Source organism: Oncorhynchus clarkii, chromosome 28, assembly GCF_045791955.1.
Source record: "Oncorhynchus clarkii lewisi isolate Uvic-CL-2024 chromosome 28, UVic_Ocla_1.0, whole genome shotgun sequence".
In the NCBI taxonomy this organism is placed as follows: domain Eukaryota; kingdom Metazoa; phylum Chordata; class Actinopteri; order Salmoniformes; family Salmonidae; genus Oncorhynchus; species Oncorhynchus clarkii.
In genome coordinates, this window is record NC_092174.1 from 23280982 (window position 1) to 23401457 (window position 120476).

General features: G+C 41.5%; 4 protein-coding genes across 6 annotated transcripts; 3 read left to right on the forward strand and 1 right to left on the reverse strand.

Moving 5' to 3' along the window:
• Positions 1 to 26904: 26904 nt before the first annotated feature.
• LOC139387063 (dnaJ homolog subfamily B member 6-like) lies at positions 26905 to 36467 on the forward strand. Its single transcript, XM_071133045.1, has 10 exons — positions 26905 to 27066; positions 27987 to 28075; positions 28245 to 28354; positions 28779 to 28844; positions 29005 to 29115; positions 30132 to 30275; positions 31713 to 31941; positions 32148 to 32218; positions 34761 to 34943; positions 35303 to 36467. The coding sequence occupies exons 2-10, from the start codon at positions 28011 to 28013 to the stop codon at positions 35371 to 35373; spliced, it is 1050 nt and encodes a 349-aa protein (XP_070989146.1). The 5' UTR covers positions 26905 to 27066; positions 27987 to 28010; the 3' UTR covers positions 35374 to 36467.
• On the reverse strand, positions 35747 to 62175 carry LOC139386730 (transient receptor potential cation channel subfamily A member 1-like). Its single transcript, XM_071132557.1, has 28 exons — positions 62077 to 62175; positions 59497 to 59647; positions 57495 to 57670; positions 52444 to 52551; positions 52182 to 52290; positions 51942 to 52087; positions 49728 to 49864; positions 49580 to 49628; positions 49389 to 49488; positions 49198 to 49298; positions 48604 to 48773; positions 48011 to 48175; positions 46781 to 46895; positions 45936 to 46102; positions 45695 to 45785; positions 45518 to 45577; positions 45290 to 45388; positions 42795 to 42865; positions 40969 to 41137; positions 40771 to 40860; positions 40329 to 40498; positions 40047 to 40176; positions 39192 to 39196; positions 36968 to 37145; positions 36800 to 36868; positions 36572 to 36676; positions 36152 to 36261; positions 35747 to 35965 (listed from the first exon to the last, which is right to left on the reverse strand). Exons 1-28 carry the CDS (start codon positions 62173 to 62175, stop codon positions 35773 to 35775), a joined length of 3333 nt encoding a protein of 1110 aa, XP_070988658.1. The 3' UTR covers positions 35747 to 35772.
• An 11620-nt stretch (positions 62176 to 73795) lies between these two features.
• LOC139387321 (potassium voltage-gated channel subfamily B member 2-like) lies at positions 73796 to 101288 on the forward strand. Of its 3 annotated transcripts, XM_071133446.1 has the most exons (4): positions 73796 to 74102; positions 74492 to 74596; positions 75123 to 75832; positions 97148 to 101288. In XM_071133446.1, exons 3-4 carry the CDS (start codon positions 75254 to 75256, stop codon positions 99029 to 99031), a joined length of 2463 nt encoding a protein of 820 aa, XP_070989547.1. In that variant the 5' UTR covers positions 73796 to 74102; positions 74492 to 74596; positions 75123 to 75253; the 3' UTR covers positions 99032 to 101288. The 3 variants fall into 3 exon arrangements, with proteins under 3 accessions (XP_070989547.1, XP_070989546.1, XP_070989545.1); XM_071133445.1 differs by lacking the exon at positions 74492 to 74596; XM_071133444.1 differs by lacking the exon at positions 74492 to 74596 and having other exon boundaries at positions 73796 to 74084.
• A 9557-nt stretch (positions 101289 to 110845) lies between these two features.
• LOC139387054 (transmembrane protein 70, mitochondrial-like) lies at positions 110846 to 113622 on the forward strand. Its single transcript, XM_071133034.1, has 3 exons — positions 110846 to 111123; positions 112750 to 112861; positions 112976 to 113622. The coding sequence occupies exons 1-3, from the start codon at positions 110941 to 110943 to the stop codon at positions 113422 to 113424; spliced, it is 744 nt and encodes a 247-aa protein (XP_070989135.1). The 5' UTR covers positions 110846 to 110940; the 3' UTR covers positions 113425 to 113622.
• The last annotated feature ends 6854 nt before the right edge of the window (positions 113623 to 120476 follow it).

Consider the following 120476-nt stretch of genomic DNA (forward strand, 5'->3'; position numbering starts at 1 on the left):
TCACCATTGGCCTCATGGTGGAATCCCTGTGTGATTTTCTTTCTCTTCAGGCAAAGTGAGTTAGGAAGAAAAAGGCGCCTGTATCTTTGTGGTGACTGGGTGTATTGATACACCATCCAAAGTGTAATTAATAACTGCACCATGCTCAAAGGGATATTCAATGTCTGCTTTTTTCTACCAAGATGCCTTTCTTTGCCAACCATTGGAAAACCTCCCTGGTCTTTGTGGTTGAAGCTGTGCTTGAAATTCACTGCTGACTAAGGGACCTTACAGAAAATTGTATGTGTGGGGTACAGAGATGAGGTAGTCATTTAAAACTCATGTTAAACACTGTTATTGCACACATAGTGAGTCCATGTAATTTATTATGTGACTTGTTAAGCACATTTTTACTCTGAACTTATTTAGGCTTAACAAAAGGGCTGAATACTAATTGCTTTTAGTTTTTTATTAATTTGTAAACATTCCTAAAAACATAATTCCACTTTGACATTATAGGGTATTGTGTGTAGATCAGTGACACAAAATCTAAATTTAATCCATGTTCAATTCAGGCTGTAACACAACAAAATGTGGGAAAAGTCAAGGTTTGTGAATACTTTCTGAAATATTAGGATGCTGCCATGTAGGCTGTTTCATATGTAAGGCTCCTTGCAGACAGCCTACTGTACAAGGCAGAATCCCGATTTCTAAGCATCTGGCTGTTTTTGGATCTGATCAGCCTGCCAGGAATAAAGGATCAGATATGCATCTGCCTATAAAGCACGTTGACAGCTAATCTGCCTACAAGGAGCCTTACCTATATAATACAGCCTACAAGGCAGCACCCTGACTTATCAGCAACTGAGGCTGAAATTGAATCTGATCAGCCTTTCAGAAATGGAGCTCACCCACAGTAAATGTAAATATTATCTACAAAACATGGTGTCCCTTATAATTACACACATTTCAGTTATGCAAGCTAACAAGACTACAGAGCTACCTAGCTAGCTCACAAGACTAACCAAGTTAGCTGCGTTGTTCCTTGCATGTGATTGGCTGTGGTCTTGGGGGCAGCCTGGGAGACAGGGTTGACTCTCGGGCTTCGTTCAGGGCTTATATGCCCAAGAGAACATTGCAACGCAGCCACAGGGCTCCTTAATGAGGTGGTTATTGTGCAGCTGAACAAATTAATGAAATGTGTGGTACTTTTGATTATCTCGTGATCTCGATAAAACAACTTTTATAATGTCGTGGTCACAAGAAAATGATCTTGGGATCTCGACAAAATAACTTTTGTTATGCAGTGATCATGAGATAAATAAGTTGTGATCTCAACATAACAAGGGAATGTATTTATTTATTCATATGTCCGTCTGGACCTCCGTACAAACCAACCCAGGGTCACAGAGAATTACGTCACAGTTGGTTGCATAGTGTAACGGTGTCATCGGCCTGATTATAATCCAATCTGGAGCCAGTCAGTCTACATCTGTAAAGCCTAGAATTAACTTCCAGATGAGATTACCTTATTTCTCGAGCTATGTTAATAATTGAGGGACGATGACAATTGTTGACCCTGTTTTTCTGTTCGACCAAGTGCACAGTTGGGTGCCAGACTGATCCCCTGATCATGAAGGGATGCCGGGAACTACCAGAAGGAGCAAAGGTGGGCAACATAACATGTCCAGAAATGTGATTGCAATGGTTTAGCGACCTCCAAAAATAATTTTGTTCAGTGTTCACTTGCTATTTTCACAGCTTGTCAGACAAGACCTCAGAATAAAAGTGTGTCATGCGACACAAGTACAGTTGTGAACCCTCCTCTGTTGTTGCCATTCTCCCTCGACTCCTATGAAAGGACATACCATCATAGGAGTTGAGGGAGACTGGCACCAGTTATCCTGAGCTAACCACGAGCTAGGCCCATATACAGTGCCTTGCGAAAGTATTCGGCCCCCTTGAACTTTGTGACCTTTTGCCACATTTCAGGCTTCAAACAGTTTTGTAGTTGTATTTATTATGGATCCACATTAGCTAAGGCAGCAGCTACTTTTCCTGGGTCTAGAAACATTAAGGCAGTTATACAATTTTAAAAACGTTATAATACATTCACAGATTTCACAACACATTGTGTGCTCTCAGGCCCCTACACCACCACTAACTCATACAATACAAAACCCATGTGTATGTGTGTGTAGAGTGCGTATGTTATCATGTGTGTGTATGCATGTGTCTGTGCTTATGTTTGTGTTGCTTTAAGGTCCCCGTAGTTCCATAAGGTGTATTTTTATCTGTTTAATAATCTAATGTATTACTTTGGTCAGTTACTTGATGTGGAATAGAGTTCCATGTAACAAATAGTTAAAGATTAGCAGTAAAATAACAGTAGCGAGGCTACATACAGGGGGTACCGTTACAGAGTCAATGTGTGGGGGCACAGGTTAGTCGAGGTAATTGAGGTAATATGTACATGTAGGTAGAGTTAAAGTGACTATGCATAGATAATAGCCAGAGAGTAGCAGCAGCATAAAAGAGGGGGTGAGGTGAGGGGGAGGGGGGGACAATGCAAATAGTCTGGATAGCCAATTGATTAGCTGTTCAGGAGTCTTATGCCTTGGGGTTAGAAGCTGTTAAGAAGCCTTCTGGACCTAGACTTGGTGCTCCGGTACCGCTTGCTGTGAGGTAGCAGAGAGAACAGTCTATGACTAGGGTGGCTGGAGTCTTTGACAATTTTTAGGACCTTCCTTGACATCGCCTGGTATAGAGGTCCAGGATGCCAGGAAGCTTGGCCCCAGTGATGTACTGGGCCATACGCACTACCCTCTGTAATGCCTTGCGGTCGGAACTTGAAGCTCTCAACCTGCTCCACTACAGACCCAGCGATCAGAATGAGGGCGTGCTCGGTCCTCCTTTTCCTGTAGTCCACTATCATCTCATTTGTCTTGATCATGTTGAGGGAGAGGCTGTTATACTGGCACCACACGGCCAGGTCTCTGACCGCCTCCCTATAGGCTGTCTCATCATTGTCAGTGATCAGGCCTACCATTGTTGTGTCATCTGCAAACTTAATGATGATGTTGGAGTCTTGCCTGGCAGTGCTGTCATGGGTGAACAGGGAGTACAGGAGAGTACTGAGCATGCACAACTGATGGGCTCCCTTTTTGAGGATCAATGTGGCAGATGTGTTGTTACCTACCCATACCACCTGGGGGGCGGCCCGTCAGGAAGTCCAGGATCCAGTTGCAGAGGGAGGCTCCATAGCTAAGTGATGAGCTTGGAGGTCACTATGGTGTTGAACTCTGAGTTGTAGTCAATGGATAGCATTCTCACATAGGTGTTCCTTTTGTCCAGGTGGGAAAGGACAGTGTGGAGTGCAATAGAGATTGCATCATCTGTGGATCTGTTGGGGCGGTATGCAAATTGGAGTGGGTCTAGGGTTTCTGGGATAACGTGCGTGCTACGGGTCAGAAGTCATTTAGGCAGGTTATCTTTGTGTTCTTGGGCTATGGTGGTCTGCTTGAAACATGTTGATATTACAGACTCAGTTAGGGAAGAAGGTCAAATAAAATAAATGTAAGAATTGAGTGCAAGGATCTCAAGCATTCTAGGTTGGATTCTGCCTATGGAATCAATATAATGGTTGGGGACATTTCCCTTATACCATGACATCCTACAGACACATACAGTTCCTTGGTCATTCAAACTCAAGTCTACCTTATAAAAGTCTTTTAGCATGAGGTAAGTCATACTACATTCTTGTCGCCACTGTTGGCACTAAAAACACAGATGAAATCAATCTCGATAAAAGATTAAAGAGGACAGCCTCAATTTGTCATGGAGCATGGACTCTACACGGTGTCGAAAGCAGTCCACAGGGATACTGGCCCATGTTGACTCCAATGATTCCCATGGTTGTGTCAAATTGGCTGGATGTCCTTTGGGTGGTGGACTAGTCTTGATACACACAGGAAACTGTACCATATCCTGGTCAAAGGCACTTCAATATTTTGTCTTACCCATTCACCCTCTAAAGGGCACACATACACAATCCATATCTCAAATGTCTCAAGACTTAAAAATCCTTCTTTAACCCGTCTCCTCCCCATAATCCAAACTGATTGAAGTGGATTTAACAAGTGACATCAATAAGGGATCATAGCTTTCACCTGGATTCACCTGGAGTTTATGTCATGGAGAGAGCAGGTGTTCATAATGTTTTGTACACTCAGTGTATAATCCCTTATGTACATTGCTCTAAAGACTGGATTGCATTTAAATGTAACCATGGGCCCAAAAATTGAAATATGAAAGACTGGGATTGTCATACTGTAGGTCTACAACAGTAGGTTGGTCTGTATCGTAGTTGGTTTGTTGGCAGATGAGACATACAAGACCCACTTAGATGTGGGTTCTTCAAAGCTGCACCAACTGGGTGAAAATACAATTTAGGAACAGACTACAACCCAAATGGAACTACTACAGATGTCGGATTTTAAATTGAGCCAGTTTGATACAGCAGGAAAATAATCCTGCAGCAACACAAAATGTGAAATATGATGTGGATAATAATTCATGGACATTTTGTAGGGTTGATACATTTTTCGTAAGGGAAAATCAAGTCTGAAATATCAAAGTGAAAAGTACAACATCAGAATGCTTTTTAAAACTCAAATAAGTTACTGCATTGCAATAAAGTTATCCTGCAACAAGGTGATCAAATTAAGATCCTACAACCTTATATAATAGTCCAGTCCTTTAAAAAGCATCAACGCGGAATATGCAGCGCTCCTTTCCATTGCTACTGGTCACATGTATCCATCATGGACCAGGATGAAAATGAACACATCCATTTTAACAGAATGAGTGCACACCATGCAACACCACCAACAGAACAATGATGTTTAACAGCCACAGCAAATTGTGAAATTACAAAAGTATCCTTAAAATATCCTGGCAATTTATCAGTAATCAACTGATCATGTTTTGAAACTACTTCATCCTTTCTTTTAGTTAAGTGTAGAATTCCACAGTGTCTGTAACCCTTATTAACAGGTCAAAAATGTTAAGCTGTTTCCATGTTGTTTTTTCCTTCCTTCACCATAATCCTGTATCCAAATGAAAGTGCAAGTGCTTGAATATGCTCAATAACCAAAATACATTCTTCTGCATTGGTAGATTGACACTAGCATCTCCAGCTTCGAACATCTAATTAACAATTTCTCCCTATCTAGTTGACTAATATCTCAAATTTTTCACTTCAGTGCTAAATTGCCCACTGGGAGAGAGAAAGGTTGAGCTGCTGCAAACATGTAGTATTTTTGTTAGGCAATAAAAAAGGCTTAGAGACCATTTGTGTCACCAGGAAATCCGAGTCGTTCTTTTCAATTAGCAGAACAACATGTGAGTGAATGGTCTTCCTGAGGTCAGTCTACATCTGTCCTGGGGGTGAGTCCAAAATGGCACCTTATTCCCCAGTAGTGCACTATAAAGGGAATAGGGTGCCATTTGGGATGTAACCCGGGTCACATGTGATGTGGCCCTTGGTGGAAAAACATCCTTCTCTTGTCCATTATTTTACAATCTCATTACTTAGCAGGATAATAAGAATTGTTCCAAATTAATGGTAACCTCTTTGAGTGACACAGCATTGTGCTTTTTTTAGGCCTTTTTGACTTACAGGTGGGTCATTTGAACATTTTTTTGTATTGTAGTATTTGTAAAGAAATCCTTCTCACTCAGGTCTCAACCCACTGGGCATAGACTCAACATCCATTCCACGTTGGTTCAACTTAATTTAATTGAAATGACGTGGAAACAATGTTAGTTCAACCAGTGTGTGCCCAGTGGCAATAGTCCTGAGTGGTTCTGGATGCATATCAAATGCTTCGATACCCTTTCTGGCTGTTCCTTTCTCATTTCATCCTCATGTTGTCCTTTTCCAAGCAAATTAATGTTCAGAACCATTCATCCAAGCCAACTGCAATTAAGAGAGGAGACATTGAAGTACTATTTTCATCAATCAGAACTTGGATCTGTGGTTAGATCGAACAGTCTATTGCTATAGCAACCACTCTTTGCCATGGAGGAAAGTGGCAGGCAATTCCGCAAGGTGAAGGAAAAGACCATTGTGAGGTGGGTAGGATAGACAGAATCAATAAGGCAAAGGATAATGAAGATTAACTGTGACTTCAGCCTTCCTCTGAGATATGTCTCCACCTGAACCACAGATAAGGCAAATAGAAAGTGTATGTTCAGTTGGCTTTTAGTCTAGGTAAGTTGTTCCCAACCGGGGTACTAGGACACCTAGGGGTACTTGACCTATTCATAGGGGGTACTGCAGAAGACTCATGAGACAATAGACCTACTGGTAAAGTGCACATGATGGGGTACTTCAAGGGTGCTCCGGGAAGAGCGAAATTCAGTTGGTGGTACAGTAACCGAAAAGGTTGGGAACTACTGATCTAGGTGATATGTGAAAATTATGCCAAAGAGCCTATTACAACAACTAATCCCTTTGAAATCGGCCTATGTGACATTGATAAGTCAGAAACACTTATTTTAATGTCAAAATTGACACAAAGTAGTCAGAGTGTAATGTCAAAGTGGGACAAAAATATAAATATTTAAAAAAGGAAAATAAAACACTAATATACAGTGGGGCAAAAAAGTATTTAGTCAGCCACCAATTGTGCAAGTTCTCCCACTTAAAAAGATGAGAGAGGCCTGCAATTTTCATCATAGGTACACTTCAACTATGACAGACAAAATTATTTTAAAAAATCCAGAAAATCACATTGTAGGATTTTTAATGAATTTATTTGCAAATTATGGTGGAAAATGAATATTTGGTCAATAACAAAAGTTTTATTGCAAACAGGATGCACGTTTTGGAATATTTTTGTTCTGTACAAGGCTTCCTCCGTATTTTCACTCCGTCATTTACGTTAGTATTGTGAAGTAACTAAAATGTTGTTAATCCATCCTCAGTTATCTCCTATTACAGCCATTAAACTCTGTAATGGTTTTAAAATCACCATTGGCCTCATGGTGGAATCCCTGTGTGATTTTCTTTCTCTTCAGGCAAAGTGAGTTAGGAAGAAAAAGGCGCCTGTATCTTTGTGGTGACTGGGTGTATTGATACACCATCCAAAGTGTAATTAATAACTGCACCATGCTCAAAGGGATATTCAATGTCTGCTTTTTTCTACCAAGATGCCTTTCTTTGCCAACCATTGGAAAACCTCCCTGGTCTTTGTGGTTGAAGCTGTGCTTGAAATTCACTGCTGACTAAGGGACCTTACAGAAAATTGTATGTGTGGGGTACAGAGATGAGGTAGTCATTTAAAACTCATGTTAAACACTGTTATTGCACACATAGTGAGTCCATGTAATTTATTATGTGACTTGTTAAGCACATTTTTACTCTGAACTTATTTAGGCTTAACAAAAGGGCTGAATACTAATTGCTTTTAGTTTTTTATTAATTTGTAAACATTCCTAAAAACATAATTCCACTTTGACATTATAGGGTATTGTGTGTAGATCAGTGACACAAAATCTAAATTTAATCCATGTTCAATTCAGGCTGTAACACAACAAAATGTGGGAAAAGTCAAGGTTTGTGAATACTTTCTGAAATATTAGGATGCTGCCATGTAGGCTGTTTCATATGTAAGGCTCCTTGCAGACAGCCTACTGTACAAGGCAGAATCCCGATTTCTAAGCATCTGGCTGTTTTTGGATCTGATCAGCCTGCCAGGAATAAAGGATCAGATATGCATCTGCCTATAAAGCACGTTGACAGCTAATCTGCCTACAAGGAGCCTTACCTATATAATACAGCCTACAAGGCAGCACCCTGACTTATCAGCAACTGAGGCTGAAATTGAATCTGATCAGCCTTTCAGAAATGGAGCTCACCCACAGTAAATGTAAATATTATCTACAAAACATGGTGTCCCTTATAATTACACACATTTCAGTTATGCAAGCTAACAAGACTACAGAGCTACCTAGCTAGCTCACAAGACTAACCAAGTTAGCTGCGTTGTTCCTTGCATGTGATTGGCTGTGGTCTTGGGGGCAGCCTGGGAGACAGGGTTGACTCTCGGGCTTCGTTCAGGGCTTATATGCCCAAGAGAACATTGCAACGCAGCCACAGGGCTCCTTAATGAGGTGGTTATTGTGCAGCTGAACAAATTAATGAAATGTGTGGTACTTTTGATTATCTCGTGATCTCGATAAAACAACTTTTATAATGTCGTGGTCACAAGAAAATGATCTTGGGATCTCGACAAAATAACTTTTGTTATGCAGTGATCATGAGATAAATAAGTTGTGATCTCAACATAACAAGGGAATGTATTTATTTATTCATGTGTCCGTCTGGACCTCCGTACAAACCAACCCAGGGTCACAGAGAATTACGTCACAGTTGGTTGCATAGTGTAACGGTGTCATCGGCCTGATTATAATCCAATCTGGAGCCAGTCAGTCTACATCTGTAAAGCCTAGAATTAACTTCCAGATGAGATTACCTTATTTCTCGAGCTATGTTAATAATTGAGGGACGATGACAATTGTTGACCCTGTTTTTCTGTTCGACCAAGTGCACAGTTGGGTGCCAGACTGATCCCCTGATCATGAAGGGATGCCGGGAACTACCAGAAGGAGCAAAGGTGGGCAACATAACATGTCCAGAAATGTGATTGCAATGGTTTAGCGACCTCCAAAAATAATTTTGTTCAGTGTTCACTTGCTATTTTCACAGCTTGTCAGACAAGACCTCAGAATAAAAGTGTGTCATGCGACACAAGTACAGTTGTGAACCCTCCTCTGTTGTTGCCATTCTCCCTCGACTCCTATGAAAGGACATACCATCATAGGAGTTGAGGGAGACTGGCACCAGTTATCCTGAGCTAACCACGAGCTAGGCCCATATACAGTGCCTTGCGAAAGTATTCGGCCCCCTTGAACTTTGTGACCTTTTGCCACATTTCAGGCTTCAAACAGTTTTGTAGTTGTATTTATTATGGATCCACATTAGCTAAGGCAGCAGCTACTTTTCCTGGGTCTAGAAACATTAAGGCAGTTATACAATTTTAAAAACGTTATAATACATTCACAGATTTCACAACACATTGTGTGCTCTCAGGCCCCTACACCACCACTAACTCATACAATACAAAACCCATGTGTATGTGTGTGTAGAGTGCGTATGTTATCATGTGTGTGTATGCATGTGTCTGTGCTTATGTTTGTGTTGCTTTAAGGTCCCCGTAGTTCCATAAGGTGTATTTTTATCTGTTTAATAATCTAATGTATTACTTTGGTCAGTTACTTGATGTGGAATAGAGTTCCATGTAACAAATAGTTAAAGATTAGCAGTAAAATAACAGTAGCGAGGCTACATACAGGGGGTACCGTTACAGAGTCAATGTGTGGGGGCACAGGTTAGTCGAGGTAATTGAGGTAATATGTACATGTAGGTAGAGTTAAAGTGACTATGCATAGATAATAGCCAGAGAGTAGCAGCAGCATAAAAGAGGGGGTGAGGTGAGGGGGAGGGGGGGACAATGCAAATAGTCTGGATAGCCAATTGATTAGCTGTTCAGGAGTCTTATGCCTTGGGGTTAGAAGCTGTTAAGAAGCCTTCTGGACCTAGACTTGGTGCTCCGGTACCGCTTGCTGTGAGGTAGCAGAGAGAACAGTCTATGACTAGGGTGGCTGGAGTCTTTGACAATTTTTAGGACCTTCCTTGACATCGCCTGGTATAGAGGTCCAGGATGCCAGGAAGCTTGGCCCCAGTGATGTACTGGGCCATACGCACTACCCTCTGTAATGCCTTGCGGTCGGAACTTGAAGCTCTCAACCTGCTCCACTACAGACCCAGCGATCAGAATGAGGGCGTGCTCGGTCCTCCTTTTCCTGTAGTCCACTATCATCTCATTTGTCTTGATCATGTTGAGGGAGAGGCTGTTATACTGGCACCACACGGCCAGGTCTCTGACCGCCTCCCTATAGGCTGTCTCATCATTGTCAGTGATCAGGCCTACCATTGTTGTGTCATCTGCAAACTTAATGATGATGTTGGAGTCTTGCCTGGCAGTGCTGTCATGGGTGAACAGGGAGTACAGGAGAGTACTGAGCATGCACAACTGATGGGCTCCCTTTTTGAGGATCAATGTGGCAGATGTGTTGTTACCTACCCATACCACCTGGGGGGCGGCCCGTCAGGAAGTCCAGGATCCAGTTGCAGAGGGAGGCTCCATAGCTAAGTGATGAGCTTGGAGGTCACTATGGTGTTGAACTCTGAGTTGTAGTCAATGGATAGCATTCTCACATAGGTGTTCCTTTTGTCCAGGTGGGAAAGGACAGTGTGGAGTGCAATAGAGATTGCATCATCTGTGGATCTGTTGGGGCGGTATGCAAATTGGAGTGGGTCTAGGGTTTCTGGGATAACGTGCGTGCTACGGGTCAGAAGTCATTTAGGCAGGTTATCTTTGTGTTCTTGGGCTATGGTGGTCTGCTTGAAACATGTTGATATTACAGACTCAGTTAGGGAGAGGTTGAAAATATCAGTAAAGACACTTGCCAGTTGGTCAGCGCATGCTCGGAGTACACGTCCTGGTAATCCATCTGGCCCTGCAACCTTGTGAATGTTGACCTGTTTAAAGGTCTTACTCACATTGGCTACGGAGACATCCGGAACAGCTGACGCTCTCATGCATGCTTCAGTGTTGCTTGCCTTGAAGCGAGCATAGAAGTAATTTAGCTCGTCTGGTAGGCTCATGTCACTGGGCAGCTTGCGGCTATGCTTGCCTTTGTAGTCTGTAATAGTTTGCAAGCCCTGCCACATCCAACTAGCATCTGAGACGGTGTAATACGATTCAATCTTAGTCCTGTACTGAGGCTTTGCCTGTTTGATGGTTTGTCTGAGGGCATAATGAGATTTCTTTTAAGCGGCCAGGTTAGAGTCCTACTACTTGAAAGCGGCAGCTCTACCCTTTAGCTCAGTGCGGATGTTGCGTGTAATCCATGGCTTCTGGTTGGGGTATGGACATACGTTCACTGTGGGCATGACGTCATCGATGCACTTATTGATGAAGCCAGAGACTGATGTGATGTACTCCTCAATGCCATCGGAAGAATCCCAGAACATATTCCAGTCTGTGCTAGCAAAACAGTCCTGTAGCTTAGTATCTGCGTCATCTGACCACTTCTTTATTAATAGTGTTATGCACGTGAGTGAGGACGCAAAAGCGGTTTAACAAAAACAGAGTCCTTTAATGTCAAAACACAGGGAAGACATAGATCCTCTTCAGATGTATATAATGGCAAAATAGACAACCCGCAGAGAGGGCGATAAATTAATCATAAAGTCCTTCTGATATTTACAGAAGAGTCCCCCTTCTAGCAGCAGAGGAGAATAGCTGGGTAGTCCCCTTCTTAGCAGCAGAGGAGAATAGCTGGGTTAGCGGCGACAGACTGCTGGTCTCTCTGGGTAGGCGCGGGTCGTAGAGGACAGAGGTACCTGATCACACGTAGCATCAGATGAACAGACAGATTCCGACAGGACGGGACAAAGGTGAAGCAAACGAGACGATAGTTTGGTTCTGGCATGAGAAACTCAAACGAGAATCTGACAAAGACAGAAGCAGGAACAGAGAGAGAAATAGAGACATAATCAGAGGGAAAAAAGGAACAGGTGGGAAAAGGGTGAACGAGGTAGTTTAGAGAAGATGAGGAACAGCTGGGAGAAGGAGAGGAAGAGAAGGTAACCTAATACGACCAGCAGAGGGAGACGAAGTGAAGAGAAAGAACAGTAACAAGACATAATATGACAATACATGACAGTACCCCCCCACTCACCGAGCGCCTCCTGGCGCACTCGAGGAGGAAACCTGGCGGCAACGGAGGAAATCATCGATCAGCGAACGGTCCAGCACGTCCCGAGAGGGAACCCAACTCCTTTCCTCAGGACCGTACCCCTCCCAATCCACTAGGTACTGATGACCACGGCCCCGAGGACGCATGTCCAAAATCTTACGGACCCTGTAGATAGGTGCGCCCTCGACAAGGATGGGGGGGGGGAAGACGAGCGGGGGCGCGAAGAACGGGCTTAACACAGGAGACATGGAAGACCGGGTGGACGCGACGAAGATATCGCGGAAGAAGAAGTCGCACTGCGACAGGATTAATGATCTGAGAAATACGAAACGGACCAATGAACCGCGGGGTCAACTTGCGAGAAGCTGTCTTAAGGGGAAGGTTCTGAGTGGAGAGCCAAACTCTCTGACCGCGACAATATCTAGGACTCTTAGTTCTATGCTTATTAGCGGCTCTCACAGTCTGCGCCCTATAACGACAAAGTGCAGACCTGACCCTCTTCCAGGTTCGCTCGCAACGTTGGACAAAAGCCTGAGCGGAGGGGACGCTGGACTCGGCGAACTGAGACGAGAACAGCGGAGGCTGGTACCCGAGGCTACTCTGAAAAGGAGATAGCCCGGTCGCAGACGAAGGAAGCGAGTTGTGGGCGTATTCTGCCCAGGGGAGCTGTTCTGACCAAGACGCAGGGTTACGAAAAGAAAGACTGCGTAAGATGCGACCAATAGTCTGATTGGCCCGTTCTGCTTGACCGTTAGACTGGGGGTGAAAGCCGGAAGAGAGACTGACGGAAGCCCCAATCAAACGGCAAAACTCCCTCCAAAATTGAGACGTGAATTGCGGACCCCTGTCCGAAACGACGTCTGACGGAAGGCCATGAATTCTGAAAACATTCTCGATGATGATTTGTGCCGTCTCTTTAGCAGAAGGGAGCTTAGCGAGGGGAATAAAATGAGCCGCCTTAGAGAACCTATCGACAACCGTAAGAATAACAGTCTTCCCCGCTGACGAAGGCAGTCCGGTGATAAAATCTAAGGCGATGTGAGACCACGGTCGAGAGGGAATGGGAAGCGGTCTGAGACGGCCGGCAGGAGGGGAGTTACCGGACTTAGTCTGCGCGCAGACCGAACAAGCAGCCACGAAACGACGCGTGTCATGCTCCCGAGTGGGCCACCAAAAACGCTGGCGAATGGAAGCAAGCGTACCTCGAACGCCGGGGTGGCCGGCTAACTTGGCAGAGTGAGCCCACTGAAGAACGGCCAGACGAGTAGGAACGGGAACGAAAAGAAGGTTCCTAGGACAAGTGCGCGGCGACGGAGTGTGAGTGAGTGCTTGCTTTACCTGCCTCTCAATTCCCCAGACAGTCAACCCGACAACACGCCCCTCAGGGAGAATCCCCTCGGGGTCAGTGGAGGCTACTGAAGAACTGAAGAGACGAGATAAAGCATCAGGCTTGGTGTTCTTAGAGCCCGGACGATAAGAAATGACGAACTCGAAACGAGCGAAAAACAGCGCCCAACGAGCCTGACGCGCATTAAGTCGTTTGGCAGAACGGATGTACTCAAGGTTCCTATGGTCAGTCCAAACGACAAAAGGAACGGTCGCCCCCTCCAACCACTGTCGCCATTCGCCTAGGGCTAAGCGGATGGCGAGCAGTTCGCGGTTTCCCACATCATAGTTACGTTCCGACGGCGACAGGCGATGAGAAAAATACGCGCAAGGGTGGATCTTGTCGTCAGAGAGGGAGCGCTGAGAAAGAATGGCTCCCACGCCCACCTCTGACGCGTCAACCTCGACAACGAACTGTCTAGAGACGTCAGGTGTAACAAGGATAGGAGCGGATATAAAACGATTCTTGAGGAGATCAAAAGCTCCCTGGGCGGAAACGGACCACTTAAAGCACGTCTTGACAGAAGTAAGGGCTGTGAGAGGAGCTGCCACCTGACCGAAATTACGGATGAAACGACGATAGAAATTTGCGAAGCCGAGAAAGCGCTGCAGCTCGACGCGTGACTTAGGAACGGGCCAATCAATGACAGCTTGGACCTTAGCGGGATCCATCTTATTGCCTTCAGCGGAAATAACAGAACCGAGAAATGTGACGGAGGAGGCATAAAAAGTGCACTTCTCAGCCTTCACAAAAAGACAATTCTCTAAAAGGCGCTAGAGGACACGTCGAACGTGCTGAACATGAATCTGGAGTGACGGTGAAAAAAATCAGGATATCGTCAAGGTAAACGAAAACAAAGATGTTCAGCACGTCTCTCAGGACGTCATTGACTAATGCCTGAAAGACAGCTGGAACGTTAGCGAGGCCGAAAGGAAGAACCCGGTATTCAAAGTGTCCTAACGGAGTGTTAAACGCCGTTTTCCACTCGTCCCCCTCCCTGATGCGCACGAGATGGTAAGCGTTACAAAGGTCCAACTTAGTGAAAAACCTGGCTCCCTGCAGGATCTCGAAGGCTGAAGACATAAGAGGGAGCGGATAACGATTCTTCACTGTTATGTCATTCAGCCCTCGATAATCTATGCAGGGGCGCAGGGACCCGTCCTTCTTCTTAACAAAAAAAAACCCCGCTCCGGCGGGAGAGGAGGAGGGGACTATGGTACCGGCGTCAAGAGCTACAGACAAATAATCTTCGAGAGCCTTACGTTCGGGAGCCGACAGAGAGTATAGTCTACCCCGGGGGGGAGTGGTTCCCGGAAGGAGATCAATACTACAATCATACGACCAGTGCGGAGGAAGAGAGGTGGCCCTGGACCGACTGAACACCGTGCGCAGATCGTGATATTCCTCCGGCACCCCCGTCAAATCACCAGGCTCCTCCTGTGAAGAAGAGACAGAGGAAACAGGAGGGATAGCAGACATTAAACATTTCACATGACAAGAGACGTTCCAGGAGAGGATAGAATTACTAGACCAATTAATAGAAGGATTATGACAAACTAGCCAGGGATGGCCCAAAACAACAGGTGTAAAAGGTGAACGAAAAATTAAAAAAGAAAGGGTTTCGCTATGATTACCAGAGACAGTGAGGGTTAAAGGTAGCGTCTCACGCTGAATCCTGGGGAGAGAACTACCATCCAAAGCGAACAAGGCCGTGGGCTCCCTTAACTGTCTGAGAGGAATGTCATGTTCCCGAGCCCAGGTCTCGTCCATAAAACAGCCCTCCGCCCCAGAGTCTATCAAGGCACTGCAGGAAGCTGACGAACCGGTCCAGCGTAGATGGACCGACAAGGTAGTGCAGGATCTTGAAGGAGAGACCAGAGTAGTAGCGCTCACCAGTAGCCCTCCGCTTACTGATGAGCTCTGGCTTTTACTGGACATGAAGTGACAAAATGACCAGCGGAACCGCAATAGAGACAGAGGCGGTTGGTGATTCTCCGTTCCCTCTCCTTAGTCGAGATGCGGATACCCCCCAGCTGCATAGGCTCAGCACCCGAGCCGGCGGAGGAAGATGGTAGTGATGCGGAGAGGGGGGCAACGGAGAACGCGAGCTCCTTTCCACGAGCTCGGTGACGAAGATCAACCCGTCGCTCTATGCGAATAGCGAGTTCAATCAAGGAATCCACGCTGGAAGGAACCTCCCGGGAGAGAATCTCATCCTTTACCTCCGCGCGGAGACCCTCCAGAAAACGAGCGAGCAAAGCCGGCTCGTTCCAGTCACTGGAGGCAGCAAGAGTGCGAAACTCAATAGAGTAATCTGTTATGGATCGATTACCTTGACATAGGGAAGACAGGACCCTGGAAGCTTCCTCCCCAAAAACAGAACGATCAAAAACCCGTATCATCTCCTCCTTAAAGTCCTGATACTGGTTAGTACACTCAGCCCTCGCCTCCCAGATTGCCGTGCCCCACTCACGAGCCCGTCCAGTAAGGAGAGATATGACGTAGGCGATACGAGCTGTGCTCCTGGAGTAAGTGTTGGGCTGGAGAGAAAACACAATATCACACTGGGTGAGGAACGAGCGGCATTCAGTGGGCTCCCCAGAGTAACACGGCGGGTTATTGATTCTGGGCTCCGGAGATTCGAAAGCCCTGGAAGTGGCCGGTGGATCGAGGCGGAGATGGTGAATCTGTTCTGTGAGGTCGGAGACTTGGGCGGCCAGGGTCTCAACGGCATGTCGAGCAGCAGACAATTCCTGCTCGTGTCTGCCTAGCATCGCTCCCTGGATCTCGACGGCTGAGTGGAGAGGATCCGAAGTCGCTGGGTCCATTCTTGGTCAGATTCTTCTGTTATGCACGTGAGTGAGGACCCAAAAGCGGTTTAACAAAAACAGAGTCCTTTAATGTCAAAACACAGGGAAGACATAGATCCTCTTCAGATGTATATAATGGCAAAATAGACAACCCGCAGAGAGGGCGATAAATGAATCATAAAGTCCTTCTGATATTTACAGAAGAGTCCCCCTTCTAGCAGCAGAGGAGAATAGCTGGGTAGAGTCCCCTTCTTAGCAGCAGAGGAGAATAGCTGGGTTAGCGGCGACAGACTGCTGGTCTCTCTGGGTAGGCGCGGGTCGTAGAGGACAGAGGTACCTGATCACACGTAGCATCAGATGAACAGACAGATTCCGACAGGACGGGACAAGGGTGAAGCAAACGAGACGATAGTTTGATTCTGGCATGAGAAACTCAAACGAGAATCTGACAAAGACAGAAGCAGGAACAGAGAGAGAAATAGAGACCTAATCAGAGGGAAAAAAGGAACAGGTGGGAAAAGGGTGAACGAGGTAGTTTAGAGAAGATGAGGAACAGCTGGGAGAAGGAGAGGAAGAGAAGGTAACCTAATACGACCAGCAGAGGGAGACGAAGTGAAGAGAAAGAACAGGAACAAGACATAATATGACAATACATGACAAATAGACTCACTGGTGCTTCCTGCTTTAGTGTTTGCTTGTAAGCAGGAATCAGGATGATAGAATTGTGGTCCGATTTGCCAAATGGAAGGCGAGGGAGAGTTTTTTACATTTCTCTGTGTGTAGAGTAAAGGTGGTCTAGAGATTGTTCCCTCTGGTTGCGCATTTAACATGCTGGTAGAAATGAGGTAAGACAGATTTAAGTTTCCCTGCATTAAAGTCCCCGGCCACTAGGAGCGCCACCACTGGATAAGCTTTTTCCTGTTTGCTTATGGCCTTATACAGCTCATTGAGTGCTGACTTAGTGCCTGCATTGGTTTGTGGTGGTAAATAGACAGTTACGAAAAATATAGATGAAAACTCTCTTGGTAATAGTGTGGTCTACAGCTTATCATGAGATACTCTACCACAGGCGAGCAAAACCTTGAGACTTCCTTAATATTAGATTTCGTGCACCAGCTGTTGTTTACAAATATACACAGACAGCCTCCCTTGACTTACCGGAGGCAGTTGTATTTTATCCATGTCGTCGTTCAGCCATGACTCAGTGAAACATAAGATATTACAGTTGTTGATATAAATACAAGTAGTGATGAAGTCAATCTCTTCTCCACTTTGAGCCAAGAGAGAATGACATGCATATTATTAATGTTAGCTCTCCTCTCTGTGTACAGCCAAGGGCCAGCCGGGCTGCCCTGTTCTGAGCCAATTGCCATTTTCCCAAGTCCCTTTTTGTGGCACCTGACCACACGACTGAATAGTAGTCCAGGTGCGACAAAACTAGGGCCGGTAGGACCATGTCTTGTTGATAGTGCTGTTAAGAAGGTAGAGCAGCGCTTTATTATGGACAGACTTCTCCCCATCTTAGTTGAGGTTTAGGGTTTAGTGAATGATTTGTCCCAAATACAGTGCTTTTAGTTTTTAAATATTTAGGACTAACTTATTCCTTGCCACCCACTCTGAAACTAACTGCAGCAGTCCTTCTTGCAGCAAAGCAACCCCACAACATGATGCTGCCACACCGTGCTTCACGGTTGGGATGGTATTCCTCGGCTTACTTTTTCCTCCAAACATAACAATGGTCATTATAGCCAAACAGGCTATTTTTGTTCATCAGACCAGAGGACATTTCTCCAAAAAGTATGATCTTTGTCCCCATGTGGAGTTGTAAACCGTAGTCTGGCTTTTTATGGTGGTTTTGGAGAAGTGGCTTCTTCCTTGCTGAGCAGCCTGTCAGGTTACGTCGATATAGGACACGTTTTACTGTGAATATAGATACTTTGGTACCTGTTTCCTTCAGCATCTTCACAAGGTCCTTTGTTGTTGTTCTGGGATTGATTTGCACTTTTCGCACCAAAGTACATTCATCTCTAGGGGACAGAACGCGTCTCCTTCCTGATCGGTATGACGGCTGCGTGGTCCCATGGTGTTTATACTTGCGTACTATTGTTTGTACAGATGAACATGGCACCTTCAGGCGTTTGGAAATTGCTCCCAAGGATGTACCAGACTTGCGGAGGTCTACAATCTTGGCTGATTTCTTTTGATTTTCCCATGATGTCAAGCAAATAGGCACTGAGATAGAAGATGAGCCTTGAAATACATCCACAGGTACACCTCAAATTAACTCAAATGATGTCAATTTGCCTATCAGAAGCTTCTAAAACCATGACATAATCTTCTGGAACTTTCCAAGCTGTTTAAAGGCACAGTCAACGTAGTGTATGTACACTTCTGACCCACTGGAATTATGATACAGTGAATTATAAGTGAAACAATCTGTCTGTAAACAATTTTTGGAAAAATGATTTGTGTCAAGCACATAGTAGATGTCCTAACTGACTTGCCAAAACTATAGTTTGTTAACAAGAAATTTGTGGAGTGGTTGAAAAACTAGTTTTAATGACTCCAACCTAAGTGTACGTAAACTTCCGATATCAACTTTATACTCAGTTTGTCACTCCAACCTCCTACTCTGTACACCTAAAGAAGGCTCCTTCCATCTTCACCTTGCCACATAACTGCTGCTTGCTCGTTGGGGTCTGGGCCGAGTTGTTGTAAAGCACTCTGTGACAATCGTTGTTGTTAAAAGTGCTATATAAATAACATTTGTGTTCATTGATTTTGGTGTGATGCATATTGAGCTTGTTCGGTGTTATATCGACTTCTCGTGCAATCACGCTATACAAATGTATGTGTATGTGTTTTCACTGTCAACACAAAAATATCAATAGTTCAGATTTACCACCACTTAGACCTACTTCCCCCATCCAAAAGTATACAAAATCATGGAAATGACGCTAATAAGCTTGACAAGAACCATAATGATGAGCAACCTATTCAAATGTGCCAACGTTGACACAAGTTCCTCACACTCACACACACACAAAACTCACAACCACAGGATTTTTACTCAGCTATAGTATAGCAAGTATTCCACACCTCATTCCTCTGTTGAGTCTTGTCTCATGTTCTAGAGCAGGAAATATAATGCTTTCACCAAAGTAAAACAATTTAGACAGAAAAAACTTTCAGCAAACCTTTTCTCCTTTCTGACTGACACCTGTGGTCATGGCCCTTCCATGATGTAATGGTATATGTATTGTATGAGAAAACATATTGTGCTAACGACTTTACTGTTGCGGTTCTCTTTAACAAGAGATGTATTATGCTCAGATCCTTGTATTTTAGGGAGAATAGAAATAGGAGGAAAGTGAAGATTGTTATAATAAATAAATCCTCCACACAAAGCTCATTCATGGGGTAATTTTATTTCCCCTTTACTGTAGATATCTAGTTGAGTCAGTCACATTCTCTACTGCTGAAGGGGAAAAAAGGTCACCATAGGTTCCAGATTGTTCTCGATAAGCCTTTTGCAACAGTTACAAGGCAACCCGAGGCAATAATTTTGCAAATCCACAACAAGGTTTGTTGGATAATCAGTGTATTTACATTTGAAAAAAATATTTGTCTTTACTGGTAAATGTGATAACCCAGCCCAACAACCACATAAGTTGTTGATCTATTTAGTCTAGATGCTAACGTTGAGTTAACTGTTGGAAATTGGATATCACTAGAAATGTGGTTGAAATTGTGTTTGTGTGGAGTTCTAACATGGAGCTGCAGGATAAAATTACTCTCATCCTCTTTTACAATGCAAGCAACTACTAGACAATGTCATTACAAAAAAACAAAAATAACGCAATTTTACAAACATTCAAATAAATTATGTAATTCTGTTTCGGTCAAAACCACTCTCTCATCGGGGGAATTTAGGGCCCTTTAAATGGCCCATTAGAGAGAACAACATGGAGTGTCAGCACTGAACAACTAACAAAAGAGGATTTTATGGGAAATGTGTACAGGAATTAGCAATAATTCTTGCCACTAATCTTTTTCCCAGCCACCACTCAAAGGATCAGCTTATGAACCTCATAACCTTTCACGTTGACATCATCAAACCAGTGTTAAATCGATCAGTTCTACCAACAAATTGACAATTCAATCATATTTGAATAGATTGACATGCTTTTGTCAATCGTAAGTGGATTCTGGTGTTTGTTACAAGTAAGGATATGTGGTGTGAGGTACCTTTGCTACACTTCAGCAGCAAACATGCCTCACTAGACATGTGCATAATGATTGTTTGGTTTGAAAGTAGTATTTGGCTAGTCTGGCTAACACCTACCTAGTCTGGAATGGCTCTGTGATGTTGTCGGCACAATGCGTTGATAATGATGGGGTTTTTGCTTTTGGCTATCCTCTGTATCTTTCTCACTCAAACACCCACAGCCACACACAGCACCCGAGCACCGCCCCCTTCCATTACAAAGGTTGGATTTTAAAATCTCAACCCCCGAGGAGGAAAAAAACGAACATTTGAGAGAACCAATCAAACCTATTGCACAATTTCTGAGCGAATTCTGCGTTAACAAATGGCCTCCTTTCCAGACCAGTTTGTCACAGCTATCCCTGCGCTGTGATCACATGGGCCGCATCAGCCAGGCTTGTATTGGGCATCTTTCAGGGCATGAGTGCCATAAGGAACTGTGAAATATCAAACAAAATGGCAGATCGATAACTCCTCAGGCTGTAATAAGCTCTGCCACATATTGTGATATGTGGAGCTTTCTGTCATCTTAACCACATACAGATTTATTGAAAATCCATCTTTAAGACGAGAGTTTGACATAACGTAGCACTTAGTAAATTAAGTAAAACCTAAATGTAGGATTTGTATTTAATTCTGTTTTTTTTCTCTAGCTATGTTCCTCTTGAGATAAAAAAAAAAAAAAAACATGGCAACATCATCTCCAAGAATGAATGAAGGGCACTTTAGATCTTCTCACTGAACCAAATGATCTAACTCAGTTTAACATCAAGATCGAGATCCAATCTATTACTGGTAATCACTTTTGCTTTGTTTGTTTACTTTGCCGACTGAATGTGGCACCATGGGAGGATGTGACTTGTGTGTGATAAAACATAGAGCGCAATAATATTGAAAAATCTGAGAAGTATGAAAACATATACCTTCTTATTACTGGTGAAACAAAAAGCAAAGGATAATACTTTAATGTTATATCCATTACAGTATAAGACCCCATCAAATGGAACAAAGCAGCTGACTCAACTTGACTGCTTTATAATCAAATAAGTGATTGGCACTGAAGGCCCAAGTCTCTCTGTTAGAATACACTGACTGCACTAATGATAAATCTGCTGAGGTGTACAGAAATTGTGATAAGCAATAACTACATACAGCCTGTAGGGAATACAGCGTAGAACTGAGGGCTCTTACATGACATTGATTTTCCTACAGACTACAGATTACAACTACAGGTAAATAATCATGTATGTTTTGATATGGTTTCCTTTTAGGATACTGAAACCAAATCATGGGTATTACAACAAAATCTTACAATATTGTGAAAACGTTTTGTGAATCACTTTTCCTCAATTGTAAAACTCTTTCTCTTAGGAGCCCTTGGTGTCCTTGGTAGACCATAAAGAAGCTAAGGTCAGCAATTATTTAAATATACATACCATGGCATTTTTTACAACAAAAAAGACCACTTGGAATAGAGAGCAGCAAGGTACACCTTAAAGTATGAATGGACCTATGGTTTTTCTTGATGTTTTTTCATTTTAATTGCAAGAGAGAACCAGACATAGAATGTCCATTAAGACATCGTATTTCCTTTTTATGAGTGGTAATGATTACCCACCATAAGCAGCTCAAGGACATCACAGACAACTGACGTGATCTATCTTTCATGTGAAGTACCTCATAACGTTACCCATAGTCGACCATCAAACTCGCACAACCGTGTATGTCTCTCTGCAATTAGCTGGTCTGAGACAGAGGGTCGCTCAACAGTCACCTTGCTATATGACAGGTAATCCAAATGAACTCGTAGGAAAAATAGTCGTTTTAAGAGTGACTATAAATCTGACATGTGCCAGTAGACTATGTTCCCAGTACTGCACCAAGATACTTGTACTATTCAATTGAGACATGTTGAAAAGGAGATGCTATAATCCTTATCTTGACGATTGGAGCTTTTCAGCATTTCAGGTTTTTCCAGATTACCTTGCTTGATTTACTATTGACAATGAGCTGAAACACACTTGCAAACAACAAGTGTGTGAAGTGTGAAAGCCTGACAGGGTGGTACTGTAGACACAACGTAAGAAGATAATGTAGGCACAACGTGAGAAGATCATGTAGACACAACGTAAGAAGATAATGTAGGCACAACATGAGAAGATAATGTAGACACCACGTGAGAAGATAATGTAGGCACAACATGAGAAGATCATGTAGACACAACGTAAGAAGATAATGTAGGCACAACATGAGAAGATAATGTAGGCACAACGTGAGAAGATCATGTAGGCACAACGTGAGAAGATACGTAAGGAAGTGTGCAAGTGTGCCCATGAAGCCATTGGAGTAAACCGAGTAATTGAGTCCACTGTACAGAATTAAAAACAAATCCTTCAGGTTCATACAGGGATTTTAGTCATTCGTCATACATCAGGAATATAGTACCTCACATTCTCCAATGTCAGAAATATATTTCGCTAACATGGAGGACAATATATGGAAAATCCATTATAAAATGATACAGTGACAAACAACCTTATTTAATTGTAAAATATTGATCTAGGTTTTATGACAAGTTAACCTCCCGTGGATGGGTGTTAATAGATTTTGAAACAGCCATTAATAGCACATAAAACATGTTTGGTTCTGAGCATTTCGTGTTTTCAAATAAATTCTTTATTTTTTCAATGGCAGAAACTACATTTATTTTTTCATAGGTTTAGACAAATACGGTTGCTATTGGCTGCTGTAATGGCAGAAACTATGATTGAATGTCTCAGATACTATGTTCCTTGGAGCTATATTGATTGTTCATTGTCTTGGAGAAGGAGCAGGTTCCAGTTTCTATTACTTTGAGGGAAATGATCATACAGTATATTGAAAATGTTATTTATATTACTACACTCAGTAAAAATGTTGGTAAAAATTCTGGTTGGTATGCCACACAACACGTTATTTTTCATGTCCTTCAAGCCGAATAGGGATAATTATCATTTTAACATGATACCCCCAGGCAATATCCATGCCTACATTTGATGTAAGATACAGTATGTTAGTGTGATTCTGGAGTGGCTTTTGCTATGGAGCTCAAAGGCAGGAAAAGTCTTTGGGAAGGAAGTGATGTATAGATTTCCCAGTGTATTCATGAGCTGGTGAAAGTTTATGGCCAAATGTGAAAACTTTGTTTGTGTACTCCAGTAGAATGAATACTCAATTCTCTAAAAATGTATTTTTTTATTTTTTATTTCACCTTTATTTAACCAGGTAGGCCAGTTGAGAACAAGTTCTCACTTACAACTGCGACCTGGCCAAGATAGAACAAAGCAGTGCGAAGCAACACAGAGTTACACATGGGATAAGCAAACGTACAGTCACTAACACAATAGAAGAATCTATATACAGTGTGTGCAAATGTAGTAAGATTAGGGAGGTAAGGCAATAAATAGGCCACAGTGGCAACATAATTACAATTTAGCAAATAAACACTGGAGTGATAGATGTGCAGAAGATGAATATGCTAGTAGAGATACTGGGGTGCAAAGGAGCAAAAAAATAAATAACAATATGGGGATGAGGTAGTTAGATGGGCTATTAACAGATGGGCTATGTAGGTGCAAAGATCGGTAAGCTGCTCTGACAACTGATGCTTAAAGTTAGTGAGGGAGATATAAGACTCCAGCTTCAGTGATTTTTCCAATTCGTTCCAGTCATTTGCAGCAGAGAACTGGAAGGAAAGGTGGCCAGAGGAGTTGGCTTTGGGGGTGACCAGTGAAATATACCTGCTGGAGCGCGTGCTTTCGGGTGGGTGCTGCTATGGTAACCAGTGAGCTGAGATAAGGTGTGGCTTTACCTAGAAAATACTTATATATGACCTGGAGCCAGTGGGTTTGGCGACGAATATGAAGCGAGGGCCAGCCAAGGAGAGTATACAGTTCGCAGTGGTGAGTAGTATATGGGGCTTTGGTGACAAAACGGATGGCACTGTGATAGACTGCATCCAATTTGCTGAGTAGAGTGTTGGAGGCGATTTTGTAAATGACATTAAGGATCGGTAGGATAGTCCGTTTTACGAGGGTATGTTTGGCAGCATGAGTGAAGGATGCTTTGTTGCAAAATAGGAAGCCGATTCTAGATTTAATTTTGGATTGAAGATGCTTATTGTGAGTCTGGAAGGAGAGTTTACAGTCTAACCAGACACCTAAATATTTGTAGATATCCACATATTCTAAGTCAGAACCGTCCAGAGTAGTGATGCTGGATGGGCGGGCAGGTGCTGGTAGCGATCGGTTGAAGAGCATGCATTTAGTTTTGCTTGCGTTTAAGAGCAGTTGGAGGCCATATAAGGTGTGTTGTATGGCATTGAAGCCCGTCTGGAGGTTTGCTAACACAGAGTCCAAAGAAGGGCTAGAAGTATACAGAATGGTGTCGTCTGCGTAGAGGTGGATCAGAGAATCACCAGCAGCAAGAGCAACATCATTGATGTATACAGAGAAAAGAGTTGGCCCAAGAACTGAACACTGTGGCACCCCCATAGAGACTGCCAGAGGTCCGGACAACAGGCCCTCCGATTTGACACACTGAACTCCATCTGAGAAGTAGTTGGTGAACCAGGCGAGGCAGTCATTTGAGAAACCATGGCTTTTGAGTCTGTTGTTAAGAATGCAGGGATTGACAGTCGAAAGCCTTGGTCAGGTCGATGAATACGGCTGGACCTCAATAATTGGACCTCATGCTATTGAAAATACTGTCAAGGTCAACAGTAATGGAGTATTTTGAGAAAAACTCTCATGACAAGTTTGCTCCTATGGGAATATAATGTTAATGCCATTGCATCATTCATTGGCTCTAGTTTTTCTCTGAAAGTGAACCTGCCAGGCTACCCTGCATGCCCACGCTGTCTGCCTCAGCTGCCAGACAGTGCCCATGTACACAATGCCAGTTTAATTAATGGCATCACTAAAAGGTTTAGCCCACTAAAGTTCACATCTTGTTTAATATCCTAAGTGCCTCTGTACCTCTCGCAATCTCCCAAAGGTACAATATGAAGGAAGTCAATCAATACTAGCTAGGCCTAAAGCGCCATGCCACCACCAACAGCATTAGCAGCAGCTCCTCCCCTCTCCCAAATAAGTTGAAAGCGAATCACCTAGTTCTTACCCAAAATTACAATGCCAGCACCAGCTTGATAGAATGACAATGTGCATCAATTTGGTTTGGGTTATTCATGAAGTCGCTGATACAATGTTCACGCTTATGATCACCATGCTTCACCATTCTATATCTGGAATATAACAATGTATGCTAGTGGGCTAAACTCTTTCTACATGGCCTGCAGTGTAATACAATGCAGTGTCACAATGTGAAATTCAGTTTAATCACATTTGCTTTCCCCAGTGCAGTCTGTCAGGCTTAATTGGAAGTACTGTCACAAGACTCTAATCTGACTCCATTGCTCATTGGATGCAATTAATTCAAGGCATTGTCTTTAAAAAGCCTATGACTCTCACTCCAGTCTCATCTTCTCCTTCATGCCCTCTCTCTCTCTTCCCAAACCACTGAATGAATAAGGAATTATGAATTAGTTAACACAAACCTTCATTCACAAATTGTTGAATGGGAAAAACACTGACAAATCATTTGTTTTATAATAAACCTACCATTTTCACTTGGTCTATGTAAGATCCAGGCCTAGACAATATTTTCAGATAAGTGTGTTGCTGAGTTACTTATATCTCTTTAGATTCATAGAGGGGTTCTTTCCTGTGAACTATTTCGAAGGTGTAATCATCAGACAGGTAATGTGTAAGTCTTTGTTTAGTTGCATGCAGCCCAGTGTTTTAGCAAACCAAGGTAATCAGGAGTAGTTATTTTTACAGAAGGTCTAAGAACCTTATTCACACAGCAAATTCATTCTAATCAGTCCCTCTCCTACTAATGCAGCACCAGGCCTGGCTCTATTTATAGGACTGCGAGCTACTGAGGATAGCAGAAACAATTATTCAGACTGACTCTGACTCTACATACTTGTGAGCTGTTATTTAATGACTAGAGATATAAATAGAGATAGAACCTTACTTGAGGAGCTGAGGGAGGGAAGGAAGGAAGGGATACACTTTTGAATGTTGGAGAGGGTTATAATTTGCTTGGTTCATCTATAATTGGTCTTCAAGAAGAAAATGATGCTGAGTGTGGGTAACAAGGAGAGTTATAGAGACAGTAAATATTGTTGAGAAGCAATGATCATTTGGCAAGGATGTATTTGGCCTAAACGGTTTTCTCGTGGCAAAATACTCCCCCCCCTTCCTGTTCACTTCTGTTAATCAGACATGGTAGACAAATAAATACATGTAAATAAAAATAAGGCAAATTAAGGTTGTGCAAATAATTTATATTGAAGTTAAGAATGAACAAATACGCTTTCATCTTCTGTTATTTTACACAGTTATTTCACAGAATTTGCCGTTTTTACATTGGTTACACCCCCAGCTTACTTAAAAAAAAAATAGGGGGCGATGTTGCGCCGACTGATAGTCTGGTCGTCGTCAAAAAACACCAAAGAAGAAGAGAATTAGCTAACCGGATGTTACGTAAAACTACAAACAACCCAAGGCTGTTGAATTGTCTGGGGCAAAGCAGCATTTTCTTGAATAACCATAACTGGAAAACGATAATAAATCACTACTGGAAACTTATCAGGCTATAGAAGAAAACTGGGACGGCTGAAGAGCTAGGTAATTTGACCAAGTCTTTGTTTTACCAGTGACACATTCCTTTGATGCTGGGCTTCATCACAAAAACATTAGCTAGCTAGTTAGCTTGCTAGCCTGTTGGTTGGCATTAGTTAGCTAGCCAGAATGATAATTTTGACAGCAACGCAAGTTACTGCAAAATGTTGATGTTGGCTAGAACACTCAGTATGGTCTTTAGCTTTGGTATGATTAGTTTTGAGTTGCCAGGTGATGTGTAATGCTAGGAGGCACAGGACGGCGAACAAAACTGGATATGCTATTGAGTTAGCAATCTTCTAGCTAACGTTAACATAGTGAGCATTATACACGCATTAGCTAGTAGAATGCAGAGTGACATTTCAAAGATATGGCGGAAAGAGAAAAAGATGAGACTCTGCGAAATTGTATACAATTATTTCCAACTGATAAAATCGATAGTTAAACAGTAGCTAGCTAACGTTGTATACCTGACTAACGCAGCCGTATCACAAGGATTAATGTCCCCACTAGTACATGTTAGTTACCTAGATCAGGAGCTTCAACATACGGACAATTGTGGCATTGCCCCTGTGGTTGACCCAGGGTTGTCAATCAGGCCTGGTTATTGTGAAATTGCACCAGGGGGTATGTTCTACACTGAGCCAGAATGTGACCTCTTTGGACGATAAAGCGTTGACCTTTATGGGACGTAAGCCCCCATCCTCCAGCTGTCACTCATGCATGCCAATTAGTTACCAGGCAACTGCCAGTCCAGTCTGGGGAGGATAAAGTAATTTAAGACATAGATTATCCCATATTCAAGGTGCTGCTGTACTTGCATTTTTTGTTCCCTGAGGCCTGGGAAATAATTGTCCATTTACACAATAGTTTGTATAAGATGTGCACTCCTGCAAATTTTACATTACTGTTTCCTATTCACACAGGTTGGAAAAAGTTTATACAAAACCATGGTGGAATATTATCACATTTTAGGAGTCCTAAGAAATGCATCTCAAGAAGACATAAAAAAAGCGTAAGTAGTCTTGTCAAGTTTAGCATATGTATTCCAATAGATAGACTGGCACTAGATGTAGATTAATGGATTTTCAGAAGTTTTAAATGTTTGATATACTGGGATAATAAGCTAGGCTTACATTTCAAGTCCCCTTGAGTTGCTGTTTAATGCATTTCTCTGCTTTCAGGTACAGAAAATTGGCACTAAAATGGCATCCTGACAAAAACCCAGAAAATAAGGAAGAAGCAGAGAAAAAGTTCAAAGAACTTTCTGAGGCCTATGAGGTTCTGTCAGATGGTAAGTCATACATTTTGAAAGGCGTTTGAAGCCAAGAGAACACAGTATTTATAATAGATGAACAATAAATAATGCACTGATATCTGCATCCATGACACGTAAAATACATCTAACCAAAATAAGTTATTTTCAAGGAAGCTGTTTGTTCACATACAATAGCAGCATCCACAACTGTTATGCAATTGTTAAATGGTGTGTTAATGCGATGTGAGTAGTTGAGGTTGCGAAAGATTATATTTGATTCCTTCTGAAATTCGCCTTAATAATCCCATAAAGGCTGTATATGCTGATCTGTATGTACTTACCCAGTGTCATGTCCCTCTGAACCCTTGACAAGCATCCAGTGTATCTCACCTGTTATCATCCTGTTTATCATTTTACTGTTTGTTTTGATGTGAGTTTACGTTTTTATATTCTGTTGTAGCCAACAAGAGGAACATGTATGATCGCTATGGTAAAGCAGGCCTAACAACAAACAGTGGAGGAGGTGGTAAGTCCTTTCTTTATTAGGCTCTTGGCGGATTTCAGAAATGTATACAATTATTTTGTGGACGATTTAATTGTTAGTTACTCTATTCATCTGTAATTAACAATCATAACACTTATTATTATTTCCACTGACCATATTCATCATTTTTGTTTTCATTTAGTTGGACATTACCACAATGGTGATCATTTCAACGAAGGGTTCACGTTCCGCAATCCTGAAGATGTCTTCAGAGAGTTCTTTGGCGGTCGAGATCCTTTTGCGGATTTCTTTGGTGAGCATTTTGTAGCTCAATTGCCCTCAGCAATGTTTAGACTGTTGTTGTTCATGTTTGCTGTGTTCTAGTGTACTATGGAATATATTGCTTTCTTGTTTTTGACACTTCTCCCAGTCGTATTTAAGGTTAGAACTACAGTTCTAGGCGTTCTGATACTTCTAGCTTGGAGTTTACATTTTTGATAACATAGCTACAGTATTTCACTTTGTGTGTATAGTATTGCTTACTAGGTGTGTCCAATCAATTTTGTAACCACTCCCTCTTTAAATTAGGGCTAATTGGAAAAGCTGTTTTAAAAGAGGACATTGTATTATTTCTTTGTACTCCCTGACGAAGGCCATGCAGCCGAAATGCGTCAGTTAAAAAAAACTTTGTTTCTATTGAACATAGAAATAGAAATAAAGGCATTTTAATTAATTATATGAAGAGTGCCTTGGTCCTCCTTTCTTTTTGATGACCAATTCACCCCGTTTACCAAAGGGCACCTTCTGTCTACCAAAATGTACTATTGTGTACCTTAGTAGCACTTCCTTTCCTCCTCTTTCTGCGAGCATTGTTTTTTGACTATTAGTAATACATTGTCAACAGTATATATATATTTTAAAGCTTTTACAGAGAGCGCTGCAGACGGAAGAGGGGGACAATCAGTAGGAGATAGGAGAGCACAGAGATGAGAGACAGGCAGAGATGAAATGGGCAACCAGAGAAGGAAAGTCAGTGATGAATGAGGGGGCCCAGTCGTCCTTTATGAGGATCATGTTGGGTTGGTTACAATAGGCTCAGTATGCTTATCCCAGAAACTAATAATATAAATCATTTAGTTCATAGCATCTACTAGATTGGAGATTTACAGTCAGTAAATTGCATTACATTCACTTTCTGTGCGTAGGTGGCGTAGGTCTATTTATCTGAAAGCATGCAGGCTATTTCTCGTTGTTTATAACTTTAGCTGTCACCCAGAAACTGAACACAGTCTCTCTTCTCTTCACACTGTTTCTTCTCTTCTCCTGCAGGAGGGGATCCGTTTGGGGATGAGTTCTTTGGTGGAGGGAGGAGGCACCACAGGGGAGTGAGCAGGAGTCGAACGGGGGGACCCTTCTTCGGGGGATTTGGTGGCTTCCCACCGTTTGGTGCAGGCTTCACAGCGTTTGACCCAGGTCAGGAAACACAGGTCCCAGATATACAGTACCAGTCAAAAGTTAGGACACATCTACTCATTCAAGGCTTTTTCTTTATTTTTTTTACTATTTTCTACATTGTAGAATTATAGGGAATACATCAAAACAATGAAATAACAGATATGGAATCATGTCACCAAAAAAGTGTTAAACAAATTAAAATAGATTTTATATTTCAGGTTCTTCAAAATAGCCACCCTTTGCCTTGGCAGATTTGCACACTCTTGGCATTCTCTCAACCATCTTCACCTGGAATGCTTTTCCAACAGTCTTAAAGGAGTTCCCACATATGCTGAGCATATTGGCTGCTTTTCCTTCACTCTGTGGTCCAACTCATCCCAAACCATCTCAATTGGGTTGTCTGGTGATTGTGGAGACCAGGTCATCTGATGCAGCACTCCATCACTCTCCTTGGTCAAATAGCCCTTACATGGCCTGGAGGTGTGTCTTGGGTAATTGTCCTGTTGAAAAACAAGTGATAGTCCCACTAAGCGCATACCAGATGGGATGGTGTATCGCTGCATATTGCTGTGGTAGCCATTCTGTTTAAGTGTTCCTTGAATTCTAAATAAACCACCTACAGTGTCACCAGTAAAGCACCATCCCTCCTCCTCCATGCTTCACGGTGAGAACCACAGAGATCATCCATTCACCTGATCTGTGTCTCACAAAGACACGGCGGTTGGAACCAAAAATCTAAAATTTGGACTCATCAGACCTAAGAATAGATTTCCACCAGTCTAATGTCCATTGTTTGTGTTTCTTGGCCCAAGCAAGTGTCTTCTTCTTACTGGTGTCCTTTTAGTAGTGGTTTCTTTGCAGCAATTCAACCATGAAGGCCTGATTTACGTGGTCTCCTCTGAACAGTTGATGTTGAGATGTGTCTGTTACTTGAACTCTGTGAAGCATTCATTTGGGCTGCAATTTCTGAGGTGCAGTTAACTTTAATGACCTTATCCTCTGCAGCATAGGTAACTATGGGTCTTCCTTTCCTGTGGTGGTCCTCATGAGAGACATTTTCATCATAGCGCTTGATGGTTTTTGCAACTGCACTTGAATGAACTTTCAAAGTTCTTGAAATGTTCCGCATTGACTGACCTTCGTGTCTTAAAGTAATGTACAATGTAAAAATAAAGAAAACCCTTGAATGAGTAGGTGTGTCCAAACGTTTGACTGGTACTGTTCATGTTTAATCAAAACATTATCCCAAAGAAACAAACATGTATGTTATTTATCAGTTCACCTTCTAATTTCTTAGGAAACCCTTGGTCCTGTCGGTACTGTGAAATAAAGTGTAAAGCTATCAATCCAGAATCACTTTTCCTTAAAGCAGTTAGAGGATGTATTTGTTGATGCGTTTAGAGATGGGATTGTTATGGATCTATAAGTGAATGTCATCTCTCTGTTCCCTGATAGGCTTTACCTCTTTCGGACACATGGGTCACATGGGCCATATGGGTCCTATGGGCCATATGAGTCACATGGGTCATCTGGGAGGAGGAGGAGGAGGCCATGGTGGCTTCACTGCCTTCTCCTCCACCTCTTTTGGCGGCGGGGGTGGAGGTGGAGGAGGCGGGATGGGCAACTTCCGCTCCGTATCAACCTCCACGAAATTCATCAACGGCAGGAAAATCACAACAAAACGGTAGATTAGTAGCTCTCTAACCACACAGTGAAGTTGATATTGTTTTGTTTAGTCTTTAATTGTTATGCTGTCAAGCGGAAAATGCAACTAGTTAACTACTTTTCTATTAGGCCAGATAGCCTCTGATGATAGTGTATCCTTTAACATGGGTTCTTATTGAAGTGCATTGATTTAGAAAATGATTTGAATCCCCCTCCATACTTTAGAATTGTGGAGAATGGACAGGAACGCGTAGAGGTGGAAGAAGACGGACAGTTAAGATCACTAACCGTCAATGGTAAGGAACAACTACTGCGACTGGATAACAAGTAATCTCCTGGAGCATTACCAGCACAAACTTGAGCTCAAAAAAACAATGTTATGTCATTGTTTGGATGTTTGTACTTATGTTTGGTTTTCCCTTGTTAGAGTTTGTAGGTCAGTGTCCATTGAGTAAATTCAATTTTCTATGCATTTTGTTAATGTATTTATGAATTTGAGCTGTCAACAATTTGGCTCAGGATGGAGTGTTATACTTGCGTTTGGGACCATGGTGTAAGTAAGTTAGGATCAGAGAACTTCTGTTTGTACTGTCTTTCTGTATGCACTTCTTCGCTCTATTGCAGTCTCTCTCTGATAGTGTTTTGGACAAGGAACACTTTGTGCATTTGGATAAAGCATGACTTTGCTTTTTCATCTGGATATTAATATGAGTGTTAACTGGAAAACGTAACCCTGGCTTTAAAACCCTGTTTACGACCTGATTGCTTATCTAACCTTTGTTAGTAACATTTCTTTTATAAATGCTGGTAGAAAGTGTTAATATGCTATTTTATTTGTTCTAATACTAGTGTTTTTAGTTGTTTTGTTCATTTCAGCATGTATGCCAATAAATGTTGTTCAGTCTTAATGTTATGATTGCATAACCATGCACAAATTAACGATTCATTATATAAATGATACATGAATATACAAGGAATTTTGTGTACTTTGTAAAACAATTTAAAAACAATAAATATGAATTTCATCCTTTTTTGGGGATTGGACGGACAGTCTTGAGTGGCGTGGTGTGCTGTTTCTTCTAGCAGAACAAGCAGTTCATCGTTCTAAACTGCTGCTTTGCTTACAGAGGATTGATCCCTTTGTGTGAGTGCATGCTACTGTACTAACTGCACGAACAGGCTTTCTATCTCCTAGATATCTTTCTATGTGCATTCTATTGTCCTATTTTGCATGACATTTCTGTCTTGTCATGTACTATCTTTTCATGGTGTGAAAGCATAATCAATGGAGGATATTCTTGCTATGTACATTATGTCAACTGGTCAGCTGAGTCCATAATAAAGTAGCATGGGAGCTACTTTTACCATAAGAATCACTTTATTGTAGTTTTAGGTATAGTTGACTTGACAAAGTTGCATGCATCTTGATTAGCCTCATTCACATTTATCTCTGCTCATCTACAGTGTATTTGAAAAGTATTCAGACCCCTTGATTTTTTCCCCACATTTTGTTACGTGACAGCCTTGTTCTAAAATGTATTAAATTGTTCCCCCCATCAATCTACACACAATACCCCATAATGACAAACCCAAAATTGTTTTTAGAATTTTTTTATGGGTGTATTAAAAAAAACACAAAAAAAACATAATTTACATATTTAAATATTCAGACCATTTTACTCAGTACATTGTTAAAGCACCTTTGGCAGCGATTACAGCCTTGAGTCTTCTTGGGCATGACGCTACAAGCTTGGCACACCTGTATTTGGGGAGTTTCTCCCATTCTTCCATGCAGATCTTCTCAAGCTCTGTCAGGTTGGATGGGGATCACCGCTGCAGACATGTTCGATTGGGTTCTAGTCCGGCATCTGGCTTGGCCACTCTAGGACATTCAGAGACTTCTCCCGAAGCAACTGTCTGTTTAAGGTCGTTGTCCTGTTGGAAGTTTAACCTTCGCCCCAGTCTGAGGTCCTGAGTGCTCGAGCAGGTTTCTATCAAGGTTCTCTCTACTTTGCTCCGTTCCTCTTTCCCTTAATCCTGACTAGTCTCCCAGTCCCTGAAAAAAATCCCCACAGTATGATGCTGCCACCACAATCCATCACCGTAGGGATGGTGCCAGGTTTCCTCCAGACGTTACGCTTGGCATTCAGGTCAAAGAATCTTGGTTTCATCAGACCAGAGAATCTTATAGAAACATCTCAAGGATGATCAATGGAAACAGGATGCACCTGAGCTCAATTTCGAAGTCTCATAGCAAAGGGTCTGAATACTAATGTAAATATGGTATTTCTGATGGATGAGGGAAGAAAATAATTTAATAAATTTTAGAGTAAGGTTGTATATCAAAATGTGGAAAAAGTCAAGGGGCTTGAATACTTTCCGAATGCACTATATGTGAGATTATTAAATCCTCATTTTCTATATTTCACTCCACGCCTCCTCTTTACTGGAAAATGTTTAGAGTTATTGCAGATAGAAAGATGCGATATAGAACAGACTGTGTTCTCTCTCTCACACACACACTGTCTCACTCCTTTGCTTATATGACCCAAAATAATACACCCTATTGAAAAAGCATCAACTTTCACTCATAATATGGCATTTTTGAGATTTCACAGCATTTTTCCTTTGTCCCTTTTATGTATTTAGCAATTAACTGTTCAGTTCAACATGATCCATCTGATGGTTACACCTGTTTAGGTTCAGTCATTTACCTACTGTACGTCTGTTCTGATGCATGGAAATCCAATGGAGCGTTTCCTATTGAAGACCGTATGTATTGTAAGGGGTAACTGGTGTCACCCCTCTCTTCTTACAACACCGCATTCCTCTCCCCAGGGGTAAAGCCTATTGCCACAGTTCAAGCAGTCCAACAGGAGGAGTGCAGACAAACTGTTACTGCACACTCTTCCAGTGCACATGCCTCCCGGTCCTCTGTTCCCCGTCCTCCTTGTCATCATGTAAAGACTTCCCCCCACAGGCCCACTCCAGACAGAGAGGAGGGAAGGAGCCCAGCTTCAGGTTAGAACCACTTTCAATACATGATCCCTAACATTCCCATGATAGTACAGTGGGCAATATTTTTTTAAAGATTTGTATAAGGTACTTGGAAACATCATGGAGAAGGTGTGCAGGGATTCAATTCTCAATCAAAGTGGAATAATGTGTTTTTTGTTTTCATACTGTAGTTTTGGGCCTATCAAAAGAGTAGGAGTTGTGATCTAGTATCAATTTAGCCTTTTAAATCATAATGAATAAGACAAGGAGAGATCTCATCCTAGATCAGGTTTCCTGCTCTGAGACGCAATGTGAATATGGGCCCTGGACTCATTGGATCCACAATCAAATAAGCTGTCTTTTTCTTATGCATCTCTCTCCAGTACACAGTGAAAACAAGAGGAAGAAACCCATGCCTGAGCCCACAGAGGATGCCAAAAAGAGAAAAACATGATCCAGTACACACAGATCCTTGTCCTCCTAGTCAGCTACGGAAACAATATGTTATTGATACACCTTTAACAATGAATATTGTTTTAAAGGACACTTTAATATGGGGTCCTCAAAGCGCTTTAGCAAGAATGCACAGATACTGTAAATGTATAATCCTGACTCGTTTTCTATCATATATCCTATCTTACGCCCATAGGAAAATGTGGGGTGCATCCGACTAAATGATTCAGAAAACCATGCAAAATACAATTGAAATGAGTTTAAATCATGACACTTGTCTTCCCTTACATCCAGTAATATACATTACTAAAGGAACACTGTCGATTAGTTTAGCTGAAATATTGAATGGGTGATGTGCAGGGGTTGACTTGTCAGTCCATTATAATATATGTGATGGATGTTACTTCCTAGCTCCCAGTGCCCTCAGCAGAGGGTTCCATTTGCTCTGGGAGGGGAGGGGCTTGTCCCTGTAGCCCTGGAACAGCTGTGGACCATCATGCTCCTCCTCCACCTCCGAACTGATCTCCATCTTCTGAACGATCAGCTTCAGCAGGTTGTGCTGCTTCTCGATAACATTAGACATCTCCTTCAGCCTGGGTAAATAATAGATCATCTATTTTAATAGTCTAAAAATGTGTGTAGTATTGAAGCGCTTAAAACAAAATCGATAGAATGCACTTTAAATACTGATAAACAATATCATGTTAATACTTGTGCATTGCTCTGCTGTTGTATTTGAATAAGGTCAAACAAACCACTGGTGTGAGCTAAGTTCTCACCTGTACTTCTGTTTACTGATTTCCTGTTCCATAGGTGTAGATGGAGGGGAAGTGGGGCTGAGACGGGTTCTCTCATGCCCCATACCCAGCATTGCATAGAACATTTCTCTCTGTTAAAGGAGATTCAGACTATTCATTATTACTATGTTGTTTACAAAACATCTATACCAAAAACTAACAGTGTCCTGTGGTGGACTTCCATGCAGAGTATTAGTTGATTAAACAATCCTTTAAACTAACTGATTCTCAATTTTTATAGATCAATAGATAAACTGAAGAAAGTACCTTATTAAACGCCTTCGAAAGGACCTCAAAATATTTGTTCTGTTTTTCAATTTGAAAGCCCTTCCATTTTACGCAAACATTCAAAGGGCAGTTAACATATTATTTTAAATACGACCACTTGTAGAAAGGACACACCTTTCTGCCGTAGGCTCTGTTAGGGTACTCAGTGAGAGAGGCCTGGTCAACCCTCTTCATTAACCAGTACGGCATCTTCTCCTCTAGACTAGTGTGAAGCTCAATCTGTAGAATAATGGTTTATAATACATGCAGATGTTTTTTTTTATCCTGGCCGTCAAACACTAGTAAAGAGTTTGAAAATTCTTAATGAGTTTGAAAAAGCATGACAAAGAAATCAAAACACACCTGCATTCCCATTTGCTTCAGCTCAGCATTCGCCTGTACTTCTGCTATGTCACCAACAGCCAAGCCAATCTATGTCACACAAAAGGTAGTCATGTAGATGCAATGAAGCATCCGTAGTTGATAATGGGAATGTAAGAAAATTGCTTCCTGTAGGATTTTAGGACTTACCATTAGGTTCATGAGGAGAATGGGCACAGCGAAGGTGAACATAACAAAAATGGCATAGGTCAAAGAAGGGAATGGCAGAATCCCGTTCAGAAATGGCTTCAGGATATTTTCTTGGTAGTTGAGTTCTCCAACCATCATGACAAATACTTGCATGATTGCTAGCAGCATGCTAGATCCACTGTCAACAACGTTCTGGGAACAACGATGCATGAAGTCATATACAGTGAACTCCAAAAGTGTTGGGACAGTGGCACATTAGTTTGTTGTTGCTTTCGCTCTGTACTCCAGCATTTTGGATTTGAAGTGCAGACGGTTAGCTTTAATTTGAGGGTATTTTCATCCATATCGGGTGAACCATTAAGAAATTACAGCACTTTATGCGCATAATCCCCCCATATTAGGGAACCAAAAGTATTGAAACAAATTCACTTACAGTTGAAGTCGGAAGTTTACATACAACTTAGCAAAATACATTTCAACTCAGTTTTTCACAATTCCTGACATTTAATCCTTGTAAAAATTCCCTGTCTTAGGTCAGTTAGAATCACCACTTTATTTAAAGAATGTGAAATGTCAGAATAATAGTAGAGAGAATGATTTATTTCAGCTTTTATTTATTTCATCACATTCCCAGTGAGTCAGAAGTTTACATACACTCAATTACTATTTGGTAGCATTGCCTTTAAATTATTTAACTTGGGTCAAACGTTTCGGGAAGCCTTCCACAAGCTTCCCACATAAGTTGGGGGAATTTTGGCCCATTCCTCCTGACAGAGCTGGTGTAACTGAGTCAGGTTTGTAGGCCTCTTTGCTTGCACACTCTTTTTCAGTTCTACCCACACATTTTCTATGGGATTGAGGTCAGGGCTTTGTGATGGTCACTCCAACACCTTGACTTTGTTGTCCTTAAGCCATTTTGCAGCAACTTTGGAAGTATGCTTGGGGTCATTGTCCATTTGGAAGACCCATTTGCGACCAAGCTTTAACTTCCTGAGTGATGTCTTGAGATGTTGCTTCAATATATCCACATAATTTCCCTTCCTCATGATGCCATCTATTTGGTGAAGAGCACCAGTCCCTCCTGCAGCAAAGCATCCCCACAACATGAGGCTGCCACCCCCGTGCTTCATGGTTGGGATGGTGTTCTTCAGCTTGCAAGCCTCCCCCTTTTTCCTCCAAACATAACGATGGTCATAATGGTCAAACAGTACTATTTTTGTTCATCAGACCAGAGGACATTTCTCCAAAAAGTACAATCTTTGTCCCCATGTGCAGTTTCAAAACAGTTTTGGAGCAGTGGCTTCTTCCTTGCAGGTTATGTCGATATAGGACTCATTTTACTGTGAATATAGATACTTGTGTACCTGTTTCCTCCAGCATCTTCACAGGGTCCTTTGCTGTTGTTCTGGGATTGATTTGCACTTTTCGCACCAAAGTACGTTCATCTCTAGGAGACAGAACGCGTCTCCTTCCTGAGCGGTATGACGGCTGCGTGGTCCCATGGTGTTTATTCTTGCGTACTATTGTTTGTACAGATTAATGTGGTACCTTCAAGAGTTTGGAAATTGCTCCCAATGATGAACCAGACTTGTGGAGGTCTACAATATTTTTTCTGAGGTCTTGTCTGTTTTATTTAGATTTTCCCATGATGTCAAGCAAAGAGGCACTGAGTTTGAAGGCAGGCATTGAAATACATCCACAGGTACACCTCCAATTGACTTAAATGATGTCAATTAGCCTTTCAGAAGCTTCTAAAGCCATGACATCATTTTCTGGAATTTTCCAAGCTGTTTAAAGGTACAGTCAACTTAGTGAATGTAAACTTCTGCCCCACTGGAATTGTGATACAGTGAATTATAAGTGAAATAATCTGTCTGTAAACAATTGTTGGAAAAATTACTTGTGTCATGCACAAAGTAGATGTCCTAACCGTCTTGCCAAAACTATAGTTTGTTTACAAGAAATTTGTGGAGGGGTTGAAAAATGAGTTTGAATAACTCCAACCTAAGTGTATGTAAATTTCTGACTTCAACTGTATATGTGTATTAAAGAAGTCAAAAGTGAAGTATTTGGTTCCATATTCCTAGCACGCAATGATTACATCCAGTTTGCGACTCTACACATTTGTTGGATGCATTTGCTGTTTGTTTTGGTTACGTTTCAAATTATTTTGCACCCAATAGAAATTAATGGTAAATAATGTGTTGTGTCATTTTGGAGTCACTGTTTCTACCATGATTATGGATAACCCTGAATAAATTGTGAATTATGGTGAGTGAGAAAGTTAGGCACACAAATATCACCCCCCCCCCCCCCAAAAAAAAAATGCCTACCTCTCCTATTATTGTAATGGTGAAAGGTTAGCATGTCTTGGGGGTATGACATTTGTGCGCTTTGTAACTTTCTCACTCATCATTATTCACGATTCATTCAGGATTATCCGTAATCATGATAGCATCCTCATTATTGTAGTAGTGTTAGAAATATATTATATTCTTATTTACAATAAAAGAGACTCCAAAATGACACAATACATTTTTTACCATTATTTTCTAATGAGCACAAAATAATCTGAAACCACCAAAAATGCATCCAACAAATTTGTAGAGTCACAAGCTTGCTGTAGTCATTGCGTGCTATGAATATGGGACCAAATACTTCACTTTTGACTACTTTAAAATACATTAGTTCATTTGTCCCAGTATTTTTGGTCCCCTAAAATGGGAGGACTACAGTATGTACAAAAAGTGCTGTAATTTCTAAAAGGTTCACCCCATATGAATGAAAATACCCTCATATTAAAGCTGACAGTCTGCACTTTGACCTCATAGTCATTGCATCATTTAAAATCCAAAGCGCTGGAGTACAGAGCCAAAACAACAACAAATGTGTCCCTCTCACCAATGCTTTCGGAGCTCACTGCAACTGTGGAAATGCATTATACAAATACAGGTACAAGTTATTGGTCATTTCTAACAGATGTTCACAGACAAAACATTCAGCTACATACATTACACAATACAATGTTCTTCACATAGAGATAAAACATTGTTACATCTCTATGGTCCTGTAAACATACCTGGTCTTGTATCAGGGCATAGAAAGCCAATGCAAATGCAAGCAGCAAGAAGAAGAACAGTACAATGATGCTTAAAAGAGTTTTTGCAATCTCTAAAAACATCACCACGTAGATCCCAACACGTTCAAACCTGTGGACCAATAGTGATTTCATTTCTTAAAATTGCTTTTGTTGATAAAAATACATTTGATCAGTTAATATAAATAAATGTTTCTTCAAAGAGGAATCTCAGTAAACCTACACTATTTTAGGTAATAAAAAAAAAACATTCAGTCGCCATACCGTTGGAAATAGAGGAGAAAGTTGATCCAGGATAGAAGAACTGCCACTACCCCAGCCTCCCAATGCCATGTCTCCTTGAAGTCCATCAGTAAAGGGATCACAAACAACAGAGAACTGACGGCAGCACCCCAGTCTAATGCATTGGTCACATCACGGAAGTACTTTGAACCCTTGAATAGAAACACATCAAATTAACGTCTATTTCAAAATTGTAACGAATTCGGGAGGTAGCCCCGAATGGGTCTCGAACCCGGGTTCAGCGACTGTCAACCAACCACCTTAAACTTTATACCAAGTTATCCAAACTCTTTGACAAGGTTGCTAGGTGTTGGGTTAACTTCGCTACAATATATTTAAAATGATCAATTCACACTACCAGATAAATCACATACCATGGATTGAGGCTACAGTATTTAGAACAGATGTATATTTCCATGATTACCTGCTGAACTATCTGCACCAGCTCCTTGCCAACTGTGTACAGATTCATGGCAAGAATCAGGAACATGCAGGTGGTGATAAGATAGCATTGCTGTGAAGATGGAGGAGTTGTTATTGAATTGAGTTTCTGAGACAAACAAATACACTAGGAAAGAAGTCTAATGTCTTGCTGTGGATGTAATCGGATCTCATACGGCACCTTGTCAAGGGAGGTGGTCACCATGCTTACTGATGATGATGGTGATGTAGTGCGGGTGACATTGGTGTTGAGGATGGGCTTCAGAGTATGAATGATGTGTGTCAGAGGCCCCAGACCAAGTGAGTAGACAGCCAGATTGAGCAGATGCACTTTGATACCATAGGCGTTCCTAAATAGATATAAGAAACCATTTGGTGAGTATTCGCAGGTGACTGTTCACTAATATATTTTGTATGTAGCTTACTATATACTGTAGTTTGGCATGACTTTTAATTTGATGTTGTCAATATTTACAGTGTTGGAGACAGTAGTGTCATGTTAATATTTACAGTGTTGGAGACAGTAGTATCATGTTAATATTTACAGGGTTGGAGACAGTAGTATCATGTTAATATTTACAGTGTGGAAGACAGTAGTATCATGTTAATATTTACAGTGTGGAAGACAGTAGTATCATGTTAATATTTACAGTGTGGAAGACAGTAGTATCATGTTGATATTTACAGGGTTGGAGACAGTAGTATCATGTTAATATTTACAGGGTTGGAGACAGTAGTATCATGTTAATATTTACAGTGTTGGAGACAGTAGTATCATGTTGATATTTACAGTGTGGAAGACAGTAGTATCATGTTAATATTTACAGTGTGGAAGACAGTAGTATCATGGTGATATTTACAGTGTTGGAGACGGTAGTATCATGTTGATATTTACAGGGTTGGAGACAGTAGTATCATGTTAATATTTACAGGGTTGGAGACAGTAGTATCATGTTAATATTTACAGTGTGGAAGACAGTAGTATCATGTTGATATTTACAGTGTTGGAGACGGTAGTATCATGTTGATATTTACAGGGTTGAAGACAGTAGTATCATGTTGATATTTACAGTGTGGAAGACAGTAGTATCATGTTAATATTTACAGGGTTGAAGACAGTAGTATCATGTTGATATTTACAGTGTGGAAGACAGTAGTATCATGGTGATATTTACAGTGTTGGAGACGGTAGTATCATGTTGATATTTACAGGGTTGAAGACAGTAGTATCATGTTGATATTTACAGTGTTGGAGACAGTAGTATCATGGTGATATTTACAGTGTGGAAGACAGTAGTATCATGTTAATATTTACAGGGTTGGAGACAGTAGTATCATGTTGATATTTACAGTGTGGAAGACAGTAGTATCATGTTAATATTTACAGGGTTGGAGACAGTAGTATCATGTTGATATTTACAGTGTTGGAGACAGTAGTATCATGTTGATATTTACAGTGTGGAAGACAGTAGTATCATGTTAATATTTACAGGGTTGGAGACAGTAGTATCATGTTGATATTTACAGTGTGGAAGACAGTAGTATCATGTTAATATTTACAGTGTGGAAGACAGTAGTATCATGTTAATATTTACAGTGTTGGAGACAGTAGTATCATGGTGATATTTACAGTGTGGAAGACAGTAGTATCATGTTGATATTTACAGTGTTGGAGACGGTAGTATCATGTTGATATTTACAGTGTTGGAGACGGTAGTATCATGTTGATATTTACAGTGTTGGAGACAGTAGTATGATGTTGATATTTACAGTGTTAGAGACAGTAGTATCATGTTAATATTTACAGTGTTGGAGACAGTAGTATCATGTTAATATTTACAGTGTTGGAGACAGTAGTATCATGTTAATATTTACAGGGTTGGAGACAGTAGTATCATGTTAATATTTACAGTGTTGGAGACAGTAGTATCATGTTAATATTTACAGTGTTGGAGACAGTAGTATGACGATAACGTATTATGATAAAGGTCATGCAGTGTCACTCACCATTTCATTTCTAGATACTTCTTGCAGACAGGATGGGTCAGAAGCTCTCTGCAATTAAATTGCACCATGGACTAGTAAAAAAATAACAATATAAACACTTTGAATACATTTCAGATAATTATGTTTTCCTTTTCACTATCCAACAATGTTGTGTTGTGGGAATGACAAATACATGCAGTGCCTTCAGAAAGTATTCCGACCTCTAGATTTTTTCCACATTTTGTTACGTTACAGCTTCATTCTAAAATGAATTAAATATTTTTTTCCCCTCGTCAATGTACCCAAAATACTCCATAATTACAAAGCAAAAACAGGTTTTTAGAAATGTTTGCTAATTTACACAAAAAAAAAAATGAAATATCACATTTGCATAAATATTCAGACCCTTTAAGCAATACATTGTTGAAGCACCTTTGGCAGCGATTACAGCCTTAAGTCTTCTTGGGTATAATGCTACAAGCTTGGCACACCTGTATTTGGGGAGTTTCTCCCATTCTTCTCTGCAGATCCTCTCAAGCTCTGTCAGGTTGGATGGGGAGCGTCGATGCACAGCTATTTTCAGGTCTCTCCAGAGATGTTCGATCGGGTTCAAGTCCGGGCTCTGGCTGGGCCACTCAAGGACATTCAGAGACTTGTCCAGGAGCCACTCCTGTGTTGTCTTGGCTGTGTGTTTAGGTTCACCTTCCTGTTGGAAGGTGAACTTTCACCCCAGTCTGAGGTCCTGAGCTCTCTGGAGCAGGTTTTCATCAAGGATCTCTCTATACTTTGCTTCGTTCATCTTACCCTCAATCCTGACTAGTCTACCAGTCCCTGCCTCTGAAAAACATCCCCACAGCATGAAGCTGCCACCACCATGCTTCAACGTAGGGATGGTGCCAGGTTTTCTCCAGACGTGACACTTGGCATTCAGGCCAAAGAGTTCAATCTTGGTTTCATCAGACCAGAGAATCTTGTTTCTCATAGTCTGAGAGTCTTTAAGTGCCTTTTGGCAAACTCCAAGTAGGCCGTCATGTGCCTTTTACTGAGGAGTAGCTTCCGTCTGGCCACTCTACCATAAGGGCCTTATTGGTGGAGTGCTGCAGAGATGGTTGTTCTTTTGGAAGGTTCTCTCATCTCCACAGAGGAACTCTGGAGCTCTGTCAGAGTGATTGCTCAGATTGCTCAGTTTGGTGGTCTTGGTGGTTCCAAACTTCTTCCATTTAAGAATGATGGAGGCCACTGTGTTTTGGGAGAACTTCAATGCTGCAGACATTGTTTGGTACCCTTCCCCAGATCTGTGCCTCGACACAATCTTGTCTCGGAGCTCTATGGACAATTCCTTCGACCTCATGGCTTGGTTTTTACTCTGACATACACTGTCAACTGTGGGACCTTATCTATACAGGCGTGTGCCTTTCCAATCATGTCCAATCAATTGAATTTACCACAGGTGGACTCCAATCAAGTTGTAGAAACATCTCAAGGATTATCAATGGAAACAGGATGCACCTGAGCTCAATTTTGATTATGTAAGAATATTCAAAGGTAAATACACAACGCAGAGGACTAAAGGTCAAGAGGGGAACTGAAGATTAATGGTTTAGGGACACGGGAGGAATGTCAGTCCAGGACTCATAGCTACATGTGGCAAGTTCTCATTGGTCCAAATTGTCTATACATTGAGCCTGAAACGGGATACTTGTTATTTGGCCATTGGCCCAATTTTGCTGCAAGGAATTCTAATTTGTCAACCGCAGGCTAGGGTTGGGGTATAAACTACATCCTGTCTATTTGTTCAGTGGAGAAATCATTGAGGACAGGGTAGAATGAACATCTGTCATCTACTTTCCAGCATAACAACTATGATTTGCTCTCTTTGTATAAATATATTTTTCTCCCCCTGATTTGCTTTGGGGTCTGTGTTATTAAAGAATAACATCAACTGCTCACAATTCTCATAGCAAAGGGACTGAATACTTATGTAAATTTGGTGTTTCTGTTTTTATATTTAATACATTTGCAGAAATGTCTAAAAACCTATTTTCAATTTGTCATTATGGGATATTGTGTGTAGATTGCTGGAAGTAAAAAAAAAAAAATCAATTTAAGAATAATATTGTAATGTAACAAAATGTGGGAAAAGTCAAGGGGTCAAATTACATTCCGAAGTCACTGTATATGACCTGTTTCTGATATTGCACTGTTTTGCTTTAAAGTGTAAGTTGGGGAAACTTCATGGCCCTTAACCCTAGAGAAAAATTCCATGTTTGAAAACAGTGCAGTTCAGTTTACAGTAGTGTTTCACAACCCTGGTCCTGCAGTACCCTCAACAGTACACATTTTCTTTGTAGCCCTGAACAAACACACCTCATTCAACTCATTGAGGGCTTGATGATTAGTTGGCAAGTTGAATCAGGTGTGCTTGTCCAGGGTTACAATAAAAATATGTACTGTTTGGGGTACTGTAGGATCAGAGTTGGGAAACACTGCTCTACAGTATTGCAGTGGGTACTAACGTTTAGAGCAGTGAGAGGCTGGAAGTAGTAGCTTTTGTCTGTTTTTCCAAGCTTAATGATATGAATGGGAGCTTGGAGCCATTTGAAAGTGTACTCGATCTGTTGATAAAATACATATTCGTTTACAACACACCCTAACTGGAATGTTTTTGTGAATTTGATTAAGCAATAATGAATCTGAGTTTTAAGAAGGTAATACCGAATACAGAATAGAGAGAACAGACGTACAGAGTAGTTGTAACTATTTACGTCATCATCTGACTCCTTCACACAAGTGTCCAAAAGATGCTGTGGAGAAACACTGCACCATTAATGTTTTCTAATATGCTGACTGAGAAATGGGAGATTTGTATCCATTTCCTTTATGATAGTTTCCTTTATGCATAGTTCAAAAAGAAAACTAACTTTGAATGACTCAGGCAGGAATTCTATCATGTCCATGACAACACATCGCTTAGTTGACTTCACTTCGAACAATAGCATAGCCTCAGCGCATCTGAAACAAACAGGTTATATTGTACATGTCAATATGGCATTGTCATGCAATCCAACTGAATACCAATAATCAAACACATCACTGTACTGTCAAAGCATCGTAACAGCACATAGATAAAGTATCCACTGTATCTTGCAACAGTGGCCCAACCTCTCATTGTCGATGACAGCGAAGGCAACGTCTTTCCTGCCGTTGAGAACAGCTTCGTGGAGGAAGGAGGCATCACTCTTGTTGAGCGTCATCTGGGCCCCTCTGCCCAGGAGCAGTGTCACTGCAGCCGCATGGCCCTCCCTGGCAGCCAGATGTAACGCTGTGTTCTGCACCAACAGTAAAACATAGCACTTCAAAATTAGAACAGAGGATTGTATATAACGGCAACAATAACCTTTGGATTTCCTTATTCAGAAAGAGGAATGATATCTATTTGTGGAAGACTTTCTCAGTATTTCAACATAGACATCTTACTCCCTCAAGCTAAACAGAAAGGAAACAGATCAAATGAGCCCACCTCAGGGTAAGGGAATGTGAAGATGAGCCCACCTCAGGGTAAGGGAATGTGAAGATGAGCCCACCTCAGGGTAAGGGAATGTGAAGATGAGCCCACCTCAGGGTAAGGGAATGTGAAGATGAGCCCACCTCAGGGTAAGGAAATGTGAAGATGAGCTCACCTCAGGGTAAGGAAATGTGAAGATGAGCCCACCTCAGGGTAAGGGAATGTGAAGATGAGCCCACCTCAGGGTAAGGAAATGTGAAGATGAGCCCACCTCAGGGTAAGGGAATGTGAAGATGAGCCCACCTCAGGGTAAGGGAATGTGAAGATGAGCCCACCTCAGGGTAAGGGAATGTGAAGATGAGCCCACCTCAGGGTAAGGAAATGTGAAGATGAGCTCACCTCAGGGTAAGGAAATGTGAAGATGAGCCCACCTCAGGGTAAGGGAATGTGAAGATGAGCCCACCTCAGGGTAAGGGAATGTGGAAAAAGAGAGGACCCAAACCATGTCTTCATCTGTTTTGTCCAGCAGTTTGATATTTGATTGCAGGAGTATGATCATGGTCTGGGTATATCCCTCTGCAGCAGCGTGATGTAGACAGGTCCAACCTTTAAAATCACTGCAATGGCATATAGTAAACATTCATTAGTACTGCAGCTGATTCAAAATGAAAAAATCTAGTAAAAATATAGACATTGTTTTCCACTGGTTTGGGCAATAATGGTTCACCTCACTTGGATTAACATTGAGTTTGAGTGAGTGTGTGCGTAGCAGGTCTGAAATACTGTCAGTGGTGTAAAGTAATTAAGTAAAAATACTTGAAAGTACTACTTAAGTAGTGTTTTTGGGTATCTGTACTTAACCACTTTACTTTAACTTTAACTTTTACTTCAGTACATTCCTAAAGAAAATAATGTACTTTTTACTCCATACATTTTCCCTGACACCCAAAAGTACTTGTTACATTTTGAATACTTAGCAAGACAGGAAATGTTTCTAATTCACACACTTATCAAGAGAACATCCCTACTGCCTCTGATCTGGCAGACTCACTAAACACATGCTTTGAATGTAAATTATGTCTGAGTGTTGGAGCATGCCTCTGTCTATCTGTAAAAAAAGAAAGAAAGAAAATGATGCCATCTGGTTTGCTTTATATAAGGAATAAAAAAATATTTATTTGTTATAATTAAGTATATTTTAGCAATTACATTTTCCTTTAATACTTAATGTTATTTAAAACCAAATACTTTTGGACTTTTACTCAAGTAGTATTGTCACGACTTCCGCTGAAGTCGGTCCCTCTCCTTGTCCCTCTCCTTGTTCGGGCGGCGTTCGGTGGGCGTTCGGCTGTCGACGTCACCGGCTTTCTAGCCACCACCGATCCACTTTTCATTTTCCATTTGTTCTGTCTTTGTCTTATCACACCTGGCTTTGCTTAATCAATTACTTGCTTGTTATTTAACCCCCTGTTCTACATGTTGTATTTGTGAGTGATTGTTTGTTGTATTGTGTGTGTATATTACGTGTTATGTTAGAATTTTTGACTAAAGTATTTTATTACTCATATCTGCTGTCCTGCGCCTGACTCATCTCACCAGCTACACACAGACGCCTTTACAAGTATTTTACTGGGTGACTTTCACTTTTACTTGAGTCATTTTCTATTAAGGTATCTTTACTTTTACTCAAGTAGGAAAATGTGGGTACTTTTTCCACCACTGAGTACTGTACCTGTGGAACAGAGCTCCTTTCCGCAGCAGTAGCTCCAGCACTTTAATATGGCCGCCTCGGGATGCCAGGTGGAGGGGAGTCATCCCCCTCTCATCTCCCTCGTTCAGCAGCCTGGTGCAGGTCATCCACTCCAGGAGTCTGTGGCAGGTGTTTATCCTCCCATACCTGGAATAGAAAATATTGATCATAAAAAGTAAGTTATCAAATACAACGAATGCTAAACTGAAAACCAGCCAAAATAGCAAACAGTGAAATTGTTCATGTTTATGGGGTATAATGAGTCTATTAACAACTCAATGAGTCAATAATGTAGAGATTTATTCAGAATTATAAACTGGGTGGGTCGAGCCCTGAATGCTGATTGGCTGACAGCCGTGGTATATCAGACCTTATACACTGGGTATGACACGACGTTTACTGCACTAATTACGTTGGTAAGCAGTTTATAATAGCAATAAAGCACCTCGGGGGTAAGTGATATATGGCCAATATACCATGGCTACGGGCTGTGTCCGCATTGCGTCATGCCTAAGAACAGCCCTTAGCCGTTGTATATTGGCCATATACCACGTCTTGCTCCTTAAGTTACTCACTCGGCTGCGAAATGCAATGCAGATTTCTTCTGCTTAGACTTCTGATCTAGCGAGACGTTGAGTCCGAGCATGTCCGTCACTGACTCTGGGATTCCCAGTCTGCAGGCGTAATGCAGGGGAGTACAACCCTCCTTGTCCTCCGCACCCAGGAGCTCTCTCACATTGCTGCACTGTGTGGCAAAAGACAATATGATAACATTGGGGTCTCAAGAGTCAAACTAAGTGTTTACTGCAAACTTTATTCAAAATGATTGTACATGTCAATCCTACTGAGACAGTCACAAGAAGATATATGGGTTTAATAATGAACCTTGTTTAATACAAAGGCTAACACTTATGATCCTGTGATCCTACTTCTTCTTCGTGTGTTGGATTTGCTTCAAGTTCTCAACGCTAGGTGGCAGTAATGCACTACGTGTTCGTTCTTACAAGATCCCCCCACTAGAGTTCATTAAAACATACTGTATGAGCTCATTGCAATATTTAGAACGTATGACGTTGCCTTAAAATTTTAACATGGATCTCAGCGTAATTTTGGAAGCTTCATCATTGCTATTGAAACTTCTAGCAGGTACGTTCATTATAGAATATTACCTGTAAGACTTCTGGAGGAAGGTTTTTCAGACCTTTAGGCTGCAAGATGGTAAGGTGAAGGAAATTGCAGTCATATTTGTCTTTTATTTTCAAATTAGCCCCTAAAATAGGAGAGGATGAACAGGATCATGACAAACCACACAATAGTGTAAACTACATGTGAGACATATGCTTCTCTTTGAGAAACTTACCATGTGTAAGAAGAAGGCCCACTGTTTTCCATGCACTGCAGCTTGTTGCCAGAAGCAGTGGCGTATGACCCTTACAGTCAATGGAATTAATGTCTGCACCCTGTCAAAGAATAAATATGAATATGATAAGATCGGGAAACACTGGAAATATTCAGATTTTTCTCTTGGTACTTTTCTTGTTTTGTGTTCACCTTTGAAATGAGGTACTCAGCCAATCCAACATGGTCAAATATTGTTGCCCTGTTGGTGAAAAATATGATAAAAGAGTAAGAGAGTAGGATATCATTTTTACCTAAATGTCTTGTCCAATGAAAATGCATACAGTAAACAGTGTACTACTTATGCAGTGGAGTTTGGCTAGCTCCATCTGGGATATTGATGACATCACAGACTCTATCATATGCCGATAGCATGAGTTTGACGGCCTCGGATGCTCCCTGGGTGCAGGCAAAGTGGAGGGCTGTGGATTTGTCACACTGTAAAGAGAAGCACAAAGACATGACAGAGGTCACAATGACAGACCAGTTTGAAATGATGTCAGGATATTACAGACACTGGTCCGTTCCCCTTGATTAGATTTAGAGTGGATTTGGTTCTTCCGATGTCTTCCGATGTCTCTTGGGTGTAACATGAACTGACAATGTACCCATTATGAGTGGATGCATAATAACTCATTGTTGCTTACTGTAACACATTGTAAAAACCTCAGTTCTAAGAACCTTTCAAATGAATGCCTGTAACGGGAACTGTTTTATATTAGAAGAAAAGGATAATTAAGGTTCATAATTGGTCTTTCCTATTACTCAGAAGCCTTCTAAATACAGTGGGGCAAAAAAGTATTTAGTCAGCCAATTGTGCAAGTTGTCTCACTTTTAAAGATGAGAGAGGCCTGTAATTTTCATCATATGTACACTTCAACCATGACAGACAAAATGAGGGGAAAAAATCCAGAAAATCACATTGTAGGATTTTTAATGAATTTATTTGCAAATTATGGTGGAAAATAAGTATTTGGTCACCTACAAACAAGCAAGATTTCTTGCTCTCACAGACCTCTAACTTCTTCTTTAAGAGGCCCCTCTGTCCTCCACTCGTTACCTGTATTAATGGCACCTGTTTGAACTTGTTATCAGTATAAAAGACACCTGTCCACAACCTCAAACAGTCACACTCCAAACTCCACTATGGCCAAGACCAAAGAGCTGTCAAAGGACACCAGAAACAAAATTGTAGACCTGCACCAGGCTGGGAAGACTGAATCTGCAATAGGTAAGCATCTTGGTTTGTGGGAGCAATTATTAGGAAATGGAAGACATACAAGACCACTGATAATCTCCATCGATCTGGGGCTCCACGCAATATTTCATCCCGTGGGGGGGTCAAAATGATCACACGAACGGTGAGCAAAAATCCCAGAACCACACGGGGGGACCTAGTGAATGGCCTGCAGAGAGCTGGGACCAAATTAACAAAGCCTACCACCAAATCCTGCAGTGCCAGACGTGTCCCCCTGCTTAAACCAGTACATGTCCAGGCCCATCTGAAGTTTGCTAGAGAGCATTTGGATGATCCAGAAGAAGATTGGGAGAATGTCATATGGTCAGATGAAACCAAAATATAACTTTTTGGTAAAAACTCAACTGGTCGTGTTTGGAGGACAAAGAATGCTGAGTTGCATCCAAAGAACACCATACCTACTGTGAAGCATGGGGGTGGAAACATCATGCTTTGGGGCTGTTTTTCTGCAAAGGGACCAGGACGACTGATCCGTGTAAAGGAAAGAATGAATGGGGTCATGTATCGTGAGATTTTGAGTGAAAACCTCCTTCCATCAGCAAGGGCATTGAAGATGAAACGTGGCTGGGTCTTTCAGCATGACAATGATCCCAAACACACCGCCCGGGCAATGAAGGAGTGGCTTCGTAAGAAGCATTTCAAGGTCCTGGAGTGGCCTAGCCAGTCTCCAGATCTCAACCCCATAGAAAATCTTTGGAGGGAGTTGAAAGTCCGTGTTGCCCAGCAACAGCCCCAAAACATCACTGTTCTAGAGGAGATCTGCATGGAGGAATGGGCCAAAATATCAGCAACAGTGTGTGAAAACCTTGTGAAGACTTACAGAAAACGTTTGACCTCTGTTATTGCCAACAAAGGGTATATAACAAAATATTGAGATAAACTTTTGTTATTGACCAAATACTTATTTTCCACCATAATTTGCAAATAAATTCATAACAAATCCTACAATGTGATTTTCTAGATTTTATTTCTCATTTTGTCTGTCATAGTTGAAGTGTACCTATGATGAAAATTACAGGCCTATCTCATATTTTTAAGTGGGAGAACTTGCACAATTGGTGGCTGACTAAATACTTTTTTGCCCCACTGTATATGTGCTTTTGTCTATGGTTCTGAGAAAGAATCAAAGTTATTTTTGTGTTAGATTTTGAAATCCATATATGTGAATATACGGTATATGATATTTGTAGGTGCAGTTTGAATGAATATTTACATATCCACAGAAAAAGCTTCTTAGCGTCATCATATCCAGCTGACCTGTTTTTGGTCAATTTTTGCTCCCTGTTCTATGCAGAGTTTGATTGCCTCCAGGTTTCCTCCATGGACGGCCAGATGAAGAGGAGTGCTGAATGATTTGTCCACGTAGTTGATGTGCATTTCAGTTGAGAAACCCATCTCCTCACCTTCAGCAGAGAAAATTAGTGAGTAAGAATTGTTTGAGTACCAAAATGAGTATTTGATTACTGTAATAAGAAAGCAAATGTTTCTTTTACTTACCTTTCTGAAGAACCACCAGCATAGATTTCTTAGCCCCCGCAAACGCTGCTGCGTGAATTGGATAATGTCCCAGCTTGTTCTGTTGACATAGTCTGGCTCTGTATTTAAACTGAGAACAGCAGGTGAAATTAGTGTAGTTACATTACAAAAACCTCATAGGACATCACTAACGATCAATGAATCACACACGTCTCCTCGTTCAAACATCAAGAACACACAATTTGACAATTATACAGTGGCCATATAATTAATATTCACACACAAGTAGACGAACAGCTTCATGGTTATCAACCGAGCAGGCCAACATTAGAGGTGTGTTCCCCTGGCCTCCCATCAGGTTGGCATCCGTGTTGCTGTGAGACAGTAACAGCTGTGGAAAAACATAATTATTTATAATATCATATCATACTGAATGATATCATATCTTATTATATCATATATCATCATATAATATCATAGTATATCATATAATATAAACTCAGCAAAAAAAAAAACTTTTTCAGGACCCTGTCTTTCAAAGATCATTTGTAAAAATCCAAATAACTTCACAGATCTTCATTGTAAAGGGTTTTACACACCGTTTCCCATGCTTGTTCAATGAACCTTAAACAATGAATGAACATACACCTGTGGAACGGTCGTTAAGACACTAACAGCTTACAGACGGTATGCAATTAAGGTCACAGTTATGAAAACTTAGGACACTAAAGAGGCCTTTTTACTGACTCTGAAAACACACGAAAAAAGATGCCCAGGGTCCCTGCACATCTGCGTGAACGTGCCTTAGGCATGCTGTAAGGAGGCATGAGGACTGCAGATGTGTCAGGGAAATAAATTGCAATGTCCTTACTGTGAGATGCCTAAGACAGCGCTACAGTTAGACAGGGCGGACAGCTGATCGTGCTCACAGTTGCAGACCACGTGTAACAACACATGCACAGGATCGGCACATCCGAACATCACACCTGCGGGACAGGTACAGGATGGCAACAACAACTGCCCGAGTTACACCAGGAACGCACAATCCCTCCATCAGTGCTCAGACTGTCCGCAATAGGCTGAGAGAGGCTGGGCTGAGGGCTTGTAAGCCTGTTGTATAAGGCAGGTCCTCACCAGACATCACTGGCAACAATGTCGTCTATGGGCACAAACCCGTCATTGCTGGACCAGTTTATCGTCTAAGGAATGAGTGTTACACCGAGGCCTGTACTCTGGAGCGGGATCGATTTGGAGGTGGAAGGTCCGTCATGGTCTGGGGCGGTGTGTCACAGCATAATCGGACTGAGCTTGTTGTCATTGCAGGCAATCTCAACACTGTGCGTTATAGGGAAGACATCCTCCTCCCTCATGTGGTACCCTTCCTGCAGGCTCACCCTGACATGACCCTCCAGCATGACAATGTCACCAGCCATACTGCTCATTCTGTGTGTGATTTCCTGCAAGACAGGAATGTCAGTGTTCTGCCACGGCCAGCGAAGAGCCCGGATCTCAATCCCATTGAGCACGTCTGGGACCTGTTGGATAAGAGGGTGAGGACTAGGGCCATTCCCCCCAGAAATGTCTGGGAACTTGCAGGTGCCTTGGTGGAAGAGTGGGGTAACATCTCACAGCAAGGACTGGTGCAGTCAATGAGGAGGAGATGCACTGCAGTACCAGATACTGACTGTTACTTTGGATTTTGACCCCCCCCCCACCCCCCCTCTTTGTTCAGGGACACATTATTCAATTTCTGTTAGTCACACACATTTGGAACTTGTTCAATGTATGTCTCAGTTGTTGAATCTTATGTTCATACAAATATTTACGCATGAAAATAAACGCAGTTGACAGTGAGAGGACGTTTCTTTTTTTGCTGAGTTTATGTTATTAGACTGAATGAATAATAGTACATGGAGGTGCACTAGCTAGAAGTGTAGAAGTATAATATAGGTGTATTAGACCAGGGTTTCTCAAACTTAGTCCTGGGTGCATGTTTTGCGAGAGAGAGACGAGAGACCGCAACCAACCAAGCCATCTCGCACTATAGCAAACTAATAGCTGCCATAGCTAGGTTCTTTATCATGGAGCTCTGCCCCATAGGGGAGCTCTGCTCCTAGTGGTTTACCCCGCTACCTAGGCAGTGAATAGCCTGAGAGAAAAATATGCACACCTGCAGCCAATGGGAGTACAGGTGTCCCTAAAGAAGGGGATTCTTCCCCTCAATCAGTCTCCCATTATCTTCAGCGACTGGACTGGACTGACTGGCCAAGTAGAGAAGAGAGAAGATAAGTCTCAGGACGAACCAGCTGTCGATCTCCAAGTCTCGACGTTGTCCTTATAAAATGAGCACGTTTTTTCCACCCAATCCAAAAGCTCTTTTAAGAGCTCAGTGTCGCTGCTCCACCATGGCGTGGACTCACATATCCTATGTTTCGTGTGCTTAGGATCACAGCACACTAGGGGAGGCCTCACAGATCCCCGGAATGACCTAGCTGCGCCCTCCTTTCATTAAAGGCGAGGAAGCAGCGGTGGGCATTTTTCAGGGAGGAGATCCCTCTAGCAGACGCCATGTCTGTGCTAGCCTCAGGTTCTGAGGCGTCATATGATGATGCCACCTCTAGAGAAGACGAGGATATCGGGAAGTTTGTGAATTTTTCTCCGCAACGATCCACTCCATAGACCTAGGTTGAACCCCCCCCCCCCCCAGGCTCTGAGTTCTCTGCAGTCCCCTCCTACGCAACGGCCTCTCTGCCCTCTGATTTTCCAGGGCTCATTGAGCGGGCTGCGAGCCGGCTGTATATCACGCTGCCCCCCACTCCCTCCAACCCGGAAGTGGATATGAAGGTGGACGACCCATACTCTAAACCAAGAAAGACGGCTCTGCCGTTGGCACCAGCTATGCCCTCGCTCGGTAAGTTTGTGGAGGGTGAATGGGGGTCGCCTTTAACGGCCAGAGAGCCGGCAAAGGCGTACACCCCATTCAGCAGAGTGGACGACAGAAGGCCCCAGGAAATCCCCAGGCTCGCGGACGCCTTGGCTGCATACCTCGTCTCGGGTTTGAGCTCCTGGCCGTCGTCCAGAAAACCCACTCTACCTACGACCAATGACAGGCTCACAGCTCAGCTGATAGAGAAGTCCTTTGCTCTGGGTGTCCAGGCTGTAGCAGCAGCAAATAATATTGCCCTCCTAGCAGCCTCTCTTTCCCGTCTCACCACGGGTAGGACTGAGCTGTCAGGAGAGGAGATAGAGGAGGCGTGGAGGATTTTCAGCGCCATACTCCATCTCACACAGGCGTAGGCCATGTCCATGGCCACTTCAGTGGTCGCGGATCGACACCTCTGGCAGTGTTTGATGGCCAAAAAGGAGACCTATAAAGCCGCACTGTTAAACTCCCCCATCTCTGACAGTGGTCTCTTTGGAGCCGCCGTCAAAAATGCGACTGAGCGTTTTGGGAAGCTAGAGGAGGAGAGGAAGCAGCTATCTAGGCAACTGCCTTTAGCAGGAGGGGCTAGAGCATCTTCCAGAGAGCCTCCCAGCTTCACCTTCTCTAGTAGACCTGGGTCCACTCCACCGACGAGAGAGGTGGTCGTGACGTCACCCTGGCGACACCCTAGGGGCGGCCAGAAGAGACGGCAACCATGATGGAACGAGGGGGAGAGGACGGGAGAGAGCGCAGCGCCTTGTGCCATGACGCCCACTGTTCCCCCCCCACCCTTGCAAAGGGGGCGGGGCAGAGTGATGAGGGAAATAGTACTGAAACTAGTCTTGCTTTACTATTGGACCGGTCACAAATTCTGATAGAATTTTGATGTATCATCTATCTGCTGAGACAGTATGGCCGATATTCTGTTATCTGCCCACAAATCATTGGTCTATGGATTGAGTGTTGCGGGTTACGCTGAGGAATCAGTGAGTATGTCTTCCAAATTGGTTCAGCCTGCACTCAGAATTGCTGATGGGAGGACTAGAACTAAGGGGAGAAATGCAGGACCAATGGACGGGGTCCCATCAGGTCCGCTTTTTTCCTATTAGAATGACTACATGGCATGAGGGTACATTAGAATACATTAGAGTCATGTATTCTAACCTGCCCACAAGTCTATGACTGTGTTTGGGTGGAAGGATGAGGGATATAGATTCTGTAACTGGTATTACAGTACTATCAGACTAATCTTTTAATATTGACAGAATATTGAAGTATAATTTATCTGGTTGTACAGATTAGTACAGATCTGCCCAATAGTCATTGGCGATGCCTCTAGACTGAGTAGGGTGGATTGGACCGAGGACCTAGTATATTGTGACACAGTGTGTTACAGTACTGCAGGATTTGGTCGCAGCCATGGCTGAGCCCGGCCTTTTCATTAAGTGGGATGTGTTAGGCTCTGCCTTAAACCACTAGGAGCAGAGCTCCCCTATGGGGCGGAGCTCCACGATATAGTTGCCAGAGTTGTAACTCCAGTTCTATGAGTGGAGTGGAGCCCCATAGGACTTAAGGCCCTGCCAGTCTACAGGATCAGGGAAAACCTCTAGTTGCAACAGAATACCATCATGGATACCATTTTTATGTCTTCATCCAGTATGAAGTTAGAGGTAGTTTCACGAGCCAAAGCTCGCTGGTGTTAGCACAATGACTCAAAGTCTACAAGAACAATTACCATGCTAGCTGTTCCTGTTCATCAGACTCTGGGGAAGTAGATAAATAGCTTTATTGCTAAAATATCTCAACTTAGATAAAAATTAAAATTAAAGTCATTGGAGCTAATTACAGTTTTTTTTTCTGTATAGAAAATTATTGTGGTCAATTCTAGAATATGAACATTCAAGGCACATGCCCATTGTTATTATTAAAATGTTTGAGCAGAGAAACAGAGCATTACCTCTACAAAATGCCTAGAAATGCAGGAAATTAGCTTGAAAACTGCTAAATTGTCTCTCAGCTCCATGCCAAAATATGTACAATTGCTGGAAATTAGCTTCAAAACTTTAGAATTCTCTCAGCTCAATGGAACAATTGCAGAATATTTGCTTTAGAACAACAACATTTTCTCCATGACACCAAGATACCTTTCTAGCTAATTGACTATGTTACAGTGTACACTTCCTCTTCCAATGAACTGTTGGGAGGTCTATATAATGAAACTGTCCACCAAAATCTATTACATTTCAAATGTTGATTACTTGTACTTGCTATTATCATTCACCTGATGATAAGACAAGACATTACTTTTTTTGTTTGTTAACCTATGATGGGGCAGGGATCCTTGGGCAAGAAACATGTGAAAACACCTGTACTAGAGTAGAGCTGAATGGGGGGTCAGGTAGGGGACGGACCTCAACGAGAGGGTTGTGTCCGAGACTGACAGCCAGGTGTAGGGGAGACATGAGGCAGAGGTTGAGGATGTTCGAGTCTGCCCCCAGGTCCAGCAGGCAAGCACAGCTCTCTCTCTGGGTCCTCTGCACAGCCCAGTGCAATGGAGTGTTGCCCTCCTCATCACGGGCATTCAGTTCTTCACAAAGGTCACAGATAGAGATTTTTGTTTTCTCAATACATTTAAATATATACATCAATATCACATGACTGATAAAACAAACAAAAAATGATTTTGGCGAAAATATAAAATGGCAAACAATAATGATGTTTCAAGGAAGATACAGTGCCTTGCGAAATTATTCGGCTCCCTTGAACTTTGCGACCTTTTGCCACATTTCAGGCTTCAAACATAAAGATATAAAACTGTATTTTTTTGTGAAGAATCAACAACAAGTGGGACACAATCATGAAGTGGAACGACATTTATTGGATATTTCAAACTTTTTTAACAAATAAAAAACTGAAAAATTAGGCGTGCAAAATTATTCAGCCCCCTTAAGTTAATACTTTGTAGCGCCACCTTTTGCTGCGATTACAGCTGTAAGTCGCTTGGGGTATGTCTCTATCAGTTTTGCACATTGAGAGACTGAAATGTTTTCCCATTCCTCCTTGCAAAACAGCTCGAGCTCAGTGAGGTTGGATGGAGAGCATTTGTGAACAGCAGTTTTCAGTTCTTTCCACAGATTCTCGATTGGATTCAGGTCTGGACTTTGACTTGGCCATTCTAACACCTGGATATGTTTATTTTTGAACCATTCCATTGTAGATTTTGCTTTATGTTTTGGATCATTGTCTTGTTGGAAGACAAATCTCCGTCCCAGTCTCAGGTCTTTTGCAGACTCCATCAGGTTTTCTTCCAGAATGGTCCTGTATTTGGCTCCATCCATCTTCCCATCAATTTTAACCATCTTCCCTGTCCCTGCTGAAGAAAATCAGGCCCAAACCATGATGCTGCCACCACCATGTTTGACAGTGGGGATGGTGTGTTCAGGGTGATGAGCTGTGTTGCTTTTACGCCAAACATAACGTTTTGCATTGTTGCCAAAAAGTTCAATTTTGGTTTCATCTGACCAGAGCACCTTCTTCCACATGTTTGGTGTGTCTCCCAGGTGGCTTGTGGCAAACTTTAAACAACACTTTTTATGGATATCTTTAAGAAATGGCTTTCTTCTTGCCACTCTTCCATAAAGGCCAGATTTGTGCAATATACGACTGATTGTTGTCTTATGGACAGAGTCTCCCACCTCAGCTGTAGATCTCTGCAGTTCATCCAGACTGATCATGGGCCTCTTGGCTGCATCTCTGATCAGTCTTCTCCTTGTATGAGCTGAAAGTTTAGAGGGACGGCCAGGTCTTGGTAGATTTGCAGTGGTCTGATACTCCTTCCATTTCAATATTATCGCTTGCACAGTGCTCCTTGGGATGTTTAAAGTTTGGGAAATCTTTTTGTATCCAAATCCGGCTTTAAACTTCTTCACAACAGTATCTCGGACCTGCCTGGTGTGTTCCTTGTTCTTCATGATGCTCTCTGCGCTTTTAACGGACCTCTGAGACTATCACAGTGCAGGTGCATTTATACGGAGACTTGATTACACACAGGTGGATTGTATTTATCATCATTAGTCATTTAGGTCAACATTGGATCATTCAGAGATCCTCACTGAACTTCTGGAGAGAGTTTGCTGCACTGAAAGTAAAGGGGCTAAATAATTTTGCACGCCCAATTGTTCAGTTTTTGATTTGTTAAAAAAGTTTGAAATATCCAATAAATGTCGTTCCACTTCATGATTGTGTCCCACTTGTTGTTGATTCTTCACAAAAAAATACAGTTTTATATATCTTTATGTTTGAAGCCTGAAATGTGGCAAAAGGTCGCAAAGTTCAAGGGGGCCGAATACTTTCGCAAGGCACTGTATATACCACAGCATACAGTAAATAAATACCTAAGTAAATACGTCTTACCATCTGGACCAGTCAACTGCACAATGAGCTGTATGGTGCTGATGTGCCCGTGTGAGGTGGCGTAATGCAGAGGGCTGGCATTGGCTTGGTCACGGACTCCCAGGAGGGCTGAGTGCTCTCCCAACGCTACAGTGTCACCTTGCAGAGCCCACTATTATCATAGTGTGGAAAGACCATATCAATCCTGCATTATGTTCTGGTTTACAGTAGCACATCTGTTCAAAATACTATTATTAAACATACTGGATTCTGTTACTGTTCAGTTGACAGTTAGGTAAAACATCTTAACTAAAACCACAGAAAAATGGCCAAAGACTCCAGCCACCCAAGCCATAGACTGTTCACTCTGCTACCGTCCGGCAAACGCTACCAGAGCATCGGCTCTCGGACCAACAGGCTCCGAGACAGCAAAGGCTACCGGAGCATCGGCTCTCGGACCAACAGGCTCCGAGACAGCAAAGGCTACCAGAGCATCGGCTCTCGGACCAACAGGCTCCGAGACAGCAAAGGCTACCAGAGCATCGGCTCTCGGACCAACAGGCTCCTCCAGAGCATCGGCTCTCGGACCAACAGGCTCCTAGACAGCTTCTACCCCCAAGCCATAAGACTGTTAAATAGCCAGACTACTAAATAGTAAATTAATGGTACTCAAACTATTTGCACGGACCCTACGCACCCTCACTAGACTATATACATATACACACCATACACACCCTACATTGACACTCCAACACATAACGCTCACACATTCACATACACTACATAGGCACACACACACATAACACACACACGGATATCGACACCACACAAACACACATACATACCCATTACACACGCAAGCACACATACACACACACTTTTACACTCATCATTTGCTGCTGATACTCAGTTCTTTATTTGACTTATTATTATCTATTCTGATGCCCACTTTACCTGCCTTCATTGAGATTGTTCTGTTGTCACTGGCCTACACACAATACCCCATAATGTCAAAGCGGACTTATGTTTTCCAAATTTTTTCCAAATGAATTCAAAATGAAAAGCTGAAATGTATTCAACCACTCTGTTATGGCAAGCCTAAATAAGTTCATGAGTAAAAATTTGCCAAACATGAATCCTGTTTGCAACAAGGCACTAAAGTAATACTGCAAATAATGTGTCAAATGAATTTACTTTTTGTCCAGAATACAGTTTTATGTTTGGTGCAAATGCAATACAACACATTATTGAGTACCACTCTCTAGATTTTCAAGCGTAGTGGTGGCTGCATCATGTTATGTGTATGCTTCTAATTGTTAAGGACTGGGGAGTTTTTCAAGATGAAAAGAAACGGGGTGGAGCTAAGCATAGGCAAAATCCTAGAGGAAAACCTGGTTCAGTCTGCTTTCCACCAGACACTGGGAGATTAATTCACCTTTGAGCAGGACAATAACCAAAAACACAAGGCCAAATCTACACTGGAGTTGCTAACCAAGAAGACAGTGACTGTTCCTGAGTGGCCGAGTTACAGTTACATTAAAAAACAAAACAATGAATGGGCATCCAGGGCACATGCCCATTCATTTTATTTTAATGTTTGAGCAGAGGAAGACAACATTAGCCATGGCAAAATTAATAGAATTGCAGGAAATGAGCTTTAATACTGCCAAATTGTCTCTCAGCTCCATGCCAAAACATGTACAATTGCTGGAAATTGGCTTCAAAACTGCAAAATTCTCTCAACTCAATGGAAAAATGTGTAGAATTTAAGAAAATTTGCTTTACAACAGCAACATTTTCTATACGCTGCCAAGATATCTTTCTAGCTAATAGACTATGTTAGAGTTAAGATTTCTTCTTCCAATGAACTCTGGGGAGGTCAATATAATAAAACTGTCTACAAAACCTATTCATTTTCAAATGTTGATTACTTCTACTTGCTATTATCATTCACCTGATGATAAGACAAGACATACATTTTTTTTAATGAATTCACCTTTCAGCAGGACAATAACCTAAAACACAATCCCAGTGTGGAAAGCTCTTAAAGACTTACCCAGAAAGACTCACAGCTGTAATTGCTGCCAAAGGTGCTTCTACAAAGTATTGACTCAGGGTTGTCAATACTTATGTAAATGCAATATTTCTGTATTTCACATTCAATAAATGTGCAATAATTTCTAAAAACATGTTTTCATTTTGTCATTATGGGGTGTTGTGTGTAGATGAGTGAGAGAACATATATTTGAACCATTTTGAGTTCAGGCTGTAACACAACAATTGAGGAATAAGTCAAGGGGTATGAATACTTTCTGAAGGCACTGTAGCTCCATTTTTGTGTATTTGATTTTATTCCTCTTGTGTTGCTATTTTTATTTGTATTATTATTTTTAAACTCTCCATCATTGGGAAGCAAGAATTTCACGGTTGTATTCGGCGCATGTGACCAATGTATTTTTTACTAATCACAAAATCATATTCAAATAGTTTATCATATTTGCTAATAATAAGTAAGGATTGAGAAGCAAAAAACTGTACATGCAATAATAACATTAAAAAAGGAATTGAATATCTGCAAGATCTGTTTTCCACATGACTTACCTCAAATATTTTGGCAGAAATCTCTGTAGCATTATCTCCATGAATCATAGACAGGTGGTATGTCTTGTTCTGCATCAGGTCGGTCTTTGAAGAGCTCATCAGGCTTTTCTGTTCATGTCGACATTTCCACAAGGACTTAAAAGTTTCAGGTGGTTTGGTTTGTGACCGAATGTGTAGATTAGTAGTATGTTCTACAATAGGTAAGAGCAGAGAAGTTACATTTCAACATACATTAATATCTATATTAAACAGCTGTCAATGTATAATCACTAAGTGTACATAAAAAACATACAGTATTGAAAACAAAGACATCCAGTAGGCTGCATAACCGGCTGTAAAACATTATAATGTCAACCAATGAGTCTAACCAGTAAGATGTAATACATCATCTTACCTTAATGTTTTCTGGGTGTGAGATGAGCTTTCTAGTGTCTTCTGGTGTTAGCGAGAGAGGGGGGTTATATAGAGATTTGCCATTTGCCAAACAGATCGAATTACATTGCATCTTGGTTGGTCAGACTTTGGACTGACAGGGGAGAGGCTTAATATCCTAATGTAAATGCATCGGGTCCATTGCCAAAGACCAGGAAAGTTAATTGGACAAACAGTCCTTCCTGAAAAACAACATTAGCTGAAACTGAGGGGTAACTTTGTGGTTTAGAGTAAACCTATGAGATTCACAGGCTCATTACTGCACTATGGTTCTATGATTTTCCAGTAGTAAACTAAAATCAATAATTCTCTCTTTGTTCTGAATTATGTAATGACCACAACGGAATGGACCTATTCACTTATGTGTCGTATGTAACATACAGCTGAGGATAATTTCCAATCATCTTATAAAACATCCCATTACAATAAACAATTATTAAAACCAGGAAATGACATTATTTCTGTCATGGCTGATATTCAATTTACATGCTTTGTCTTAAATTTGCCAATTAAACTCTGTGATCGTAGTTGTTCCAAAACTTTACATTTAGAGTAAAATACCACATTCACAATGCTCACTCTCCTCTGTTAAAAAAAATACACCTCCTTTATGCACAAATCTTTTGTCATTTATTGACTAAAGCGTTCAGCCCTTTTATTCCATTATTTTATGAGTCGACTTTCACAAGGTATTCAGGTTTTCTGTTGATAACAATGCTCTGTGGGAGCCTGAGCAATGAACCATTTATATGTTCAAGAATATTTTCAATAAAGATAGGGACCTCCATTGTTGAGTCGAACCAGAGCCAATATTTGTTTGGTTAGCATTAGAGGGGCAAACATGGTGTTATATTTCATAATGCTCCCTTGCCATCATCTGATAAGCATCTGGTTTATTGTTGTATTTTGAATTAAAGTATAGTGTTCATACCCCTTGACTCATTACACATTTCGTTTTGCTACAGCCTGAATAAAACATGGATTACATAGATTTATTTTCTCACCCGTCTACACACAAAGCCCCATAACGACAAAGTGAAAACATGTTTTTAGAATGTTCTGCTAATTTAATGAAAAATAAATACAGAATTTATCATTTACATAATAGTCACACCCCTGAGTCAATACTTTGTAAAAGCACCTCTGGCAGTGATTACAGCTGTGAGTCTTTTGGGGTAAGTCTCTAAGCGCTTTACATCAGGATTGAACAATATTTGCCCATCATTTTTTTTTTTTTACAATTCTTCAAGCTCTGTCAAGTTGATTGTTGATAGGCAGCCATTTTCAAGTTTTGCCATAGATTTTTAAGCCAGATTTAAGTAAAAAAAATTAATTTGGCCACTCAGGAGCATTCAATGTCATCTTGGTAAGAAACTCCAGAGTTTGGGGTTATTGTCCTGCTAAAAGGAGAATTAGTCTCCCAGTGTCGGTTTGAAAGCAGACTGAACCAGGTTTTCCACTAGGATTTTGCCTGTGCCTATAGCTGTATTCCGTTTCTTTTTATCAGAAAAAAATTCCCTAGTCCTTGCCGATGACAAGCATACCCATAACATCATGCAGCCATCACCATGCTTGAAAAGTGATATGATGTGTTGTGTTGGATTTGCCCCAAACATAAGGTTTTGTATTCAGGACAAAAAGTGTATTTCTTTGTGACTTTTTTTGCAGTATTACATAAATGTCTTGTTGTATTGTTGCAAACAGGCTGCATGTTTTGGATTATTTATATTCTGTATAGGCTTCCTTCTTTCACTGTCATTTGGGTTAGTATTGGGGAAGTAACTACAATGTAACTGTAACTACAATGTTGTTGGTCCATCCTCAGCTTTCTCATATTACAACCATTAAACTCTGAAACTGTTTTAAAATCATGATGAAATCCCTGAGCGGTTTCCTTCCTCTCCAGCAACTGAGTTAGGAAGGAAGACTGTGTCTTTGAAGTGACTGGGTGTGTTGATACACCATCTAAAATGTAATTAATAACTTCACCATGCTCAAAGGGATATTCAGTGTCTGATTTTTGTATTTTTACAAATCGGTGCCCTTCTTTGCGAGGCATTGAAAAACCTCCCTGGTCTCTGTGGTTGAATCTGTGCTTGAAATTCCCTACTAGATTGAGGGACCTTACAGATAATTATACTTATGGGGTACAAAGATGGGGTAGTCATTCAAAAATCTTGTTAACCACTATTATTGAACACTGAATGAGTCCATGCAAATTATCATTTGATTTTTGTTACGCACATTTTTACTGCTGAACTTATTTAGGCTTGTCTTTACAAAGGGGTTGAATACTTATTGACTTATTTCAGCTTTTACATTTTTTATTAATTAACAAAAATTGTCTACAAACAAAATTCCGCATGGACATTATGGGGTACTGTGTGTAGACACTAAATCTCAATTTAATGTTGTTTTTTTATTAAGGCTGTAACATAACAAAATGTGAGAAAAGTAAAGTGGTGTGAATACCTTCTGAAGGCCCTGTATGTTAATATGTTTGATTGATTTCCAATATACAGTTCATTCGGAAAGTATTCAGACACCTTGACTTTTTCCACATTTTGTTACGTTACAGCCTTATTCTAAAATGGATTAAATAAACAATTTTCCTCATCAATCTACAAACAATACCACATAATGACAAAGCAAAAAAAGGTTTTATTGGCAAATGTATTAAAAATAAAAAACAGAAATAACTTATTTACATAAGTATTCAGACCCTTTGCTATGAGACTAGAAATTGAGCTCAGGTGCATCCTGTTTCCATTGATCATCCTTGAGATGTTTCTACAACTTGATTAGAGTCCGCCTGTGGTAAATTCAAATGATTGGACATGATTTGGAAAGGCACACACCTGTAAGGTGTTGTTGACAGTGCATGTCAGAGCAAAAACCAAGCCACGAGATCGAAAGAAATTGTCCGTAGAGCTCCGAGACCAGGATTGTGTCGAGGCACAGATCTGGGGAACGGTATCAAAACATTTCTGCAGCATTGAAGGTCCCCAAGAACACAGTGGCCTCCATCATTCTTAAATGGAAGAAGATTTGAACCACCAAGACTCTTCCTAGAGCTGGCTGCCAGGCCAAACTGAGCAATCAGGGGAGACGGGTCCTTATCAGGGAGGTGACTAAAAACCCAATGGTCACTCTGACAGAGCTCCAGAGTTCCTCTGTGGAGATGGGAGAACCTTCCAGAAGGACAACCATCTCTGCAGCACTCCACCAATCAGACCTTTATTGTAGAGTGGCCAGACGGAAGCCACTCCTCAGTAAAAGGCACAATGCAGCCCGTTTGGAGTTTGCCAAAAGGCACTTAAAGAACTCTCAGACCATGAGAAACAAGATTCTCTTGTCTGATGAAACAAATATTGAACTACTCTTTGGCCTGAATGCAAAGCTTCACATCTGGAGGAAACCTGGCACCATCCCTACGGTGGAGCATGGTGGTGGCAGCATCTTGCTGTGGGGATGTTTTTCAGCTGCAGGGACTGGGAGACTAGTCAGGATTGAGGGCAAGATTAACAGAGCAAAGTACAGAGAAATCCTTGATGAAAACAGCTGAGGACCTCAAATTGGGACAAAGGTTCACCTTCCAACAGGACTACGACCCTAAACACAAAGCCAAGACAACGTAGGAGTGGCTTCAGGACAAGTCTCTGAATGTCCTTGAGTGGCCCAGCCAGAGCCCTGGACTTGAACCCAATCGAACATCTCTGGAGAGACCTGAAAATAGCTGTGCAGCGACACTCCATCCAACCTGACAGAGCTTGAGAAGATCTGCAGGGAAGAATGGGAGAAACTCCGCAAATACAGGTGTCCCAAGCTGGTAGAGTTATACCCAAGAAGACTCAAGGCTGTAATCGGTGCCAGAGGTGCTTCAGCAAAGTACTGAGTAAAGGGTCTGAATACTTCTGTAAATGTAATATCCATATAAATTTTTTTGTAATACATTTGCAAAAATGTATGAAAACCAGTTTTTGCTCTGTCATTATGGCGTATTGTGTGTAGATTGATGAGGAAGAAAACTATTTAATACATTTTAGAAAAGGCTGTTACATAACAAAATGTGGAAAAGTCAAGTGGTCTGAATACTTTCCAAATGTACTGCAGTTAAGCTATAAAATGTCCCAACACATATAGAGATATTAGTAATAACTGTCACGAAATATTGCTTTTAAATGTATGAAATAATAACATACAGTATAAATAATAATGTAAGGGCCTATTTAATTGAGAGGAATTTTCCTCTCTCATTTAATATTTTACTGGTGCAATGCAAGAGTCAATGCTGTTTCAATGGATAACTGACTGATTTCTTTAGTAGTAATGTAAGTAGTCCACTGGATTCAATGTCAAACTTTGTCATTACAAAATAATGTTCTTACAGAAAGCAGTATTATTTTATACTGTATGCTTTTGTGGAGCACCTTTTATACTATGAATGAGCAACCTACCCCCTCTTGTGGTCACTTTTGATACAGAAATGTATTTTACCCATGATGAAGTCATATACTGTATGTCCCCATCTCGGGCAAACAAGATCTTTAAAAAGAACACATACAGTGCATTCGGAAAGCATGGGATCATGGCATCTGTGCTTTAAATGGTAGAACCTCAACAAAAGTATTTGGCAAATAATAAAAAAATCCAATGTCCCCAGAGCGTACGGCAAGTAACCGAAAGGTAGCTGGTTCAAATCCCTGAGCCAACTAAGTGAAACATCTACGGATGTATCCTTGAGCAAGGCACCTAACCTTAATTGCTCCTGTAAGTTGCTCTGCATAAGAGTGTCTGCTAAATGACTAAAATGTACAAGTGTAAATCCCCAGTTTGTTCCCAAAAACAGGCTTTCCCGTTGTAGCTTGGAATGTGAAGTGAATAATAATACAGCATAAATAACTACTTTCTCTGCCAGAGATGACCATTATCAGTAGTGGCAGCTAAATATCTCATGCTAGAGGTTTATTATGTAGGCTATTTCTTGGTGAGCAGCCAGATGCTATCTGCTTCTGCCAACTCCAGCCAAGGGGAGAGGGTCCTTGCTGTGCTTATTCCTACAGTTCAGGAGCCCCCATGATGTACTCTTTGCCACCTGGCAGGGCCCTTGTCTTCAGGGAGGGTTCGAGGTGTGGATTTTTTCTTTGTTTTGTTTGAATTTGTTTTATGTTTTCTTAAATTACCAAATTGGATATAGGCATCCAGTGTTATCTTGACTCTGTAGCAGGTTGCTGGCAAGTTAATCTAACAATTCCACAACTACCTAATACACACAAATCTAAAGGGATGGAATAAGAATATGCATATATAAATATATTGATGAGCGATGACCCAGTGGCATAGGCAAGATGCAATAGATGGTATAAAATACAGTGTATATATACAGTATGAGATTAGTAATGTAAGATATGTAAACATTATTAAAGTGGCATTATTTAAAGTGACTAGTGATCAATTTTTTAAAGTAGCCAATGATTAGAGTCTGTATGTAGGCAGCAGCCTCTCTGTTTTATTGATGGCTGTGTCATGACGTTTGCCTGGGGGTAGGTTTATGACCGTCATAAATACCTCTTCCCCCCTTTTTCCTCTCTCTACCCTACTGATGTTACATTTGCAAACCCATTTGGTTAACATAGAGATTCTGGGAACATCAGGAGGTGGGGGGAAATGAAGTATATTCTGGTAATCCGACCAATTGAACATTTCCGGTGGTACTTAATGAATATGATGTCAGTTCGGTTGTCATCTGAGACATTCTCATCAATGATAAGATGATATAAACTCTATAGTGGAAAGTATGCACATCAGAGTCGGATTCACATGGAATTGTTGTTCAATTTAAATGTTTGAATATGAAATTATTTGTGATGGGTTATGATATCATTTAGGACCTTGAGCGTGGCTGAGGTGCACCCATGACCAGCTCGGAAACCAGATTGCGTAGCGGAGAAGGTGCGGTGGGATTCGAAATGGTTGGTGATCTGTTTGTTAACTTGGCTTTCGAAGAACTTAGAAAGGCAGGGTAGGATAGATATAGGTCAGTAGAAGTTTACGTCTAGAGTGTTTGAAGAGGGGGATGACCACGGCAGCTTTCCAATCTTTGAGGATCTCAGATGATATGAAAGAGAGGTTGAACAAGCTAGTAATAGGGGTTGCAACAATTTCGGCAGATCATTTTAGAAAGAGATGGTCCAGATTGTCTAGCCCGGCTGATTTGTAGGGGTCCAGATGTCGCAGCTCTTTCAGAACATCGGCTATCTGGATTTGGGTTAAGGAGAAATGGGGAGGCTTGGGCGAGTTGCTGTGGGAGGTGCAGGGCAGTTGACCGGGGTTGGGGTAGCCAGGTGGAAAGCATGGCCAGCCGTAGAAAAATGCTTTTTGAAATTCTTAATTATCGTGGATTTATCGGTGGTAACAGTGTTTCCTAGCCTCAGTGCAGTGGGCAGCTGGGAGGTGGTGCTCATTTTCTCCATGGACTTTACAGTGTCTGTCACGCCCTGACCTTAGATTGCTTTGTATGTTTCTATTTTTTTAGGTTGGTCAGGGTGTGATGTGGGTGGGTATTCTATGCTTTGTTCTATGTTTGTATTTCTATGTGTTTGGCCTGGTATGGTTCCCAATCAGAGGCAGCTGTCAATCGTTGTCTCTGATTGAGAACCATACTTAGGTAGCCTGTTCTCACCTGGTGTTTGTGGGTAGTTGTTTTCGGTCTTTGTGTGTCTGCACCAGACAGAACTGTTTTGTTTGTTCCGCGTTGTTGTTTTTTTGTTCTAGTGTTCAGTTTCTTTATTAAATTTACCATGAACAGGTACCACGCTGCACCTTGGTCCTCTTCACCTTCTTCCACCTACAACAACCGTTAGAGAACTACCCACCAAAAAAGGACCAAACAGCGTGGTAACCAGGAGCAGCGTGGAATGGACTCATGGATATGGGAGGACATTCTGGACGGGAAGGGTTCCTACACATGGGAGGAGATCCTGGCTGGAAGGGATCGCCTCCCATGGGAACAGGTGGAGGCAGCCAGGAGAGTGGAGGCAGCAGGTTAAGGGAGCCAGCACTTGGAGGAAACACGGCTGGCAAGGAAGCCCGAGATGCAGCCCCAAAAATGTATTGGGGAGGAGGCACACGGGGAGTGTTGCTAAGTCAGGTAGGAGACCTGAGCCAACTCCCCGTGCTTACCGTGGAGAAAGGTTGACCGGGCAGGCACCGTGTTATGCCGTGAGGCGCACGGTGTCCCCAGTGCGCAGGCATAGCCCGGTGCGCTACATCGCAGCTCCTCGTATCGGCCGGGCTAGAGTGGGCATCGAGCCAGGAGCAATGAAGCCGGCTCAGCGCATCTGGTCTCCAGTGCGTCTCCTCAGCCAGGGTTATATGGCACCAGCCCTACGCACGGTGACCCCGGTTCGCCAGCACAGCCCAGTGCGGTTTATTCCACACCGCCGCACTTGCCGGGCTACGGGGAGTATCCAGCCAGGACAGGTTGTGCAGGCTCGTTGCTCGAGACCTCCAGTGCGCCTCCACGGTCCGGTCCATCCGGTGCCTCCTCCACGCACCAGGCCTCCTGTGGCAGCCCCACGCACCAGGCTGTATCTCCGTCTCCTCCCTCCAAGTGCTCCCACCTGTCCAGCGCTTCCAGAGTCTCCCTTCTGTCCAGCGCTTCCAGAGTCTCCCTCCTGTCCGGCGCTTCCAGAGCCTCCCTCCTGTCCGGCGCTTCCAGAGCCTCCCTCCTGTCCGGCGCTGCCAGAGCCGCCCGTCAGTCAGGAGCTGCCAGAGCCGCCCATCAGTCAGGAGCTGCCAGAGCCGCCCGTCAGTCAGGAGCTGCCAGAGCCGCCCGTCAGTCAGGAGCTGCCAGAGCCGCCCGTCAGTCAGGAGCTGCCAGAGCCGCCCGTCAGTCAGGAGCAGCCAGAGACGCCCTTCACGCCGGCGCTGCCGGAGTCTCCCGCCTGTCCGGCGCTGCCAGAGTCTCCTGTCTATTCGGGGCCCCCTGCAAGGGTCCCCAGTCCGAGGTCGGCGGCGAGGGTCGCCGATCCAAAGGCGCCACTTAAGTGGGCCAAGACTATGGTGGAGTGAGGTCCACGTCCCGCACCAGAGCCGCCACCGCGGACAGATGCCCACCCAGACCCTCCCCTATGGGTTTAGGTTTTGCGGGGGTACTGTCACGCCCTGACCGTAGATTGCTTTGTATGTTTCTATTTTTTAGGTTGGTCAGGGTGTGATGTGGGTGGGTATTCTACGTTTTGTTCTATGTTTGTATTTCTATTTGTTTGGCCTGGTATGGTTCCCAATCAGAGGCAGCTGTCAATCGTTGTCTCTGTTTGAGAACCATACTTAGGTAGCCTGTTCCCACCTGGTGTTTGTGGGTAGTTGTTTTCTGTCTGTGTGTGTCTGCACCAGACAGAACTGTTTTGTTTGTTCCGCTTTGTTGTTTTTTTGTTCTAGTGTTCAGTTTCTTTATTAAATTTACCATGAACACGTACCACACTGGATTAACCTCTACATCACCAGAGGAACAGAAGAGGAGTAGGATAAGGGTATGGCTAAAGGCTATAAGAACTGGTCGTCTACTACGTTCAGAACAGAGAGTAGAAGGAGCAGGTTTCTGGGCACGATAGAATAGATTCAAGGCATAATGTACAGACAAAGTTATGGTAGGATGTGACTACAGTGGAGGTAAACGATGAGAGAGATAATTGTCCCACTAAGCACAAACTAGATGGGATGGTGTATCGCTGCAGAATGCTGTGGTATCCATGCTGGTTAAGTGTGCCTTGAATACGAAATAGACAGTGTAACCAGCAAAGCACCCCACACCACCAAAGCACCCCCACACATCACACCTCCTTCTCCATGCTTCACGGTGGGAATTACACAGGTGGAGATCATCCGTTCACCTACTCTGCATCTCACAAAGACACTGCGGTTGGAACAAAAAATCTCTAATTTGGACTCATCAGACCAAAGGACAGATGTCCACCTGTCTAATGTCCATTGCTCATGTTTCTTGGCCCAAACAAGAATCTTCTTCTTGTTGCTGTCCTTTAGTAGTGATTTATTTGCAGCAATTTGAGCATGAATGCCTGATTCAGTCTCCTCTGAACAGTTGATGTTGAGATGTGTCTGTTATTTGAACTCTGTAAAGCATTTATTTGGGCTGAATTCTGAGGTGAACTCTAATGCACTTATCCTCTGCTGCAGAGGTAACTCTGGGTCTTCCTTTCCTGTGGTGGTCCTCATGAGAGCCAGTTTCATCATAGCGCTTGATGGTTTTTGCGACTGCACTTGAAGAAACTTTCAAAGTTCTGGACATTTTCCGGATTGACTGATCTTCATGTCTTAAAGTAATGATGGACTGTTGTTTCTCTTTGCTTATAAGAGCTGTTCTTGCCATAATATGGACTTGGTCTTTTACCAAATAGCGCTATCTCTTGTATACCACCCCTACCTTGTCACAGCATAACTGATTGGCTCAAACACATTAAGGAAAGATATTCCACATATTAACTTTTAACATGGCACACCTGTTAATTGAAATGCATTCCAGGTGACTACCTCATGAAGCTGGTTGAGAGAATGCCAAGAGTGTGCAAAGCTGTCAAGGCAAAGGGTGTTTACCACTTTTTTTGCTTACTACATGATTCCATATGTGTTATTTCATAGTTTTGATGTCTTCACTATTATCCTACAATGTAAAAAATAGTAAAAAATAAAGAAACACCCTGGAATGAGTAGGTGTGTCCAAACTTTTGACTGGTACTGTATCTTTTTTCTGATTTATCAATAGCCTAATACTTGATATTTTATTTGTGTCTTGACCCCTGGTGGAGTCAGCATGTACACTGCTAGGTAAATAGTTTAAAACAATGGCGTAATGTACTTAAGTAGAAATACTTTAAAGTACTACTTAAGTAGTTTTTGGGGGTATCTGTACTTTACTATACTATTTATATTTCTGACAACTTTTACTTCACTACATTTTCAAAAAAAATTATGTACTTTTTACTCCCTACATTTTCCTTGACACCCAAAAGTACTCGCTCGTTACATTTCGAAGGCTTTGGTTCCGATTCACGCACTTATCAAGAGAATACGTGGTCATCTCTACTGCCTCTGATCTGGCGAACTCGCTAAACACAAATGCATCGTTTGTAAAAATTAGATCTAAGTGTTGGAGTGTGCCCCTTGTCACGTTCTGACCTTAGTTCTTTTGGGTTGTCTATGTTCGTTTTTCCATGTTGTGTTTTGAGTTTGGCCTGGTATGGTTCTCAATTAGAGGCAGGTGTCGTTAGTTATCTGATTGAGAATCATACTTAGGTAGCCTTTTTCCACCTGTGTTTCGTGGGTGTTTATTTTCCTGTTTAGTGTTTTTTTGTCATTCACCTTACGGGACTGTTCGGTGGTCGTTTATTGTTTTGGTCAAGTGTTCTATTACTCAATTAAAATATATGAACATTTACCGCGCTGCGCATTGGTCCTCCTCAGAAGAGGAGGACGAGAATCGTTACAGCCATGCTATCCATACATTTTAAAAACAAGAAAATTGTGCAGTCTGCTTTGCTTAATATAAGAACGTTGAAAAGATTTATACTTTTACTTTTAAGTATATTTATAACCAACTACTTTTACTCGAGTATTTTACTGGGAAACTTTTACTTTTGTAACTTTCTATTAAAGTATCTATACTTTTACTGAAGTATGGCAATTGGGTACTTTTTCCACCACTGGTTTAAAATAGCTATAAGGCACCTCGGGGGTTTGTGGTATATTGCCAATATACCAAGGCTAAGGGCTGTATCTAGGCACGAAACACCAGGCACTCCCAAGTTGCGTCCTCGTCGTGCATAAGAACAGCCGTTAGCCTTGGTATTGTATTATTGGCCTTATACCAGACCTCCTCGACCCTTATTGCTTAATTAACTACATGGGGAACGGAAAGATATTATTTTCTGTTGCATTCTATTCAAAAAGTCGACATTTCTAACACAGACACACATATTTTCATTCAATCACAAGTGTTCTTTTATTTTTTCTTATCGAAGTCTTTTCAGAAAAACGTTGCGTGCTTGACTAGCAGATGTGACTAGAGCATTACAACACGCAGTCTACCTCGTTGACAAATGTCTCGCACTGAGTAGAGTTCGTAGAGGGCTTGTTCTCGTTGATCTGGAGCTGTCCTTGGTGATGTACAACTCAATCCAATTAGCTTTCACCTCTGGGCTGTGTTGCAGGCAGCGGGTGGAAAGAACGCTCAACCCTTTTAGTCGATCATGTGTGTCTTGCTATGCAGATAGCCCCATGGTGCGCTCATCCGTTTATTTCTACATGTTCGATATCCGAGGATAGGTTGCCTCTTTTACCATATCCCCATGGAGTGTGTGATCTGTAGTTTTACTACTGGTAGTAGTATTTCCTCTCTACGAGGACGATATTTCTCTGTTTATTTCAAAAATTGATCAAGATATGTGGAAGACTCCAGTTACAGACGGCTTGCGGTACTAGTCTGATGGGAGGGTAGCCTAATCACGAATAACCTGCCTCTTCAATTATTTTCGGGGGAGAGGAGTTTGGTTTGAAAGGTAAAGTGATACAAAAAGGTAGGAGACGGATTGTTATTAGCCTATATTATACTGTTTGAAAAAAATCTGAAATGTTCACCTTTCACGTTTTTCTGAAATGTTTACAAAATAATATATCATATTTTAGCCTATCTACAGATATATTATTTAATGATAGGTTGTGTAAAATCAAAAGAAAACATGTTAATAAATAGCCTAAATGTGAAATAGATTGCTTGATTACAGTGAAATACAGGATCAGTCAGGATGTGATTATTGATAAGATGCTTGAAAAGTTAAGCTTACTGAATTAATATGGTATATTGTGTAATATAACCAATCATATATTGGTTCCATTTGATCTTCAACGCAGTGTATTACATAAGTAACCTTGGGGTGATAAAGTACAATTATGTGACCTCTATCAGGATTTACCCTAGGCTATGATCATCAATCACAACCACAGCCTTATCAAGACCTACAGTATCACGATGAGGTTGGGTACCATTTGCCCTCCATGTGATACATCTACTGTAAGTTTGTGCAACTGAGTGCCCTAGAGCTTCCTGTATAAATAGCCTGGAGGCTATTATCAAGTCATGTAGCTAAGTGTAATAGGCTAGCATACTTGCAGTGGGATTTGTGGTTGACTTTAGCCTACACAATCACGTTAAAGTGTAGGCCTATTGCCTTCAATGCTGTAGTGCAACTTAATCGTTTTTTATTTGATAAAGAATAACTTTTTAGGTAGTTCTGCAATACCTTGAGCTCACATCCCATTTATTTAATTGGATTGGCTATACTGTTCTTCAATCCTGGTCTTGGACCACAGGGTGTGTAGGATTTTGTTCCAGTAGCCCGCTAAGGAGTTTCTTGGATTTTCTTGCTATACTAAAAGACCTGATAGAAATAGTCAAGGGCGTGATGATTAGTTGAGGCCAACTGGGCTGAAACAAGCCTGCACACCCTGTGGGTCCCCACGATCAGGATAATGCATCCAGGTGCACATTTGTCATCAACTAATGGGTAAATTAGTGTTCCTGTTTTTTTTTCTCTCAGTTGAAGCCATGGGGCAACCGGTTTGAAGTTGATCTCACATTCAAAGTTGGTGTGCACATTCCTAACTGAGGGGTCAGTGGATTTGACCTGACCTCCTCCTGACCTATCAGAACACCTGAACTGTGACCATCATGGCGGAGAGAGCTGGCTTTGGGATCCCCAAAAGCAACTTACGTCCTATAGGCTCACTCCCACCAGAGCCTATCGATATCATCCGTACCAAGGCCCGATCCAGAAGAGTCCGCATCAATGTTGGGGGTCTTGTCCACGAGGTCCTATGGAGGACACTGGACCGTCTGCCCAGGACCAGGCTGGGTAAACTCAGAGACTGCAATACCCACGAAACCTTAATGGAGATCTGCGATGATTACAGCTTGGCTGATAACGAGTACTTCTTCGATAGGCACCCAGGAGCGTTCTCCTCCATTCTGAACTTTTACAGAACAGGGAAGCTGCACATGATGGAGGAGATGTGCGCCCTGTCCTTCGGCCAGGAGCTTGACTACTGGGGTATAGATGAGATCTACCTGGAGTCCTGCTGCCAGGCCAGGTACCACCAGAAGAAGGAGCAAATGAACGAGGAGTTGAGGAGGGAGGCTGAGTCGCTCAGAGAAAAGGATGGGGAGGAGCCGGAAGAAGGCTGCTGTCCAGACAAGAGACAGAAGCTGTGGGACCTCCTTGAGAAGCCTAGCTCTTCTCTTGCTGCTAAGGTAAGACCAAAGCATTGACCTGGGTTAAGTTTAGGCCTACTGACTGTGGGTCAGTCCAAATCCATCCCATCCCATGGTGTCATAGCTGATGCAGGAATTTCTCTAATTTATTGATTTAAACATAATTTATGATTTTGGATTTGCCTCATGGCAAACATCCTAAAGTGGCTACTGTGAAGTAGTTGAGTACTATAGAGCCTATGCTCTTAACCCCTTTTCAACTCCAGCTCAGCTGCTGGAAAAACTCTGAATGAAGTAGATCTCAATATATCAGGGATTTGATATATGGAATTTGATCAGTTAGTTTTATTCACAGATCTTGTGTTCCACATTGAGTTTTTCTTTAGATACCTCCTTCCTTCCAACTCAGGAGGAGAGTATTGGGCCCCCAGCAGCTTAATCCTCCTTTAACCTATGAAGTAATCAGATAAGAAAGAACCCAGAAGATTATGGTGCATGTGTGATTAGTGCATACTGCTCTGTGTATTGTACAGATGATATGATACACTTAAAAATATATATATTAATAATATCACACATATTGATACACAGTATTTTTCATCCTTAAATACATTTAGTTCATTTCAGTATAGGGTGATCAGTTGCTTAATAAGGGGTGAATATGAACTAGGGCACTAAATGCCTAGTGTTAGGTTAGGTATTATGGTTTGGTATTCATGTTCAAGTTAAATCAAATAACTATGTCTCCAGGACTAGGCTCTTATATGAATCTGTCTAATGTAAAATATTATTTTGCAGACAGCAACTTAATTCCTTGTCTTGCGTACACACTCCCAATGGTATACCATGTGTACTGGGCTTCCCAGAATTCAGGCCAAGGAAAGTAGTCAACCCATTAGTAACAGCTTTAATGTGCATGCTTTTATCTTTTTTTTTTCCTAGAGTGGGGAAGTGTAATGCATTGTATTCCCACAATTGCACATTTGTCCTCTCTATGGGCAGAATCTAAAACATCTAATGGTTCACACAGATGCTAACCTCAAATGGTATATACAGTACAGGAGGTTTTCTGAAGGACCATGCTGGAGTTTTATGGAGAGTAGTTGGGAGGGATAAGCAGAACATTTAGTTTTGCTAAAAAACACAAGTGATACCGTCAAGCACAGTGTGCAAGTTTTTAATTTATTCAATAACATTTAGTCACCTAATTCTGGAGGAGGTGCAGAGAGTGTCTTATAGGAGTAGGCCTGATAGGAAAGTGTTTTAGGAGGAGGTAGTGAAGGTAAGAGGACAGATGGTCAGGGGAACCCACTGTTGGCTCACACAAGTACTGGTCAGTCCCCATTATCCTGCCTCACTAAACTGGCAGGACACTCAACAGACTGCCAATTGGGCAATCCTTTTGATTTCACTTTGTCCCTGTGCAATATTTGAGCCACTATGAACATCATGTCATTCAAGCTGATGGGCTCCAAACCCTGAAACATGTCCTCCTTCACATACCTGTACTATATTTACATTGAAACCTGATTATCCAGAGATGGGTATAGTAGCACCAAACCAAATGTTTTTGTTAATTAGCTTGGTGATTTGTAATGATAGAGTGAACAGTGAAGTAAGAAAGGGCATCCCTTACCCCCCCCCCCCCCCTTGATGGGCACTTGGCTTGCAGAAGGAAGCATGGGGGTAGCATTAGCTAGCACATGGGGATTAGGGAGTGCTTAAAAGCACAGAGGTGATCCCAGGGTGTGCTGCCCCCTTTGACCTGAGAAAGACATGGAAAAGCAAAAGGCACAGGGAAGGACAGTGGCTGTGTGCACCGCCAACTCCTTCTAGGTGTGATATACTGGAGGAGCGGCAATGGGTTGTACCTGGCCTGTCACAACAGTGCAGTATGTTATGGTTGGCTCCCAGTCAATCATATTTTGTGAGTCAGCACAATGACACAGTATCCACTCAAGCGCTTGTCATTACATCACCCACAACTGCTGACAGGAATGGAAAGGGGCCTTGCATTGACCATATCAAATTACCTCACGGACTACTCTAGAAGTCATAATTTTGTGAGGCTTCAATGGATGTTCATTAGTGTAAAATGTTATTCCAGTTTATTACTTATAGTACAGTATTTGATTTGGTATATTTATCAAATCTACATTTGTATTATGAAATTATTGGAAACAACTTTACCACGGGTGTCAAAAATGTCTTGTGTGATTTTCAATGATATACAACCAAACATTCAAAACTTTTGTGAATATGAGTAACTTCTTGACACAGAACATGTGAAACTTCCATGTGAGTGCTTACAGCTTGCTGTGTCCTGGGCATACTGGTCATCAACTCCTTCATTCTACACACCGTTCTTAAATATCTGTCAGTTTTAACATACTTTTATATGCTATAAAAGCCATCAGGAAATCATACAGGTAGGCCTACTACATAATGGTGTGTGTCCCTAGTTTTGCTGAGGCCTGGTTGTACGGCTCAGTACTGTAGGGAGTGATGGAAGTGAGACTTAATCTTCTTTGGGGGTTTTACCCTGGCTGCTTCTGCAAATAGACTGTTGCGAAGGCTGCACACCGTCTGGCTCACAGTGAGCTAGGTTTGCAATATGCCGGTCGGCCCGGGCAGGGGTCACGTGTGCGGTAGAGCTGTTAATCAATTACTGGAGTTGGGTTTGCTGCTGCTATAAGATTAACAAATGAAGTACAGGTCCCGAGTCGCTTCATGATGAGTTCCTTCAGTACTTGTTGAGTAGATACAGGTTGAGGGTCCCCTGGTTAATTTGAGTTAATGACTGTGAGATTGTGCAGATGGCAGAAGCCTGTTTCCTTAGCACACTCAATTTACTCTTGAAGAATGCTTAAAAAGCTTGAGTTAGTTAAATTTGTCCACTTGGCAGGTTAGACAGAATGCTTGGATAGCAGAATTGTTTTTCCCAATTGTGTTGTTGATGCGTATCCTTTTTAAAATTATTTCACCCATTTACATCGATTGACCTTCAATTGGAGCTGATAATGTCATATGGGTCATAGGGCATTGTTCTCAAAGAAAAGTACAGGTTTTTCACTAGCCCATGTGGCCCAATTGCTGTGGTCTGGAACATGCACTATAGTAGTACAGGGTTATTTTAGCCTGGGCTAGATTGGAATTTTGTGCATGGTAAAACTGTATTCCAACGTTTTAGCTTTTTTGAGAGATGTCTTTCAATCCACCTCAATTTACCCACTGTATAGAAAGGTCACAATTTTGACATGGGGACCTGATCAACTCAGAGCATTTAATTAAGTGCTCTTTATATATTCAGCAGCCATGGGAGTATATTCACACAGGAAAAGTTGAATCATTATTATACCAAGGATGTTATCCTATTATTGATATATGGGATGAGGGATTTTGAGTCTTGGCAAGTAAACTGCAATCTCAGCATAATCCATTTTGCCTTCAGTTCATATAAGCATGGCAGTTCAGTTCGTATAAGCATGGCAGTTCAGTTTGTATAAGCATGGCAGTTCAGTTTGTATAAGCATGGCAGTGCGATGCGCAGGAAAATGTCAATTGCATCTGTGTGGTAATGTGCCACCCTTTATATAACTACTTGTCTCATCCCTCCTCCACCCTCCTCTATCTGCAACTACCTCAATATTAAAAGCTATAAACAGGAAAAAATAAGCCCATCAATTCTCATCCTGTGTCACTTTATACAAGCACATGCACAGATCAGGCTCTACCTATGCAGAGCACAGCACCTTTTCCCTTCCTGTCTCTGAAGGGTCCTTTTGTTGCTGTTGTTCTGATCCCACTAACTGGAAGTTGTCGTAAATATGTGTGTTAAATATATGACATTTAATTTGCCATTATGTAACTTAATGATGAAAGTCATAACTGCTCAACAAGCCTTAAACATTATTAAACAAATGTTGCACCTGTCCCCCAAAATATCTTTCCCCGGAACTGACTTCATCCATGCATTGTGTTGCTAAGTCATTTAATTTAAAATGGCTTTCACATTCCACTATAGTAGCCAGTTGTTAAAATTCAAAGCATGAGCCGTCCTTTTACTTTTTAGAAACTGCTGGTTAAACCTTTCAAATAATTACTTCCATTTTTATCTTAGATTTATATCAACTTTGAGAGAATTTCATTCCATTATGGCAGAGGGTCCATCTGGACCTTTTTAGAGCTAGACTTCATCAGTGACACTGAGGTTGTTCAATATTACTCAGTTGCCAAACAGTGTCTTCTCTCTCAGTTTAGTCTTAAAGGTGAAATGTTTGTAGTTTTGTTTTTCCTCATTTTTGGAGGTGTACAGATTGAATGAGTCTGTTGATCCTCTTCAATAAACACTTGAAAGTCAAGATCATGCGATCGATAAACGTACTTTAAATGTAATCTTTTTTGCTTATTTGTCATTCTTATTTAAGAAATCATACAATTGATTGCGTGGCTTGAGGGTGGTGAGTGTGATATGATTTATTTGACTGCAGTTGGCAGGCTGTAGGCCTACATCACAATGGCACATGAAAGGAACTGGGCACTCTACTATAGTTGGAAATCATTGCCCTGAGTTGAGTAGTCTATTTATGGAGTGGGTGGCAATCGAATACGTAGTAATATGCAAATTAGTTCTGCATTAGCAGATGACATACGCATGTTGTTTTTTTGTTGTGATGTATAAGTATGCCGTGGCAGTCTGCTCTTCTCCATTCAATGCAATACTGTGCGGTGAGCACGTGGCCATTGCAACATCCAATGTTTGTCCCTAAAATAGAATACCTTGGACATAAATATCAGTTCAGTTTACATGCTGTGTTGAAGTACAGGGTGCCACTCATCACGTCGTCTGAATCTATGTCACATGTTCATGTCACCTAAATAACCAAGCTTTTGGTTGGCCTGTATATCGTGATGACCAATCAGGCACACGTATTTGACTAATTACTATAATCGTGGCCTTCTCCCTTCTCCCCTTACACAAAGATACACCATCACACCCTCACCAACAAACTGAACTCAATCCAGTAGGCTTTGGTCTACATAGATCACAGCCAGGGACCATCGCCTGAGTCAACATGGTCTAAATAAAAACTATTTTGTGGGGTAATAGCATGGTGTCTTTGACCATAGTAATGAACTGTGAAATCTATGCAAATTCCCTTCATACTGCAATGTTATATTGATACATTTTTGAGAGTCTATATGCATTTTCACTGTATATTGATAATTGAGTCATTGCATTGCTAAGAAACACTGATATGTTTGGTTTCCTATCCAGTGGTACATCCCTCATCAATAGTGAATATGTACACACACATATATACACAAACACACAAGGCTTGATATTTGTTAAGTTATGGTCTTACGTAGGCTAGATAACCATTTTCCAGTTGCTATTGTTGTACTATGTCCTGAAATGCCACTCCTCCGCTGTGCCCCTTACTCAGCAGAATCTCCGTGACAAATGTGGTGGGTTGGCTCCAGCTACATCTCACCTATAAAAACACTCCTAATCCAATATGTCCTACATCACTTTCCCATAAATACCCCCTGACATTGATCAATATGTTCTTGAGTTTCCGTGCTCAGTTTGTTTCCCCTCCGAGACATTTGTCAGAGGAAATCTAACCTTCAGTCCTTACATCCTATGCATTGAGATGGTATATCCCTTTTTTTTTTGGGGGGGGGGGGGGGGATTTAAAGCATGTTGTTTGTCTTGCTGCTTTTTGTCTTGTTGTCCATCAGATTTATAAACTGTGAGCTCTTTGCTGTATGACAAGTATACCCCAGAGGAAGTAGGCTCTGTAGGTCAGCCATTTTGTTATTGGCTCAGAATATATATTTTATATACTGTAGGATTCATTTTTGCTGGCTGTATACTGGCATACATTTTACAGGAATACTTTCATATCATTAATTATTTTAGTAAATTACATTTTGCCTTTGGCAGTTATGATCACAATATTGCTACTGGACTTGAGGTGAAGTCGGTTTGAGGTGAATGTGGAACTGTATTGACTGATGGATTTACTGTTATTTGCACATCATTTTTACATGAAATTTTACAAGTAGTGTTTCTCTTTTATGTCATAACCATAACACTTGTGATACAGTCATTATTTTGATGAAGATTCCCCTCTAATAGCTGTGTTAAGCCACAGTTCTCTGCCTTCCACACGTCTTCATTTCCTCTCCGATGTCGCTGTAAATCCAAACTCCTGTCGCAGATTATAGCTGGAACAAATCCCTGTGGTCTGCCAGATTGAACCTCTACAAACAATCTTCCCGGGACAATGTTTTGTGCATTTCCTGGGAGCCTTTGTTTTAAGTTTAGCAGCAACCCAAGAGCTAAACGTAACTGAGTGGGAGGAAGGCACTGGCCAGGGCTTAATGAGGGAAATCCAGATCTTTCAATTAATCTGCTTACCTCTCAGTAGCCAGATGTTCTCAAGGACTGCACCATGCCGGTCCAGGTCACACATGCATGCAGCCTGGTGGGGACAGAGAGAAACACAGCTGAGGCAGCTCAGCCAGCGTACTAGCCCCATTGTCCAACGGTCCCACCTCTCACATACTGTATTGGATATCTCCGCCACTCATAACCATAGAGCATCATGCTCAGGGTTATGTTTTGAGGGATTTCTGTGTATGAATAAAGGGCTTTATTGTCAAAGCATATTATAATGAAAATGTGGATTAGCAGGGTATAATACTCAAAGCTCTTAGACTGGGTCTCCCGAATGGATTCCCTTGTTGGATTTTAAAATCGCCAAAGGGCATTTTCTAAATACAGAACATACCTATATCTACAATACCAGTCAAAAGTTTGGACACACCTACTCATTCAAGGGTTTTTCTTTATTTTTACTATTTTCGACATTGTAGAATAATAGTGAAGACATAAACTATGAAATAACACATGGAATCATTTAGTAACCAAAAAAGTGTTAAACAAATCAAAAACATATTTTTGATTCTTCAAAGTAGCCACCCTTTGCCTTGATGACAACTTTGCACACTCTTGGCATTCTCTCAACCAGCTTCACCTGGAATGCTTTTCCAACAGTCTTGAAGGAGTTCCCACATATGCTGAGCACTTTTGGGCTGCTTTTCCTTCACTCCACGGTCCAACTCATCCCAAACTAGCTCAATTGGGTTGAGGTCGGGTGATTGTGGAGGCCAGGTCATCTGATGCAGCCCTCCATCACTCTCCTTCTTGGTCAAATAGCCCTTATACAGCCTGGAGGAGTGTTGGGTCATTTTCCTGTTGAAAAATAAATTATAGTCCCACTAAGCGCAAACCAGATGGGATGGTGTATCGCTGCAAAATGCTGTAGAGCCATGCTGGTTAAGTGTGCCTTGAATTCTAAATAAATCAGACAGTGTCACCAGCAAAGCATCCCCACACCATCACACCTCCTCCATGCTTCACGGTGGGAACCACATATACAGAGATAATCTGTTCACTCTGTGTCTCACAAAGACACAGTGGTTGGAACCAAAAATCTCAAATTTGGACTCATCAGACTGCACAGGAAGAAACGGTCAAAGTTCTTGACATTTTCCGCATTGACTGACTATCATGTCTTAAAGTAAATATGGACTATCATTTCTCTTTGCTTATTTGAGCTGTTCTTGCCATAATATGGACTTTGTCTTTTACCAAATAGGTCTAGAGGGAACTTATTTTTTTAAATCTGTAGTTTATATGAAAATATACAGTGCCTTGCGAAAGTATTCGGCCCCCTTGAACTTTGCGACCTTTTGACACATTTCAGGCTTCAAACATAAAGATATAAAACTGTATTTTTTTGTGAAGAATCAACAACAAGTGGAACACAATCATGAAGTGGAACGACATTTATTGGATATTTCAAACTTTTTTAACAATTCAAAAACTGAAAAATTGGGCGTGCAAAATTATTCAGCCCCTTTACTTTCAGTGCAGCAAACTCTCTCCAGAAGTTCAGTGAGGATCTCTGAATGATCCAATGTTGACCTAAATGACTAATGATGATAAATACAATCCACCTGTGTGTAATCAAGTCTCCGTATAAATGCACCTGCACTGTGATAGTCTCAGAGGTCCGTTAAAAGCGCAGAGAGCATCATGAAGAACAAGAAACACACCAGGCAGGTCCGAGATACTGTTGTGAAGAAGTTTAAAGCCGGATTTGGATACAAAAAGATTTCCCAAGCTTTAAACATCCCAAGGAGCACTGTGCAAGCGATAATATTGAAATGGAAGGAGTATCAGACCACTGCAAATCTACCAAGACCTGGCCGTCCCTCTAAACTTTCAGCTCATACAAGGAGAAGACTGATCAGAGATGCAGCCAAGAGGCCCATGATCACTCTGGATGAACTGCAGAGATCTACAGCTGAGGTGGGAGACTCTGTCCATAGGACAACAATCAGTCGTATATTGCACAAATCTGGCCTTTATGGAAGAGTGGCAAGAAGAAAGCCATTTCTTAAAGATATCCATAAAAAGTGTCGTTTAAAGTTTGCCACAAGCCACCTGGGAGACACACCAAACATGTGGAAGAAGGTGCTCTGGTCAGATGAAACCAAAATTGAACTTTTTGGCAACAATGCAAAACGTTATATTTGGCGTAAAAGCAACACAGCTCATCACCCTGAACACACCATCTCCACTGTCAAACATGGTGGTGGCAGCATCATGGTTTGGGCCTGCTTTTCTTCAGCAGGGACAGGGAAGATGGTTAAAATTGATGGGAAGATGGATGGAGCCAAATACAGGACCATTCTGGAAGAAATCCTGATGGAGTCTGCAAAAGACCTGAGACTGGGACGGAGATTTGTCTTCCAACAAGACAATGATCCAAAACATAAAGCAAAATCTACAATGGAATGGTTCAAAAATAAACATATCCAGGTGTTAGAATGGCCAAGTCAAAGTCCAGACCTGAATCCAATCGAGAATCTGTGGAAAGAACTGAAAACTGCTGTTCACAAATGCTCTCCATCCAACCTCACTGAGCTCAAGCTGTTTTGCAAGGAGGAATGGGAAAACATTTCAGTCTCTCGATGTGCAAAACTGATAGAGACATACCCCAAGCGACTTACAGCTGTAATCGCAGCAAAAGGTGGCGCTACAAAGTATTAACTTAAGGGGGCTGAATAATTTTGCACGCCCAATTTTTCAGTTTTTGATTTGTTAAAAAAGTTTGAAATATCCAATAAATGTCGTTCCACTTCATGATTGTGTCCCACTTGTTGTTGATTCTTCACAAAAAAATACAGTTTTATATCTTTATGTTTGAAGCCTGAAATGTGGCAAAAGGTCGCAAAGTTCAAGGGGGCCGAATACTTTCGCAAGGCACTGTATGTGATCTATATGGAAAATAGTCAATTGTTATTGCTGTGAAAAATATATTTCCTCTAGACTACAGATGAATCCTGAAATACTCTACAATAACTCTTGTAGATACCCATAGCGATATCCGTCTTGAGAAAGTAATGAAGGTGACATACTGTACATTGTCTATTGATTCACCTTATTATTTCCTTTTTACATATTCAATAAAAATACAACATATGTGCCTCAACGGTAATTGCTCCACTCCACTGAGAGCTCCATGGCCAAAGAGAAAGCTCTGTCATTTGCATTTATTTAATTAATGAGAGCTATGTCAGACTGTGCTCTTTTAGTGGGTAAAGATTGTCTGTCAGGACTGTTGGGGGATAAAACCACCCAGAATGTTTTTCAGGAGAAGAACAATACAGGTGTTTTATGACGATTACACAGTGTATCAAAGAAGACTCTTACACCTTAGCCATGAAGGTGAATTCTTGTGGCTGAGTATCTGATGATCCGTTGGCTTTCCCTCCCTGTGTGTACACGCATGCCCTGCCCTGGAATGATCTCAAGACGTAGGCTAGCTATTTCTCTGTATCCAGATCACTGTTCATGTAATTAAGTTGGTGCAGATCTAAAGATAAGGTCAGGAGGAAGCTAATCATGCTCATTCCACCCCCACACCCTCACCAGTGATGTCTGTCTACCTGGACTATATCTATGTGCACCACACGCGTACAAGGCCCGTGAGTGAATTATTCTGTATTAAGTGCTTGGGTAGTATATCACATAGCAATGTGAGGGTAGAATCTATAGAGCATTTGCTGAACAAGGCACAGTGGTCTCAATGAATGGTGTAAATGCCATGTGGTGTCATAGACAAGAGAAAGACACATGGTAGTGGCCCACTAGTGTGGTTTTCACAGAAAAGTTGTGTAAGTGTATAATGTTGAATACTGACTTCAGTGTCCTGCCTGTGAAAAAGTCCAACTTTTCAGCGTAGTCTTTGCCATTGTGTTGTTTCTTCATGTACAGAGCAACTCAAGTCACTCAAGGCTATCACAAATTTCCCTGTGAAATTTCTACGTGAAGCAGCATGAATTTAGATTAGACCAAAGTGGAAAGATGCAAAGGTCAAACCATTTGGCAACTATTACGCCACTTTAGTGGATGTTGCACTTGCACTTTGATCCACCTGGTGGGTGATAATTCAGGTCACAGTTGACCAATGAGACCTCAAGAAGCTCTGCCATCACACCCAATAGGGATAATGCAGGATGACCATTGACTTGACCTCAGCAACCATGACTGTAGCCTGATGGGTTGTTCATCCTGACATGCCCGAGACAATCCCTGCGTCACGCAATTCCTACAGCCAAGGCTTTTCAGAGGCTTTGTCTTATCCCTCCTCACACTCTTAGAATAAAAGGTGCTATATAGAACCGTGCCCTTTCCTGCAGTCAAATGGCCAAATCTCCCTCTAGTGGCCTCATGGGTGGAATGTTATTAACCCTTGGATTCGTATGGTCACATATTTGTGTCTTCACAACTCTATTCCTCAATTTCACCATTTATTGTAAAAGATAAATGCAAACATCATCCAAGCATCATACGGAACACATCCACAGCCAAACTCATTCCATAAACCAATCTAAATAACAGGTTGCCTTTGACAAAAACACAATACTTAAGTTAGCGACCTAACAGTTAGACTTGTTAACAATGTAACACATATCTGGTGAGCACAAGGGAGAAATGTAATATTGTTTAGAAAAGAGACACGTATCAGCGAAGCTAACAGCAGCTAACTTCTTTATGATGGCAGCCATCTTTGACAAGAGAACTCCCTAATCCCAGAATGTCATTCACTATAAGACGCAAATAAACTAAGTCAAAGTCAAAGATGGCTTCACCCATTGCCCGAAATATATGAATTTAGTTTGGCCACTTTTTGAACGGTCATCCAACTCAGAATTCCAACTCGGGAACTCTGGCCTCTTTCTAGAGCTCTGACATTCCGACCTGAAGATCACTGACGTCATGATTTGACCTCATATTCTTCAGAGTTCCCAGTTGTCTTGAAAGCACCATAAGTCAGTCAATTGAACCATCTCTTCACCTTGTTGTGTTATAACATCTTTGGTCTGACAGACACGTTGTATGATGTCAAAAACATGGCTCTACACATAGCTACGTTTCGGGTAGCCTCTGACAATAACATTGACGTACAGAAATACGCTGACTCGGTGAGCGAGTTTATAAAGAAGTGTATAGGAGATGTTGTATCCACTGTGACTATTAAAACCTTCCTTAACCAGAAACTGTGGAAAGATGGCCGCATTCGTGCAAAACTGAAAGCACTTACCACCGATGTAATCATGCCAAGGCGACTGGAAACATGCCCAAATACAAACAGTGTAGTTATTCCCTCCGTATGGCAATCAAACAAGCAAAGCGTCAGTATAGAGACAAAGTGGAGTCGCAATTCAATGGCTCAAACACGAGACATATGTGGCAGGGTCTACAGACAAACATGGATTACAAAAAGAAAACCAGCCCCGTTGCGGACACTGACGTCTTGCTCCTAGACAAATTAAACAACTTCTTTGCGCGCTTTGAATCAATCCCTATCCCAGTCTGCTGTCCCCACATGCTTCAAGATGGCCACCATTGTTTCTGTTCCCAAGAAAGCTAAGGTAACTGACGTAAATGACTATTGCCCTGTAGCACTCACTTCTGTCATCATGAAGTGCTTTGAGAGACTAGTCAAGGATCATATCACCTCCACCCTACCTGTCACCCTAGACCCACTACCAATTTGCTTACCGCCCCAATAGGTCCACAGACGATGCACCCTGTGCAAATGGTTCCTGGACTTCCTGACAGGCCGCCCCCAGCTGGTAGGCAACAACATCTCCACTCCGCTGATCCTCAACACTGGGGCCCTACAAGGCTGCGTTCTCAGCCCTCTCCTGTACTCCCTGTTCACACACGACTACGTGGCCATGCACGCCTCCAACTCAATCATCAAGTTTGCAAACGACACTACAGTGGTAGGCTTGATTACCAACAACGACGCGACAGCCTACAGGGAGGAGATAAGGGCTCTCGGAGTGTGGTGTCAGGAAAATAACCACTCACTCAATGTCAGCAAAACAAAAGAGATGATTGTAGATTTCAGGAAACAGCAAAGGGAGCTGTTGCACCCTATTCACATCGACGGGATAGCAGTGTAAAATGTGGAAAGTTTTAATTTCCTCTATGTACATATCACCGACAAACTGAAATGGTCCATGCATACAAATAGTGTGGTGAAGAAGGTGCAACAGCACCTCTTTTTTGTTTTGAGGGCGTTACCCAGAAGACGGTCAATGTTATTTCATCAGCCGACAGAGTATGTAGCACCAACACTTTATATGAATACCTTTTTCAATCTCAGGAGGCTAAAAAACGTTGGCTTGTCACCGAAAACCCTCACTAACTTTTACAGGTGCACAATTGAGAGCATCCTGTCGGTCTGTATCACAGCCTGGTACGGCAACTGCACCGCCCACAACCGCAGGGCTCTCCAGAGGGTGGTGCGGTCTGTATAACGCATCATCGGGGGCAAACTACCTGGCCTCCGGGACACCTACAACACCTGATGTCACAGGAAGGCAAAAAAGATCATCAAGGACAATAACCACCCAAGCCACTACCGGTTCACCCCGCTTCCATCCAGAAGGCGAGGTCAGTACACGTGCATCAAAGCTGGGACAGAGATTGAAAAACAGCTTCTATCTCAAGGCCATCAGATTGTTAAACAGCCATCACTAACACAGAGAGGCTGCTGCCTACATACATACTCAAATCATTGGCCACTTAAAAAAATTGATCACTAGTCACTTTAAATAATGCCACTTTAATAATGTTTACATAGCTCGCTTTACTCATCTTATATGTATATACTGTATACTGTATACTTCACTATCTATTCTTTACCATCTATTGCATCTTAGCCACTCTGTCACTGCTCATCCATATATTTTATACTTATATATTCTCAGTCCATACCTTTACTATATTGTGTGTATTAGGTTAGGTTGTGGAATTGTTAGATATTACCTGTTAGATACTGCTGCACTGTTAGATCTAGAAGCATAAGCATTTCGCGACACTCGCAATAACATCTGCTATCCATGTGTATGTGACCAATAAAATTGGATTTGATTTGAGCTGGCAAATAGCTTAGCAGCTCATCATAATCAGTACAACTTTCATAAAAATATTTTACCCACACCATTACAATCTATGCAAGAATTGGAATACATGATCTGTCACCATTACTTGAAAACATGCGTAAAACAGTAAATACATTATGCTCCATACATACATGTGGTATGCTGCAGTAGAAACAACAAAACAATTTACAGAAAATAAGGCACTTACTTTGATAGGAACGCACACGCATGTCCAAAGTCCAAAGGAAAACAAGAATGAAGGCAATGCGGGCACCAGCCAGAAAATGTGCCAGGGGGGAAAAGTTTGTAAGGCCTGTTCTGACTATAGATGCGCAAATGTCTGCATACTTGATCTCGAGAAACACGAGAGAAGTACTTGGGCACTCTTTGAAGAGAGAAGTTTGTCCGGCTCAGTAAAGCCTCAAACATAAATTGTCCGCAACAGTGACATGGGTGACTCCTCATTAATTATTATGTGAATTAATGAGGAGGCTGAACACACCTCAATTCAAACTGTTGTTGCAAAATAAAACCTGTTAGAAAATAATTTGAAATTGACAAATTGAAACAGCCTATAGATAATTAGAAAGCAGAGTGCCTTGGTTAGAGGGCAGCGCGGGTTAACTGTCCTGTTGCTTAACGATCACATTTTGAAACAGTGAGTGGATTCTGACATCACCTGCATTAAAAAAAAAACTCATGCTAGGGCGACCATTACATGTTGACGACACCGGGCACGCGCGTATCCGCGTGGGCTTCTTGATTTTGTCCATCCACACCAGATGCGATCAGGACACGCAGGTTGAAATATCAAAAAGAACTCTGAGCCAACTGATTAATTTGGGGACAGGTCGAAACACATATGAAACATTCATGGACATTTAGCTCTACTCCGACAATTAATCCACAATTAAATCTAATAATCTGTCCTAGTTCAATTTTCTTCTGTGAATTTTATATGACGTTGGCAACCAACTTGAAGATGCATTACTGCAACCAACTGGAATGGAGTGTGGACCTCCATCTTTCAATCACCCACGTGGGTATGTGCTCCTAAAAACCAATGAGGAGATGGGAGAGGCAGGACTTCCAGCGCATCAAACATCTAGAATAGAACCAAGTTGTAGCGCATGGCTATGCAGATGCTCGTGAGCAGTTTGGTTGAAATTATTGAATAACATGTATGTGTACATTTATTTTTCAATGCTCGCGCACGCAACACTGCCGGTGTGGTCAGCATGTTAGAGATATTTGGAATTCACGCGCGAAAAGGTTAATATAGTATTTGTCATAAATTCGTAATTAATACACTTTTTTTTTTATAAACGCTGAAAATTCAATGTTTCTATGTCAAACAGTTTTGTTATTTTTCAGTCTTTTGTGATATTTATATGTATATAAAGTGTAATATTGGGATGCAAACTCATAATTGAATACATTTAAACTCTATATCTGACATATTACAGGTGCCTTCTTTTTCTTAAACCCAAAACCATGTGAGTGAGGTGTATACTTTAGTTTCAAAGTAGATTTGTTTAAGACTACCAAGAAACACTCTGTGTGACCCTGATTTAGCCGACTGCAGTAAAATTGAAAGGTTATTTGCCTGTCCCCATAGGAAAACCCCTTGAAGAAGCCTTTTTGGTTGCAGGTTTTGATTGCAGGGTTCCATTTAGAACCGTCTCTACAGAGGGTTCTACATGGAACCCAAAAGGGTTCTACCTGGAACAAAAAAGGGTTCTCCTATGGGGACAGCCGAAGAACCCTTATGAAACACTTTTTTTCTGAGAGTACCACTGCATCACATAATGACTCTCTGTAAAGCTCTATAGCAAGCCACCTTTCTTTAATGTGTTCTCAGTTGAACATTTGTATATTTTTTTAAAGTTTTGAAATGTTCTTACATCTGACATCTTTCCAATGATTTGGGTTATTTGGGATTTACTTATGTAGTAACATAGTTGTTACATTGTTCTGGCATATTAACTTTTTCCACCTTATTAATATTAAAACCAAGTACAAATATCATTGATACTAATTGTAGGTAGCTACTGATTGTGTCGAATTATACATTATTTTCATTAAGTAAATAACAGGTAAACAAACACCTGGAAGTACAGTAGGCCAACCCATTTCTACTTACCACATCATTTCGGAGTAATAATCTGTCAAATACCATCTAAAAAAAACAGCACTGTAAAATAAAAATAAACATTACCAATACTTGTATGGATCATGGTACTTTATAAGTGGAACCAACATATATATTATGTTTTACCACCAGTTGTGGCTCATTTATTTTTTGCCTCGGCTTGGCAGGAGGCTTTCTCAGAAGTAGCTGGCAGCAGATGCAGGCGGTTGTCAGCAACTCACGTGGCATCGACAGGCTGTCACAGCTATGGCCACTCTCCACTGTAAATCACCTTATGTGCTTTCCTGGACATTTTTTATTTTTATTATATATTTTTTTTATCACTTTATATGTAGATGCAGGTATAATAAGTCAATATAACACCCCCTGTCCTCCAGAGGGCCATAAGTATAGGAGCTTCTGCATGTGCTTGCGTTGTCTTGTCTCTGTGAGGAGGACATTTCAGGATAATTATAATAGGATTTGGTGGCTATCTATAGTAAGGATAGAGAGAGGTTAGAAATGGTTACTCATTCTTTCCTCAACAGGAAGAATCAACCAATAATCTGATACTTCTTCTTCAGTCAACGTTGTAATTCTAAACACCCCCATGGAAACTTTAATTGAAAAATGCCAGCCAGACAGTATATTGTGTATAGAAAGCTGATTGTGTATAATAATTGATTGATGAAACTCATTGTGATCCATACAGTATGGTTGTATGGCTATGAGTAGAGACTCAAAGTTAGCATGTATTAGCCTATACATATAATATTTATGTTTCAAATAAGAAAGAATACATGACATTTAATAAAGTCTATAATTGCATTTGCTTCATGGGATGAGGGAAACCCCTCCAGAAAGGGATTTTTCTGTGTAACCATCTCTCACAAGGCCAAGAGTCCCATCGTTAGCTCTCCAAGCCAGTCAATAGCTCTCCCCCCAAAATCTTTCAGTGCTAAATACTACAGTATGTCCTGGCCTGTTTGGGATATACCAATATACACTGACCATACAAAACATTAAGAACATTAATCTCTTTCCATGACATAGACTGACCAGGTGAATCCAGGTGAAAGCTATGATCCCTTATTGATGGCACTTGTTAAATCCACTTCAATCAGTGTAGATGAAGGGGAGGAGTCAGGTTAGAAATACATCTTTAAGCCTTGAGACAACTGAGACATGGATTGTGTATGTGTGCCATTCAGAGGGTGAATGGGCAAGACAAAAGATTGCCTTTGAACAGGGTATGGTAGTAGGTGTCAGGCACAGGTGCACCGGTTTGTGTCAAGAACTGCAATGCTGCTGGGTTTTTCACGCTCAACAGTTTCCCGTGTGCATCAACAATGGTCCCCCACCCAAAGGACATTCAGCCAACTTGACACAACTGTGGGAAGCATTCGAGTCAACATGGGCCAGTATCCCTATAGAAATGATTTTGACACTTTGAGGTGTTCTGCTAGGAAATGTTACTGCTAACTCCTAACTGCATTATCTGCAATGGGGGATCTGTCTTTTTACGTCATTAGTTCTCCCATTCAAACACCTATGCATCTTTTAGATGAGTTGAAATTAAATTGGCAACTGTCTGTGTGACTGAATCTCCAACAGACAATACTGTATTTAGGGTTGCAAAGCTCCTGTAATTTACCAAAGTTACTGGAATCTTCAGTATTTTTGGTAATTAACAGAAAATCTATGGCAATCTATCGTAATTTTGGTAATTTATACTTGAATAACTTGTAAAAAGATGTATTCATATATAGTATATACAAATATGTCAGTATCCATGAGTTTCTAGTAGATAGACCATATGGTTTAAGAGAAAATAGAATCTAATCAATAATGGTATTATTTTCTATTAACTCTGCAACTATTGACTTTTCTTCTCAACTGCCACCAGTTTGACACCAAAACATTACAGAACAAATACATATTGACATTGTGAAATATATACAGTGCCATTGTGAAAGTAGTCACACTTTTGAATTTTTCCACATTTTGTTGAGTTACAGCCTGAATTTAAAATTGATTAAATTAAGATTTTGTGTCACTGATCTACACACAATACTCCATAATGTCAAAGTAGAATTTTGTTTGTAGAACAAGGAATTAATAAAACATTAAAAGCTGAAATGTCTTGAGTCAATAAGTATTCAACCCCTTTGTTATGTCATGCCTAAATACATTCAGGAGTAAAAATGTGCTTAATAAATCGTATAAGTTGCATGGACTCATTCCATGTTATATAATAGTGGTTAAAATCATTTTTGAATGACTACCCCATATCTTTACCCCACACATACAATTATCTGTAAGGTCCCTCAATCGAGTAGTGAATTTCAAGCAGAGATTGAACCACAAAGACCAGGAAGGTTTTTCAATGCCTTGCAAAGAAGGGCAGCGATTGGTATATGTGTAAAAAAAATAAAAAAGCAGACACAGAATATCCCTTTGAACATGGTGAAGTTATTCATTTGGCTTTGGATGGTGTATCAAAACACCCAGTCACTCCACAATGCTAACCTAAATTAAAAGAAGGAAGACTCTACAGAATACAAATACTCCAAAACATGCATGCTGTTTGCATGAAGGCACTTAAGTATTACTTCACAAAATGTGTCCTGAATACAAAGCGTTATGTTTGGGCCAAATCCAACACAAAATATCAGTACCGCTCTTCATATTTCAAGCATGCTGGTGGCTGCATCATGTTATGGGTATGCTTGTCATCGGCAAGGACTATGGAGTTTTTTGGGGGATAAAAATAAACTGAATACAGCTATAAGCACAGGCAAAATCCTAGAGGAGAACCTGCTTCAGTCGGCTTTAAAACAGACACTGGAAGACGAATTCACCTTTCAGCAGGACAATAACCTAAAACACAGGGCCAAATCTACACTGGATATGCTTACCAAGAAAACATTGAATGCTCCTGAATGGCCTAGTTACATTTTTGACTTAAATCGGCCTGAAAATCTATGGCAAGACTTGAAAATGGATGAATAGTAATGGTCAATAACCAATGAGCTTGAAAAAAGTTTTACCACAAGAATAATGGGCAAATATTGTGCAATCCAGGTGTGCAAACTCTTAGAGACTTACCCAAAAATACTCACAGCTGAAATCGCCGCCAAAGGTGTTTTTACAAAGTATTGACTCAAGGATGTGAATACATATGCAAATTAGGTATTTCTGTATTTCATTTTCCGTAAATAAAAAATAAAACAAATCATTAAAAAGTATTTTGTGTAGATGGATGAGAAAAATATATATTTAATCAATTTTGAATTCAGGCTGTAAATGTGTAATAAGTCAAGGGTTATAAATACTTTCTGAAGGCACTGTAAGTGTGTTAAAAGGATATTTCATGCTGAAACCCTGGTATTCACTAATTTGATGGCTTATATTTAGCATAACGTTTTAGAGCTTTGACATTCCGTTTTTCATTTAATATCATCTTATTTAATTATTTCATATATTTTACATTTGATAAATCCCCAGAGGGCTAGAGATAATTACAGACACCTGTGATAATCTGAAATACCCAAAAGGGCCACTAGATGTCTTGTCATAGATTACATAAAATCCTTGAAAGATACCAACATTCTGGTAGTTTACTGGTAAACTTTGAAAGTTTCAAGTAATATCCGCTCCCTTTGCAGCCCTAACTATACTTTTATGCCATAGTTTTCTTTTTGTCTGCTAATCACAATTAACTTTTTTTCTACAGAGGCGTTGGAGATACAGATCTATTTCGGTGTTGGAGTCCTTTGTAACCTGGGGTTAATTCTCTTCTAAAGCCATGATTAAGAGAGTGTTTCAGGGAGGTAAAGCCCATGTGATGACAGTGTCACAGGCCTTGGGAACCCAACCCAAGGGGGAGGGAAGGAGGGAGGGAGGCTGGACCGACCAGGTATAGCTAAGAGGGATATAATAAGCGTCTATTTCCACAGGGCACTAAACCTGTGCCCTTGTCTTGATGACAAAGTGAACATACACACACCTCACAGGTTTGACCTTTGTCAACCTTTGGTATGTGCTTTGTTAGTGCTTATTTAATCAGAGAAAGATAGCCATTGACAAAGACTTCTTAGAACCGTGACACAATAAAGTGCAGACAAAAATCTATATACTGTTAATTAGCGTTAACTGATGTGGTGATTTGTTTGTTTCCTCCATCAGTCAGATATCCCTGATTTAAGTGTTTATTGGGGTAAGGAAAGAGTGGCCTATGGGCTGCAGAAAGTTGACAGGATATCTGCTTTAAGCATTGATTATCAATCCATAAGCGAGCCTCTGCTACCGGCCACATTTAGCTGGATGGGAGGAAATATTGCCTTCTGCTCTGTCATCTGTGCCTTACACAACCATTTCTGGTATTGCTCACATCATCATACCCATTGTGTTATACAGTATATACAAGTTTAAGTGGCAGCTCCATCTAACCAAAGGATGTTGTGTAATACATTTTAAAAAATAGGTTGCTATACTGTCACTAAGTAACGTACCAGTAATATCATAGTAAAACTAAAAATGACTTTATAGTTAGATGGATGCACTAACAAATCTCTCCCTTAAGGTCAGGGCACATTACGAGGCTGCTCTGCCTCTGCCAGACCAATATGAGTACCCCACTGTAGGGTTAAGGGTTTGCATTGGGAGAACAATTCTAGACCCTGTAAAGACAGTGATAGCTGAGGTGTGATAGTTGATTTACTTATAGAAAATCATTAGAACTTAAGCAAAGTCAGCAGTCAACTTACTGGTTGATTTTTAAATTCTTACACCTGCTCTTATTGATCCTCTTGGCAAAGCTAAATGTAAACAAATATTGAAGTCACTCACTATCTGCTCACTTGAAGGCATAATGAAGGTTTTCCAGGTACCTCAGTAAGGAAGGCTTAGTTCTGAGAAACAAGTTAACTAGAATTAGTAACCAGTATGTACTTTTAGGCTTGCAAGACGATGTCAGGTGTAAATTATGCATTTGTATACATGTTGATACCAAATCAAGTCTTCAGAGATTTAGAGACAGGAAATCTCTAATCAGTTTGATTCATGGTCCTTGACATTTCGCAATAATTTGTTTTCAATGAATGGAGGATATTTTCTTTCATCAAGAGAACACATTGAAACATGAAAGAACCACTTGCAAAATGCTGAAGTTATTTGTTTACTTAATCAAGACAAATATGATATCACTTTGTGGATTGTCTATGTATGTAGAAGACATCATGTTATTGTTATTGTAGCTTTACCTCCCAAAATTGGTCATCCTTTATATCAAGCAATGCTAACGTGTCATGCTGATATGAACCTTGTTTATTTCAAATTCTTATTCCAGATGTTAACATTCATCTCTTCTATGTTCAGTGGACCTTTTGTGTACCCCCTTGTTTAGTGGATGAAACACAAGAGATGATGAAATCCATCCAACCACATACTATGGCATTTTCTAGTCGCATGACACATATATGTGCACACACACACACACACACACACACACACACACACACACACACACACACACACACACACACACACACACACACACACACACACACACACACACACACACACACACACACACACACACACACACACACACACACACACAAGGAGTTGTTTCAACTCTCTCATCATGACTAATATTAAATTGTTTCTTTGTCTTTCAGTTCCTGGCCTTTGTCTCCGTATTCTTCATCGTTCTATCAACAATCTCATTATCACTCAATACCTTGCCGGAGCTACAAGTCGTTGATGAGTTTGGACAGTTCAATGACAATCCCAGCCTAGCGCATGTTGAAGCTGTGTGCATCGCCTGGTTCACGATGGAGTACCTCCTCCGCTTCCTCTCTTCTCCTGACAAGTGGCAGTTCAGCAAAGGCCCACTGAACGTCATTGATTTACTCGCTATCCTGCCCTACTATGTAACTCTCTTCCTGACCGAATCCAACAAGAGTGTTCTGCAGTTCCAGAATGTCAGACGAGTGGTCCAGATATTTCGTATCATGAGAATCTTGAGAATTCTAAAACTGGCCAGACATTCCACTGGACTGCAGTCCCTTGGGTTCACCCTTCGGCGCAGTTACAATGAATTGGGTCTGTTAATATTGTTTCTGGCTATGGGTATCATGATCTTCTCCAGCCTGGTATTCTTTGCCGAAAAAGATGAAGATGCCACAAAATTCACTAGTATTCCAGCTTCATTCTGGTGGGCTACCATTACCATGACAACTGTAGGTTATGGGGACATATATCCACAAACTCTTCTTGGTAAAATAGTCGGTGGGCTCTGCTGTATTGCAGGTGTATTGGTCATTGCATTGCCCATCCCCATCATTGTGAACAACTTCTCAGAGTTTTACAGAGAGCAGAAGAGACAGGAGAAAGCCATCAAGAGGAGAGAGGCCTTGGAGCGGGCCAAGAGGAATGGCAGTATTGTTTCTATGAATCTGAAGGATGCATTTGCTCGCAGTATGGAGCTGACGGATGTTATGGTGGAGAAAGGTGACGAGAAACGGCCGATGGATAACCATCTCTCGCCTAGTAGGTGGAGCAGTAGGCACGGCAACTCTGAGGTTAGTCCAAAATCCCAGGCGAGGTATAAAGAGGTTGCTCAACTGGGATCTCCAGATAGGGTCAATCCACCAAGAACCAGCCCACAGCACCTGAACGCCCAGATATTGGAGGAGATGTACAACAAGATGACGACCACTGCCAACATTGGCTCTGGAGCTCCACATGAACAAGGACAGAAGCTTGAGGAAGTAATGGAAATGAAGGTAGTGTCTTCTGGACTAAAGCCCCCCCCAATCAAGGAACGAGCCATGGGTGACCTCAGGAGCCCATCCAGTGTGGACAGCTTTGCCAGCTGCACTACGGAGTTCAGTGTGGCAGAGAGCAGTTCCCTCCTCCCCAACGTAGCAGGACGGAGAGCTCCTCATCCCCTCGACCTCAGCCAGATCACCTCTGTGGAACCAAAAACCACAGGCAAAGTTCAGCCGGCCACCATCATCAAGGAGGGTCTTTATGAGTTTGTCTCAAGCAATCCAGAGGGGGCCTCACAGGGGGAGGATAATCAAAGCTTTGACATGAGCGTCGAAAGCATCCGCAGTTCTCTCAGAGGCAACAATCCACAGAAGACAAAATCTCTCAAAGTCAATTTCAATGAATCTCAGGGAGAGGTGCCATTAACACCTCCCAGCACTAAGTCCCCTCAGTCTCTCAGTGCAACTCTGTCTCCACCAGGATACCAGCCCTCCCCACCCCCAGGCCAGGGCCCGGTGACCAGCCCATGGTCTCCAGGACAGTCAGGCCAAAGAGAGGATGGAGCCCAGGGCTTAGAGGGAGAAGGTCCGCCTTCCATTTTAAGCCATAGCGGGAATCACATGGACAGGGCCGCCGTCTTCAGCCCTTTGTCACCTAAATCCTTCAACTGCACTACTCAGGAAGTGGTCGTCGCCGGCAACGGGGAAAGAGAGACAGGCAACAGCCAAAAGGAAAACCACATAGTTCTGGATGGAAGTCTATCTCCACCTTGTGAAACAAGCATGTGACTAGTATAGGTGGAAGGTCAAGGAAAGAGGAAACAGACTCTCTGTTTGTGTATGAAGAAGAAAAAGAAGCACACTAATGTAGTGAATAATAAGTTGTCTGCATGACTTGACAAGTATTATTTCTGATAACATCACTGTTTCATTCACCTATGAGAACTGCTTTTTGCTGCAGACGTGGAACTTATAACAGTGGATTTTACTATAAGGCTCCAATGTGAGCAAAGAAACAACCTAGTATGAATGAGGACTTTTATGAACAAATTGTACATTATGGTCCAGGACTTTTTACGTAGCAAGTTATTCATTGGAAGTTTCTTTGTTTTAGCTTGCTAGTGTGTTGGGACAAGGACATCATCTGAAGAGAGAAATGAGGAAAGGCTTTGGGATTTTTATATAAGGGCTCATCATTTGTGAAACAGTATCAATGTCATATCATATTCTGTTACTTGATATGACTTGCATTCATTTGCTAAGTTTAATTTACTTTTCATGTTATTTTGTCTGTTTAGATTTTGCATTGTTCTCAATCAAGTCAACCAAGAGATATATGGAACAAGCAACAGTCTCTTAGTTCAGGGAAGCAAAAAGAAAGTGCAGCATATTATATAGCAAATCTATATGGAAATAGACCAACAAGACAGTTTTAATAATAGCCTATACATGACTATCTATGATTGCTTTCTAATACTTTATATTCTACTATTTTATATTCTGTTCGTGAATGAGCTTACGTCCCTAATTTCTGTGTTTAGCTCTGTTGTTGTGCAACCCTTCATCCATGCAATGGGAAATGGACAAGCCATACAAGTATTGCATGGCAACCTCAAGGATTTACACTATGGCAAAAGTGATTAGATAATGACAACCATTATACTTAAGGGGAAAAAGGTATCATACAGCAGCACTTCATTCACTTAGATACAGATCATATCAACTGAATGGTTATTCAAGTTCTTCACTAAAATGGACATGCATTATTGCCGAGTACCAGATCCATTCTGATCAAAGGAAATCTGTTGTTACATTCCTCACTGTATTCATGTTGTTATAATGCTGCCTTCGAGAAGTGCAGAACATGTGTTGGGTATGTATGTATGCTAGTTGGAACAAATACTGTGTATGTGATGTTTGATGTGTCAAGTTGAATTTATATTGTATGGGGCTGATTGCTAATCCAATACAGTACAGTACTCAGGTAGAAAGTATAACACTGCCCTCTACAGACGGAGGATTTTAAGGCACTAATCCAAGAATTCATGCATATCTCTAGTTGGATTTCCTCTTAATATTGAACAAAGTAACATCTTTATTGATTCATTGTGCATTTTAAGTTTTGCATGGCTGATCTACTCAGTAAATGGTAGACAACTGTTGCAGCTTTTTTCTAAATGATGCCGACAAGTCTGAACTGAATCACGAGGGTTACTGCGGACAATAGTAATACTACAGTGTATTAACTATATAAACTACTGTGCTTATATTCTATTTAAAGTAGATTATGCTACCATATTATGTTTTGTTGGTTCACTCGTATGATTGATTCTATTTTTCTAAGATAAAATAGATCAGGATTGTAATATTTCCTGGTACATTTTTGAATTGTGTGCCTTTTCATAAATAGACATTTATGAGAAGGCGAAAACCTACATAATTTGGCTGGTACATAGAGATCTATAAATAATGTATTTCTAGTAGGGATACATATGAGGTGATGATAAGCAAATAGCTATTGTACCAAGTTCTCTGGTTTTGTATAACTTGAAAGCTTTATCATATCATGGCTTACTTCCTCCTTTCAAAGTACCATTTGCTGTCAGTAATGTACAGTACAGTGCAGTAGGCTTATGTTAGATCATAATTGAGATGTCAGGGAAAACAGGAAAAGTTACTGCACTGACACACCCTGGTATGACACCACCTCTTATCCACCAAGTCATCTGTAAAACGATTTGTATTTTTGTTGTAATTATCTTACATTCTTTTGTACAGTTAGCTTGATCATACTCACATCCTCAAATCAATACTTACAACCACAATATACTGTAGGTAACTCTAGGGTCAATTCCGCAGATATTTTTCTTCTGCCTGCTTTTTTTGATGTTCCCTCCATCCCAATATACTTTGGTTGTTTTAACGGTATGTGACCATAGTCATCTTAATTGTTAGTCAACATAACTTGATAGTGAATGAATAGTAACTTATTGTTTTACAATAGGTTTATTAGCATATGCAAGACAAATAAAATTTGTTCATGTGACCCTTTGTAATGTGTCTGCTTGCAGAGTGGTCCTCAAGATTCTCTCTTTACATGTCATGGACATTTTCAATAATAAGGTGAATAGACTAGACATATACAGTATGAGGACAAATAACATTTTTTTGGGGGGGGGAAATGTGTTACATTCCCTATTGAATGATACTGGCTCTATCTAGGAACTGTATAACCAAGTTCATCATGGCGAGCGCTCAATTCAGTGATAATCAATCAATCACTGGCTGTTATCAAATTCACATATTCATAAAACAGAAATTAACCAAGGATATGGTTAAGGGGAGATCCTTTGGTGATGATTGAACAGTGAACAGAAAATATAGTTTACCAAGCTACCAATTACTTCACATTGGGAGAAGTTAAGCTAAACTGAACTACCCTTAAGAAAAATATAGTTTACTTGACTAAAGTTACTTTGAAAAAGTAGTTCACTACATCCAAACTACTTTGTGAAAAAATATAATATGTAAATATGAAATGTCCTAGACTACAAATTGCAAGAACAGATCACTTTGGGGTCATATGTTAACAGAATGTCTAATTTAGCTTATTAAAGGAGCTACATTTAGAAATTGTGCACTGTATTTGCAGAACATGTTCATAGCATATCTGCAGTAATAATGGAATGATACTGGTTCACAATATTTTTCACAGAAAATGTATTTTGGGCCAATACAAAACCGCAGTCTAAAATGCAGACTTTCTATTTGACAACAAAAGCCAGACCGGTGAATAGTGTAAGGTATCATTGTACTATCTAAATTACTGTGAAAAAAACATCATTTTTACAGCTGTTTGAAGTTGGAGGATGAAACTGAAAGTAAAATAGTCTCCACCATGATTTCCGGGATCCTTGGGGCGTAACCACCATTGGTCCATGCTATCTGGAAACCTTGGGAAGTCGAATAACACTAACCTCTACCCGTGTTTCCGGAAATGAGGTCCAGGGGCTCCGTACCGAGGGTGTAATGCAATAGCGGAGCCTTCAGAGGCTAAATTGAACTCTGTACCGCATCGCCGTGTACCTCATAAATGTTGTAACAATGCGGAGGGGCTCTTTATAGCTCCGTATAGCTCCGCATTTACATGATTGGTTGATGGTAGGTTGGGGCTGTATGTTCTGTGTAAACACAAACTCACTTCCTTGACAACTTCATTCACAACAGCTCTGCGATGCGCAAGTATGAATGCCCTAACTTCTGCAGAGGCCACATCTAAAAGCTGTACGGCCAATGCAGACGCCAGAATGACCATAAATCGGCTTTAAGTGTTGTTGCAATTCACCTAGCTTCCACATGGGTGAGACATTCTACATGTAGCACCTTTAAACACAAAAACAATGTTTCAAATGAGAATAGGGCAGATCTGAAAAATGCCTGCTTCACCCATATTTTATTTCCGCAAAGAAAAGTAGTGTGTAGTTCTAGTAGTTAGTTACACCGCTACATGGTAAAACGTTTTTAACTACTGAAAACACTACAAGGTTAAACTACCAACTACCTGGTATGATGTTGCATTGATCAGTTTAAAGCCATTATTTTAGCATTTTGACCAAAGTCAGCCTTTAAAGTAACTGTCCAGTATTTCCAAATTTCTATGAAATATGACCTATAAATAATTACAATGTGAGTGAAATCATTTTCCTTCCCAAAAGTGGTAATTATGTTTCTATGAAACTCTGATCGGTTGTTTTGGGCCCAGGCCCGCAGAGCTTTCCTAGTACTCACTCCGTCAATTTCAGTCAGAAAATAGAAAGTGACATATCTAGCTAAAATCTTACTGCTGGCAATGTCATAAGAATGCCCCCGCAAACAAAAAACATTATAAAATGACCCTAGAGCTCGAGTTAAGATTTCAGTAATTAAAACTCATTTTAGCCATTTTCGCACAGTGAGGTACTTACTACCTAGTGGACAAGCTGAGAATCAGACATGAGATCTGATTATATCAGTGAAAAAGTTACTTCAGCTTTCTCCTCATATGTATATCATTCCTGTAAGAAAAAAATAAAAGGCATGGCACGTTGCACAAGCCCTGCGCTTTTAGGGCTGGGCTCCTATGGGAATTTGCGCATGTTTTGAGCACCACCATTAGGTGAAAGATATGATTATTTTGATTTTTTTATGAATAAAGAATTTTTGAATAGTAATTGGTGACAAATACGTAATAAAGTATTTGTCCACTTTCAGATTTTCTCTATTTTTGTATATTTTTGATACTGAATGTTACCTTTCTTGCATGCAGAACTGTTTTAACTGTTCAAGTCCTGTCACAACATTAGCTATTCCAAAACTTTAAATGTGTTGCTTTTTAACCATTTTCATGTACAGTAGACTTGATTGTGTGTTTTGGATCATTGTTTTGCTGCATAAATGGTACCAAGCTAACATATGGATTGTCATACCATGGATAATTGAGCTATTTCCTGATGAATATTACAACCCTTTAGGTATAAAAAAAAACAAACATATTTTTGGGGATAAAATATTTAATTTGGCCTTTACTACTAGACAATACCAGTCTTTGGCATCATTAAAGTGAAGACTTATTTTATCAAATCAATTCTCTGTAATTATTATTACGTGATTAAACTAATCATGTAAATGTAATTAACTAGGAAGTCGGGGCACCAAGGAAAATATTCAGATTACAAAGTTATAATTTTCCTAATATAACTTTTCAGATGTTTTAATATCTGATCAATTAGTCTTCTAATTAATTAATCATTCTTTACCTCACGTTAGTCTCATTCCGAACGTTGTAAATCGTTGGTTATCTGCACGAACCCAGTCTTTACTATAAATCATCCATACATCAATTATCTTAATCATTTATTTACTAACTAACTAAATAATCACAGAAATGCATAACAAACAAACAAACAAAGTAGATATGGTTACAAGGTAGGGGATGATAGGGGATGTGCCCTAGTGGGTTAAACTGGTATGACGACTTGGTAGACAAAGGGACTGAAGGGCGCACAGTTGATAATTATATTAATTGAAATGCCAATCCTTTGCAAATGAACGCTCACTCATTCGGGAATAATTGCAATCAATATATATATTTACGCTCAGTGTGTCGTCGTGATCTCTGTTGGAATCATCAGTCTTTCTGTTGAGAAGTTCATCTGAACTTCTCTTTGCGTCCCTGGAGTCTTTCGTGGTTAGAATGGATACTTCAGAGTCCCATTCAGAAATGTTCTTGTAGATAGATGTTTCGGCAGGTTGTCGGTCTTCGCATTCCAGGTCAACATAAATTCTAGCTGCAGACTAGTAATTAGTATCGAAGATTTGCTCTTATTCTGTCGGTATCAATAGTCTCAGAGTTGAACCATTTCCACCAGTGTAGCCAATGCTCCACGTGGTTCAACAGTCGTTACAACATTAGCTCCCTCAGATGACCGAGGATTGCATGGTCTCTACTCAAACCTTAGACCTCTTGGTAATCGAGGTACGCATGGTCTGAAGTGGGCTTCTCTAGGTGGGGGTTTGATTCAGAACAGCAGAAAAGGCTGTCCCATGACGCCAGATTGATGTCTGTGCTCATGGGGGTGGCCCAATGACTTAGTGAAACTTTAAACAGAAATACAATTCTCTCACATTAACGGTTTAAAATCACATTGCACAATTTCACAAATAGTTTCATCTTTACTCATTAATTTTATACAATAATTAGATGCAAGCCTCAGAACGGAGGCTCCTGTATAAGCAGAGTTATGGTAATGTGGCTGTATTGTCTTTCCTGAGTTCACAATCATAAAACAAAATGGAGTGGTCGTAGCTGGATTCTCCACCGACCGTTTACGCCTTCTAACAAAACATGGACAATGTTCAGTTCTCAAGTTCTGTGATGTAGAAGAAGTTCCTTTGTTCTACTGTGAACCCTCTCTCTCTATACTGCATGAGGGAGAGAGTCTCCAGGAATTTACAACCTGAGATAACAGAGCCTGGGTGTAGGGGGAAGAGAGATGTGGTGAGAGAGAGTTGGTGCTTGCTATATCCAAAGAGGGCCACGTCATGACACAGTCAAAAGTTACACCTACTCAATCCAGGGTTTTTCTTTATTTTTACTATTTTCTACATTGTAAAATAATAGTAAAGACATCAAAACTATACAATAACATATATGGAATCATGTAGTAACCAAAAAGTGTTCAACAAATCAAAATATATTTTATATTTGAGATTCTTCAGTGGCCACCCTTTGCCTTGATGACAGCTTTGCACACTCTTGGTATTCTCTCAACCAGATTCATGACGTAGTCACACGGAATGCATTTCAATTAACAGGTGTTGTTAAAAGTACATTTTAGGAATTTCTTTCCTTCTTAATGTGTCTGAGCCAATCAGTTGTGTTGTGACAAGGTACTGTAGAGGTGGTATACAGAAGAAAGCCCTATTTGGTAAAAGACCAAGTCCATATTATGGAAAGAGCAGCTCAAATAAGCAAAGAGAAACAACAGTCCATCATTACTTTAAGACATGAAGGCCAGTCAATGCGGAACATTTCAAGAACTTTAAAAGTTTCTTCAAGTGCAGTCGCAAAAACCATCAAGTGCTATGATGAGGATCGCCACAGGAAAGGAAGACCCAGATTTACCTCTGCTGTATACCAACATGCGTCATCAGGTGAGTTGAAGGCTTCCAAACCTCACCCCAATGATCAGGAAAATGCCTGAGATGACTCTGGTCGGTTCCGTCTGTGGTATCAGGCTGGGTGAAGAAGGAGTTGAATTCTGTCAAAGTACCCATAAGTGGACTTGTCAAGATTTTTTGTGTGTCTGCTGCCCCGAGGGAGAAAGCACTACGCAATTCGCGACTCGGACCGAGAGCGGTGTCTTGCTTTGCTCTCCGGAGCAGAGCGCCACTGAAAGGAGTAATAACTGGGGTGGCGTTGAGTTGAGGTGGATCGACTGAAGTTTAGGATCCCCGGGTGTCTGTGATGCATGGGAGACTAAGGAGACCCTGTCTGTCCTTCTGAGTTTTGCAGGATAAAGTCATGCTAGGGTATATAAGTTATCCCATGAGAGCTTTTGTTCCGAACCCACTACCGTGTTTCAGATGCCAAGTTTATGGTCATGTTGCAGAAATATGTAGGTGGGAGATTCTGTTGTGTTAGAAGTGTGCAGGAGGGCATGAGACAAATAAGTGTATAGTTTCGGTGGAAGAAGTGTAGTGTTTCAATTGTGGGGGTGGCCTTGTTGCTGGGGATCAGAAATGTCCTGTGTGAGTGAGACAGGTTGAAGTTTTCAGGGTGAAAGCAGTGAGCAAAGTGTCATATGCTGAGGCAGTGAGGAAAGTTGAGGATGGTGTGAAAAGGGTGAGGGAGCCTGAGAGGATCCCCGTGAGTAGTAGGCCAGTACAGAGTCACCCGAACAATTTGCTCTTCGCAACAAATCATCTAGTCTGTCGGAAAAGCACACAATGAAGAAGAATATTGTTAGGGCGGAGTCATAAGCATCTCGTCATTATATCCAGTATCTCTCATATTGCTGCTTCATTCAGGAAATCATGTGCGTAAACAAGTTTTTTGGCGTGCCTTGTTTGCGGTCTCGAAGAAGATGAAGAAGGAGGAATTGGGTAAAGTGGAATTGGTTAGAGTGACCAGGAGCAGTATGAGGTTGCTTTTGTGTGTGTCAAAAGTGCAAAAGGAGAAAGCTCTGTGGCTCAACAAGATATTGACGTAAGATGTGGAAAGCTATGATTTTCAAATTTGGGCACCAGTTAAAGGTGTAACCTCCGGTGTCTCGCTAGACATAAAGGCTGTGAGGTTTAGGGATAAAGCCAAGCCCCCCCCCCCCTCCATATTACAACCTATTTATTGTGATAATTAAGTTGTTTGCTCTCTAACCAGTTAATTCATATGTCTTGAGACCGTGATATAGAGGCCTAAAGGCAGAGACAATAAGAAGACACAGTGGCAGAATAAAATCAACCACACCTTTGTTTTATCACAAAACCGGATAGCTACCATTGTCCAGTGAAGTTCACAAAGCATATTGCATGTACAGTAAGAGACAGTTACATGACCTACCGCATGGTCAAGAAAGTTCATGTTTCCGACATTTTCGGACCACTAAACAACTATTGATTTAGAAGAGAGAGAGAAGAGAGTTACCGAAAGTCGCAAAGAAAACCCGAGCTGCCTCCACTATTCCAAAACCCTTTCAACTTCAACATTTCAACATCATCAAGTCACCTCTGCTTAGTCTAATACAGTAACAAAAGATCACCAAAACAATTTAGTCCAATCAACGTAAGATAAATATGATGTGGCTGTCCATGGTTCTGATTTGTGTGTGTGTGCATGCGTGCGTGCGTGCAGGTTGAAAAACATGTTGACTCACCCTACTTGTAGAGAAACGCCAATGCCATCCTCATCTCTTTCATGTTGATGAAACGGTCTATCACTCTGTTATACAGTACAAGCTTTTATTTTATGTGGTCCTAGGCTACCTGGCTAAATGCTTGCTCACTAGCCTCACCTCCATTCATGAGCAACGTTAGCTAGTTAACAATAGCCTTCTACATCTAGCTACATATTGAACGTACATCCTCTCAGACCAGGGGCACAACAATGTATGAATTAATGGTTGGATCAGCATCACCGTTATAATCATTTGCCAGTGCAGAGAATTAAGTAAAACCACAAGTGACAATCCCTATCTACTTCCATGGCTAATTTAGGAAAGGGCCAATTTTAGCAAGCTGGCTAGCTAGCCACCGGAGGACAACGGCACAATGAGATGCAACAATTAAAGTTTTTCTGTCAATGACTTATGCACTCAATGGGATTTGATAGGAGTGATGCCAAATCCAAGCTGGTTTCCCTTGACACATTTTTTGGTACGCCAGGATCATTCACAGTTGATCTCGCTCCGTTTAGGTCAACGCTGATCGGCAAATTTGTATTATTATTTTTTTGTCAAGGGAGGCCAGATGCTCGCTGGCTTCTCTTGCCTTCAATGCTACATGCAGCAACAATGTCATACTCGTTTGGACCAGACAGCATCAGACAGATGGCCTACACATAGAGACAGATGGGCGCTGTTTCGCTCGCTCGGATGCTTATTGCTGACGGCCTCTTTGAATTGAAGGAAATGTATGAAACACAGAGAGACGAAAGATAATGGATGTGCTGACCAACTGGCAAGTGTCTTCACTGACATTTTCAACCTCTCCCTGTCTGAGTCTGTAATACCAACATGTTTCAAGCAGACCACCACCAAATCCCTGAGCAAAAGGAAGCGAAGGTAACCTGCCTAAATGACTACTGACCCGTAGCACTCACGTCTGAGGCCATGAAATGCTTTGAAATGCTAGTCATGGCTCACATCAACACCATTATCCCAGAAACCCTAGACCCACTCCAATTCGCATACCGCCCCAATAGATCCACAGATTATGCTATCTCTATTGCACTCCACACTGCCCTTTCACACCTGGACAAAAGGAACACCTACGTGAGAATGCTATTCATTGACTACAGCTCAGCGCTCAACACCATAGTGCCCTCAAAGCTCATCACTAAGCTAAGGACCCTGGGACTAAACACCTCCCTCTGCAACTGGATCCTGGACTTCCTGACATGCCGCCCCCAGGTGGTAAGGGTAGGTAACAACACATTCGCCATGCTGATCCTCAACACGGGGGCCCCTCAGGGGTGCATGCTCAGTCCCTTCCTGTACTCTCTGTTCACTCATGACTGAATGGCCAGGCACGATTCCAACACCATCATTAAGTTTGCCGATGACACAACAGTGGTAGGCCTGATCACTGACAACAATGAGTCAGCCTATAGGGAGGAGGTCAGAGACCTAACCGTGTGGTGCAAGAACAACAACCTCTCCCTCAACGTGATCAAGACAAAGGAGATAATTGTGGACTACAGGAAAAGGAGGACCGAGCACGCCCCCATTCTCTTCGACGGGGCTGTAGTGGAGCAGGTTGAGAGCTTCAAGTTCCTTGGCTTCCACATCACCAACAAACTAACATGGTCCAAGCACACCATGACAGTCGTGAATAGGGCAGGCACGACAAAACCTATTCCCCCTCAGGAGACTGAAAAGATTTGGCATGGGTCCTCAGATCCTCAAACGGTTCTACAGCTGCAACATCGAGAGCATCTTGATGGGTTACATCAGTGGGTCTGCCTCCGACCGCAAGGCACTACAGAGGGTAGTGCATACGGCCCAGTACATCACTGGGGCCAAGCTTCCTTCCATCCAGGACCTCTATACCAGGCGGTGTGAGAGGAAGGCCTTAATAATTGTCAAAGACTCCAGCCACCCCAGTGACCCCAGACTGTTCTCTCTGCTACCACACGGCAAGCAGCAGTGGAGCGCCAAGTCTAGGTCCAAGAGGCTTCTAAACAGCTTCTACCCCCAAGCCTTAAGGCTCCTGAACATCTAATAAAATAGCTACCCAGATTATTTGCATTGCCCCCCCCCCCCCTTTTACGCTGCTGCTACTCTCTGTTATTATCTATGCATAGTCACTTTAACAACTCTACTTACATGTACATATTACCTCAATTACCTCGACTAACCGGTGCCCCCACACATTGACTCTGTACCAGTACCCCCTGTATTTAGCCTCGATATTGATATTTTACTGCTGCTCTTCAATTATTTGTTACTTTTATTTCTTTTTTTTAAGGTATTTTTCTTAAAGCTGCATTGTTGGTTAAGGGCTTGTAAGTAAGCGTTTCACTGTAAGGTCTACTACACCTTTTGAATTCGGCGCATGTGACAAATACAATTTGATTTGATTTGATTTATGCAGTGAGACAGTATGTACAGAAGCCGCTGCAGTGTTAAAATTGTAAAAAGTTTGGACATGTGGAAAGTGTTTGTCGAAGGAAAAAAATATGTAGTAGTTGAAGAGTCAGATGAAGCATGTTGTTGTAATTGTCATGGGAATCACATTCCCGAGTTGCCGGTGTTCCCTGTACGGATGAAGGAGGTCGCAGTAGCTAGGATCAGGCCAACCAGCAGGTCTTCTATGTGGAGGCAGTGAAAATAGCTGAAGGAGTGAGTAGAGAGGAGATGGTAGTGGATGTCCCACAGTCTGCAGTGAATGCCATGCAGGAGAAGGATCCCGACACACTAATAGTGAAGAAGGTGGACTTTGTTGTGTTTATAGCACTAGTGATAAATTGCACTAGTTAAACTTAGAAAACACCAAAGAAGCTAGACATCATTGTGAAGGCAACAAATCGATTTCTGGATCTCCAGGACTTTACAGGCGAAATGTAACAGGGAGTACTGAATGAAGCGGTTCCCCCCTCCCAGGTTGTTGAGACTGTGTAGGGATCTGGATAGTACCGTTTTTTTTTAATTCAGGGTAGTATTGTGAATTAGTTTAGGTTTTTTTTTTTTTTGGGGGGGGGGGGGGGGGTAATTAGCATGAATTTGTTCATCCAAAACATATTTTGCTTTTGTAGTATTTTTTCTAACCCGTACAGTAGGTGGCAGCAATACACCGTATTAGTGCAGTATGCCAATAAACCTCAAAGAAGAATCCTGTGCGTACCACTGCCACAGAAGAAGAAAGGGGCGGGGGTTAATAACAGTGCTGTTGTGCATGCTGTTAGCAAAGAAGCTACTAAAGTGGTTTAAATTTATGATTGTATAATGTTTCAGCATTACTTTGCACGTGGATTACGTACCGCTATTTCTCAAACGTTTAGTATACCATTTGTTGCCCTCCGAAATGGGAGGTCTGCTACTCACGCGTGTAGAAGGCTGCCAATGAAGACCGAAGGGTATTTGTATCACGCTGCCAAAAGGTCGTTTCTCAATGATGCGGCTAAAAAGGTATTTGGCTTTATTTTGTCCTCACTTGTCTGGTAGATAGTTATACTTCCAATCCTGGGATATAATATGCCCTATTATGCTAGTTACGTAGGTTTATTTTGGCTGAAAGAAGCTATGTTAGTTAACTAGCTAGCCTAGTGGCTCTGCGTTCGATAGTTCTACACTCGATACATTAGCTATGTATGATTTACATACTCCTGACCAAACCGGGCGCGCGCATGTTGATTTTGTACAGCCACACCAGACACGATCAGCACATGCATGTTGAAATATCAAACCAAACTCTGAACCAATTATAATAATTTGAGGACAGGTCGAAAAGCATTCAACTTTGATGGCAATTTAGCTTGCTAGCAAATTTGTCCTGGGATATAAACATTGGGTTGTTATTTTACCTGAAATGCACAAGGTCCTCTACTCTGACAATTATTCCACAGATTAAACGGTAAACTGAATTCCTTTATCGTCATCTCTCCTCCTTCCTCAGGCTTCTATTTTTACTTTCGACTTTATTTGGCGGTTGGCAACCAACTTTAAGGTGCATTACAACTAGAGGTCGACCGATTATGATTTTTCAACACCGATACCGATTATTGGAGGACCCCAAAAAAAAGCCGATACCGATTAATCGGCCGATTTAGAAAGGAAAACATTTTATTTGTAATAATGACAATTACAACAATACTGAATTAACACTTATTTCATAAAAGCCAATGAGGAGATTGGAGAGGCCGGACTTGCAGTTCAGCATCACAAATAGGACCTATTTTTATTTTAGCACCTGGCCATGCTTGCTGTCGTGTGCACGCAATGATTGAATAGCATGTATGTGTACATTTATTTTGCAACGTGCATTTGACGCTAGCGGTGTGGTCAGCATGTTATTCAATCATTGGTTCTATTTGTGATGCACTGCAAGTTTGGCCTCTCCCATCTCCTCATTGGTTTTTAGGAGCATATACCCACGCGGGTGATTGAAAGACGAACTGAAGTCCACATCCAGGCCAGTTGGTGGTGGTAATGCACCTTAAAGTTGGTTGCCAACCGCCATATAAAGTCAGAAGAATCCTGAAGGAGTTGAGATTCCTAGAAATGAACTAGGTTTCCCCTTTTAGTTGTGGATTAATTGTCGGAGTAGAGGACCTTCTGCATTTAAGGTAAAATAACAACCCAATGTTTCTATCCCAGGACAAATTAGCTAGCAACAGCAAGCTAGCTAGTTAAATTGCCTTAAATGTTTAATGCTTTTCAACCTGTCCCCAAATTAATATAGTTGGTTCAGAGTTCATTTTGATATTTCAACCAGCGTGTCCTGACCGCGTCTGGTGTGGGTGGACAAAATCAATATGCGAGCGGTGTGGTCAGGCATGATCTGCACTGGCCTGGTTGTGCAAGTGCATTAACTTTTGAAAGTGCGTTAGATTCTATTAATCTCTACAAACCCCATGGCAAATTGTGTTATGACATATTTGATCACACTCTGTAAGATCTCATCTGAAAGGTAATTAAGAATTGGACCAAGTTCTTTTTAAAATGATATATTATTTGTTATGGTCTAATTGTAGCAGTTAAAGGCATTGTATGGAAAGAAATGGCCTAGTTTCTCATTTGTCTGTCTCTGCCCAGGTACAGCCAGCCTCTGTACTACGGATGGTCTGCTGCTTCTCTACATCTTCCACAAACCACCCTGAGGAGGGGACGCTCATCTATTCAGGGAACCTCGGCAATTCTGTCCGAGGTATTACTTTAATCACCATGAACAATCTCTCATGATCGTCTCCTCATCATCAACATTGTTATCATCATTGAATAACTAGGCCTAAACAAGAATTGTATTTTTTGTCTGTTGCAGGTGTGAAGATGTTCTCTTACACCAGTAGCGGGGCCAGCCTGTGTATGATGCCCTACATTCTTTTGAAGACTGGCATCAGCGTTCAGAGTCTTGTCCTGAAGGGGGCCTTCTGTGGTGTCATTGGTTTTTTCACATTCCTGACTCCCATCCTCCTCCACATCATCACCAAAGGCTATGTGGTTCGCCTGTACCACAACCATGACACTGACACGTACACAGCTGTCACCTACAACATCCTTCTGATGGAGAAAAAGACTGTGTTCCGTCAGAGTGAGGTCAAGATACCGGGTGTCAGCAAAATGTTCACCACGTTCTATGCCGACAAGAAGTCAATGCTTGTGAATCCGATGCTGTTCCCACTTCCTCATGACTATAACCACCTCATGGGTTACGACCAGCCCTTTTCATTTGATACGGAAGACTTGAATGGTAAACCTAATAAGAGTTAACGGATTTCTACAGATAATGCCAATTGCAGTCTGAACTGTAGAATGGAACGCGTGTGTGTATGTACGTCTTAGTTGTTAATGTAGGCTATAAATTATATGATATCAAAGAGAACCTTTGAGAGAGGTTGGTTTCTTCCTTTCACTAGTAAGAGGTAATGTATAGACATGGAGTATATTAATAAAATTTGTTTAAACAAAGCTTATGGATTAATTTCATCACTAAATATAAACTAAATTCACCTTGTGACATGACTGTGATTGCAATTGTAACTTCCCTTCCTTCTGCTTCAAACAATGCCTCTCTTCAGAAAAACACTACCAGTATTCTGTGAGCAAAATGAGAAGTTGCTACTTCTGATGTTTTGAGAGCTTGGGCACTATCAAACAGTGTTGATTGCATGAAAACAGGAGACCGGCAGTAAGTCAAACCATTGCAGAGTATCAACTTTACCATGATGTTTCAAATTCTGGGTACTATTTTGTTGTGTTTTGGCTGCTTCTGGACAGAAAAGATAACTTTGCTCTTCAGAGAGTGTCAACCTGGTATACTTGGCATGGTAAGACCATTTTATTTACTTATCTAGTGATCATATAGAGAAGAATGTAAAACGTGTATATACTGAATTTAATCAGAACATTTTAGATAACTGTCTAGTATATCGCAGTGACTACGTATTAAGTACCAGAACTACTAGATGTCTGGAAATGTCATTACTTATATTTCCTCTGATACTCTAATTTAATGTTTCTTGCTAAACACCTCTCTTTAGTCGTGTTGCATTCTTGACAGTTAAAACGGTTTAGGACCAAACCCATAGCTAACAACCTTTTTTGCTTTTTTTTTGCTTTATTTTAACTCTGTGTTTCAATAGAGCCACAATGGTTTCGAGGTATGTGTCTGGTATAAAAATTGGAAGTAAATAGAACAAGTTATCCCAGAAAGATTGCTTTTGCCCGGATCTGAAAATATGTAATCTCAAAGGAGGAATGTACCAGAAATATTCATATTCACCCACCATTCCAACTGTCAGAAATTATATGCTGTTAAATTTCACTTCTGGTGGGTGGTGTGACTAACAGATGGTCATCCTCTTTGCAGAGTCTCTACATGATACTGTTCTCTTTTATCTCAGGGCCTATGATGTGTTGCCAAAAGTGAGTACAAGTCTTACTGTTGAAAACCAGATTCTTTGTCTTCTAAAAATATACATATTTTAAAGACACACAGCTTTGCCTCCATGGTTAGTTTACCCTCACATTGTACTCCTCCGTGTGAAGGGCTTTAAGATATGTTATTATTAAGAATGTGAGTTTTAATAACGTGTTGTACATTTTATTTGCCTCATTACAGGGGAATTATGAGGTCTTTGTCGAAACTGTGGAATTCAAACGACAGCCAAACTGGAAAAATTGAAAGTCAACGTTACAACTGAAGTGAAATAGGGGGAAACGCATGTGAGTGGAGAATGACATTCTTATGATTTGCATGTATTGGTGTTACTGTTAAACTGTAGCGTAATGTAAAATGGGTATACACTGCTTAAAGAAATAAAGGGAACACTAAAATAACATCCTAGATCTGAATGAATGAAATATTCTTATTAAATACTTTTTTCTTTACATAGTTGAATGTGCTGACAACAAAATCACACAAATTACCAATGGAAATCAAATTTATCAACCCATGGAGGTCTGGATTTGGAGTCGCTCTCAAAATGAAATTGGAAAACCACACTACATGCTGATCCAACTTTGATGTAATGTCCTTAAAACAAGTCATAATGAGGCTCAGTAGTGTGTGTGGCCTCCACGTGCCTGTATGACCTCCCTACAACGCCTGGGCATGCTCCTGATGAGGTGGCGGATGGTCTCCTGAGGGATCTCCTCCCAGACCTGGACTAAAGCATCCGCCAACTCCTGGACAGTGAGTTGGTGGATGGAGCGAGACATGATGTCCCAGATGTGCTCAATTGGATTCAGGTCTGGGGAACGGGCGGGCCAGTCCATAGCATCAATGCCTTCCTCTTGCAGGAACTGCTGACACACTCCAGCCACATGAGGTCTAGCATTGTCTTGCGTTAGGAGGAACCCAGGGCCAACCGCACCAGCATATGGTCTCACAAGGGGTCTGAGGATCTCATCTCGGTACCTAATGGCAGTCAGGCTACCTCTGGCGAGCACATGGCTGTGCGGCCCCCCAAAGAAATAGAAATGCCAACCCACACCATGACTGACTCACCGCCAAACCGGTCATGCTGGAGGATGTTGCAGGCAGCAGAACGTTATCCACAGCTTCTCCAGACTCTGTCACGTCTGTCACATGTGCTCAGTGTGAACCTGCTTTCATCTGTGAAGAGCACAGGGTGCCAGTGGCAAATTTGCCAGTCTTGGTGTTCTCTGGCAAATGCCAAACGTCCTGCACGTTGTTGGGCTGTAAGCACAACCCCCACCTGTGGATGTCGGGCCCTCATACCACCCTCATGGAGTCCGTTTCTGACCGTTTGAGCAGACACATGCACATTTGTGGCCTGCTGGAGGTCATTTTGCAGGGCTCTGGCAGTGCTCCTCCTTGCACAAAGGCTGCTGCTGGGTTGTTGCCCTCCTACGGCCTCCTCCACGTCTCCTGATGTACTGGCCTGTCTCCTGGTAGCGCCTCCATGCTCTGGACACTATGCTGACAGACACAGCAAACCTTCTTGCCACAGCTCGCATTGATGTGCCATCCTGAATGAGCTGCACTACCTGAGCCACTTGTGTAGGTTGTAGACTCTGTCTCATGCTACCACTAGAGTGAAAGAACAGCCAGCATTCAAAAGTGACCAAAACATCAGCCAGGAAGCATAGGAACTGAGAAGAGGTCTGTGGTCACCACCTGCAGAACCACTCCTTTATTGGGGGTGTCTTGCTAATTGCCTATAATTTCCACCTGTCTATTCCATTTGCACAACAGCATGCGAAATTTATTGTCAATCAGTGTTGCTTCCTAAGTGGACAGTTTGATTTCACAGAAGTGTGATTGACTTAGAGTTACATTGTGTTGTTTAAGTGTTCCCTTTATTTTTTTTGAGCAGTGTAGTTTGTTTCCAGCCAAGTTGTTCAAGTACTAGTTTATTACAATGCTAATCCTGATGTGCCAGAGACCACAAGATAAGACACACTACACACATGTGCACATGGATGTTGTATTGTAAATATGTGCTGGTGGAGTAGTGGCCTGAGGGAACACACTGAATGTGTCAGGTAAGTTGTTATGAGATGTAATGTATTGTAGTATTTTAAACTGTATGTAATTGTTTTGTGTTGCTGGACACCAGGAAAAGTAGCTGCTGCCTTGGCTAATGGGGATCCATAATAAATACAAATGCAAGACAACTAAGTAACTCAAGCTCTGAAATCTCCTTCATGCCAACGAACACTATATTCAAGTCAGGATATTGAGTCACTAATGTACTATAAAGGATGTTTTGACTACATCCACTAGGGTGCACTGTAAGTCAAGTGAAAAGAGGAACAAGCCAGTGTGGTATTCCACAATCATGAAACAAATAACATATCTTGTATGTAGCTAAGGAATAAGTCATTCAGAAAATGTCTTGTTTCTTAAAAAATATATATACTTTGCTATTTGGACAAATCAATCAATACCACAAAAGGGACTTTTCATGACGCCAGTTGAAGGCACTGGCAGGAACATGTGGAAGTATTTTCAGCCAGAAAGGAAAGCCACTATCCCCTCCCAGCTCATCAGCCGGCCATTTTGGTCCTCCACTGTGACTCATGGGGATGCACATTATCAGCTGCTGAGTAGTGTCATTCATTGAGGAACTGATCTGATACAGATTTGATTTCTGTATGTGCTGCTCTAACCAAACAAAGGTGCGGCAATACTTAGATATTAAACTCCAGCACACATGGTTTGTGACCTTTTTGATAAACTAATCAATTGTAATCAGTTAAATTTGATGTTCATATGTTGCTGCAATGTTTGGTATGTTATACTGTGTGATTGCTAGGGAGCCTTGCCACAAATGTGAGTCATTTATTTAATTCAACAATGTTTTTGAGATCTGTTTTAAGAGCTAACATATCCCTGCTCTTGTTATGACATGATTTACTAAGCAGTAGCTACAGCTCCTTTGTTAGTACAAATGATAATGATATTCAGCATGTGTTTAGTTTCCTTTGGAGGGCTAGAGCCTTGGCCTGGCAGGTGAATACATATGTAACTGAATGTTAAACTTGGTTGGGGCAATCCAACAATGTGCTATCTATCCTATCTATCTGCAGTACCAGTCAAAAGTTTGGACACCTACTCAGTCAAAGGTTTTTCTTTATTTTACTATTTTCAACATTTTGTAGAATAACAGTGAAGACATCAACTATGAAATAACACATGTAATCATGTAGTAACCAAAAAAATGTTAAAGATATATTTACATTTTCAGATTCTTCAAAGTAGCCACCCTTTGCCTTGACAACGATGCACACTCTTGGTGTTCTCTCAACCAGCTTCATGAGGCAGTCACCTGGGATGCATTTCAGTGAATTTGTGGAATTGCTTTCCTCCTTTATGCGTTTGAGACCAAATCCATATTATGGCAAGAACAGCTCAAATAAGGAAAGAGAAACAACAGTCCATCATTACTTTAAGACATGAAGGTCACTCAATTATGGAAAATGTCAAGAACTTTGAAAGTATCTTCAAGTGCAGTCGCTAAAACCATCAACCACTATGATTAAACTGGCTCTCATGAGGACCGCCACAGCAAAGGAAGACTTACAGTTACCTCTACTGCAGAGGATAAGTTCATTAGTTACCAGCCTCAGAAATAGCATCCCAAATAAATGCTACAGAGTTCAAGAAACAGACACATCTCAACAATAACTGTTTAGAGGAGACTGTGAATCAGGCCTTTGTGGTCGAAGTGCTGCAAAGAAACCGCTAATAAGAGACATGCTTGGGCCAAGAAACACATGCAATGAACATTAGACCGGTGTAAATCTGTCCTTTGGTATGATGAGTCCTAATCTGACATTTTTGGTTCCAACCGCCATGTCTTTGTGAGATGCAGAGTAAGTGAATGGAGGATCTCCACATGTGTAGTTCCCACCTTGAAGCGTGGAAGTGTGATGGTGTGGGTGTGCTTTGCTGGTGACACTGTTTGTGATTAATTTAGAATTCAAGGTACACTTAACCAGCATGGCTACCACAGCATTCTGCAGCGATACACCATCCCATCTGTTTTTTTTTTTTTGCTTTGTAGGACTATCATTTATTTTTCAGCAGGACAATGACCCAACACCACACCTCCAGGCTGTGTAAGGGCTAGTTGACCAATAAGGAGAGTGATGGAGTGCTGCGTCAAGTGCTCAGCATATGTGGGAACTCCTTCAAGACTGTTGGAAAAGCATTCCAGGTGAAGCTGGTTGAGAGAATGCCAAGAGTGTGCAAAGCTGTCATCAAGGCAAAGGGTGGCTACTTTGAAGAATCTCATATTTTTAACACTTTTGATTACTACATGATTCCATATGTGTTATTTCATAGTTTTTCATGTCTTCACTATTATTCTACAATGTAAAAAATAAAAACCCTTGAATGAGTAAGTGTGTCCAATCTTTTGACTGGTGCTATATATGAAGCCTGCCTTGGCTGTGAGGAACTTGACAGTGGATTTGAAGTGGTAGCTAGCAGCCCCGCCGGCAGCCAGTGGGTGGGTGCAATGTTGCGCTCCTGACAGGGAAGAGCAGGTGCCACCGTGCAGACGGGACGACCTCAGAGTTTTGACCCCCAGGGCCTATCAATCTCGCTCTATTGGAGAAAAGGGGGGTTGAAGTTTAATGGAGCAGAACAAGCATGCGAGTTGGGGGGTGAATGGGCTGGAGTGGGCAGGGTTAATTAAGGAGCCTCCTCAGGCCCCCAGAATGTATTACCAGCTGTAACGGCTGCCATTTTGACCAGGGCGGAGAAGCAACTTTTTCCAAGGATGTTTTTTATGAAGTTGAGTTTTAAATGTGATGCGACTTTAAACACCTTCAACTAATGAATACATGTGAAATGTGTGTTATTTTCTATACTTTTAATATGATTTAAATGTATCTAATACCTTGAATAAATAAACAAATGCTTTAAACTTTGAGCACAATGAGAATTGACACCGTTGACTTGGTGAAAAGTAAATGTGTCTGGTATCCCACACAAGAAGTGATGAAGTGTGTGTGTGTGTATAGTTGGAGATGTTTGGGGTTTGTCACTGTCTCCCATTCACATGCCAGCAATGTCTCCCATTCACACGCCTGTAACTTACACTGTTTGACCTTGGCTATTCCCACAAAAAGATCTCTGAAATTGCTCACAGACTATGCTTACGAACCCTTTTTGTTCGAGACTTCAGCCGAGACCAAAGATCAGATGAGAACAGTACTTGGAGTAGATTAGTTAAGAGATTGTTGGATGGGAGGGCATTTGGAAATAAAATAACACCTGCGTAGGATTGTCTGAAACAGGTCTCCCAACTGTGTAAGAGCAATTATGTTTCTGGCATAAGTTAATAAATGCAATGCCAGAATCATCAAGAGTCCTGCTGCTTCTTTCCAGTTTCCATTTATACTTTTCACATCACATGTTCCTTGTGTAGCAAGGGGATGGAGTGTACATGCATGCAGGATTTGTTAAAGACATGTCAATCGTACTCCTGTTGTGATTTCAGTATGGTCAGTCAGGCTTATGCGCGGACTAATGACTGTTGATAAAATTGAGGACAGTGGGGACAGAAAAATAGAATACTCCGTGTGAAACGTTATAGTGCTTCAAAGCTTATGGACTCTCAGGAGGCTTTCTCCCCTAGAGGAGCAGTATAAGGAGTTGCCATGGCTGCAATACATTCATTATATAGGTCTGTTTCCACTGAACCGCTGTCATTTACAGTGGTTGTCTGGAAACACAAAGAGAATGGAACAAAAACAGTTTGTCAGTGACCTTCCTTCCATTCACTGACACACACTACGATGTGAGCAGAGTACATACAGAAAGAAATCCGCAACCTCTTCCATTG

Coding starts and splice junctions, on each gene's coding strand:
- LOC139386730 (XM_071132557.1), bottom strand. CDS start 62,175: ATGAGCTCTTCAAAGACCGACCTGATGCAGAACAAGACATACCACCTG. Junction 52,088..52,181: donor GCTGGTGGTTCTTCAGAAAG/GTAAGTAAAAGA, acceptor TCTCTGCTGAAG/GTGAGGAGATGGGTTTCTCA. Junction 46,896..48,010: donor AAAGGAGCTCTGTTCCACAG/GTACAGTACTCA, acceptor ATGCCATTGCAG/TGATTTTAAAGGTTGGACCT.
- LOC139387321 (XM_071133446.1), top strand. CDS start 75,254: ATGGCGGAGAGAGCTGGCTTTGGGATCCCCAAAAGCAACTTACGTCCT. Junction 75,833..97,147: donor GCTCTTCTCTTGCTGCTAAG/GTAAGACCAAAG, acceptor TTTGTCTTTCAG/TTCCTGGCCTTTGTCTCCGT.
- LOC139387063 (XM_071133045.1), top strand. CDS start 28,011: ATGGTGGAATATTATCACATTTTAGGAGTCCTAAGAAATGCATCTCAA. Junction 28,845..29,004: donor AACAAACAGTGGAGGAGGTG/GTAAGTCCTTTC, acceptor GTTTTCATTTAG/TTGGACATTACCACAATGGT. Junction 30,276..31,712: donor CTTCACAGCGTTTGACCCAG/GTCAGGAAACAC, acceptor GTTCCCTGATAG/GCTTTACCTCTTTCGGACAC.
- LOC139387054 (XM_071133034.1), top strand. CDS start 110,941: ATGTTTCAGCATTACTTTGCACGTGGATTACGTACCGCTATTTCTCAA. Junction 111,124..112,749: donor TCAATGATGCGGCTAAAAAG/GTATTTGGCTTT, acceptor GTCTCTGCCCAG/GTACAGCCAGCCTCTGTACT. Junction 112,862..112,975: donor CCTCGGCAATTCTGTCCGAG/GTATTACTTTAA, acceptor TGTCTGTTGCAG/GTGTGAAGATGTTCTCTTAC.